Raw genomic sequence first — 129242 nt, forward strand, 5'->3', positions numbered from 1 at the left:
TATTCCTGCAGAGAACTTCACGAAGGCTTTTGACAGCAAAGCTCCAGAAGACCTTACCTGAGTCCAAATACATGCACACAGCAGGACAGAAAGGGACTGAAAAGGCTGAGTCTCTCCCTCTCTAATCCCCAGATTATTGATAAACCACATCTTTCTTTGCAGTTTCATATAAGCGTTTACGAAGTTGCTGGGGTTTTCTTTATTTTGTTTTTTTTATTTGTGGGTGCAGAATTTCTTGTTCATGACAGTAAGGGACTATTGGTACTGACTAGAGCCAGAAACTCTGTGGGGAGGTATTGTGCAAGCTTCCTCACAGCTCTGCCAATTGACCTCGATTCTTGACCTGCAAAATCTCAGCTATTCATGACCTGTGCCAAATTATGCAGTGGTTTTGAGAGGCACACAACTAAACCAGCAAACTCTTTCTGACATGTGACCAAACTAGTATTTGAACTCAAGTTTAAAGGTGACAGACAGCTACGCAAACCCCGGCATTACATAGCCACCAAAAAGTTGGCATTTTAGGGCCAAACTTTCAAAAACAATCTAATTTTGTGCCTGAAGTCAACTGCTGAAGGAATATTCAGACACAATCAACTGCACGTGCAAATCATCATTTAATACTCCCAGAGTAAATATTTTTATATTGTACTTCCTGAACTGCTGATGTACACACAGAGCGGCTGACTGGCGGGAACTAGATACTAAGAGTGTCTCAGTGGATATTTAAAACAGGCACTTTACACTCATTGTGTAAGTAGAACCTCAAGGCAAGTCTGGATGTCTTCTTCCCTATTTCCTGTCCATTTTATCAAAGCACTTAACTGTAAGCACTTGTGCAGTGATGCTCTTCTTGCAATATTTGATGGAGTGCCACAGGATATGTTGGCTGTTCCATTAGAAACTACTTCTACCATAGAGACTAACAAATTTATTTGGGCATAAGCCCACAAAAGCTTATGCCCAAATAAATTTGTTAGTCTCTAAGGTGCCACAAGTACTCGTTCTTTTTGCTAATACAGACTAACACGGCTACCACTCTGAAGCCTACTTCTACCATGGTTTCCTGCATAGCCTGAAGCCAGGGCAACTCAACTATTTTTTAAAAGTCACTTTTTATCCATTATTCTAGTCCTTTTTAAATTTATGGTCCACAATACCCATTTAAGCAATTAATATACTACGTCTGAAGAATTTAAGTGTACAGTAAACAGTACCACAGGTAAAGAGCCTTTTCTTTGTATGGAAAAACTAAAAAAAAACGTTTCCTATGTTTGCAGCAAGAAAAAGAAAGACTGTTTTTAAACATTGTTATCCCTATCAAGATGAACACTAGTGCTTTCCTTTTAAAGAAGGCATTCCAGCTACAAATCCATTGCTCTTTTAGTTCCAGGAGTCACTACACCTTTTTTTAAAAAAGGAATCGAGCACTGAAAGAAAACACTGTACTCTATGAATGCTGCTTTATCGTTATATCAACAATTGCACAGGGCCCAGCATTTAGCAAGAGCTATTTACTTTCAGCCTAAAAACTTCCACATAGACCAAAGCAGACAGCACACACAACATCAGGATCAATACAATGTGCCTAATTTGCTGCACAGTGAGAGCAAAGTGCAGAAATGCTGTGGACAGCTGTTGTCAGCACTATATTTCATTGCTGTTAAGTTTACTTTATGCTATTCCTGCCTTGGTCATGTTCCAGCCAGAGGGGAAAGAGAGGAAAGGGAGGTTACAAAACAAAAGGCATTAAAAGTTCCATATCAACTCTTATTTGCCAATCCGGAAAAGAGTTTTGCAAATAGGTCACTCATTAAAAGTTTATATAGCTGAATTCAGGAAGGCCACCTCTAAGCTGAACAACCGTAAAGAAAAAAGGGTTTTATTGAGCCTTCTGGGTGGGCACAACCATCAGGCAGAATCCAAAGCTTACATAAAACATTACCTTTCAGATACTTATCTAGCCACTCAGTAAGCATTCAGTTATTATTTACCCTTATGCAAACAACTCAGTAATCATTTTTGTTCCTTTTTACGGAAACCTTAAGTAGTAAAACTTGGCTACAATATTAAGCAAGTCACCTTCATGCTGCTTCTTACCAATAAGGGAATGTCATAAAGCAACCTGAAAAACAAAGGAAGGACCCTAACAAATTAGGCCCCAATCCTACAAACACCTACCCTTGTGCTTAACTCTATGCACACAAGTAGCCTCACTGACATCAATAGAACTATTCACACATATAACGCTAAGCATGCATGTATGTGTTTGTAGGATGGGGGCCTTAGAATTTGTGAAACTAGTTATACAGTCTCACAATGGAATTTGAAACTTTCCTTATTTGAAAACAATCAAAACACAAGTTACTCTACATACTCCCCAAAACAATGGCCCAAGTATTAGTGTAGCCCCATTGAAGTCAGTGGGGCAATGACAAATTGACACCACCTAAAGTTCTACTCTGAGAATACTGGTTAGGAATTGATACTACAGAAAAAGGTTTAGGGCTTGATAGTAAATAAAATGTGAATACCTATCAATCTAGACTGCACAATGTGCATCTCCAGCTACCTGACTTGCATTTTGCAAACTTAATGGTTTTGGAGGTTTTAAAATATTCTATAATCCTGGATCCCATATACTGACCTTTGTGGAGTACTGCTTGATATCTCTCCATACTTTATTACAGTACTAGTAATTTCCATCTTCATGCTCCTTGACCTTGTTCTCACTTCACAAATAAATAAAAAAAATGTTCAGATTTAGTCATTACAATACACAAAAGAATCTGAAGAAAGAGAGAGATTTCTTTAAGGTTTTATTAGTGCTGGTTGTATTCAGCTCGATATTGAATTGGCTCCCAGTAGCTCAGAAAGACAGGTTTAAAAGTTTTATGGTTACCTATTTAATGCGTGTATGGCCTTGCTCCAGGATTACCTGCCTGAACTTGCAACTGAGTAAATTCACAGAATAAATTTACAGTAAGTAGACAAGGGTCTAAAAAAGTCCCCCAAAACACATGCGAAAATAAGTTTTACTAAGAACAAACAGAACATCTCATACCTTCCTAAACCTTGCTCATACACTGTTTACTAATATTTTCAGAGCAACCCTTTTTCACTGGGATTCAGCAATCCTTATATGACAAGCTGCATTTTAGGACTCATCACTGGCAGAGCCCTTGCCTTTTTTTGCGGTGAGATTAATTCAGGAATGTAAGGGACCTGCAGCATCTAAAGGACTTGGATCATTTTAGATCTTAAATTTATCCAGCAAGTGATCAGCTGATAAATAAATACATTACAAATAGGGCTGTCAAGTAATTTCAGTTAACTCACACGATTAACTAAAAAAAATTAACTACGATTAAAATTTTTTATTGTGATTAATCACACTATTAAACAATAGAATACCAATTGAAATGTATTCAATATTTTTGGATGTTTTTCTACATTTTCAAATATATTGATTTCTATTACAACACAGAGTACAAAGTGTACAATGCTCACATTATTTTTGATTACAAATATTTGCACTGTAAAAATGATAAAATAGTATTATTCAATTCATCTCATACATGTACTGTAGTGCAATCTCTATCATGAAAGTGTAAGATTTTTTTTACATAACTGCACTCAAAAACAAAATGTAAAATATTAGAGCCTACAAGTCCACTCAGTCAGACATCTTGTTCAAGTTTGTTTACATTTACAAAAGATACTGCTGCCTGCTTCTTATTTACAATGTACCCTGAGAAAGAGAGAGAGAACAGGAGTTCGCATGGGACTTTTGTAGCCAGTGTTGCAAGGTATTTATGTGCCAGATATGCTAAACATTCGTGTACCTCTTCATGCTTCGACCACCATTCCAGAGGACATGCTTCCCTGCTGATGATACACGTTAATTAAATTTGTGACTGAATTCCTTGGGGGAGAACTGTATGTCTTCTGTTCTGTTTTACTCACATTCTGCCACATATTTCATGTTATAGCAGTCTCGGATGATGATTCAGCACATGTTAATTTTAAGAACATTTTCACAAAAAAAATGTAAAGAAGGTACCAATGTGAGATTTCTAAAAATAGCCATAGAACTCGACCCAAGGTTTAAGAATCTGAAGTGCTGTCCAAAATCTGAGAGGGACAAGGTGTGGAGCATGCTTCAGAAGTCTTAGAAGAGCAACACTCAGATGTGGAAACTACAAAACCTGAACCACCAAAAAAGAAAATCAACCTTCTGCTGGTGGCATCTGACTCAGATGATGAAAATGAACATGCGTCGGTCCGCAGTCCTTTGGATTGTTATCGAGCAGAACCCATCATCATCAGCCTGGACGCATGTCCTCTGAAATGGTGGTTGAAGCATGAAGGGACATATGAATCTTTAACGCATCTGGCACGTAAATATCTTGTGTTGCCAGCTACAACAGTACCACATGAACGCCTGTTCTCATGTTCAGGTGACATTGTAAACAAGAAGCAGGCAGCATTATCTCCTGCAAATTGTAACCAAACTTGTTTGTCTGAGCAATTAGGTGAAGTAGGACTGAGTGGACTGGTAGACTCTAAAATTTTACATTGTTTTATTTCTGAATGCAGTTATTTTTTGAATATAATTCTACATTTGTAAGTTCAACTTTCATGATAAAGAGATTGCACTATAGTATTCACATTAGGTGAATTGAAATATACTATTTATTTTGTTTTTTACAGTGAAAATATTTGTAATAAAAAATAAATATAAAGTGAGCACTGTATACTTTGTATTCTGTTATAATTGAAATCAATATATTTGAAAATGTAGAAAACATTCACAAATATTTAAATAAATGTTATTCTATTATTGTTTAGCAGTGTGATTAATCACGATTATTTTTTTTCCATGGCTTGACAGCCCTAATTACAAATACCATCCAAAAATTGGGTAGGAGTCTTGTGAGATGATAAATTCTTAGCAGAATCTGAGCATCAAAGAAGTTATCAGTGGTTCACAGTCAAGCTAGTAAATGACAGTAAATAACACAACTATGACATAGTTGGCATCACGGAAATTTGGTGGGATAATACGCTTGACTGGAATATTGGTATAGAAGGGTACAGCTTGCTCAGGAAGGACAGGCAGGGAAAAAAGGGAGGTGGTGTTGCCTTATATATTAAAAATGTATAAACTTGGACAGAGGTTGAGATAGAAATAAGAGACAGACTTATTGGACAAATCTCTGGGTAAGGATAAAAGGGGTAAAAATACAAGGGTGATATCGTGGTAGGGATACTACAGACCACCAAACCAGGAAGAAGAGGTGGATGAGGCTTTTTTTAAACAACTAACAAGATCATCCAAAGCACAGGACATGGTGGTGATGGCGGGCTTCAACTACCCAGACATCTGTTGGGAAAATAACACAGGAGGGCACAGATTATCCGACAAGTTCTTGGAATGTATTGAGACAATTTTTTATTTCAGAAAGCTACTGGGGGGAGGCTGTTCTAGATTTGTTTTTGACAAATAGGGAGGAACTGGTTGAGAATTTGAATGTGGAAGGTAACTTGAGTGAAAGTGATCATGAAATGGTAGAGTTCATGTTTCTAAAGAATGGTAGGAGGGAGAACAGCAAAATAAAGGACAATGGATTTCAAGAAGGCAGACACTAGCAAACTCGGGGAGTTGGTAAGTAAAATCCCATGGGAACCAAGTCTAAGGGGAAAAACAATTGAAGACAGTTGGCAGTTTTTCAAAGAGACATTATTAAGGGCACAATAGTAAACTATCCCATTCTGTAGGAAAGATAGGAAGTATGGCAAGAGTCCACGCAGGCTTATCCAGGAGATCTTCAATGATCTAAAACTCAAAAACGAGTCCTACAAAAAGTGGAAAGTTGGTCAAATTACAAAGGATGAATATAAACAAACACCACAAGTATGTAGGGACAAAATTAGAAAGGCCAAAGCACAAAATGAGATCAAACTAGCTAGGGACATAAAGGGTAACAAGAAAACATTCTACAAATACGTAAGAAGCAAGAGAAAGACCAAGGAGACAGTAGGCCTGTTACTCAATGAGGAGGAAAGACAATAAGATAAAATGTGGAAATGGCAGAGGTGCCTAATGACTTTTGTTTCAGCTTTCACCAAGAAGGTTGGTGGCAATTGGATATCTAACATAGTGAATGCCAGTGAAAATGAGATAGGAATAGAGCCTAAAATAGGGAAAGAACAAGTCAAAAATTACTTAGGGAATGTCTACACTACCCGCCGGATTGGTAGGCAGTGATCGATCCACCGGGGATGGTCTAGATTAGACGCAATAAATCGACCCCCGAGCGCTCTCCTGTCGACTCCTGTACTCCATCGCCGCGAGAGGTGCAGGCAGAGTCGATGGGGGAGTGGCAGCAGTCGACTCACAGCAGTGAAGACACCACGGTGCGTGGGTCTAAGTACATCGATTTCAGCTATGTAGCTGAAGTTATTCACATAGCTGAAGTTGCATAACTTAGATCGATTCTTTCCCCCCTTCCCCTCCCACCCACCCCAGTGTAGACCAGGCCTTAGACAAGTTAGATGTATTCAAATCACCAGGGCCTGATGAAATGCATCCTAGAATACTCAAGGAACTGACTGAGGAGATATCTGAGCCATTAGCAATTATCTCTGAAAGGTCATGGAAGATAGGAGACATTCCAGAAGACTGGAAAAGGGCAAATATAGTGCCCATCTATAAAAATAAGGACAACCTGGAGAATTACTGATCAGTCAGCTTAACTTCTGTACCTGGAAAGATAATGGAGCAAATAATTAAGAAATCAATTTTCAAACACCTAGAAGATAATGTGGTGATAAGTAACAGTCAGCATGGATTTGTCAAGAACAAATTGTGTCAAGCCAACCGGATAGCTTTCTTTGACAGGGTAACAAGCCTTGTGGATAGGGGGGAAGTGGTAAATGTGGTATATCATGACTTTAGTAAGGCTTTTGATACTGTCTCGCATGACCTTCTCATAAACAAACTAGGGAAATGCAACCTAGATGAAGCTACTATAAGGTAGGTGCATAACCGGTTGGAAAATCTTACCCAGAGAGTAGTTATCAGTGGTTCACAGTAATGCTGGAAGGCATAACAAGTGGAGTCCTGCAGGGATCAACTCTGTTCAATATCTTCATCAATTATTTAGATAATGACATACAGAGTACACTTATAAAGTTTGCAGATGTACCAAGCTGGGAGGGGTTGCAAATGCTTTGGAGGATAGGATTAAAATTCAAAATGATCTGGGCAAACTGGAGAAATGGTCTGAAGTAAATAGAATGAAATTCAATAAGAACAAATGCAAAGTACTTGACTTAGGAAGGAACAATCAGTTGCACACATACAAAATGGAAAATGACTGCCCAGGAAGGAATATTGTGGGAAAGGGACCTGGGGGTCATAATGGACTGCAAGCTAAATATGAGTCAACAGTGTAATACTGTTGTAAAAAAAGCAAACATCATTCTGGGATATATTAGCAAGAGTGTTGTAAGCAAGACACAAGAAGTAATTCTTCCGCTCTATTCTGCACTGAGGAGATGTGGACAAATTGGAGAAAGTCCAGAGAAGAGCCACAAAAATGATTTAAAGTCTAGAAAACACTACCTATGAGGGAAGATTAAAAAAATTGGTTTGTTTAGTCTGGAAAAGAAGACAGAGGGGACATAATTTTCAAGTACATAAAAGGTTGTTACAAGGAGGAGGGAGAAGAATTGTTCTTCTTAACCTCTGAGGATAGGACAAGAAGCAATAAGCTTAAACTGCAGCAAAGGAGGTTTAGGTTGAACATTAGGAAAAACTTTCTGTCAAGATAGTTAAACCCTGGGATAAGTTGCGTAGGGAGGTTGTGGAATCTTCATCATTGGAGATTTTAAGAGCAGGTTAAACAAAAACCTGTCAGGGATGGTCTAGATAATACTTAATTCTGCCTTGAATGAAGGGAACTGGACTAGAAGACATCCCGAGGACCCTTCAAATCCTGTGATTCAGGGCTAGGTTCACAAGGGGGATTTAGGCATCTGAGTCCAACATTTAGGTACTTCTGTCACTCACAAAACCACTGGCTCAGCTGCTGTCTAATCCTGTAGGCACCTAAAGACATGTTAGAATTTGGTGTGATAGAGGATAGAACACTGAACAGAGCACCTTGGAGGAGAGGACTCAGAGTGGACCCCACTGGATGGGCTTAAAATGAGGAAGACGAGAACTAGTATCTAGCAGCCCCAAAGTAAGATCAGGGACCGATTATGCTAAATATTGTACAAAACACATAGGCTTTGCTGCAAAGAGCTTTTAGCCTAAATAGTGAAAACCTAAAAATGGTGGGAGAAAGGGAGTATTATTCCCATCTTAGAGATGGGGAAGAGAGGCAGAGAGAGATCACATGGCCTGTTGAAGTTCACACAGGAAGTCTGGAAATGAACCCAGATTTCCTAAGCCCCCATCTTGTGTCAGACAAAGGCCTCTCTCTAGTAAGCTACAGTTTAGTCCTTTTTTTTTTCCCCTTCAGTTTTTACTGATTTTTACTTGAAAATTCCCAGATTTTACTAAAGCTATTTGGTTTTTACTGATTTTCACCTGAATTTTGGACCACTTACATACATGAAAATGCTGATTATGTTATGAAAATCCAATACTTTACATTACATACATGTGTGTATTAATAAACCAGTCCAAGTGCAAATGTGAGGCTGTATCCTAAGGTAAGACAACGTAGTGGAAGATACACACATGTACATACACACATACATGTACTGTTATGTACAATCCATGAAATAAACCATAGTATTAAACTATTTTTACTTTCACGCTTACTTAGCTGTTTTTATCTCCATCCTTCGATCCCCAGATATTGACCCCAAGATTAACTATGAAGTTAATTTTTTGCACTGACTCATCTGTTTTTTAATTTTTGTAATAAGCACTGATAAATTCCCAGGAAACTTTAATTGTGATTAATCACAAGATTAAAAAAGTAACCATGCTTAGTCACAGTTTTAATTGCGCTGTTAAAGAATAATAAAATACCACTTTATTTAAATATTTTTGGATAGGGGGGGAAACGTGTGTGGGAGAGAGACGGTTAGTGGCTGAGAGAGAGGGAGAGAGAGAGAGAGTGTGTGTGTGGGTTGGGGGCATGTATGAGAGACAGAGTGTGTGCTGGGGGAAGTGAGCGTGTCAGCATGCTGCCTCTTTAAACAGAGCACTTACTAGCCTGAAGGCTTATTCAGACAGCAGCAGCTCCCACTTCTGAACCACAGGCAGCAGCACACAGGTTCCTTGTCCCTCCACCCCAGCTCAGTGGAGTTCATCTCTAAGGTGCCACAAGGACTCCTCACTGTTTTTGCTGATACAGACTAACACTGCTACCCTTCTGAAACCTGTCACTTTGCTAATATAGTTATACTTGGCTATCTATACCAGCAGAGGCAACGTGTGCGGGAACATGTGCCACCCAGATTTGGTGCTTGGCTTGTACGGCGCATGCTCAGTAACACTCCTGAAGCCAGCTGCCTTCACTCTGCCACCCCACTATTTGCAGGCCTGGGTTGTCTCTATATACTAGCAAATGCTGTCTAGTGTAGACAAAGCCTCAGAGTATTACTGGGCAACAAATGGGAAGCCTCCCTCAGTGTCCAGAATTCAGGGAAGGTTGTTCCATAGCTGCTGGTCTCCAGCAAGTCAAAATTACTGCTAGTTATTTATTTTGCACACTTCTCTGACACAAAATAATGGAAAATAAACTAACGGCAATATCTCAGGTTTGCAATACACTAACATATCCAGGATGTGTAATGTGGCAAACTTAACACTACATGAAAATCAATGTGCCAAATAGGGACCTGATGTAATTCCACCAAGTCTGAATTTGGTCCCTTAACTGGGTTTCCTGAATACCTATACTTGGATTCCTCAACTACAGCATTACATTAGCATTCCAAAAGTATGTATTAAATGAAAAAAGTAAGTCCAAATGTTATGGACTTCATTAAAGAGGGTTACAGTGCTGAGCACCAAGGTAAGAAACCTAGATAGATATTTTGAATGGATGATCTAACCAGCAAATTTGAACACTTGACTCTCCAGCACGCTAACGGCAAAAGTGACACCACTTCAAAAATGTAGGGAAATAGAATGTTAGCTAGCTAGTAACAAGATAATTATTTATAAACGCAAATTCCAGTTCGCATTGAATCACAGACCAAGACTATGCTCTGAAATAGTTTAGTACCTAGAACAGACTTCATTCTAAATCTACCACAAATAAATGTCTTCGGGTTGTCAATGAGATGCACAATGACTTTGAAAAGCAAGAAGTATACAGAAAATTAACACATTGGTCCAAATTCAGCAGTAATATATTACCACTGATTTAACTGGAATTACATAAGGGATGAATTTGATCCAGGCAAAATAATTAGCTCTCTACCTTCCTTCATTCATATAGATCAGGGGCGGGCAAAATACAGCCTGGATCCAGCCCGTCTAACATTTCTGTCCGGCCCACCAGGCTCTTTGGCTGCCCCCTCACGATCTCCAGGCCGCTAAAAAGTCCCCCATGGCCCCAAGCTGCTCCCAGCAGTGGTCGACTACTGCTAGCATGTCTCTGCGCGCCCTTGGTGGGGGAGAGAAGGGGGAATAAGGCAGCTCTGTGCGCTGCCCGGCCCTCAGCACCGTCATCACAGCTCCCATTGGCCAGAAAACGGCCAATGGAAGCTGCCGGGGTGGTGCTTGCGGGCATGGGCAGCGCACAGAGATCCCGCTGTCCCCCTGCCCCTAAGGAGCATGCAGAGACATGCCAGCAGCAGCACAGCTGCTTCCAGGAGCAGTATGGGGCCATGGCATGCAGGCAGCCTGCCTGAGCCCTGCTGTGCCGCCAGCCGGGAGCCCCCTGTGGTAAGCACCTCCCAGCCAGAGTCTGCATCTCACACCCCCTCCTGCACCCCAATCCCAAACCCCCTCCTGCACCCCAACTCCCTCCCAGACCCTGCACCCTCTCTCCTGCACCTGAATCCCCTGCCTCAGGTCAGAACCCCCTCCTGCATCTAATTCCCTCCCAGACCCCACACTCCCTCCATTAATATAGTAGAAATGTGCAGCCCGTGATGACTTACCAAAATTCGTGGAGTGGCCCTCCTGTGAAAATTATTGCCCACCCCTGATGTAATTATAAAATAAATCTGCACGTTAAGCTTCTAAGGAAATTGCAGAAGACATTCTCAAATGCAGGGGTAAATAAGTCAAAGAAAAAATCTTGGAAGACAAAAACTAGCTGCAGACTGATCCCACAGACATTCCCATCAGTAGTTTTACAATAGTTAAGCAGCGACTTCTTCCAATAGATGCCCCAGAAAGGCCTGCCAACTTAGCTCTGCAACACCCAGACACCACTGAAAAATATAATACACACTTCAGAATGTGGATTGTGAAGCTGCCAAGAACACTACAGTGGCTGCAGCACCAGCTGACTGATACTACAGCAGACAGAAGGAAGAAAGGGAGCACATTTAACAAAGCCAGCAATGGGGAAATGCCAAATGAGTATTGCAGATGAATGTGTACGTGTGCCAATTTGCTTTATAGCTATGTTATTTTTAAACAGAACAAATTATGCCAGCAACAGTCTGTATTTATGAGACCACATCTGGACATTTGCAAATCACAGTATGGTACCAATCTACAAGACTACAAGCAAGAGGGACATGCGTCTGAGTAGTCATGTATAATGAGGAACCAATGAGTAACTGCTCATTTGTTTAAGGGTCCCACCCAAAACAGACAGGTTTTTAGGCCACAGGAAAAGAAAAAATCAACAACAAAGACAGGCAGACAGAAGAAGAGGTATAAGGTTGCTATATCCAACCAAAAATAGTTTAAAATGTGGTCTTTAATCAGGTATCCATTCTCATTTTAAATGAGATGGATATTAACTAGGGCCGTCAAGCAATTAAAAAAATAATCACAATTAATCACATTATTAAACAATAAAAGAATACCATTTATTTAAATATTTTTGGACGTTTTCTACATCTTCAAACGTATTAATTTCAATTACAAGGTGTACAGTGCTCACTTTATTTTTGATTAGTATTTGCACTGTAAAAAATAATAGTATATTTCAAATCACCTAATACAAGTACTGTAGTGCAATCTCTATCATGAAGGTTGAACTTACTAGGTAGAATTGTGTACAAAAAACAGCATTCAAAAATAAAACTATAAAATTTTAGAGTCTCCAAGTCCACTCAGTCCTACTTCTTGTTCAGCAAATCATTTAAACACGTTTGCTTACATTTGCAGGAGATAATGCTGCCTGCTTCTTGTTTACAATGTCACCTGAAAGTGAGAAGAGGCATTCTCATGACACTGTTGTAGCCAGCGTCACAGATATTTATGTGCCAGATGCACTAAAGATTCATATCATGAATCATGGATGTTTCAACCATCATTCCAGAGGACGAGTCCATGCTGATGACAGGTTCTGCTCGATCACAATCCAAAGCAGCATGGACCGACGCATGTTCATTTTCATTATCTGAGTCAGATGCCACCAGCAGAAGGTTGATTTTCTTTTTTGGTTGTTCGGGTTCTGTAGTTTCCGTACTGGAGTGTTGTTCTTTTAAGACTTCTGAAAGCATGCTCCACACCTCATCCCTCTCAGATTTTGGAAGGCACTTCAGATTCTTAAACCTTGGGTCGAGTGCTGTAGTTGTCTTTAGAAATTTCCATTGGTACCTTCTTTGCGTTTTGTCAAATCTGCAGTGAAAGTCTTCTTAAAATGAAGAACAGTCATCATCGAAGATTTCTATAACATGAAATATATGGTAGAATATATAGAGCATCATTAGCATGATAGCATGTCCTCTAGAATGGTGACCGAAGCATGAAGGGACATATGAATCTTTAGTGCATCTGGCACGTAAATATCTTGCAACATCGGCTACAACAATGTCATGCAAATGCCTGTTCTCACTTTCTGATGCTGTAAATAAGAAGAGGATAGCATTATCTCCTGTAAATGTAAACAAACTTGTTTGTCTTAGCGATTGGCTGAACAAGGAAGTAGGACTGAGTGGACTTGCAGGCTCTGAATTTTTTCATTGTTGTGTTTTTGAGTGCAGTTGTGTAACCAAAACAATTCTACATTTGTAAGTTGCACTTTCACGCCAAAAAGAGATTGCACTGCAGTACCTGTATGAGGTGAACTGAAAAATACTATTTCTTGTGTATCATTTTTACAGTGCAAATATTGATAATCAAAAATATACTTTGATTTCAATTACAACACAGAATAGAATATATGAAAATGTAGAAAAACATCCAAAACATTTAATAAATTTAAATTGATATTCTATTCTTCAACAGTGTGATTAAAACTGCGATTCATTTTTTTAATCCCGATTCTTTTTTTGAGTTAATAGTGTGAGTTACCTGTGATTAATCGACAGACCTAATATTAACCACTGCTGCACAGCCTTTGCTATTTGTAATAGTCTAACATCTCACTGGTAACTAGTTTGCTAATGTAGAAAGAGGTTACAAACAGGGAGCACAAGATACAGAAAAGGAGTATGAGATTGTCACTGTTTAATTGTTCTTTCTTGTGTGATATCAGAAGGCATGACGTTGACCATGCAGCAGAAGCAAAGGAAAACCCACCCAAACCATAATTCAAGCCAGTTCGGACTTGCAGTATTGTGTGGTCACTCACAGATGTAACAATTCTAGGAGGTAGAGAATGGCAACCACACAGTGGCTATGTGTAAAATTTCCACTAGTTCAAAAGTCACTGGTTTGAGAGAGTTCCCTTTATAAATAAGGGTCTATGCATAAAGAATAAGCAATACCAATAATGTTAGTAAAAACTATCAAACTGGTGGAAAAATGTTTAACTGCAACCACGGTATTACACCTACCCATGTACCATCACACAAATTATGTTTGAAAATATCTGCATGGATACAAGCCTGACATTGCTATCTGACAACTGCTTTCTGTTGGTATTACAGAACAGAGATCCATTAGACTAGCTGTCAAGCCAGGAATAGATATATTAGTGCTTGATTAATATATTTAAAACGGTTTAACTTTCTATAGTGAAAAATACATAAACATGTGAGTTTCCTAGATTACTTTGTGGAGTAAAATAGTCTGTCACACTTTAGGTCAAAAGAAACATACAATAAAAAATAAAAAAAAATAATCAGATTGTGGACCAGAGTTCGTTTGTGTGAAGGGTTTCCCCCCTTAAAAGCTTAGGCAAAATTTTCAGTAGTAGAAGTAAGTTAAAATTAAGCTCCCAAATATATATGTAGGCCCCTAAGTAGTCTGCTTTTCAAGTGTGCTGATGGACCTAGGAGATTAACTTTAGCTACCCATATTTAGTATTCGCTTAAATATGTATTAAAACCAAATCAGCTAGAAATTGGTAAAAAAACAAAAAACAAAAACAAAAAACACACACACCAATCCAGCCATTTATAAATATCAAAACAATGCAGCACAATGGCTGACAGTGAGTAGGCTCCTACTGTAGTTACATTATCAGAATACCCTAAGTATTATCCAAGACAGATTTGCCATATGGCTAAAATTCTCCCCACTCCAAACTTCAGGGGTGGGGAAACTGTCTGGGTCAGTAGGGGGAAAGAAAACTCTAGTGCACCTTTAAGGATTGCTCCCCTCCCCTTCCACTCCTTGTGGGAGCTCAGCTTTGTTATGGGCATCTGGGGGTTCCTAATGAACTGGCTGGATGGAAGGGCATATCAGAAGCCCACTGGCTCCCGTGCATCCAGGAAGGTGGTTTTCTTCATTTTTATACGCCCTTTCCCCTGCTTGGGGACCATTCTGTAGTGAGGAGCAATAGCTACCATCCTTCCACCCTTTGGGATTAGTTGTCCTTACAGTGGGCACCACACTAGTTGCTTTTGCCTGGAAAGAATATTTCCCTCACTGCCTGATTGGCCTGCAGCGAGCCAGGAGCCAGTGGCTAGGGTCAGTTGTAAAGTTCATGTTCTGGCAATCTGGTAGATGTCCAGAACAAGTCTGGTCCCTCGATAAACCAGAACTGGATTAGGGGAAGGCATTTCTAAAAGAATGTGGAGAATGGGGCCGGGGTTCCTAATGACTGGCACAACGAGGGGTCAACCCCTCTACGTCCATCTCATTAACTTGTGTACATGGGAAGGGCAGTATGGGTCCCAGCAACAGCAGTGGGACCAGCTTAAATGGGTTGAGGAGGATGGGTGAAGGGAGCCCTCACCAGGTGGTACGGATTACGAAAGGATAATCTGCATCTGACAGGTTATTGCCAGATTATTAATGCATCTGGGAAACAAACTGTGGCCTAGCTGAACCACATTCCTGGTGGACAAAGAAAACAGGCAAGAAGAAAGCTATATAAATAGGGTTTGTGCAAGTTACTCAAAAATTTAATGTTTTTTCCCCTCAAACATCAAAACCCTATTCTGCATTTATGCAAAAACTGTTTACAGCCAACCTCACTCTATTTGTTTATTTTCTAACTGTAAGGCACAAAGCAAAGCTGGCCAAATTTCTCCAAACCATGGAGGCAGCTGCTCCTACCCAAGTTCACAGGAAATAGCAAGAAAAGTACACAGCATTTGACACATCTGGAAGAGATTGCATAGTCTTTGAAAATATTGTCCTAATTCCTTTCCTCCTGCTGATGAGATTTCAGGCTACTAAAGTGCTACATCAACTACAGAGGATTAGATAACATGTAGGCTTTAACTCTACCCATTCTTTTTGTCAGAACAAAGGAGAATTTTTTCAAGCTAGCTTGGAAATAACAAACATTCTGATTCAGAAGAAAGAATATTGTAAAATGTACTGGCGTAAACAGAGAAATGAACTGGAAGGTTGATATTTAACTTGGGAAAATTGGTATTTACTGCACTAGGTGACCAAGGTAAATTTAAAAAGGAAATCAGCATTACGTGCTTTTCATGTTTGTACTAAGTAGTGAAAAGAAATGTCAATATAGTAGTTTTAAGTAAGAAAGCATGGAATGAAGGGGAGAATAAGTATAGAAGGCTGGGATTTGTACTCATTTAGCCAGAAATTTACTTGTAATTGCATGCTAACTGACATGCGTGAATACTGCAAATATGTAAATCTCTAATGTAAGGTGCAAAATCCAAAGCAATCATCATAATTAGCAAAACAAAACTTAATGCTTTATTTGCGCGCGCTCTCTCTCTCTCTCACACACATAAGGACAATGAATGCAAAAAAATACAGATGAAATTCAAAGGGAAATGCAAACCAACTATTAAACATAATGAATTTTATTTTTTTTCAGGAAAGACTGGAAAGAGGAGTTTTACCCTGAAGTGTTAGTCCATGATCATTTACCTTTTATGTAGTTTTGAAAGATTAAGAATAATGAACAATGTGACCAGTTTACATATGCATTTTTTAAAACATTCAGTATAGATACAAAATTGAATATAGCACTAACTTAAGACAACATAAATCTCATTCTTTTAATGTTAGCATTAAAGCAAAGTTCCAATAAAAAAACAGAAAGAAAATAAATGTTTTTCAAAGATGCAAAATATATTGATTACTGGCTGCAACTGAGATTCCAGTTGTAGTAAAGAATTAAGAGGTCTATTCTCCCATTGTGTCAGAATCATAAATCTCACAGACATTATTGGGAGTTATGTATGTGTATGAACAGGAGAATGCACCCTTCTAGAGATGATATATTTTAGAGTAATACCGCTATTTTAAGTAAATACTATCAAGAGCCCACTGTTCCTATTTTTGCTAGTAGAGCCTTAAATAAAAACACCCATGAAGAAAAAAAAATGTTATTTCCAAAGTGACAAAAATGTACTCATCAGCTTCATTCTTATGTAACACTGGAGTATTTATTCTAAACAAGCATGATAAGACAGCTATAAAAGCCCTTTTGAGAAATTTAAATAAAACAGATTGCCTTTATATAACACCAACCTTCTTAAGTAAGATGATCAATGTTACAAACCAAGTAACTGATCTGCAATTGCACCTGTGCAGAAGCAGAGGCCCAATACATTGATCCAGTTGCAGGATCAGGGCCTGATGGCCCAATGCTTGCTTGTGAAAGTAGCACCATCCCTTTTAATGGGACCTTCCATGTGAGTAAGGGTTTTCAGGACCAGGCCCAAATTAGTTATTCAAATCATACTGTGAGGAAACTAAATTGTTCAGATGGACATTTAAAAGCTTTTGCCCTCTTTTAGAATTATACCCAAAATAAAATTATACTTTAACATCCAAATTAGCAAAAAATAGTGTGTATATATATTGTCCATATAAGATTAAACAAAATTTACAGTGAATGAGAAAATACTGTGGTTACAAATATATTTTGACATAATTCCTAAGAAGCAATCTAAACAGTAATCTAGGCATAGTTATTTACACAGGAGCTAGAAGGGGTATTTCATTTTTAAATCAATTGATATTTTGGTCAGAGTTTGATAAAAGCTGATTGATACAGGTTTATAATAATCAGGAGCTGCAGGTTTTAGTAAACTTTATAACAAAAAGGTTGTATGTTGCACAATCATTAGATGAACCTAAATTACATAAAAAACTAACTACAAGTCTGACCTGGTTAATCTGAATCATTTAGTATATCCCATTTTTACTCTCAATTTAACTTCAGATCAACAAGACAATGGTACATACATGCTATGAGACAAACCGCCACTTAAATCTTTCACAAACAACAAGCACAGATTAACCAAGTCTGACTGTACTTAAGCTCTATCATCAGACTGTATGTATGGTTTGTTCTCATGTCAATCCTATCCTTTAGTTAGCACATATGCAAATGTGCAAAAACAAAGGCAATACTTAATATAAATATTTACTAGAATGTACAGAACTGGCACTTAAGCAAAAACCACCCTGTCATTCGTTTTAGAAGCTGTATCTTTTCTTCACAAATTTGTCTTCTGTTTTTAGTAGTCTTCTATCCTATTAACTTGGAGGGCTACCGATCATCTGGAAATTTCACATTGGTAAAGGAAAGGAATGTCTGGTTGATGCAGTCTGGAGATAAAGAAAGAATCATACTTCAGTTCATCAGACTGATTACCTGTAAGTAACACTGATAATTGAGTTAAGATTTACAGAGGGGGAGCAGTTACTCCCCAAATCAGGATAACAGAAGAAAGTGACAGGATTAAAAAAAACCCAACCTTTAACTTTCAAAAATATTCTACAGTTTTTCTCTTGAAAGATGTGTGTGTGTCATGTTATTTTAGAGCTGCTAACATTGACAGGTAAGTAACTTTCTGTCCAATGCAATTATTCCTTGTATTAAATTAATAAAATACATTCTTTTATGCTTGTTGGCATTTGCTTGGAGTGTATTATTTCAATTTAATACTTAAAACATCTGAACAAATATAAACTCTCTCCAGCTCTTGAAGAGCTTTTTTCCCCACAGCCCTCACTGTGATGAGGTCAGAAGTCTGGGGCCCAACCCAGCACCCACTGAAGTCAATAAGTTGACTTCAGTGGGTGCTGCATAAATCCCTCATCTTCCATCCTATACCAGATTTCAGTCTCAGATGAAAGAATCACAGATCAAACCATCACAGGTTCTCCTAGTTCTTCCTTAAAGCCACTGTGTTCAGATACAACGTATGCAGTTAATTTTTAGTACCCCTGAGTTTTAAAAGTTATGCCTGCACATATATTTTGTTCATCACCATAACTTAATTATTTAGCAAACAGTTACTAGATGTTTTCATGCAGTGTTCCACTGTTCTGCTCGGAAAATGAAAGATGTTATTGCTATGAAAAGAATAAAATACTGCAGTGTGGACACCATTAACTTAGGCTAATTTTTAAATGACATATTTCTTTATTATTAGGAGTTTACCTTACTGCATAGTTTTGACAAAATGGCACAAAGTAAAAACATAGTACATTGCAATTTCGATCACTTAGATTTATTTCTTGATCAAGATCTGTAAAGCACAGCACAAGTTATTATTTTTCATATTTTATCTGTAGGTGTCTGAGTGGATGCCACCATCTTAAATAAAAGACCCATCATTTCTAGACTAAGTGTCTCAGCTTTTCCCCCCAGACTTCCAATACTGTGTTGCTGGTTACTTCATACTGATCCTGCGGCCAATCTTGAAAAAAAAAAAAAGTTAAGAAAATCATCTTTATTAAGTTAAATATATAGTTTCTAAACGAAATAAAATTAAGAACCAATACCAAACATTTCAAGTTGTTCATGAAATAAGGAAAATGCTACAATAGTTACTTATGGACATGAAGATAGTGTTTAGTAATGCTAAAGGCAAAGGAGTCTCCCTGTATTAAGTTATGTAGCAAAATCCAAAAGATCTACCTAATGGATAAAAAGTCTACAGGAGCCTAAAAGTGGACATGTGCCAAACTGATTAGTCAGCTAACTTAAGGTTATACAGAGCACACTGTGAGATACATAACAAAAATCATGGCTCACAAGTGGCTTAAAACTGTCATGTACAGAGTCAATACATGTCAATCAGATTGAATATTGAGATTGCCAGTAAGGAAGCATTGATCTGACTGATGAGCCAAATCAGTTCACATTTGCTAATGACTATCCTGATTGGCTGTAGATTGATTATGCAAGATGAACAATTTTCATCTTAACGTCTAAGTTTGTTTTAGCTTTAGAATCCTAGTTTCAAAAGAAAACAATAGTTTTACTTTCAAAATGTAGAGTTATAAAAAGCATCATCCTTCTAAAGTACTTTCAGAATGCATGGCACAACACAATTCTTCTTTTGGTGACCAAGATTTAATGTTCCTTGAAATAAATCTTGATATCAGCTTCTTTGTGCTCAGCATTTACCTCTAGAGCAGTGGTTCTCAACCTATTTACCATTGTGGGCCGCATGCAATACTACCTGTATGGCCCCAGGGAGGTCATGTGGGCAGCAGCTGTGTGCTGATTGGGCCGCAGGTTGAGAACCACTGTTCTAGAGACATAAGTTTTAATATTAAATATTTACAAAATTGCTTACCTCTAATACAAGAAGAAAAATCTTGTTCTATGAGCAGCTGCCATGCTTTCAGACATGTTTCTGACTTTAAGGTAATTGACAAACCCTCGGAAGAACAGGAGGAGACCTGAAAATATTCAAAATACACATCATGAGAAGTGCTAAAGGTACTTAGTCATATTAATAGTTTAGATTATTTTAATGCAGCTAATAATGTAAAAAGTCAGTATTATTTGTATAACCCTGATCTTCCATAAATCAACCCATGAGTTATGAGTCTCATAAATTTAGTGTCTCGTCCCATTATATCTAGATATATAAATTATATGAATATGATAGTTCTAACATCAGGAAAGAATTTAAAATGAATTTCAGGGTTTTAGGTTACTAAACATGTAAAGTATCAACATACAAAACATTTTTTTTTTTGAAGTACACAAAGGATGTTTGCAATACAGTTTTACAGCATTGCTCTAGGTTTCTTCCTTTTTTTTTTAAATATAGCTTTTAATTCAGAACAATAAAACTGCTGCTGTGTCAGAAGACCATCTGAATTCTAAAACATAACCAGAAATATATAGATGATGTAGGAGAGTAAATGTACTTCCAGCCAAATAAATAAATAGAATGCTCTAGCAGGAAGATAGTAAATGGCAGTAGATGACCGCTTGATGTTTGGACAGGTGAAGTTTTTTGGCTGGCTAAAAGAAGAGGCAGAGTGTTGACTGATTAACACAAGATTTGTTGAGCATTAGTTGTAAACACATGCTTTTTTGGTGTAAGTCATTTAGAAATTAACACCACACTTTCTCGAAATTATTAGAGCTGAAAGATGAGGGAGTTACTTATATAACAGTAGGTAGAAACTGGTCAGGTGGAAGTTATTTTTCAAGTTTCAATGCATAATTATATGAACTCACTTTCATATGATGTTGATGACAATTTAGCAATTCAATGACAGACTGGACATTTTTTGACTAAAAAGACTATCAAGGAGTATAAGGCAGGTAGTATGGCCTAGGGGATAAACAATACTGGGACTCAGGAAACCTTGGTTCTATTCCCAGCTCTGCTACTCCCCTGCTGGGTGACCTTGAGCAACTCACTTTACCTCCCTGTGCTTCAATTTCCCCATCTGTGAGATGTGGATAATGATATAAAGGAGGTAAGTAAAACATTTTGAAATCTACTGATGAAAGGGGCTATTTAAGAGCTGGGTGGTATTATTAATTATTATTATTACAGTAAATACTGAAAAAAGTAGTTGTAGAAGGTACCATTCCGGTTTTAAAGCAATCTCTAACTTTTAGGCATTAAGAGGACACTAATACTACATCTGCCTATTGTGAGGGGTTTTTTTTGCAATTTCTTCCATGCTACTGGCCATTGTCAGAGACAGTATAATGGACTAGATGGATTCTGGGTATGATCTAGCACAGCAACTCCTACGTTCAAGTTGATGGTGCCCCTTTAGGGCTAGCAAGCTTCTTTTAGAATACTGAAAAATTAATTTCACCAGCCCATGTAGATATTTCTCACTAGTATAGCTAAGCTTACATGGGGCAAGTCTACACTATAAAATTAAGTCAACCTAAGTTACGTCGACGTACCACCAGCACAGTAATTCAATTGATTTTACACATCCACACTATGCCTCGTGTTAGTGGTGCACATCCTCACCAGGAATGTTTGTACCAATTTAACTGCTAGTGTAGGGCATTGTGGGAGAACTCTTTTGCTTTTTGTTGTGTAGAAATTTAGTTTAGTAAAGTAGTAAATTCATTCACCCAGCCACAACCAAATGGTGCCAGGGGCTATGGAAAGTTTTGTGGATTGTTGACTTAGAGTAATGTGAATAACTCATTTTTTGGTTCATTGGCAGTTCCAAAAACGTCTGGAAAATAATTAATTTCAGATCAACCCAAAACCAAAATTTTCCTGAGTTTTCAGCCAATAGAAAAAAAATAGTTTAGGGTCAAATTAAACATTTGTTTGACTTGAAATTAAATGTTTCATGTCTGGGCATTTTTAACCTTTTAAAACAAAAACAAAAAAAATTTGGAAACAAAAAGGCTAAGTTCACAAGGGAACTTCGGTACCATTTACAAGATTGAGTAGGTAGAGATGCCCTCCACATGCCTAATAACCCAGTGATCAGGGCACTCACCCCTTGGGATGTGGAAGATCCAGATTCAAATTCCCATTCTAGAGCAAGGACTTGAACCAAGTCTCCCACCTCCAGGTGAGAGTGCCCTAACCACCAGCCTATTCTGTGGTGGTCTCTCTCCCATTGCAGCTGTTCTGCTTTGTATAAATTAAATATTCATTCAAGTAGGGACTGGAACCTAGGTGTCTCCCTACCAATCCCTAAAGTGCGTACCTTGTTAACTGGTCTAAAAAAGTAAAATGAAATTGTCACGTACTCTTTCTGGCCCAATGAACATTTAATTTTTTCAACTGAAACAATTCACCAAAATCAACATGAATTCATGAAATATTTTGGTTGACCCGATTCTGCATTTTCCGGTGGAAAAAAGTTTTAGCCAAAACATTTCACCCAGCTCTACCCAAGATCAGGTCATATGTTTTTGTGATTAAGTTGAATGCTGTGGGAACAGAAAAGAGAAGTTTAGACTGGTATTCATTCTACTGCATGAACCTGCAACCATGAACACAAACTGCTTCCATGTCCAGCTGTAGGGGTTGTGCAAGAGCAGGAAGGGAAGACAGGTGGCTTTCAAGGAGCCACAGCTGAAAGCTCTTTTTTGCATAGCATGTATATTGAGCAGCAGATCCAAGCTCAATCAACTTTCTGCATTTCTCCCAGTTGGGAAACTTAGCCAGCAGTGCATTTTTATATTATATATATATATATATATATATATATATATATATTTATATTTTGGGGGGGGGGGAAGGAGGGTGGAAGAAAAGAAACAAAGCAACTTTTTTTAAAATTAGTATTTTCTCTTTTTTTCAGTGTGTTTACTTTGTGCATTTGACAGTACTTCGTGAGCAGCCAGTCTGACTCTTTTGGGGTAATACACCCCTCTCTTCAGACCCTAAAAAAGAGAAGTATGCATGCAACAGGCATCTAACCATGAAAAAAAGAAAAGGGAGATGATGAGTGAGCTTGAGCATGTTTGATGGTGCTACTCAAAGTATTGTCCAAAAGATCCTTCTGAATATGAGCAGGACAGCAGAAAAACTTTCAGTTTTTCCTTTTTAAAAAGGATTTAAAAAAAAAAAAAAAAAAAAAGGACAGATCATGCCCTTTAAACCATGTTCCAACCAGAAAGGTTTTTTTTGAAGTAATAATAAATCAATAAAAATAAACATTTCTATGTCCCTTCAAGTTCAGAGTATTCTTTTCCATGTTCTGTTAAGAGAACTTGACTTGACAAAAAAATTACAGGGTCAGAATGTAGCCAATGTAACACATAGCCCAAGATGTTAAAAAAAGACTACTTTTAAATTATTCACATAAATTAATGTTTGGACTGATGTAGCTATCTTTAGAAAGTGTGAATTCTAATTATTCACTACATCTAAATGCCAGGTAGTGCCTTTCATCCCAAAAGGATTCCAAAAAATATTATAAATATTACAGATTAAGGTCAAAATTTTCAAACTTGAGAGACTGTAGTTAAGCTTCTTAATTTGTATCTAAACAAAAGTGGCCTGATTTTTTTTTTTTTTTTTGGAGGTCCTGAGTACCCACAAGATGTTACTGAAATTAATGGGAGTTGCAGGTGCACAGAACCTCTGAAAAGCACCCTCCTTTTATATAGGTGGGCAAAGATGAGTTAAGAGTCCTTACTTTAGGAACCCAAGTTTGAAAATTTTGTCTTAAAATTATTTTATATGTATGCACGGAATCCTTTCATCCACTGCGGAAATGTAGTCACCTCTGGCATAAAACATTAAAGCTATTTAAAGACCTGTTGCTAAGAGGTTTTCAGCAACTGCAATTCCCATTGATTTCTGGCCCCAACAGTGCACCGCAACAGAACAAAAGCAAGTTGAGGATAAAAAGTGAAGAATACCCCTCATAGCCAACTGAAAGCGAAAGGGGAAATGTTAGGTTGCTAGAGTGTTCCAAGGATCTTTAATGATCATAAACAGTCAATATCTGGGTTTTACATTTCGCCAACAGCGTAAGGCCCTAACATACTGTTGCTAGGTCCCTTACATCTCAGAGGAAAGAGTGCCACCTACTGATTCAGCAACATCACATTTTAATGCATTTCTCCAGTTAGAAAATGGCAGGAATTAAAATAAATTAATGGTATAGACTGAACTCTCACGTAAGGAAAAAGCTACAATGGTACTATGTTTATACATCATAATTATTTAACTAAAGCAGAGACAAAGGAGCAAAAATTAGAAGTCTATGAAAACTTCTCAGAAGTCTGTTTAGCTTCATGCTCAAGAAAAAACAGACTGAACGGAAGTACTGTGATCAAAAAGCATGACGCCTTTCCCCTTGCCTGACTGAATAATGATTAATGTAATATGCATTTCAAAGGCAAAAAAGGATACTTTCATGACTCAAAGACTCATTTTGGATGGTAGTATCTGTCATATCCCTTAAAATCTTCTGAGAACTTTAACGTACAAGTTACACAAGTAGATATTGAAAATTAACGCCTATAGCTAACATGTTTTTTAATTTAAAGTTTATAGTTTTAACTGCGTAACTCTATAATCTTATCAGCCATGTTTGTTTATCTTTGTTTTAAAACACAAGTTACAAATCAAACATCTGCATAATTATAATATTTCCAGCATAGAACTCTGAACTAAAGAGCAATACAGCAATCAGAAATTCACACAGGAATAGGACGGCAACCAAGACTTTGGTGAAAGCAATGGAAAAAGTACGAAAGAAGATTTTTAATAGATGGAGAAAAAACATACAGCTTTCTAGTATTTACTGTAATGTTTTGATTTTTTTAAACATATACTCAACTCATCTTTAAGAAATTCTCCATCAAAATAAGATGTGTTTTGAATTATAACTTACCAAGTACAAGAAATATCCACCAAAGCCAGTACTGTCCATTGAAATATCCAGTAAAGTAGTCTGAGAACTAAAACAGACAAGGATTAGCCACAGTAATACACAATATAAATTACATTTAATATTTAAAATGCATCTAGGACAAAAGAAAAAAACAGTAAACTAGCACATTTAAATATAAAATAATGCATTGGAGTAGGAAAGCAAAAATATTTGGAGAAGCTGTAAAATACACAAATAGCTTCAGTGTTGTGTTTTTCAAAAAAAAGAATTTCCAGGCTCTCTTGTGAAAAAGTATCATATTACTCATTTGAATCATCTGACATTTTCTATTATAATGAATTACTGTCAGCTCTTTTTCAATTTCTGCCATCCCAAACACACTACAGCAGCCTGCTGCTTTAGATATTAACACTAAAAGCCACATTTGTTTAATCTTATCAGACGGGGATGTTCTGCTGACCCTTCAAAAGAAGAGCTTTTGACCTTCTGTACACCCCCTACTGTTAATCGCTGCCAAGAATACCAGTCCCATAAAGACCCCCAACTCATTAAAAAGTCTTTTCATTTTCAAGCTAGATGCTCCAGCATTCAGTTCCCAGCAGTGAACTGAACACAGCTAAATGAACCTTGAAGTGGCATTTCAACTGTTCCTGTTAGTGACTATGGTAGACAGTCTTGTCCTCTCTGTGATGTGGAAATATGAACAGGCAGCTGGAGGGCATGGTGTGATGGTACTGGAGACCGGTATCTTTTCCTTTACCAGACTGCATGCTTCATTGATAAAAAAGGCTAATTAAATGCCTCCAGAGCTCACTTCAGATCTCTCGCTACTCCTACCTCCAACTCTAACTCTTCCCTAAAAATTATTAAAACAAACAAAAATAGTTTGTTTAGTTGCAGCAGTTCAATAATTTTCTGTACATTTCCTGTCCTACCACTACTCAACATGTTGTGACAGTATGCGTCAAGAGGTTGCCTAGGTCATCATTTCCGGCACATTTTGTAAAATATGTTTAAGTCCAGACAACACTTGTACTAAAATGAAGATAGTGCTCAGATCCTCACTTGAAGTAAATCAATGGAATTCTATAGATTTAGACCAGTGAGGATTTGGTTTATGATCTTTATTTTCACTCTGAAAAAAATATGAATGATTTTCATTCTTTATTTAATTACAAAAGGTTTCTGTTTCGAACAGCATTCACTCACTCCAAGCAACTTCTTTTAAAGAAATAATAAATAAATAAATAATAAAATCAAGTATTCATGTAGGGAAGAGTCCGTGTTGGAATTGGGAGTTGAGACATTTTTATAATTGTTTCAGTTATCAAATTCATATCTCATGGATTCCTAGATGGTTAGCATCAGTTGCTTCAGACACACAATCATAGAAATACAGGCTGGAAGGGACCTTAAAAGGTCACAAATCCAGCCCCCTGCACTGAGGCAGGACCAAGTAAACAGACCATCCGTACACAAGAAACCCCATAGTAGGCTTATTTTGAATAATCTCAGGAGAGCCTCCTTCTAATTTCTAACAAGGGTGAGATTCTGAACCCCACCCACCCTGGCCTTTGTACACTAGGTAAAAAGGACCAAAGTAGCATAAAGAGACTCTAAAAGTCCCGAATCAGCCAAGAGAAAATTCCCTTGGCACAGAAACTGAGGAAACAGCTATAGGCTGTCTTTCTGAGAAGCCCCTGCTCACAAGTACTGGAGAGGAGGCATGGCTGGGAGGGGTGGGACATATTAGGCAGAGGCCACAGCACATAGTGCTACAGAGATTCTTGACAACGATGCCGCATTCAAGGCAGCCAAATGAGGTTGTCATAAATTAGACAATCCTCCAAGGCTGAATTACATCAATAGCTGCTGCAGCCCCTAGAACAGCCCAGAATTGGGAGGGCACGAAAGATGGCTTAATGCCTTAGCCTCCACCTTCCTTGGATTGGGCTGAAAGTTCTGTGCTGTGCCTCTAAAAAGGTGCTTCTGTTTCACAGATTCATAGAGTTTAAGCCCAGAATTGACTATTAGGTCATCTAGTCTGCCCTGTATATCACAAAATATTAAATTGCTCCCAGATAATCCTGCATCGAGCCTGGTAACTTGTGCTGTGCTAAAACCTATCTCCCAGAATGGCATCCAGAGAAGACAACAAGAGAAGGAGAATCTTCCATTTCCTTTGGTAGTTTGCTCCAGTGGTGAATAAGCCTCACTGTTAAAAACGTGCCTTTTTTCTATTTTAAATTTGTATGGCTTCAGTTTCCAACTTCTTGTTATGCCTTTTCCCACTACATTAAAAAGACCTTTCATAGGTGTCATTTCCCCCCCCATGAAGATATTTATACGCTAATCAAGGTACCTCTCAATCTTCTTTTTGATAAACTAAAGAGACTGAGCTCTTTAAGTCTCTCACTGTAAGGCATTTTCTCCAGTCCGTGAATCATATTTTGCAGCTCTTTTTTGCACACACTTGAATTTTTAAAAATCCTTTTTAAAAAGGTTAACAGAACTGGATATAGTATTCCAGTATCATTCTAGATATTCTTGTTATCCATATAAGATGTCCAAATCTTTTTTTAATCTTGACAAATTCTTGGCTTCAACAGACTGTGGTAATGAGTTCCATAGTTGGTGTTTTTTTTTTTTGAAGTGTTTCTTTTTAGTTTTAAATTTTCCACTTTTCAGTTTCATTTAATGCCTCCTTGTTCTTGTATTATCTCCTCTTTATTATTAATTATTTTATATACTTTATCATATTGTCTCCTCTTAGTCTATTTTCTTCTAAAATAAATAATCCCTGGGGGAAATCTAAAAAGAGAGAGGTATAAGCAAATATCCTAGTGGGAAAACAAAGGTCTGCTGGTGGAGTCACTGTGTTGACAGATTCGGGGAATGTCACAGAAAACAGCAATGGAGCTATTCAGAAAGAGGACAGAGCCTTAAAATGCCTTCACCTCCCAAAAAGGTCAAAGGAGGCCCTGAACCATTTTTAAAAGTCCCCTATTATATTCTACATAGGCTCTTGGACCGATAGATTTGATTGCAGATAAGCAGCCAAGCTTATTATGCACCTTTATACAAAAAACAAATCATCTTTCACAGTTGAATCCTTTTTGACAGAAACAGGCATGTAGCAAGGTAAAATTATTACAGCAGATAAAAAAGTAACATTAAATAATCTACATATTACAAGACAGTAAAAGCTGTTAAGGGAATTAAAATAATCAAGTTCACTGACAAAACGTTGCAATTTCCACATTAGTAAATATTTATTGCATTAACTTAAAATATCAGAACATCTAATAAAAGTCAATACACTAGTTTAAACTGCATTTTAAAGAAACTAGACACCATGAATCATTTTTCTATTTTCATTCCATAAAAACACAGGCACAAAATATCCATCAAGAACCTTACCCGTACAATGAGAATCCATTTGATCAGCGATAGGCCAAATCCACAGATTGCACCATACCTTCCTGCTATGGTGTTAGTTATACAGAAGGATAAACAAAATCCAATCCAGTTGAAAATAAATGCCACTAAGACCAAGAGAAACAGTAGTTGTGTTAGTGACAGTGCACTCTTGTTTAGCCATATAAAATAAATATAACTAATTTACTTTAATGTACTAATAAGTATATTTACAAGATTAGAGGTCTGAATTAGTATTTCAGATAAAAATAGTATCCTTCAGAAATGTAGGTGTTCCTAATGGTATATATGCCTTAAAAAGTACACTAGCTAATATCTATCACCCAGCTACTTTGAACAGAGAAGAAAACCAAATAAAAGTAGATTCCCTCTTAAAAAAAAAAAAAAAGAAGTGTTCTATCCTCCACAGAACTCTGACTGGAAGCTACAGAACCACAGGAATAAACATCGAATAAGCACTATGAATTAGATAAATACATGAAGTGATACATTTGTCTTAGAACTATGAAAATCGTAGTAAGATTAACAATAAGGAAAATGCAATTACAGACATTTGACTCATTCTATGCAGAGATTTGCTGAGTCTGGATAAAAAAATATATATATATATTTATTTTGCGCTATAAATTGATAAGGTGAAAATATCTATCGAGAGGCTGACATATTACAAGAACAGATTCTGTGTGATCACCATGATTTGGTATCAATGAAATCTGATACCAGGACTTGGTGGTATAATACAATCTGCAATATATTATTCAGGTAAATGGGATACATTTTGATAACATCTATTTTCATGGGAAGTCTCACAAAAATACCACTGTGCTTAAAATTTTCATACTGCTCTAACAGACCAATCTCATTCTTCATACAAGTTCTTAACGATTGGCCTTTTACAGTTTTAGCAGCAGTCAGCAAGTGAGAATGATAATGTCTGGTCTGTACTGACATCAGCTTGTAGGTGATGGACAAAGCGTGCGAATTCTCAATAAAATGGTCTCCAAGCAGTGGGAGTAACTGGAAGCTTTTAGCCTTTTTCTTTTTTTAAAGGGACCAGAACACTTGGGAGAGAGAAGTAGGACAAGAAAGATTAAAAGAGTTCTGGAGTGGATGAGACAATGGGAAACTGAAGAGATCAAAGGGTATTGGCTACACTGCAGCTGGGAGCATGATTTCCCAGCCTGGGCAGACAGATACATGTAACCTCTGCTCAAGCTTGTGTGTGAAAAAGAATAGTGCGGATGGTGCAGCATAAGCTATTTGCCCGAGTATAAACCTGCCTAAGCCCGTGGATTTGAACCTAGGTGGATAGCCTGTGCGACTGCCTGCGCTGCAGCATCCTCATAGCTATTTTAGCATGTTAGCGCAAACAAAGGTAGTAAATGTCTGTCTACCTGGGCTGAGAGGCATGGCCTTATCTGCAGTGCAGACATACTGTGTCTTACTTCCTGATTTGTCAACCACTTGGGAGAGACTATAGAGGCTAAGTCGGTCTGCCAGAATTCTTGCTTAGCTTAGGGTACATCTACACTACAGCGGGGAGTCGATTTAAGATACGCAAATTCAGCTACGTGAATAGCGTAGCTGAATTCGACGTATTACAGCCGACTTACCCCGTTGTGAGGACGGCGGCAAAATCGACTTCTGCCGCTTTTGTCGGCGGCGCTTACTACCACCTCCGCTGGTGGAGTTAGAGCGCCGATTCGGGGATCGATTGTCGCGTCCCAATGGGACGCGATAAATCGATCCCCGAGAGGTCGATTTCTACCCGCCGATTCAGGCGGGTAGTATAGACCAGGCCTTAGAGAAAGGGAGATCAATAAGGTCTCCTTACATATTTCTAGCTGTAAGCTTCAATGACTTATCCATACAGGGTTGATGTAAGCTGAGCTTGTCCCCTCCTGATTACTGTCTAATACATTTATATTCCAAAGAGAGCTGTCTTTCAGTAGTCAGAATTTCTAGCCATAAATGAAATCCAGTGTAAAACAATATACTTTGCACCGTAACTTAGCTGACTGAAGCTACAGTTAATGTTTGTCAGGAAAGCAGCACTCCAAATACTTGGTTTCTGGATATTTGAATACATTGGAGGTAATTGCATATGCTTTTTTCCCTACTTTTAGTCCCCCCCATCCCAATGTTCCAGATATACAGTATCCCAAGATCCAGGAAGGGTCTGTGACCTCTGCTCGCCCTTTCCACAAGGCAGGTCCTTGCACCCCCAGTCCAGGGTTAGATTAAGGTTCCTTTACTCAGGAGTCCCCGCCTTCCCCAATATTGAGACCCCTCATGTGGCTCTTTCCTTCTCCAGTCCCCCCTTAATTGCTTCTTGTTCCTCCACCCCTCAAACAGATTCAGTGGCAAAACTGGCTCCTGTCCTGTAAGGAAGGGTTAAATCAACCTCCTGCATAGGGACAACAGGCAAGGAGTACTCTCTGCCCTGAATAGGGCATGGTCACAAGGCAAAGGTGAGTTGATGAGTCGCAGGTGCTATCTTTGTTAAACAGAATCCTTTCAAGCATTTGCTGTGACATACGTTACAATTGCAGTAACTTTATTGGCAGGACAGTGTAAAAGCACATCAGGGTGACTCTTCCGCACAGAATCCCCCAGGGCAATAAAGGGGTACAGCTAGAAGAGCAAGTCTGGGCCATGTGCTGGACAATGGGAAACAGCTGCCCGTTATGCTGTGCAATGGGAGTGCCTGTTATGGGTACCAACCAGACATGTGCCAGGCCCCACTGTCAAGGGACCAGCTCTCCCCACTAGCACAGCAGGCCCCATTGGCACCTCCTTGCCTGCCAGCTGCACTGCCCTCTTTGGTGCATCACAGTACAGTAGTGGATCCATGACAGGCAAAAGTTGACGGAGCACCTGCTGCATGCTCCTTCTCAAGGCCTTCGGCTTCAGGAACATTGCCCAGGTGTTCCTGCATTGGGTGCTCTCATTGAAAAATCAAATAACTCTACAATACAGACCACTCCCTGTCTCAGTTAGTTCAACTACTCTCTCACTAATGCACTTATATCCTGATTTCTTTATAGGCTGGTGCCATTAATTTTAACACTATATCACTTGTGCAGTCAATCACACTAGTTTGCCGCAATTTGTACTCTGAACACAATTGTGAAACACGAAAGGTGCTTTAGAAAATAAAATTTTGTGCACTCACTCTTACAACTACATTGATCAAAGCCCTTTTACTTTATTACTCATTCTTGAAAAGAATAGGTTTTTCAATGGGAGGAGTTAGACAGCAAATTATTTGGTATGAAGTGCAGACTCTTACACTCAATAGTGAACAATAATAAATAAATAGAACTTCTATAGTATAGTATGATAGAGCTAGATATCAGTACATCTTGGAATTCTTAATAGCTTTTTTTTTAAAAACTGGTCTAAAGAATTGTATAAAAAAATCTCTACAGGGAAAATAGTTTAACTGACAAAATAAATATTAAGTTGTGGATGTTCTACTTCAAAAATATAGAGCTTACTTTCAAGCTATTACAAACTTCTGTGCACTCACTTGGGAAAACTCAAGTGAAACTTAAGTATGACAAAATTTTTCCTCTTGATGTAGAGCCACCTAAATATTTTGAAGGGAAAATGACAGAAGTCCAAAGTTATTTTATCAAACATGCATCAAAGTTAAAGAATCTCCCAAGCATACTAATGAAGGGGGGGGACCCCTTAATTTTATTATATAAAGCACTCTTGCTATCTACTATAGTGGAACCTATTTATCATTACGTTTTGTTTACTTTATATTTGAAGTGCACACATGAAGTGAAATGGAATTCAACCCAGAAATTTGTCTTGAAAGCCCTCAAGTCTTTACCAAGCTTATAACAAGGCTGTGGAAACAGCTTTCAATGTACATGATTACCATTTAAAAACTTGCAAGTTAAAAAAAAAACACCAAACTTACTTCTGCACACAAAGCCCTCTCCTGATTAGAGGCAGTGTTCAGCATACATTTCCTAACTAAGTGCAATTTTCTTTTTACCTTATGTAGTCTTCACTTCTTGCCAGTTTTCATTTCTAAAATGACATTCCTCTTAGACTTCAGCTAATATGAAATTTTCAAGATATCGTAAGATGGATTTCTGAAATTTGGCAACATCTGTTGCCTTTCTTCCACTAATTCTGTAGTTTGATTTAAAAAAGAGTAAGTTTTTGTCTGGCATTACTAGTGCTATATAAAGCCCATGGTGTTTCTCACTTACAGTTTAGTTACCCTCTAGGGTTGTACCTCCCAACTGCCATGTCTTGCACAAAGAGGATTTGTGTACAAAATTAAGTTGATGGGAAAGATGGAATTACTCTACCCTCTGCCAATCTGGGGACAGGCTGCAATGCAGCCCCTCTTTGGTCCTCTGTATAGAATACACCATCTTGTGGGCTAGCAGGCACCACTGTGTAAGGGACAAAAAGGAGGAGTTCTAGATTCTTCGCTCTCAGTAGAAGGATTGTTCCAAAATATGATTGAAGCCTATTAGCAGAGCAGCTGTCACTGCTGCTGCTCATACTGTACTGTACCATGGAAAGATTTCAGTCTCCAGGACTATCCATCCGGGATCCGCCAAAAACACTACCACTTTACTCAGTATTGAAACAGCTGAATATACCTTAAGAACTCAGAGTCAGCAACATAAGTTGCCACATTTAAAAAAACCTTTACAAGTAACATCTCTCGCTCTTAAGAAAAATTATAAAGAAAAAACTTTTTTGCCATTTCCTATTATGATCCTATTTGGGTCAAACATGGCCTTCTGTGTCTTAAGCCTTAAAGGCAGGGGAACAGGACAACTTCATTCAGAGGAACTGCATGCAACAGAGGATGCAGAAGGTTAAAAAAAGAAAAAAATCATAAGCCTCAAAGAGTCTCAGCAGTTAAAATACCACTAATAGGAGCTCTACTCTACTCCCTTTCCATTCTGTTCTACACTGATGGTTATACTGCCCCCACCACCATCTGAGTCTCTTTCAGTAGGGTTACCATACGTCCGGTTTTTCCCGGACACGTCTGGCTTTTCAGCAATCAAACCCCCGTCCAGGGGGAACTGCCAAAAAGCCGAACATGTCCGGGAAAATGCCGGCTGGGCACATCCCCTCCCGCGGCTGCTCTGCTCCTCCCCTGACTCTTCGGCGCTGTTTAAGACCCGAGCTGCCCGAGCGCTATGGGCTTCAGGCAGCCCCCTTGCCTCTGGACCCCAGCCGCACAGTCAGGGGAGGAGCAGAGCCTCCGGCCGCGGCGGCTCTGCTCCTCCCGACTCTTCGGCTCTGTTTAAGAGCCGAGCGCTACGGGCTTCGGGCAGCCCCCATGCCTCCGGACCCTGCGCCGCAGGAGCCTGGGAGGGGAAGTGCCCGGCCGGGGGCGCAGGGTCCGGAGGCATAGGGGCTGCTGGAAGCCCAAGCGCTATTGGCTTCACGGTTTGCCGGGCAGCCTCCAGACCCTGCACCCCCAGCTGGGCGCTTCCCCTCCCGGGCTCCAGCTGCACTGGGGAAGCGCCGGCCAGGGGCGCAGGATCTGGGGGCTGCCCGGCAAACCGTGAAGCCGGTAGCGCTCGGGCAGCCCTTTTTGCATGGCTGGAAGTCAGGGCGGGGAAGGGGCGGAGTCAGGGTGGGGCTGAGGGTGGGAAATGGGCGGGGCCAGGGCCCCGTAGAGCTTCCTCTTTTTTTATTTGTTCAATATGGTAACCCTACTTTCAGCAGCACACAATCACCAGGCTAACATCTGATACATGTTTATTCTCTTTCTCAGACCCTCTTCCCAGGGGGAAAATTGTGGGTTTAGTGTTTTGGTTTGGTAGGATAATGGTTTTTTTTTTTTTTTTTTTTTTTTTTTTAAATTGCACATGCTCAAATCTCAATATCGTCAAAATTGACAGAAGGGAGAAGTGTGATAGCTTCACCGCCAGAATCCATCAGACTCAATGACCCACAAAAAGCTGGAACTTATACTTATCAATACTAACAATACAACTCTTTTTCTCTTTAAGAAAATTTGGCTGTTGATCTGAGAATCTGAGGCTCAGAAGCTCCTAAAAAATCATAAAGGTAATGTAGTCGCTCTCTCTAATATAGATTTTCTGAGAAAATCAGGCAAGAGTAAGATTTGCAAGCATTAGTGGTATGATTATCCCTCATCTTTAAAACAGCTTTGATGACAATTGAACTTTTATCTATGTTGGGGGGGGGGGGGCAGACACATTTTGAAGAAAAAAATCTAATATCAAAGAAAACTAAAAATTAAAAAACAATTCAATGATCTGAACTGCAAAAACATTAAAGAACCAACAGTAATATCAACCACTGAAATGTTAAGCTTTAAAAGAATATACACAAGCACAATCTAGATGGCAACAACATTTCTAGAGTAGAACACAAGAAATGAGATTAAGTGATACACAACTGCAGAACACAAATATTTATATCTTTAGTGCATATTCAGGAGCTTGTATCCAGGGCCCAAAGTCTACTTGGAAAATGAGTTCTGGATTCATATTCAGATAAGTATACAGAATCCAAAAGTCATGATTTATAAAGAAATGCATACTAGCTTTATAAAGATTGGACACATTTTACAGTAATACAGAAATGACAGGGATACTATGCCAGTTGAAACAAGGAGACAGATCAGCCACTGAAAATGAAATGGAAAAATAATAGTACATAAGAACTTAGTAGAAAACAGGAAAGGCCAGAGGCAGGCCTTGTGTTTTTCCCCTGGCTCCTCTTACTCTGAAGAAGAAGTTACTCACCTTGTGCAGTAATGATGATTCTTCAAGATGTATCCCTACGGGTGCTCCACTGTACGTGCATTTGTGTCCCTATGCTACTTATTGGAGAACTTCAGTAGCAGTGTCTGTTGGGCCCGCGCATGCGTTGTCTTTGTGCTGTGCCACAAGGCTAGCCAGCGTGCATGGGCTAATCCCCATTAGTTCCTTCTGTACCACAGAGTCATAAATGAGAACTCTCAAGTAGGGGGAGGAGGGCGGGTTGTGGAGCACCCATAGGGGGACAACTTGAAGAACCATTGTTACTATCTGAAATTTGTGCCCCAAGTCAGGAGCAAAAAACTTGTAGGGAAAGGCTCCAGACCCAACTGGATGAATAATCAGTTTAAAAAGGTTATCAGGAGTAAGCAGAAAGCCTATATGGAATGGAAAAAAGGGACTGATCAGCAAAGAAAGCTACATCATGGAGGTTAGAAAAACATATGAATGAAGTAAGAATTGCCCAAAGTCAAGCTGTCAAACATTTATTTTAATTTAAGACTTTGTTATAGAAATAAAAAGGATGGATGGATATGGCTGGGCTGCTGTGCAGTGTGGATGGGGAAGAGTTTAAAAAATAATCTCTACAGCCCCAAAACTAAATTAATACATTACCTCTGTGTTCAATAATTGCAAGATGGAACCTGGATATGAAGGCAGGACGGCTGATGGAAATGTGTGTATAGAAATAGCAATTACTACTGCACTCAAATCTGGGGTGGGGGAGGAGGGGGGGGGGGGACACCTAATATTTTTCATCCCAGAATACTGAAAAAACTGGCACACGAGATTGCTAGCTCATTCGCAAGGATTTTTGATAATTCTATCTATTTGGGGTTAGTTATTCTCCAGTCATACTGAACTAACCTTGTATCTATATTTAAGAATGGCAGAAAAAGTCATCCAAACAATTACAGACCTGTTAGTCTGACCTCAGTAGTATGCAAAGCTTTAGAACAAATGATGAAGAAAAGAAAATTAAATTCATGGAGGCAAATGGAAAAGCAGATGTAATGCAACATTGGTTTCCTGAAAGTAGAGCATGCCCAACTAACCTGCCTTCCCTCTGAGAAGGTAAAACTGATTTAAAAACAATTTATTTTTTTTTGTAGGGAGAGAGAAATATAGTAGATCCAAAATACCTGGACTTCAGTAAAGAATTTGACACAGTACCGTATGGGAAATTAATAAATTAGAAAAATGGGGTTTAGGACAAGAACAGTAAGATGGGTAAGTTACTGCTTAAAGAGAAGGCAAAGGTTGTGCTAAAAGGTAAACCATCAGACTGGAGGGAAGTTACTAATGGAGTTCCCCAAGGACCAATGTGATTTAATATTTTTATTATTGTCACAAAAAGTGGGAACGTCCTAATGAAATTTGCTGATGGTACAAAGTCGGGAAGCATTGTCAATACACAACAGTATCGGAGTATTACACAGAAAGTGGATGACTATGAAGACTGGAGTAACAGAAATGGACTGAAATTCAATAGCATAAAGTGCAGGATCATGCACTTAGTGCTTAATAAGAATTTCTGCTACTGGCTGAGGGCTCATCAGTTGGAAGTAACAGGAGAAGAGACTTGGTGTACTGGTCGATCATAGGATGTCAATGAGCCACCAATGGGATGCAGCTGCAAAAGAGGCAAATGTGATCTGGAACAGCCTTCCACTAGAAGCTATGCAGACAAACAACGTAAACACTTAAGAGAGATGAACAAATTTATGAGCAGCGTCATATCACTGGGTTGCTTGCAATGACGTGACACCTGGTTCAGCAGCGCTAAAAATCTTGTGCTTCAGGGCTTCAGCCAGTCAGCTACAGGGTAAGGAAGGGATTCCAATCCCCACTGCCAGTATATTCTGTTTTTTTGTTGTTTGTTTTGGTCTCCTTGCTCTGAAGGATCAGAGGTTGCAACAGGTAGAGACAGAACACTCGATAGACTGGATGAGTGCTCTGAAGTGGCACCAGTTCCCCCCACATACACCTCCTCTGCGGCTTAGCTGACTGGTTCTTGCCCACATGTTCAGGGTCTAACTGATCACTATATGCAGGACTGGCAGTGACCTTGGAAGGTTTTCACCTTCTTCTTGCAGCATGGAATTCGGATAGTTGTTCCTGATCATCTGGGTATATCTCAGATAATTCCTGCCATTGCAGGGGGCTCGGGCATTGATGCACCATGGTCCCTCCTAGTCTCTTCATTGAGCACACAATATTTTAGTCTCCTTTGGGCTGTAACACTTTGGTCTAGTTTTGTTTGTTCAGTTTAGTGAGAGGGTTTAGGGTGGTTTTGGTGGCCTGTGATATACAGGATGTCAGACTAGATGATATAGGGGTCTCCTGGCCTTATACTATTACTTTAGCTAAGGTCTCTGCAGCAGTTTTAAAGTCATTTTCCCAAAAATAGTTTTGGCTATTTATAAAACATGAAAAAAAATCTATTAAGGTGTAATTGTCTACTAAATTTGCACTATTAAAAAAAAGTTAAAATAAAACTTTTTGTATTAATGTTTAAAACTCCCTGTAAGTAGGGTCAGAACACCATTGGACTTAAGAGCAATATGCTGAAATTATCCATATAGCAAGTGGCAAGGCAGCACTCAGCTGACTTCAAGACATAGCTGCATGTTAATGTCCTCTGAACTCCTCACACTCCTGCAGACACTGCCTCTGTGACATTAAAGTTAAGTACAGACTGCCTGCCATATTTGAATTTCTTGGCTTTCATTAAAGTCACGCTCTCAGAATTAAACGTTTTTTAATTTACCTGTAGTGACAACACTGGAATCCGGTTTGTTTTTGAAATCAACAGCAGCAGCCTTCAAGGAGCATGATGCATCACTACAATGCATAACTGCTTCATTCAACACTGAAGAGCTGAAGCAAAACTAAAGCTGCCTTCCTGGATATCTGACATTTAAGGTTTTCTTTTAGCCAATTCACATGTCAATATGCCCACTATTAATACATACAAATATGATATTCCAGTATTTACATCCAAGAGTTGATACTTGGCAGGTGTATACATTAACTTTTTATACTGTTTAAATTTTTGAATGGTAGATCTTTATCTTTAGAATAAATAGATAACAGCTAGAACTTTCACTTAAAGCTCCTACAAAATTAACACCTACCGAAGTCTTTGGATTTCAAAATGAAAACTAAAGATATTCCATTCTACTGTCCATTGAACACCGGATATATTAGCGCTCAATTCCAAGCCCAGGCTTATGAAATTGTAGTAGTATGATACTGAACCATCCTAAGAGGATTCTCACAAAAAAAGATGTAAAAGATTTATATGTAAAAAAATATCCAACACAGAGCAATGGGTTAAGATTGCCATTTGTATCTGCATCATTCTTTGAAATAGTACATTAGTAGACATTTACATTAGAGGTGTGCCATATGTTTAGGTTAACTAGTGATACATTAACCTATGAGCCAAACCCCAGGCTAAAAATATCAAGAGATCACATCCGGCAGTCAAAAGAGAAAAGGGATATCAGCAATTTTTCATGAAGTTGTTTCATTTTTTTTTACTCTTCTGTGTATACTTCAGTATCCTATACAAAAATCCTTGCTGTATGAAGAGACTTTATAGAATTGCTCAAGTAGAAATGAGCACATGAAAAAAAAAATATATACCATTTTCTGGATTCCCAACCACACCTTCTCATTACTACTGTACTAAATAATGTAGGGGCCCAAATTAGGACAAAAGTCTTCCTAAGCAACTTCAGCAGGGTGGGAGAAATGGTAAAGAAACAGATCAGACAGGTTTCTCTTGAAAAAACAAAAGAAAGTTACTTACCCTCCCATAACAGTTGTTCTTCGAGAGGTGTTAAACATGTCCATTCCACTGCGAGTGTGCGCATACTCCAATTCACAGTTCTCAGAAAGTTTTCCCTTTAGCAGTACCAGTTGGGGTGGCCTGAGCACTCTCTGGTGCCTTCTGCACAGAGCTCAGGCGTAAAGGGTGGAGCCATCTCCAATCCCCCCCCACACCCCAGTTCCTTCCTAGTGGAAGACTCCGATAGAAAGGGGAAGGAGGGCAGGTTGTAGAATGGACATATGCAACATCCCAAAAAACAGTTACAGAAAGGTTAGTAACAGTTTCTTCTTTGAGTGACTGAACATGTCCATTCCACTATAAGGAGCTGCTCGCAAGCAGTCCCAATTGGAAGTGGGTTCAGAGTCTATTTTAAAGAGGGACTGGAGAACCATTTGTCCAAATTTAGCATCATTTCTAGGTCGTTGAGAGGTAGTGTAGTGAAAGCCAAAGCATGACATGATGACCAGGTTGCCGCTTCGCCAATGTCCAGAACGCTGGCCAAAAAAGTCAGGGAGGTTGCCTTGGACTTAGTCGATTGACCCAACGCTAGCTGGCAGATTCACGTTAGCCAACTTGTGACTGACAAGTTCAACTGGATATCCAAGAAGAAATCCAGTGAGTGGAAACAGGACTGGCCTGCATTCTGTCCGCAAATGCAATGAACAATTGAGTTGAAGACATAAAAGGTTTAGTCCATTCCAGATAAAACAGTAAAGCTCTTTGAACATCCAGAGTATAAAGTTTCTCCTCCCCCGTATTATCACGAGTCTTTGGGAAGAAGGTCATTACAAAGATTGCTTAGTTAATGTGAAAAGTGGAGACCACTTGGATGATGACAAAACATACTTCTCTGCATAGAAAATCATATATGCCGGATCTGATATTCGAGTCCTCAACTCAACCACTCTCCTGGGTGACATAATGGCTATTAAAAATGTCAGCTTCATCAAAAGGTGCAACAGAAAGGTCACTGGGGGAAGGGGGGGTGCAGGGCAGGGGGGAGACACCCATTAGCTTTGTTAAGACTAGATTCATGCTCCATGAAGGAACAGGGTTCTATACCTGTGGAAATAGTCTGTCCAAACTCTTTAAAAATCTTACAGCCATCGGGTTGGAAAAGAACTGTTATCAACAGGTGGATAAAATGCTGATATAGCCTCTAGATGTTGACCAAGCTAACTGCCCATCCTTGATGTTTTAGAGACAGAAGATAGTCCAGCACATGCTGAATAGAAGCAAGAACCAACAAACCCCTTCCAGTCTGGACCAGACTGAAAATCTGTTCCATTTAGCCAGGTTCTAGTTGACTATTTTCCACTATTCAGCAGCACATCTTGAACTTCTCTGCTAAATATTAAACACGAAGATTTCAGGTCGTCAGATGGAGGGCCTGACGACTGGGGTGGAGGGGATGACCACAATTCTGTGAAATCAAGTCTGTGTGAAGCAGGAGTGACAATGGTGGACTGATGGAGAAGTCCAAGAGCTCTGAAAAACAATGCTGATGGGCCATACCAAAATGATCAGTATAACCTGGGCCTTGTCTGGCTTGACCTGGCACAGAGCTCTGTACAGAAGAAAGGGGGGTGGGGGCAGGAGAGAAGAAGCGTACAGTAGACCCTCCGACCACTGCAGTGAAAAAATATTCATTAATGAACCTGCCCAGGAGCAAAACTGGTGACATTTTCTGTCATCTTCTCGTAAACAGATCCACTTGGGGTGTTCCAGAGCTGGAAAATGGACCTTACTACATCTGGGTGAAGGGAACACTCGTGGTGATAAACAACGCTAACACAATCTGTAATCCTGTTCTGAGCCCCGGGAGGTAGGCTGCTTTCAGAAGTATAGAGCTGGCAATGCAGACAAAGCAGAATAACTTTGGGGCAAAGTAATGAGGACTGGATGTCCCACCATCCATTTACATAAAATAGGACCATACTATTGTCAGTCAGCACCAACATGTCCCTTTCGCTGATGCACAGAAGTAACACCATGCAAACTAATCAGATAGCTACACATAAATATCACAGAGTGGAGACACAAGTCTGGGAGAGACCAGAAAACTTGTATCTGCAGGGATCCCAATTGAGCTCCCCATCAGAGGTCCGAGGCATCTGTGACTAAGGTAAAAGATAGCCGAGACAGGACAAAGGGAAATTCCTCATAAATATGGGCTGGATCCATCCTCCAATCTAAGGCAGATTGGATCCAATTTGGAATGTGCACTAACATGTCTATGTGGTGTCTCATTGATGAGCGCACCTCAGCCAACCAGCCTTGAGAAGTCTGAAAGGCAGTCTGGCGTATTGGACTACCCAAGTGCACTCTGACATGTTACTGAGTACCCTTGAACAGTTTTGCATTGTGGTGAGCAAATGAGCCTTTAAGTCTAGAATAAAGCTTTGCATTGTATGAAACCTCACCAGGAAAGCTCTGGCCGTTGTTGAGTTCAGGACTGTGCCAATTAATTACATTATCTGTACTGGAGACTGACCTTCTGTCACAGGGAGGAAATGATGGGAAGCATCTTACAGGCCTGAGCTCCAGAGAGTTAATATGTAGGACAGACTCCTTGGTGGACCATGAGCCCTGGACAGTGTGGACTTGTAGATGAGCTCCCATCCTAGAAGTGACGCATCCAAAACTATTGTGAAAGCGGGAGAGGGGGGTGGCTGAAGGGAACTCCTCAGCATACCTTGTTTGGATTCTTCCACTACTTGAGAGAAATTAGCACATGGCTGAGAATCGAGAGCAACTTGTTCAGAGTGTCTCTGTTAAGGGTATAAACTATCCTGAAAGCACAGTAAATGTAAACAGGCATGTACCGTGACAAAAGCTCATGCTGCCTGAGGAGCTGCAGGCATGAATTGGCAGTGACCCATGGGCTCATTTAGACTCGTGCAATAAAGTGCAACAGAGTCCCCCCCTCACTTGAAAGATGTCCCTCAATGTCTAGACAGAGACCACTCCTGGTGAGAGAAGAAAGGTCTGCTGAGGCAATTTGCTAGCTGGTTATGAGTCCTGGGAAGGCAAGATGCCCCTAGATTGATAGAGTGATTGATACAGAGCTCCCACAGGCTGATTGCTTAATGGTGGTGGTCGGAGGGGGGAAGTGCGGAGAAGAACGCACAGAACGCCCTGCCTGTTTATGTAGAACATAGCAGTCATTGTCCAGGAGGATCAAAATAGATGTGTGTGACAGGTGGGGTAGAAATGCCTGGCAGGCCCTGAGCTCCCTGACATTGATGTGCAGGAAAAGCTCTTCTTGGAGTCCAAAGACCTAGAGATCTGAGGGACCCCAGGTGGGCTCCCCAGCCAAGGGCTGATGTGTTGCATACCAGAAACAAGGATGGCTAGAGAAGGCCACACCTGCACATACCATGAGGCTGTGCAGTCACCATACCAGCAACTTGAGGACCTGTACCAGAACCATGAACACAGAATCCAGGTGATGGCAAGAGAGGGAGTAGACCGTGGCTAGCCAGGCTTGTAGAGGCCTGAGTCTTAGTCTCGCATGTTGCATTATGTATGTGCATGACTCCACGTAACCTATAAGACTCAGGCACTTTTGCACAGTCATCATCCGATGACTTTGGAGAGATCTTATCAGGGACACGATCAAGAGGAGCCATTTGTCCAGAAGCAGAGCCCTTGCTTACATCGAGTCGAGTACTGCCCCCATGATCTCTATCCTTTGAACAAGGATCAGGGAGGACTGCTGGACATGTTTTTTCTTGGGCACTAGGGAAGACAATTGATACCAGGAGACATAGGATGATGGAGGAGCGCGCTGAACCGAGGTCAAGGCACTTGGTGCTGACTCCGAGCACAGCTCCAAGGCCAGTCTGAGGGACGCCTCCATGAGGAAGACCTTCAAATCAAGCAACTCAGTCCTTCTGGGTCCGGGGCTTGAACTCCTTGCAAATTTGGCAGTGGACTTTCCTATGAGCTTCCCCTAAGCACTTGAGGCAGGTCAAGTGCAGGTTGCTCAAAGACATAGACTTATTGTATGAAGCTCAAGGCTTGAACCACAGTGAACAAGGCAAGCCTCGGCACCAGGACAGTGGACAGCTCCACTATCTAAGAGCGGAGGAGCCCAAACCATATAGAACTATTAAAACTCCATTAATTACTAAAAACTGTAATAACTATTTACACTAAAATTGACAGAAAATCCACTAAGAGAGGAACTGCCTAGGCAATGAGGGTGCCAGCAACCGTCATGGGCAGTAAGGAGGAATTGAAGAGGAGTGGGCTTGGCAGGGCCCTTCATACAGATGCTGTGAGTGTGTAACACAAAGGGGTGCTAGAACAGACCCAAAGGATACCACTACGGGAAAAATTTCCAGCAACTATCTAGGGACGCACACACCTCTACACTGGAATGGACACATGCAAGCACTCAAAGAAGATTATTACTCACCATTGGTAGAGAATACAAGGAAGGAGTCTATACTGATAGGATCCTAAAAAAAATGGATGGAAAAGCCCAATGTTATGACCCCCAAAATCCATTTGCTGGAGGTAATTTGATGATCCCCAAAAGTGAGAGGATTGAGGGGGCAGGAATGTACAGCATCAGGTCTGGATAATGGACATGTTTATGGTCAGAATGAAAACTTTGTAGATGAAGGCTATTGCATCAATTCAGGTGGAATGATCAAGAACTTTCACCTCTCCATTCTGGATTTCTTTTTAGGTGGCTCCAGCACACTATGGTAGAAATGGGAAACTGAGCTGTCTGAAACCAAACTAAATCTCCCTGTTTACAGGCCTATATACACCCAACAACCAAAGGGTGGCCCTATACTCCAACAAATGCAGGAAATCATTGCCTATTGACTAAGTTAAGACCATCATGGGGGAGGTCCTCTAGAGTGTTCTGGACTTCATGTGGCTGCCATCTTCGGGATTTCCACAACACTGGACACAGAACTACAGCTGTAAAAATAGAGTGGGCTGCTGCTGTGTGGAAGAATCAAGAGAAGTTCTCAAAGATGTCCTTGCAAGAAGTTTTCCCTCTGTGATGAGAGCCTGAAGATGTTCCCTCAGCTCTTGCAGATGATGTTCAATAGGGAATTAAATTTTGAATAGTTAATGTCATTATGTTTTGTCAAAATCACCTGGCAATTAGCAATTTTGCATTGCAGGGTGGCAGACAACTAACTTGCAATCAAAGTCTTTGCACTTTTGGTCTTTATCATTTGGGACTGTGGATTCATTACTGAATCCACACCTAAGGAGTTTGGTGCAGAATGGGAAGATAGTCTGAACCACTAGCCATAAAGGTCAGAAGGGACCATTATGATCATCTGGTCTGACCCCCTGCATGCTGCAGGCCACAAGACCCTTCCCTGGACTCTGCCGTTGAAGTCCCCAATCCTGTGTTTTAGTGACTTCAATCGGCAGAGACCCTCCTGCTAGCGATCCCTGCCCCATGCTGCGGAGGAAGGTGAAAAACCTCCAGAGGCTCAGCCAATCTACCCTGGAGGAAAATTCCTTCCCGACCCCAAATATGGCGATCAGTAATACCCCGAGCATGTAGGCAAGAGTCTCTAGCCTGACCCTTGTTGGCCATTATGCTATTTAACGTAGTACTGTGTCTGCTCTCTCAGCTGTTCAGGGATCCAGTAGCGGGGGGTCTGCCAAATTGTCTTGGCGGGATCTAACAAAACTTGGTTTACCGGAAGGACTACTTGTGTTGAAGATGGTGTGTGAAGAACATCCAGCAATTTGTGCTGGTTTCCTGTAATCCTTCTAATGGGATATGAAGAGCATCTGCTACTCTTTGTATCAACTCCTGAAATTATTTCAAGTCATCTATGGAACAGAGAAGGCATAACAACTTCATCTCAGAAGGATGATGAAATAATAGTCTCTGGGGTCGCCTCTTTATCAGCTCTCCTTTCTTGATCCTCAACCTTCTCCACCAGTGGTGTAGATTGTTGTGGAGGAGCGGAGGGAACTGATTGAGTGCTGACACTGGCATTCCCTGCAACCCTGGAGAACTGTTGGTGATAAAAGCCCAAGGGTCCTAATATGGCCAGGGAGGGACAACAACGGAACAGGAAAGGTATCCAGGACTAATTGTACCAAAGAGGGTGCTGAGCACACAGAGGTCTCCCAAGCTTACAAGTACCCCTCAATGAAGCAAATTCAGGAGACCGTGGTCTAGGCAGGAATCTTAAGAGCCCTGAACAAAATCTGAGAGTCTGAAGAGCTCTCATCCACACAGTCTCATGGAGGCACAAACAAAGGAGGAATGATGGTTTGTCTCTCCGTATGCATGGGTATTGGGGAATCAGGTAGTACCAGTCAGATATGAGGTACTGGAGATAGTGGAGGTTGCAGTACTGGGGGTCTGATTGAGATCAATAAAGGAGACAAGTTCATTGAAGACAAGCAAATCCCTGGAAAACCTGAACTCCTGCAGCACTGGGTACAGTTGTGTGGGAACCTGGTGGGCTGCACATGTGGAGGCCTCCAGCACCGAGGAAGGTATTGGAGGCACCAATGCCTGCTTGAATGTCTGCTGCGGTGCCAAAGATGCAGTCAAAGCTGCCGGAGGTGCCAACTTCTTCTATGTGAAGTCCCTGGAATCTCTATCAGCAGAGTCATGTTTCTATGGTACCGAAGTCTTCAGTTGGTACTGTGGAATTTAGATGTGCTTGAGGGCTTTGATTTAGAGCTCTTTGTACCAAGACTACTTGAAGCTTCTGTGGAAGCCTTTGAGGGGCATGGGGTCTTTGTTACAATGCATCTCAGAGGTATGCTCTTTGAGAAGATTCAGTACTCCTCTAGGGAGAAGTCTTTCCCCATGTCATTTGTAGGTCTCCCAGAGGCTGATGGGGAACAATGGTTGCTTGGAAACCACTGTACTGGGTGGGGTGGGGGATGTGGTCTCAAGGGCTGGATTGGACACTGGACAAAAGGAACGTCTCATCATAAGGAAATGAAGTTAATCTCCCTGCCCCTCCTGGAGCAGCTCTTAAAACTAATGCAGATTTTGCACTTTGAAAGCAGGTGTGAATCTCTGAAGACAGAAGACAGTGCAAGTTGCCATCGCTAACTGGGAAGGACTCCCAGCAAGTGAGGCAACGTTAGAAACCTGGAGACTTAGGCATGCCCCAAAAATAAATACAGATTTCTTCAAACAAGGGGGCATGAAGGTAGGAGGCAAAAGCCTCAACCAATGGAAAAAAGACCCCCAAAAAGAAACACCACACTAACTAACTAAGAGAAAAGCTATTATAAAAAGAAAATATAAAGAACAAGTATTGAGTACTATGCACATTCCATCTTTGGCCAGCATGGTTGAGAAGGAACTCAAGGCAGTTCAGCTGTCGCAGTTCTAAATACCCTCAGTACAGGGCAAGAGGATGCCTGGGGTGCATGGGCAGACCGAATGAGTACTGCTGCCAAAAAACTCTGATCGAAGGCACATGGGGTGCATGTGCACCTCAAGTGGAGCACCCACAGGGACACTACTCAAACAAGAACTAGCCACTCTTCTTAAGCTTTAAGATACCAGAAATACACACCTAAGAACAATTAGGAATATCTCTCTTGGCATCCTCACAATTTCTACCATGTGCCATAAAGCCTCATTGCATGGCACTTTTTTCTTGTTATTCGTTTATACTCCTTAACCTCAGCATTTCCCTTTACAACTATGTCCAAATATTGGTAGAAAATTGGCATAATCTGCTCTGATGGATTAATTTATTGTTCTAAACTACTGCCATGTTCTTCAACATTACTAAACCTGGCTCTCTCTCATTTATTCATTTCTATCCTTACACTATCTGATTTTTGGATAATCTCTTTGAATGTGGAATTCAACGCGTACTCAGTCTACATTAAGATGTGATCCTGAAGAGGGCTCAGCTAAAGACACATACAATTTTGCTATATATTTTGGATGAAGAAAAAATAAATTATGTTCAATATTTTTAGTTTTAATCATTTAATTTATGTCCAGATTTGCTGTTCAGCTATAATGCTTCTGAAACAAATATTTTACAGCATAAAAATAAGATGCTACTGAACTCCCATGTCTCATTTTTTACATGACGCGAAGGCAGCTAATGTCAGCAATAGCTTCTACTAAAGATGTATTTACTATTCATTCTGCTGTTTTTATCGATATGAATCACTATTTTACTCCTACAATGTACCACTTCCAGCACATGCTATACTTATATTTCTATAAGGAAACATATTTGCTTATATAGAACTCTAGATTATATGATTTTTTTTTTTTTAATTAAATGTACCAGCACTGAGGTTTCCCCTCCCGTTTGTAAAATACAGACATGGCCACTAGATGGCTTGAAAACATGACTTTCAATGCAATTTAGAGTTTTACCACTAGATGGTAGCTACAGATCATAAACTGATTCTGAACACCAGCTGGACAGTAGAAGTTTGTCGGATTCTCTTTCAGTTGAACTAAAACAAGTTTAGATAATGAATGACCCCTTTGCTGTTTTACACAATTAAAACTAAATGTGGCAAATCTGGTTTTAGGTGATCTTTGGTTTCAAAAAAATCACAATGTAAAGCTGGAAGCTAGTCAGGCAATCATAGGGTGTGTCTACACTTTTTTGCACACTCCTTTCAGCGGCATGTACAGCACATGCACTACACGAACCCTACCAATAGCAGTGCAGATGGTAAGGCAATGCTTAGGCAAATAGAGTAAGGACACATCTGAACCCTACTCGCTCAAGCAGTGTCTCCACATCAACTATTTTTAACAGTGTAGTTTCCCCAGTGCTCAAACAGCTCCCCACTGCTGAGCCTTTCCTTGCTGCCTCCCCTCACCAGTATCTTTCACAGAAGCATGTAGCTACACAGTGCAGCGCGAACACTACCTACTTTTCACTATGGTATGTACCAAAACATACCTTACACACCACTGCCAGTGATATGCAGTGTAGACATAGCAACAGAAAATGAGTTATGTCTCTCTTAGGGCAAGCCACAAGAAAATGTACTGTAGGGAATAGGTCAGAATTATCTAGTTTTACATACCCCAAGGAATGGGGACAATTCTCCAAACTCTTACCGATCTCACCCTCTGGAAAGTGTGTAGTTTTTATTTCCATGCTGAAGTACCCCTTTCGTTATTTCATCCCATTTCTCTTTAACATAACCACTTGCAGAACTTTAAATCATTTCCTTCTTCCCGGTTGGTGTTTTAAACCCAAGCGTTGGCTGGGAGGTGGCGCCTGCGGGCAGAGGCAGTTGCCTAGCCATGCCTTCGCCTAGGAGCAGCAGGGACAGGTAGCCGCTTATGCGGAGCTATCCAAGGTGAGTACTGCCTGGATCCAGCACCCCCTCCCGCATCCCCTCCCACATCCAAACTCCTTCCATCTTAGTTAACCAGAATTTTTCCACTTACCAGCACCGCCCACCCCCTCCGATTCCCCTAACATGCCAGATAAAGCTTTTACTGTATATTTGATAGAAAAGAAATGGTGCACAGCACACAGTTTCAGTGAATGTAAGTGCTAAGGCAGTGTTGGTGGCAATCCAAAGATTATCTGGAGACAGTGCTTTACATTATTAAACTGATCATAATTTAAAGTTATATTTTACATACCTAAGTTTGTTCAACTGAAAAGAATTAATACTATGTAGGTCTGAACAAATCCCTCCATAGCTATTTAGTCTGTAAGCCGCCCATATACGTGTATTACAGGTAGATTTTCAGGTAGAAGAGTAATCAATCACGTTTCTGCCATCCAGATTTTTTAATTCAAGTTAGCAGTTCTGCAGCTGTTAGAACTTTATGATGCAGTCCACCGTATAATCTTGATATTCCTGAGGCTATTAACTGAGGATATGTTCAGACCTATCTGTGACAGGTGTAAGTTAGTTTTAACACCATTCTCAGAAGTGACTGAAAAAACACAACATACTTGCTTTTTCTGAGTAACAGGTACTGTTTTACATCTGTATATAAGTAAAAAGATTCCATTTGTTACAGTGTGTTCATGCAGTTTATTATGGCTATCTTTCATATTCCGCTGTTCCAATGGAAATCTCAACTATACACGTCAAATATCTGGGATGTAAAAATAACTTACTGAAAAATGCCAACATGAAGATGCCATCATTGCCAACTCTAAGTTGATCTGCATCACTGAAATCATCCCGAGGTGGATATTCTTCTTCCTGGATTTACAGTGAAGGAAAGTTAACTTTAGGCTAATGCATCATCTTGCAGATTTAAACTATTAATTGTGATTTTCAAAACATCAGATTCCCATTTGATGGCAGATCTACATAAACGAACCTCAAAAGAACAAAATACTATTAAATCTATTAAGCTATAGACAAATGAAGTTTATTGCTTTACTATGATAAAGCCCAGTTATCAATGAAACTCAAATGAACTTTGGAGAAAGAAACTGGAACACATACATTGGAATTGATATATTCAGTTTAAATTGAGCTACAGACCATTTGAGAGACAAAATGATGTGCAACACCTAGCAGAAAAAAAATCCATCCTCACTGTAATTCCACTGTCTTCAGTAGTGGAGTTACACCATGGATGAATTTAGCCCAATGTATTTTAACATAGCCTATTCATGTACTCAATGTAAACAGAAGACAATAATTGCAGTGTAATTGCCAACCAAATATGTAGATATAATAGCTAATATCCATTTTAATAAATGCATTAGGGTTTCCCAATGTACATTTTGGGAAATTCTAGCATGAACTACTTTTAATAAATGCTATTTATTCTCATGTAACAGGTAATTATTTTCTTCCAACTTGAGAGGATACCACTAAGTTGTCAAGGAATTCATATTTTGTATGTTGACTAATATTTACCATATCAGAAATACTTGACATTTTTATTGAAGTTCAAGGGATCATTACATTTTTAGAACCACAAAATTCACTGAGGTTTCTGATTTTTGTTTTTAAGTAAAGTGTCATCTTTCAACACAACATACTTTATAAATTATACACAAGGATGTTTACTGTAGAGACATTTTTAAATAATTCCCATAGCTATGATGACCATTTTAGCTCCTTATTGCTAAACAGTTTTTATGTAACTACAATTCAATCATATTTAAATACTGTTGGTGAAGACTGGATTTTAAGGGTATATTGGAAGCCTCAGATCCCAGCACTAGCAAAAAGTTAGATTTTTGTAGGGCACAACCTGTACAAATACAAAGACATAATATGTATTAAGATATTTATTTATATGCAAGAGCTAGAGAGTATTTTAATTCATCTTTTTAAAGTGAGATCTTCATACAGTTTTCAGTTGTTGGGTTAGAAGAGGGGACAACTTACATAAGAACATTTTACACTACCAAAGTAGGGTAAGTTCCAGCTTTTAAGCTTCCAAATTTAAGTATTTGGAATAAGGAAAGTCAGTTTAATATAGCACACAGTGAAGTACCTAGTTTCTTAAGATGCTAAACTTGCAGGCTTACATAATCCCAAATATATACACACTTATTAAATAATCTAAGTTTAAATAAAATGATTTATTTAAATATGAATGCACTATAACACTATACCACATCCAATCAAACCTAAGTAGTACACATTTTATATTAGAGCTGTCATTTCCTCTGACAAAATATTTTTCTTTTCAAGCCCTAATTACACTGCTTAGGGCTTCCCAATGTACATTGGGAAATTCTAGCATGAACTACTGTCATGGGCACAAAATAAGCTCCTGTTACAGTAATGATTGCCATCCTAGACAATCTCATGTGGTAGCACACTTCAAAATAATGTATCAAAGCAAATCAAAAGCTTCACTAACACAGTACCACCAGGGGGCACAATTTAGATCTTTGCAACTCAACAGGCGCCTACACCCAACAAGAGCCAATTACAAGTGTTAGGTTTGGGTGTGCACACTGAGGAGTGAGTGTGCTGATGAATCTGAGTGCCAGTCACTCAGCATGCCATACGGTGCAGTGAGGTGTAGATGGGCAGGAATGGGACATACAGCTGCTGCTGCACCAACCCCATGGGCAAGAGGCAGCTAGAGACAGCTCACAGGCACAAAGTCCCCACCAGGCAGAGCCCAAAAGAAGAGATGGTAGTGCAGACAGATTCCAGGTGGGTGGGAAATCCAGATTGGGCTTCAAAATATGGCCCTAGCAGACCTCTAGCACAACTGTAAACCAGTGGTCAGAATAAGCATCACAGTTTATTTTCTACCTTCTTTAAGAAGTCAAGTCACATACGAGGAGACACCTACAAGATAATGATCCACAAAATTCCTCAGTCATGTTAAAACACTGAAATACCTAATCCTTGCTTTGTTTTAATGATTTAAATGTCTCATCTCAATCTTCGATTTTGATAAGAGGTAAGATGTATACGTAGTTTGGCATTTGTCTTGCCTACACATAGAATTTTAGGTGTCATGATACAGTTAGAGAAAAAAATATATTCATTTAATTTGATGATTATGAATTTACATGGCAAAAATGCAAAGTTGTAACTGACCAAAAAATAGTGTACAACAGTCCTCTTTAAAGTACCAAAAATATAAATATTTTAAAGCCACTTCATGTAACTTTGGACATCCAAACACTGACCCTTTCACTGTTTGATCTTATTCCAGGTCCAATTTTAAACGCTAAACTAGAAACAGCAACTTTCACTCAATAAAATTCTTATCCATACATGTGAAATCTGTATTATCTGTTTAGAGGAATTTTAATAGAAGGTTTGAAAATGTGTATTTAAGATGTGTACTTAAGGCTAAGTGCATAAGGTGATGAAAAGCTAAAAAATAATGATGCCGTTGTTTAAAAGTGGCAAGACAGGCTTCCTCTTGCTGCAAACAGCATAATGGTCAGGAGAGAAAAAAATAAATTCTTTTAGCTTCTTAAAGAGTCTCCCCCCCACACCCATCAGTCCTAATTTTATATTAATATTATTTTAGTTCATCTACATTAAGGGAAAAACAGACATATAATACCAAACTAGCAAGATTATTTATTTGCTTATTTACTGTTTTTAGCCACAGCAAAATATAAAACTTATAATTTTACAAATGAAGTAATATTTCAGCAGGTATGACCAAAAATACGTGTACCTGTGAGAGAGATGTGCATTGCCCCTTTAAGTACGCCGACTCCACTCTAAGTACATTGCCTTTTTAAGTAGATCAGCAAGTTGAGACAGCCCCCGCTGCCAGCATGCTCCCTCCGTCCTGAGCCCTGTCGTGTCCCCTCCCTCCCCACTCTATGAAAATGGGGTAAGCGAGGGGCAGGAGCGGGGGGGGGGGGAGAAGGGGACACCCTGACATTAGCCCCGCTCTTCCCTCTCTCCCCCCTCTTTCCCCCCACCGCACAGCAAGCAGGAGGCTCCCAGGAGCAGCTCCAAGGCAGAGGGCAGCAGCAGCACATGGCAGTGGGGGGGGAGGGACTGCTGGAAATTGATAGCCTGCTGGGCGGCTGCTGCACAGGGAACTTAGGGGAGCAGGGAGCTGATGGGGGGCTGCCGGTCCACCCTGATTCCAAGCCCCCACCAGCTAGCTCCAACGGGCTGCTCTTTCTGCAAGCAGTGGACAAAGCAGGCGGCTGCCAAACAACGTTATAAGGGAGCATTGTGCAACTTTAAATAAGTATGCTCCCCAACTGATCAGCAACGTAACAACGAAACAACATTAACCTGGACGACTAAGCGAGGAGTTACTGTACAGAAAATCTTGTTTTGTATAGTTTTGTTTTAGATGTTTCAGTCTTTCTTGAAAAGTAAATACCCCCAGCCTCCTCCTGGTGTTTTTAATGGGGTCTCTGAATTTTTTAATTTTTTGGACATGTGGTGACCAGAACTGAATCCCCATTATTGCTTAATATCTTGTTATAAAGATTTTTTTTTTAAATAGGTGGAAACTGCTACAAACACATAATGTTACATAAGAACGGCCGTACTGGGTCAGACCAAAAGGTCCATCTAGCCCAATATCTTGTCTACCGACAGTGGCCAATGCCAGGTGCCCCAGAGGGAGTGAACCTAAGAGGTAATGATCAAGTGATCTCTCTCCTGCCATCCAGCTCCACCTCTGACAAACAGAAGCCAGGGACACCATTCCTTACCCATCCTGGCTAATAGCCATTCATGGACGTAACCTCCATGAATTTATCCAGTTCTCTTTTAAACGCTGTCACAGTTATGTTGATTCAAAGCATTCTATAAAAATTAAAGCCTGTCTCTGCTTCCCAACTGTAAGCCCTTGATGCCTTTAGAGAGCTAAACAAAAAAACTTTAATTCACTTAACCCCTTTTATTGTATAGTTCATACAGTGGATTATGCAGCCCAAATAGGATGACCAGACAGCAAGTGTGAAAAATCGGGACAGGAGGTGGGGAGGTGATAAGAAAAAGACCCAAAAATCAGGACTGTCCCTATAAAACCGGGACACCTGGTTACTCTATGCCCGAAAAATTCATACATATTTTTGTAACTGTTACAGATCTTATGATATACTTCTGTCTATACAACTGATTTGTTTTTGAAGACCAGAACTAAAAGATTGTTAATGCGTTTTACCTCCTTAAATGTTGCAATCTGGTAAGTCTCACAAATACAATAGCATATCCTGTAAACAGAAAGGCACTAACTTTCCAGCATCTTCCATTTTAGTGGCACCTGTTACTGCCACTATGAATAAGGTTCTATCATCAGCTCCATTATGAATGTTTTTCAGGGGTTTATAACTTTCTTGTAACTGAAACTTGGCATGTAGGGTCTACCCTAAGAAAAATTGGCTAGTCAATTAAGAGAGTAGAGTCTTAAGGAACCCGTTTGACAGTTAGCTGGTGCAGTTCTATATAACGCAAATGGTTTTCAGAATAATTTTTTTTAACTGTATTTATAATCCCCTGAAAAAAGGGTTGATATAAATATTAGCATAATTCAAATACAGATTCTAAAATGGCACATATTTAGCATATGCAACAATTCTGAGATTTCAATGGTGATAAGATAATTCTGAAGTGGGTAAGGGAACCCATCATTGTTTACCAGCAGGAAAATTCACAACAATTTCTAAACTAGATAGAACTGTACCATACCTCTGGTGGACTGAGGAATATTTCATCAAACAGACTCCTAGACTCCCTAAACTGGCCGTGCTAAGCATGTAAAACAAACATAAGACAAAAGAACTAAAGAACAGTGTTAAGAGAAAGCCATTTATTACAGACAAACAAACCATTTCATTATTTTAAATATTCTGTTTTCACTTAAATGACTTTTTAAATGTGTCACTTAGTTTAGAATTTAAATGTATAATGAAAACCAGGAAAGTGCGATTAGAATCTTTCAAAAGAAATGAATTAACAAGGGGAAACTTGGGGCTGGAGAGGGTGGAAGAGCACATGTACCGATATCATATAAAACAGATTACACACAAAAATGCTACATGAAAAACAGTAAGGTTGAAAAGTCAAGCACTCAAAAGTTAGGAAATACCATAATTTAGGTTGCCAGTGCAACATTATCATCCTTAACATGCTAACACAGGGGTTGGCAACCTCTGGCACATGGCTTGCTGCACCCTGGCGGGCCGGGCCGGTTTGTTTACCTGCCGCGTCTGCAGGTTTGGCCGATTGTGGCTCCCACTGGCCGCGATTCGCCGCTCCAGGCCAATGGGGGCGGCGGGAAGCCACAGCCAGCACATTCCTCAGCCTGCACCGCTTCCCGCAGCCCCCATTGGCCTGGGCTGGCGAACCGCGGCCAGTGGGAGCCACGATCGGCCGAACCTGCAGACTCGGCAAGTAAACAAACCGACCCGGCCCTGGTGAGCCGCATGCCAGAGGTTGCCAACCCCTGCGCTAAAAGAACAAAAATATTTGTTTCAATTTGTCCATTTTTTCTTTGCCAGCAATAAAAAGCAACATACCTCTTTGCTACCATCAAAAGCCATTCATAATATCACAGCACTATCCCAGGAATTGTAATTGTTAACTTAATGAATCTGCTTCCTCCTCTCCCTCCAGGTATGTACTAGCTATGGAATCAAAATCTAACAGAGAATGTAGCTTTTTAAAGTGATAAGCAAACGGATGTATTTCAAAGAAATGCTCTACAGTTCTATAGCACTTCACATCTTCAGAATGCCTTGCAAATATCTAACTATAATTTAAAAGCTATTTAGCATCCAAAAGACATCTCTCAATAACAATTATTATAAAAAAAGGTTAAAGTGTGGGCCTAAATGCTTTTTAAATCACTACTTTAGAGTACTGTACATTATCAAAATCAACCTGGTTTACAGATTCCCCAAAAGATTTTTAGAGATAGTTCACTTACTCTTTGGGCAGCTTCTGCTGCAGCAGCTGCCATTGCTGCAGCTTTGGCTTTCTCTGCTTCATCGTAAGTAGGAAGAGAGGTAGCTACACTATATGGAGGTGGTACAGGGTAAAATTCATTATGTGTTTCTGTTTCTGTTAAAAAGAAAAAATGAGTTTCATGCTTTGTATCTCAGAAAAATATCAACAAGAACCATAGACTACAGCCATCTTAAAGAATGCGCACTAAAGTAACAGCAAGGCTGGTGACATTTAAACTGTACAGTCATTAATTTCAGTCTCTTTGTTCTACAGCAACTTGACCTATAAGTGTTTACAGACATTGTGAGAAGTTTTTTGGTTTTTTATTTATTTATTTTTTTAAAGAACAGGAAAGAGTGAATCACAAATTTAAAGATGCCTAGTGCTGCAGCTCAAAAGTAATTAATTTAAAGTTTGACCTAGATACTGCAAAAGGGCAAAGAGTTTTGGAACTAAGATTACATTCTGCTAAAAAGCAAATGCAAGTGTTCCACTCATATGCAAATTATTGTATCTGATGGTGGAAGAAGGGTGCAAAGAAACATCCTAAAAGAAGTTTCAGATCCTTTAATAAAAAAAAAAAAAAAAAAAAAATTAGTGAACTGAGGCCTCTCCTGGTCATGTCACATTTCATCAACTACAGAGCCCTGCTGCAAACTGAAGTTGGTCTACCGAGGCAGGACAATTGCTTATTCTTGGAATGGCTCGATTTTGCTAAGTTAGTATGTAAAATATTGCTTTTAAAAAAGTAACATGGACAACAAATTTTGTTTTAGGACATTTTACTTATGTGTACAAAATATTAATACCTTGCAAAGCCAAGCAATATTAACAAGTGTCTAGTACTTGGCTTCCCTTTATACCCCGGCATCAGCATATAACCGGATTCTGCAGCTGATTAAATGACGCCAGCAGAGGTGCTTCTTTTGCAAATACTTCATATGTGTGGACATTTATTCATGGTATCCACATGGGAAATGTATGCATTGTGGCCCTGATCCTGCAAACCTGGGGACTACTCTGAATAAGAGCCAAAGATTGACTGTGGAGTTAAAGTACACAGAACTTCAAAAAAAAATTAAAAAAAATTAAGGGATATCTTGAGCTAATACTACGCTATTTGCACAGTATGGTAATTTAGGCAGTCAGCACAATTCCAAAAGTTGCCTGGGTTTTGGTTTAAAAAAAAAAAAAAAAAACCACACACACACACACACAAAAAAAGAAAAATACGCTACTGAAAAGGCGGCATCATACGCCCCCAAATCAGTAGCTGACTCATGATCCTCTCCAACAGTAATACTACCTAGAGCTGTTATATAATAAAGGAAAAATACCTGAGGTTGCAGCTGCTTCTACAGCAATACTACAATAAGGTGGAGGAGAAACATCTGCTTCAGATAAAGCTGCTGGCTGAGAATTTTGTGCAGTCTCTGTAGAAGTGGATGGCTCCTCAACAGTTGACTCTGGAGGATCATCTTCATTGTGAAGCTTAAAAACACAAAAATTTCAAAACACATTTAGGGAATTCTTTATATACAAGTAAAACGTTGACATTAACCCCTTCAGATGTTACCAAAGAACAGAAATTTAGCACTATTTTTAGCTTATTGGAATAATTTAAAACTTCTGCTAATAAATTCAGGGACTAAGTTAATATACCCAACAGTTAACATTTAATAGACACAAGAGACTTTTATCGAAGTACTTCTAACAGCAACCTTTAAGCAATCACTTCAAAAGTACCTCAAGGTGTTCAGTACAATTCCATTCCATTTTAAAACCTCCTCTGCTATCAAACTGATTCTGATGCTTAAAATGAGTTTCACTGAAACAAAAAGCTTTTTTAAAAAAGTATTGACGATCCTAAACCATTAAAAAATATATGGTATGTATGTGTAGATGAACAAAATGAATCCATTTAAAAATCAAAACAGATGAACAACTCTTACCCTTTCACTGTATTAATCCAAAGGCAAGTAATACACCCTAGTCTGTTTATCTAATTATCTGATATTTGTACCCATGCATGTTCTGTTTTATGGTCTCCTCAACTCGAATTCTGAGACAGTCTATATTCTTATTAAAGCCCCTGCTTCTACCAATAATCTCTTTCCCACATACTTTTATAGTAATCAGTTACGGTATTGCAGGTTTTCTTTTTTTAAACTTTGTGTTTTAGAGATATTTTACAGTGAAGTATACAAGTAAACATGATCTATAGGAGAAGAATTTGGGTAGGCAAGTATACGGATTTAAAAGAAAAATAAAACAAAACCTCATTTGGCATGATGCTGCACTAACACCCTTAAGTACATAAAATCCTCGTGGTTATTTGAGCCAAAACAAATAACCTTCAGAAAATGAAAATCCAATCTAACAAATTCAAAAGAAAGGAGCACAAGCTATGGCAGGTAGAAAGTACTGGTATTAGGAAGGCTCAAAGATTTGAAGAGCAAAAAGCTAAGAAAAGAAAACATATGAAATTAAGCATATGAAGACTAGTGGTTTCTTTGGATTAATAGAATTAAGGAAGATAACTTAAGTTATCTTTTCTGTAATGTCTTTATTTCTTTACATCAACCTTCACTATAAGAGATATTGGTGAGATACCCATCTCAGTCTTACTCTGTTTAAAAAAGAAAAGATAAAGTGCTATTGGAGATTGATATGTCAAAAGAGGAGGTTGTTGAATAAGTTTGGTAACGGATAAAGTCCCCAAACAGATGGCAAACATTTGGAGGAACTTTAAAAATAAAGACAGGTTTCAGAGTAGCAGCCGTGTTAGTCTGTATCCGCAAAAAGAAGAACAGGAGTACTTGTGGCACCTTAGAGACTAACAAATTTATTAGAGCATAAGCTTTCGTGGACTACAGCCCACGTATCCGAAGAAGTGGGCTGTAGTCCACGAAAGCTTATGCTCTAATAAATTTGTTAGTCTCTAAGGTGCCACAAGTACTCCTGTTCTTCTTTTTGCGGATACAGACTAACACGGCTGCTACTCTGAAACCTGTCTTTATTTTTAAAGTTCCTCCAAATGTTTGCCATCTGTTTGGGGACTTTATCCGTTACCAAACTTATTCAACAACCTCCTCTTTTGACATATCAATCTCCAATAGCACTTTATCTTTTCTTTTTTAAACAGAGTAAGACTGAGATGGGTATCTCACCAATATCTCTTATAGTGAAGGTTGATGTAAAGAAATAAAGACATTACAGAAAAGATAACTTAAGTTATCTTCCTTAATTCTATTAATNGCTCTAATAAATTTGTTAGTCTCTAAGGTGCCACAAGTACTCCTGTTTTTTTAAAAATAAAACAGATTACCTAATATGACAGAGAGGACCAAAAAGTTGTAAATATTGTCCCAGTGCCTATCATTTTAAAAAAGGTACTAGGAAATATTGTGGGAAATGACAGACCAATAAACTTAGTTCCACTGCAGATACATTGTTTGAAAAGACAGATACTAAGTAATTATAAAACACCTTGAGAAAAATGATATAAGAAGATAGCATAGTTTCTGTAAAGAAAACAATTCCTCTTTAACCTACTAGAAATCTTTAAATGTTTCACAAAATAAACTATATTTTATCTGCTATTTGGACTTTCAAAAAAGTCTTGGTCAAGAATCCCTCACAAGATGTTATTCAAGGAACTAACTATGCATCAGAGGAGAGGTAAAAATACCATCAGGAAGTGGGTAAAACAGAAAATCAGTAGGAATAAGTGATCAACTTTCATTATGACAAAGGGTTAATACTGGGGTACCACAAGGATCTGTTCCAGGACCTGTAGTATCTTATTACTGATCCAGACGAGTGGATGAATGAACATTAATGTGAAAAATATACAGATAACAAAAAATTATTTCGCTTAGTGAAGACTAGAGAAAACGCTGCGGAACCTCAGAATGACCTAACAATTTAGGCACAGGGGTAGCAAACAAAGACAAAATTCGATCATGACTATCAAGGCAAAGTGGAACAAAAAACAGACTGCACTAATGCAAACTGCTGGGTTCTGAATTAACTATAAGTCTTCAATAAAACACCCAAATGTTTCTTCTGGAGACAGCTCAAGTGTTGGGATGCCGAACATAGGAAATATGTTTTATAGAAGCTGATGGTACACCTTCATTTGGAATATCATCTGCAGTTCTGGCTACCCTATCTCAAAAAAGAACAAAAATAGAAGGGGTCCAAAAGAAAGATGGCAAAGAAAGAGACAAGGAAAAAGTCCCATATGAAGAGGCTGAAAAGACTGCAGCTGTTTAGTGTAGTGAGGAGGCATAACAGAGGTAAACAAAATAATTCTTTGATCATTCAACACATTTACCTTCTCTTGTATTACAAAAGCAAGGGGTCATTCTATGAAATGGAGAAACAAGTTATATAAGGCAACACTTAAATAAGCAATACCTATGGAACTCATTGCCACAAGATATGATGGAGGCCAGAGCTTAGTATGATCAAAAAGATCAGCCAGTTATGTTGGACAGAAAATCAGAAGGGATATAACCACCCCCACGGTCCAAGACATGAACCAATCTTTAACTGATGACGATTAGGAAGAAGTCCAAGTCTACAGGTTTTTCCATGATCCTTCACCACAGGATTTCTTGGGCCTTCTCTGAAGCACCTGATGCGATCATTGGCAGACACAGTATCCTCCTGGACTAAATGATCTGATATGGTATGCCAATTCCTCTTTCGGCTATGTCACTACATTCTGATAAGCTGATATTTAATAGTAACATTTTCAAAAAAATACATCAGGATACTGCTTTAAAACAGTATTCTGATTTATGCCATTCCATTAAGAGAAAACAGATTTTGTTTATTTTTGCCATCATAACAAGTGAATTGCTGCCAAGTAGTTAAGAAGACTTTATGTGCTAACCACTGTGTGTCAAGGAGGCTCCTACGACTAATTGAACAACTTGAGGAAAAACTCTCTCAGTTACCAGATTTTTTTCATGCATTTTAAGTACAGGTTTCGAACAGTAGTATGTTCCTCTCTTTTCATGTTTACAATTTTCTGTTAGTTAAAGGCACCAGAAAATAGAACATCTTTTTGTTTTCCTAACCTTAATTCAGTTTGCCATCTCTAGCACAAATCAATTTGCTTGACAGCAGTTAACTGACATTCTATGGCAGGTCACATACTTATCAAGATATCTTGCTGACTGTACAAAGCTTTACTGTTAAACAGAGCATGCCTCTATCAGCAGGTTTAGTTTCCCCTTGAATTATTTATGCCTGACTATATGATGCCTGATTTCCCATCCCCCTTTCAAAGCTGCCACACGCTGCCGGCTCAGGAGGCATCAAGGTCACATTACATGAACTAAATTCTTTGGATTTCTAAATGGGTCTTGAGTTAGGTATAACAATGATTCTTCTGAAATCAAAGGTTCAAAGACATATGGAGATCACTGGAGAACAAACAATACAGTCCAAATCATTCATTTCTATCACACACAATTTTTAAACACAAATAGTTTATTTTTTCTGAATAATTGTAAGTTATGTTATAAAGAATTTGTATCTCAGACAACTTAAAATTATCAGACATACTCAATTCCAGGACAGGCTGTTTTTTCAGTGGCAGAATCTGCAATTCTTTCAGTTCTTTTCAATCTTTTAGGATGAAAAGCACTATATAAAATGCATGATAGGACTATTACCTGTGATTTTCACACTTCACTTCTGATTACCATAACCATGTGTCTTTAAAAAGAAGACAACACTGCATCTCCTTCTATAGTTTATTCCCTAACTGAAGTACTCATTTTCTATTTGTGACACATCATTTCCACAGCAACCAGATGTGATGTCAAATGATGTACGACTTCAAATAGAACATTAAACTCACAATATGGCATCTGCTTACTCCTGCAAAAGTCTTCGGAGTGGGGGATGAAGGAAGAAGAGGAAATGGCTGCAGGTGGCCTGCTTTCCCCCCCTCCCCCGCTCCATTATATTTCTAAATCTAAATACAAACCAAAAAAATCTGTATCATATACTCTGTCTATACCTTTCATTTTACCTTCAGAAGGTTGTGTGTGTTTTGCATAAATCTCATTACTTGCGTAAGTTGAGTCTGCCTCTCCTCTGTTGTAATGCTGACTGACTGCTGAAAGAACAACTCAGTTGAATAAGGATCTCATTCAAATATGTCGAAGTCTCAGCTTGTTGAAATAGTGGTGACATTTTGCTGATCTCTTTAAGCACAGTTACATCCCATGACAGTCAAAAATGCAAAGAAACTATACGAGAGAATTGCACGTATCCTGTGACACATTCAGCCCAGTTCATCCCTGTTACTTCACTAGAGCTTGCAGTTACTACAGAGATGAATTTCGTCATTGACATTTATTGGTTTCCAGTCACTTAACATATTTTTGCTATCTTCATAACTAATCATGCAGCCATACAGGATGTGGTTGTCACTTGTCAACCCTTTCCTCAAACTATCTGCGTCTATGTGATTTCAAACATTATTTTGTTATTGTCATAATGTAATACTGTATTTTACCACCTTTGCTAATCTCATGGAGTAGTGGCTTAAAACTGGATTGGCCAACTCTGGTGCATTTTGGCCACAATAAGCTACTAAATACAAACAATTAAAAATAAGATACGGATAATGAGACTATCCTCTTACACTAGATAAATTTTATCCTAAGGGATACTGTGCCATATAACAGTACCAACGACCTTCACATAGGAAATGCTTTATAAGAAATAATTCTCTTTCAAGACAGTCACCACAAAACAGTCTTTCCGAGAGTCTTTTTGGGCTCTTCGGTCTAGCAGACAAAAGGTTTAATAAAATCTAATGGCTGGAAGTTGAAACTACATCAATTGAGACTAGAAATAAGGTGTACATTTTTAACAGTGAGAATAGTTAGCCACAAACAGTTTACCGATTCTCCATCACTGGCAACTTTTAAGTCAAGAATGGATTTGTTTTAAAGAAACATATTTTAGTTCAAATAGGAAGTAATTCAGGGAGTTCTATGGCCTGTGTTGTACAAGAGGTTAGAGCAGGTGATCATAACTATCCCTTCTGGCCTTGAAATCTATGAAGCTCCACAGCAACAGCTGCCAACATCAACCAGAACAGCAACTATAGAATTGGGTTCATCTGTCCTACCTTCTTCCTTGTGGACTCCCATGAGACCTTGACTGGGACCTAGATTCCCACCTCCCATCAAGCACTACCCCCTTTTACTATGGTATCACCCAGCGCAGACAAACCCTTCAGCTTCATGGTTTCAAGCACAATGGGTAACATCTAAACAAAAACTGGGACAGACTTCCAAGTCTGGGCGGGCAGACAGACACTCAAGCCAGTCTGCTAAAAATAGCAGTGTGATCACAGCAGCATCAGCTAACTACCTAAGTACATATCCATGATACCAGGGGAATTTGCACCCAGATGGCTCTCCTGAGCTGCCGCTTGTACCACTATGGCCACAATGCTGTATTCAGCATACTAGCTGGAGCAGAGCTAGCGTATCGGTCTACCCATGATGGGAAACACCCTTCCAGCTGCAGTGTAGACTATCCCTAACTGACAGGAGTTAGGAAGAAACCTCCCCCTTCGATAGTTTATTTCATAACTGTCCAATGCACTTCTTTCTGAAACATCTAGTACTGTCTACTGTTAGAGACCCCCGGTCTGTTCTACTATGGCAAATCCTATATTCTCATAGTTGTTCTGTTACCAAAGAGAACAATCCAGTATCCAGGGATGTTGGTCTTGGACCTTTCCAAAGCACTAATTCCCTACTAATACACTGATCAAAGAGATCTTTGATAGCTAAAGCATTTCAACAAGTACAGAAAAAACCCTTCACCAAAGCACATCAGCTCCTGCCAAGTTGGTGCATTCACTGCTTTGTGCATATGTATCATGCAACAAAATTACTAAATAAAAAGTTGCAAAGTGTATTAAGATGTGTAAAACTGATAGACAATCTTTTGGTTCTGGGAGCAGAACTACTAGCTTCAAATGGTTGATGCAAGTTTTCCCCTGATCCCCTCCCCTATCATTCTACAAGTATTTGCCATTACTTATATCTGGATTTGGTATGCCTGTGCTGACAGTTTGTTTTTTGTTTTTTAGATACTGCTCTGACGGAGGGTATCAGTAGTAGCCAGTACCATTATACCATCATAGGTGCAGTGTCTACACAAGCAAGGAAACAGAACAGAAAGCCAGTGCTAGTATTCCACAGCTATGTAGAAATACCAAATGCGTCAGCTAAGTAAGTATTAGGTGCCACAGAAACTTATCTGTTCTATATACTCCAAAGGGATATTTGACTGAATATGGCTGAAAGTGTGTTGCAACAAAAGCTTTTCTGCTGAAATTAAGTAAATTTCACACAAACAACAGGTGTCACATTGTGATATGCTGTCCTAAAAATCCACGGGGTGTATTAGCACTTAGACAGGGAGAAAAACCATGAAAATAAATTTCAGACATACTCAAATAAGGAGACCCCAATGTCTGTGTGTTTAATAACAATTAAATGTATATCCCATTTTATCCATCCATAAAAGGGGGGGGGGGGAGAGAAAGTCAATATTTAGAAGTAAAGGTCATGTACCCATTCCTTTTTTAAGGTTACTTACCCCTCCTCACAAATACTTTTGCATATCAACATTCAAAATGGATTTTCAGAAAACAATATTTCTAGTCTGAATGACAAGGGCAAATATCTTTAGTTACCATTATTTTTTTTCTCTTTTCTAACTGTTCCCTTTCCTCTCCTTCATTTTACTCAGAATGTCTCTTTCCTAGCCATTATAGTTAGTCAATGTTAACTCTCAATTGCACCAAAATTCCAATTTTCAAATATCAAACATATCAATATGTTGCTGGGTATCTATCAAGAAATATATAATATATAATTGTCAGACCAATAACTATTCTTTATTGCAAATTCATTCCCATGACCATAATCAATAAATCTGTCAGAGTCAAACAGTAAGCCACTATTTTTAATCATTTATATTAAAAAAGGCTGTTTGTGCTGAAACGTCTCATATTTTAATCTGTCTGAAGAAATATTTCTGGTAAATTTGTGGAGTTATGCTGCAATTAAAAAAAGTTAAAACAAGCTTGCTTTAAAAAAAAAAAAAAGCAGCATTTTATGTTTTCCAGTTAACACAAAATTCACCACCTAGTTGGAACTCAATGAGGGCATATGCCTTTGACAGGTAGAAAATCTGGATAAAATTAAGAAAAATAATTATAAATACCAACTCATTTTAGATGCAGGAGTTCCACATTAAAAAATAATTATGTTTGCCAGTAAGCATCTCTATGGTGCCGGGGTTCAAAATTTCTTTTAGGCTATTACAAGTAAACTTTTGTAAAATCAATTATCTTGGCGGGGGGGGGGGGGGGTACAAAACTTTTGTAAAATCTGGGGGGTGTATGGTAGCTTAAGACTGGGGAACACAGATACTTTGGGCTAAAAACAATTTTGAAACACCTGGAGTTTGCAAGAGACAGGGTTTGCCTGTATGGGCTTCATTAGTAGCAAACTTTATAGTTAATATTGAGTTCCAGGTTCTATTTTAAACTCGACTTATTTTCCCCCCATCCAAATTAATTTGGGCTGAAGTTTTCAGTGTCTCATCTCAGCCAAAAAATGAAGTATTTATTAAGTTTCAGCAAAATTCCCAGAAATGGTGGGGAAAAATACACAGGAGACTTTTTTTCCCCACATCATCTAGGTGGCCTTTTGCTTAAGACAATGAGGGATGATATCCAATGTCAAATTTGATTTATTTCATATTCCTCACACAGGATGGAGAAAGAATCCAAGTCTGATTAAAAGTTGGTTCATTATTTTAAAATTTCATACACACTTTAAAATGTGTAAGTCTGTACATTACAGCCTTTTCCATGCATTTGGAACAGGGACCTGAAATTGAGTCCTCCACTTCCCAAATGACAACAGAATGTGTGTTTCCAGCCAGGGCAATTTAGAACCTATTCAGGATTTCCAATCGTTTGTATGTATTATCAACGTCTGAAAATTTACCTGACTCTCCTAGTTAGCCCAAGAACTGTGCCTACTGGCCAGGATGAAAAATATTTAAGCAGTCAAGACCCTTGCAATTTAAAGGAATAAAATTGTGCACCATTTCTTCAGGGGTTTTCAAACTGGGGGTTGGGACCACTCAGGGGGTGATGAGGTTATTACATGGGGGGTTGCAAGCTGTCAACCTACACCCCAAATTCCGCTTTGCTTCCAGCATTTATAATGGTCTTAAATATATTAAGAAATGTTTTTAATTTGTAAGGGGGGGTTGCTCTCAGAGGCTTGCTATGTGATAGGGGTCACCAGTACAAAATTTGAGAACCACTGTTGCATACTGTATTTAATGCTAACTGTCAAACTTTTTATTTAGTAACTTAAAAGTGTAACTTATTATATTTCTCATTTTTGTTATCCCCTCTTTTCCATTGTGGCTTCACTCCTCTATTCCCTTCTTTCCTGAAACAGATCTTGGAATCTCTCCCCCTCTCTTTTCCATAGTGTCTGTTTCTTTCTCTATCTCCTCCTCTTTATAGCTATCTTCTCTCCCCCCCCCACCCCGTCTTACTGTATTGTCTACTTCTCTCCACTTTTCACTCTCAAATCTCTCAATACTTTACTTTTTAACTCGTTCTGTACTCTCTTCCACCTGCCCCCTCACATGTCTTCACATTCATCTACTCAAACATATGCATTTAATGTTTTACCACTCTCCAAACAACCTGAAGACTAAACCTGCTATTCTGTGAGAAATACAAAATATTGGGATCTTTAGTCTCCAGCATTGGTCCCCACATAAGAAGCCAACTCCCCTCCCCTCTTAAGTTCCCTCTAAGCCGCACAGCCATGCAGCAAGCTGTCAAGGGCCGCGCAGATGCACCTCTCCCCCAGTCCCGGGCTGCTACGGTAAGAGAGGGCGGGAGGGAGTGCAAGTCCTCTCTCCCCTCTGCAACCCCTGGGGCAGCCTGCACCCCAAACTCCTCATCCCTGGCTCTACCCCAGAGCCCGCACCCTCACCCCAAACCCCTCATCTCAGGCCCCACCCCAGAGCCCGCTCCCCCAGCCAGAGCCCTCATCTTCCCACACTCCAACCCCCAGCCCTGAGCCCCCTCCCACACACCCAAACTGCCCAGTGCCTGCCCAATTCGGACAGCCCCTGAGGCAGCACCGGCCGCTGCAGAAGTCATGGAAAGTATTCTGTGACAGACACACAGCCTTCGACATTTGTAAACAAATCCTCCTTATGCTCTTCAGTGGATCATCTTTGCTGCCTGAAGGTTGGGTTCCCTGAGCAGAACTTCCTGCTACTCCCAACTCCAGCTTACAGCTACCATGTGTGTTCATATATAATGGTGGTTCTCAACCTATTTACCATTGTAGGCTGCATATGCAGCTCTCTCTGTGTAATGTGGGTGGCATCCACACAATATATATACTACCTGTATGCCAATGAGGTCACATGGACTGTAGCTGTGTGCTGATTTGGCTGCAAGTGGCCCGCGAGCTGCAGATTGAGAACCAATGATATACAAGAACACCTCATATATGCATGCACACAGCTCAACTTTTTGCTAATCTTTGCATACGCAAACTAACCGAGAGGAGGAACTGTTTTTATAAAATGGTCTGTAGATGTTTCAGTATACAGAGTAATAAGGTGGACATTAGATGTAAATTACATATGCGATAAAAATGTACTTTTATTATTTTAAAATTTGATGTGTATATATATTAGCTTAAATCACATGCAAATTTATAACATTTAAATCTTAAATTCTATTATTTAACATGCTAACTTTGAAATTAAAACTACTTATAGAAAAGGTACCTTCCTGAAGCTGCCTTGTGTATGCTTGCTGATGTACACAGAAATAATTGTATGAAGCTATTGCTTAAGGGAAAAAAGGCAAACTGAATTAGCTTCCACCATTCAATTTTCTGACTTTTCAATTACTTGTGTTTCTCGGTTCAATACTTACCAGTAATAGGTAGTTGACTACAGTTACATTGCATGTAGCTTTGTGAGTCTGCTGTGACCTGTACAAAGTACAGCCCTTTCCTAGATCAGAATTGTATGCAACGGTGTGTCAAAGATCAGACTCTTCCTTAAAATAAATCTGAAATGAAGTGTGATGACATGGAGATGCTTTTGAATAGTTTAAGATCTGATATGTAACCTAATTACTGAAATAGACTAACTTATTCTACTGCCCCAATATGTTTATTATTCACCTATAATGCTTGAATGTAATGGGGACTGTTTAGGGAGGCAAATCAATTGCTCCTCAGATAAGAATATCGCAGCACACACTTGAAAGACAACAGGCGAAACTACCGACTTCCACAATCCTATGTCCTGTCTCCAGCAAATAAACGAGATCAAAAGGATACTGACCAGCTAAAAGCCCTCTGACAATAGGGGGGTGATTGTCAGTTGCCAGGGGCTGGAAGCTGTCAGTGACCTCAGACAGCCACATCTCCTGCAGAAGTGTAAACAAGCCTGAGCCTTCCCCAGTTCCAGGGAATGGTAAGCCTTCGAAAGAAGCAAGCATGCAGGCAGAGTGTTTATTGTTTTAAAATGTTTTCACTGAGATATTTTTGTTCTAAGTAAATAATATTTTACTTTGAGAAGGATGTTTGGTCACTAGTTACCACTGTCATTGCTGCCAGAGGAAACAGATTTTAGGTGCTGGGCAAACGTCAGACCAGCAGAGGCAATCACAATTGATACCCAGAGGACTACTCCCAGAACCCAGTACAAGAGTGGGGGAAATCACATGATTCTATCCTGAGAAAGGTGACAGCTAGCAGCCTGACGAAGTACACTCAAGGAGACCAAAAGCAGTCAGAGGTGTGGTTAGCCTAGGAACTGTGACAATCAGTAATGCTAGGAGTACGCGGACTAATGAAGATAACTTTAGTAATGCCTATGCAATAATAAATGTTTGTAACGTTAACTTTAAAAGCCACATATCATTAGACCATTCTATAAGTTCAAAAAAGGCTTCATTTAAAATTATTAAATTATATTCAAGAACTGATTCCACATTCCATAGTGTTCTCATTTAGAAAAAAGTGTTGAGACACCAAAGAGCATATTAGAGACCTTTGAAATGCTCACCAATTTCTTAATTTTATTCTAAGAACTACAGGACTAGAGTACACAACACTACAGTGAGCCCACCATTCAAGACATTTGGAGAAAAATACACTAGTGTCATGGGAACACCTGTTCTCACTTTCAGGTGACATTGTAAACAAGAAGCAGGCAACAGTATCTCCCATAAATGTAAACAAAATTGTTTGTTTTGTTTTTGAGTACAGTTACGTAAAACTTTAGAGCCTACAAGTCCACTCAGTCCTACTTCTTGTTCAGTCATTTGCTAAGACAATGTAATAACAAAATTCTACATTTGTAAGTTACACTTTCACGATAAAGGGATTGTAATACAGTACTTGGACGTGAATTGAAAAATACTCTCTCTTTAGTTTATCATTTTTACAGTGTAAATATTTGTAATAAATATAAAGTGAGCACTGTACACTTTGTATTGTGTTGTAATGGAAATCAACATATTTCAAAAAGTAGAAAAACTATACAAAAATATGTAATAAATTTTGCAAAAAGAACAGGTACTTATGGCACCTTAGATACTAACAAATTTACTTGAGCATAAGCCCACGAAAGCTTATGCTCAAATAAATTTGTTAGTTTCTAAGGTGCCACAAGTACTCCTGTTCTTTTTGCGGATACAGACTAACACGGCTGCTACTCTGAAACCTGTAATAAATTTCAATTGGTATTCGATTGCTTAACAGTGCGATTAATAGAGATTAACTTTTTTAATCACGATTAATTTTTTTTAGTTAACTGCAATTAATGGACAGCTCTAGTCAAAACATTAGTATTTCACTGCCCTGAAACATTAATTCCAGCATGTGATGACAGGCTATGAACACTTAAGAAGTGACTTAATACCTCCTTAGTACCACTTCTCTTTTCCTGCTAAACCCATGCTTAAAATGATACCTTTATAAAACACACCAAAAAAAAAAAAAAAAAAAAAAAAACACACACACTTTTGGGAGGTGAACATGCCAATTATTATTAAATATACTAATGACTTCCAAAACCCTGTTAATAATCTGCTCTGGCACACTAAAAATTGTGACATATATTGTACATCAACCTTGCAAAAGGGTCACAAAATCTACTCATCCAGCTTTTAGCACCGGAGAGAGACCAAATAGTATTTTTAAAAAATGCCTGTCAAAAAAAGAAATTAAATATACTACTGAGTGAGGAAGTGAAATTTTGCAAGAACGCTGCACATAGCCTTGTTCTGATTAAGACTGAACAGCTTAATAGTTCCTTAAGCTCACTCTCTTTACTTTCACTCAATTTCTGTGAGTAATCAATAGGACCACTCATAAAGTTAAGATACTCATAAGGCTGGTAGAACAGGCCTTGGACAGGTAAGCATGGGGAGTGGGGAGAGGAAGGAAGGGTTTTTTTTTTTTTTTTTTTTTTTGAAGTGGTCTGCTGGCTTGACTTTTATTTTCCTTAAAATGCATTCACAAATTTTTATTGTGATCCAATTTCTCTAGTGGTATACTGCTTGCAGTAAGACCATTATTCTACTTTATGAATAAATGTAGTATTATTCTATTACAAATATTAATGGCGTTACATAATTATATTTAATATATTTGTAGAAATATTTATTCACTATATAATCTGTGATTTACAAATAAAAAAGGAGACAGGTCTCCGGCAACCTAAAATGACACAAAAAGAGAGGAATGGGATTGCAAACAGAAACAAATTGACAGATTTTTGCACATCTTGTTAGGTCCATAACATTCAAAGTTAGTGTTTCATTTTTCTAAATCAGAGTCTTTGCCTGTCCCACAAAGACCTGCACGAAAGACTGTGATATGGGGTGAGCTAAGACAGAGCAAGGGTTGAGTCACTTGCTGCTTCCACTGTTAATTTATAGAGGTGTAGTCCCATTTCAGATATGGGATTAGTAAAGTAAATAGAAGTTAATTTATTTGCCAATGTTCACACAAATCCACTAACCACAAATCCAACCAGGGAAATCAAATTTGTGTCCATTTTCACATTTATGAAACGGAAATAGCAGCACTTATTTCTAGGTTTAAAAAGCACTTTATAAAGTAGCACTAATAAGTAGCATCATTTTACAGGTGAGAGGAAAAGATTTAAAAGAGAAAAATTAAGTGACCTGTCCAAGCTTGCATGCACATGGCAAAGTGCAATATTTAAAATGTGCAATCAATGACATTCACTACACAGCTAAGTTTGCTCACCCCACATGCACAACATAGCATACTTTCACTCAAATATTGATTAGATGGCCTGTTGATTTCACACCCAGTGGTTATGCCTATTGCCAAGTTTTTCTAAAACAGTTTAAAAGTTGAGTACAGATTTAGGGGTAGAGTGTGAAACTCCTAATTATCTTGTCAGAAAATCATTGGAACTTGCACACCTAAATGACTTAGGCATTTCTGAGAATCTCACTTAAGGGCCTAATTTTAGACCTCTATTTTTTTAAATTCTTGCCCTCAATCCCTGGTTTTCCCCCTCCAAATCTGGAAAACACAGAGTTCATGACAGTCTGCATTTACATTGTGTTTTTTCAACTGAAGATTTAAGAGCATTGCAACACTAGCCACCACATCTTTCAAATATCAAGGCCAAGCACAGAGATGCAATACTTTTTTGTTTGAGATATTAGCGCATAATGGAGCAGACTTGGATCTACCACATCAGAAACCCTGGGTGTAGTCTCAATTCTCCCCAAAACTTCCTTTAACCTTGGGCCACCTCTATCCTCAGTTATTCATCTGCAAAGCATAGATGACATTATATTTGTCTTAGAGGTGTGAGGCCTTGCTAAATATGGGCTGTGAGCATTCAGCTTTATGAAACCCAGTTACGTTTGTAACTCATGTTCTAGGCTCTGAGCCAGGAGAACGCCTTTCCTTATACTGCTTCAATTGCAGTTTCTTACCCCCACGCCATTTTGGTGGGGAAAGTAGCTGTGCAGAATCATTTTCCCTAGATTTGTTCTCTCAATGCTCTCTCTCTCTCTTCTCCCCCCACCCCGCAAGGCACGAATGCAAGTCTCAACACTAGTGGTGCTTCTTTCACTCAGCACAGAGAAATGCACAACTCTGCCCATGAACTTCCCATGGTTGGCTCTGCACATGTACACATGTCCCAAGAACCTCACTACCAACTTGCAAGGAGGTTACAGCAATCTTCTGATTTTGGTATGTACATTCAGGTTCACCAAAGAATACCATGTGAAGTCTCAAATGAAATCCAGTGTGTCACTGGTTATTCATATTATTGTGAAATGTATGTACAAATGCTATGTAAGGAATTATGTATATATACTGAAAATACGACCTTAAAGTCTGTTTTAAAGGTATTAGTCACCAGCAAAGGTGCCAAACAGGTTCTATCAGACAAGAAATGTCCATGCAAACTGAATATTGACTGATTCACAACAGGTCTCGCATCATAAACCTTAACTGAATGCAAATGAAGAATTGTGGAGACTTCAAAAAGAATCAAACAGGAAGAAAAGGAAAAAAAAACAGCAGGGGGAGAAAATCCTACCTGGTGGGTGCACTCCAAAGGTTTGCTTTACTATTTGGAGGCAAGACAACACGCTGGCACCCTTCACTCGAGGGGGGGGGGGGGAAGAGAGGGAAGGATGACAGTGCTTTTGCTTCATGAAAAAGGGGTCTCAACCAGGCATCTTTGAAAACAAGGAAGAGAACTGTGTGATATTAACAAAACAAATATACCTAAGTGCTGTAGTGGTAAGCAAAGTGCTGGTCATGGGGTGAATCTTACAAGCTGGTGTATAGTGTTACTTTGAGAATAGCAGGCCTGGTAATTCTGTGAGTGTTCAGGGGATAAGGGACTGGACGCTGTATGGAATGCTCCAACAACACGGGGCTTGGTGCGTGTCTATCGCTACCAGTACGGAAAGAGTGAGCCCGGAAAGTAGCGCTTTGTGCTGCCAGAGGCAGGTGGTTTCAGCGAGATCCACAGCAGGCAGAGACAAGACTGCTTCACACTAAGTGCAGGTTGTGATGACATGCCGCAGATGATTCAAAAGGTTCCGCCACAACCTAAGAACTGTCTCCTAGCCAAATTTCAAATCTATCACCTAAAGCTGGTGTAAAAATATTGTTGCTTTTTTAAAATGGGAAAATAATTTTTCACCATCAAAAACATCTGATTTTGCATAAATAACACACACACCCCAGGGATAAGAAAATATCTGCTAAATTTTAGCCCCAAGGGTAGAATAGTGACAAAGTTTAAGCAGCTAAAAATGGAAAAGCCTGTGCAACCTTAACTGTAGATGTCATTACATGCTCTGTGTATAAGATTCTTTGCTTTGACACACAGTTAGTTGATACTTTTAATGTAAATTTCTATTAAAGGAGTTAATAAAAGTATAATAAAATGAGCCAATAATAAAAATGTTACATTACCTTAATTAACCCATCTTACTAATAAGATGATAAAAGAATTAAATTAGTTTCAAGCACTGAAGATGACAAATTTATGATAGTCCTTTACAGTTCTTACAACTGAGAAGATGTGACATCTCGGAAAGCCCACAAGAGAAAATAACTTCTAAGTGTTTATATAAATATACTAACAACTTTCAAGTACAGGCTGAGTAAGAGGATTTTTTTTCCCCCTCAAACACTGAGACAAACAATTACCAGAGCAAAAATGGTATTACTTACCCAGAAAACAAGTAATGAGTGAAAAAAATGCATAGAACCAGGGTGGATAAAAATCAATGGTTTGAAAAAAAAAATCGTATTTTTTTTAGGGAAAAAAACAGATGCATTATAGCTCAAAGAGATCATCATGGAATAGGGATTATAAACTAATTCTATAGTATGAGACAATATATTCACATAATGTCTAAGAAAAGTTTTGTAAATGAGTGCCAGTAGTTCATAGATTAGGGACCCAACCATATGGGTTTCCAGGGGCTTCTTTACAGAAGATTTAGGTTAATCTTTCTATCTATCCAATGGGACTCAGTGCTCAGTCTAGAACAGTGGTTCTCAAAGCCAGTCCACCGCTTGTTCAGGGCCAATGGGGGCTGCGGGAAGGGCGGCAGCATACCCCTCGGCTCGCGCCGCTTCCCGCAGCCCCCATTGGCCTGGAGCGGAGAACGGTGGCCAGTGGGAGCCACGATCGGCCGAACCCGTGGACGTGGCAGGTAAACAAACCGGCCCGACCTGCCAGGGGCTTTCCCTGAACAAGCGGCGGACCGGCTTTGAGAACCATTGGTCTAGAAGATACCGTCAGAGATACTTCGTTTTGCAGTTCTCAGACTGTGGATTTGTCTCTCCAGAAATAACATGCTCAGGAGGAAGCTGGGTTGAAGATGATGAGAGGAACATGTCTGAACATGCAGGATCTTCGGGTTGGTAAACTTTTTTATTTCATACTTCTTTCCTAAGGACTGCCTATCTTCCTTCTGGACTATTCTTGAATTCTCATGTTTGAGCAAAAAATATAGTTGTTACTATATGGTACTATCATTTTAGATGCAGTTGTGATAAAAAAATAAATAAATAGCTGAAATAGGCAGATCTTCCTTTTACAATTTCACCTTTAAAGTAATACTGAGTGTCAGTGAATGCAATGAGTAATACTAAATGAGCAGTACAGTAATAATAATTAAATAACTGCATTGACTTATTTTGTTTAGGAGAATCCATCCTCAACATACAGGATTCTGAAGACTATCCACTTTCAAGATCACCATCATTTTCTATAGTTTCAGCGTTATCTGCCAATGATAGCATTTCAGTCACATCATGTATGTCACATAGCCACAGTATATCCTGTAGCAAAAAAACCCAAAACACGCCATCTTCATAGAGAAGTTTGTGATAAGAACCAGATTACAAAGAAGAGGTAATTGATGGAAAAATTGCCCAGTTTGTTTATGCAACACACGCTCCTTTCCATATGATTGAAAACCTACACTTCATTAACATGGTTCAGTCATTAAGACCAGGATACAGTCCCACGCAACAGAGCAGATGTCACAGGCAAATTGCTGGATAAAGTATATGAAAGAGAAATTGAGTAGTGTGCAAAAGGTCTAGAGCAGAGGTGGGCAAACTTTTTGGCCCAAGGGCCACATCTGGGTATGGAAATTGTGTGGTGGGCTATGAATGCTCATGGAATTGGGGGTTAGGGTGCAAGAAGGGGTGAGAGCTTTGGCTGGGGGTGTTGGTTCTAGGGTGGGCCTGGGGATGAGTTGGGGGTGCAGGAGGGTGCTCCAGGCTGGGACCAAGGGGTTCGGAGGGCAGGACGGGGATCATGGCTGGGGCCTAATCTGATGACAGTTTGTGAACAAAGTCCTGAAATAAATAAACACAGTAACTCCTCACTTAACATTGTAGTTATGTTCCTGAAAAATGTGGCTAAAACTATGTTAAGAGAATCCAATTTCCCCATAAGAATGAATGTAAATGGGAGTGTTTTGTTCCAGGGAATTTTTTTGCCATACAGTACAGTACTATAGTTGGGTGGTGCCCCCACCTTACCCCACACAGGCACAGCCCACTGGCACTGGAGACAATGAGGCAGGCAAGGAGGCTGAAGGTGCTGTAGGGTAGGAGAAGCACGTTGCACAGCTTCCCCTTCTCTGCAAGCACCAGGGATGGGGGGAGGGTGGGCTCAACCCTCGGCCCACCCACGCCACCCCTTCCCCCAAACCCCCACCCTTAACCTGCCTCTTCTTCCCCTCCCCTCCTTTACTCCGCACACCGTCCTCCCCCTCCCTCCTGAACGCTGCAAGCCAGCTGACTGCTGTGGGCAGGGGGGAACTGCGCCCAGTCTTTGCTCCTGCCCACGGCAATCAGCTGGCTTGTGGCGTTCGGGAGGCAGGGGAGGGAGGGGAAGCCTGCACACCGAGTCCTGCTTCTCCCCCCTGCCTCCTGAACACCGCAAGCCACTTGATTGCTGTGGGCAGGAGGCCGGGGGAAGAGGGGTAAGGGGCTGATCCGCGGGGTGTGCCAGCGGATGGGAGGTGGGGGGGGGCATAGGGGAGCTGATAGGTGGGCTGCCAACTGAGGACAAACCAGGCAGCCAAACTGTTATAGTGAAGCATTGCACAACTTTAAATGGAACATGTTCTATAATTGAGCAGGGACATAAGATCGAAACAACATTAAGTGAAAGGAAGTTAAGTGGAGAGTTACTGTAGATGGCACTGTCACAGCCAAAGTTCTCAACATTGGGCTTAAGAGAAATGCTCAACACATGCTGAGTACCCTGAAGCCTATTTCTGTAGCCTAGAACAAAATGCAGGGAAATAGCTGTTTTATTGCTGATGCTGTTGAAATTTGGAAGGAACTGAGTGAGATTGTGACGGTTGGGTCACAGAGACCCCCTTGGGACTGCCATCTGATGTGCTAAGACTACCTCTGAGCCCGTTTTCCCTGCCAGCTTGGGACTTCAGTACCTTAATTAACAATTTTAAAATCAGGTTTGTTTTTGTTAAACTTGAATGTTTAACTAAATTAAAAAAATATATATCATATGCTTTTTTTGTTAAAATATTATGTTTGCTGTTGAAGAAAAAAAAAGTCCAGAATACATAATGTTGTTTCAGTTAAATAAAACAATTTAAATGTCTGTCTGGTGATGTTCGCCTCCTAATACAGCAGGACAAGAAAATCCTCCAAATATTAAAAATTAACCTGTTGAATTGGAGCTAGTTTACCTCCCAAGGACTTCATAAAATCTGCTTCAATTTCCTTTGATAAATGAAATAACCAAACAATCAGTCATTTTCTGATATAGCTGTAAAACTAATGTGAAAACTTTTCACAATAAATCACTTTAAAAATATAGTGTGTACCTTCTAAAAATGAAACCTACATCTGTGAGTTGTGAAGAATATGTATTAAGGTTATAACAACCATCAAGAATGCACTTTTATGCAGAAATCCATGATTAAATCGAGTCTGACTAGTGATTTCAATCATGATTTAAATCAATTTGATTTCAATCAAATCCACCCTGCATAGAACCATTACCTTTGAAAAAATACTAATAATTAAGAAAATATATGGTATGTCACAATGTTACACTTTACCATTTTTAGCCGACGGGTTTGCCAGTCAGTATTAAGAATTCTTAATCACCCGAAAATAATTTGGAAGAAGAATAATTCAAGCCTTTGACAATTATTCACTGGCGTTACTCTTTTAGGTCCATTCATACCTGATTGTGACATATTAGATTGTAAGCTGTTTGGGGCAGGAACTGTCTTTTTGTTCTGCATTTGTACATCTAGCACAAGGGATACTGGTCCATGACTGGGATTTCTAGGCGCTACGATAACACCAAAAATAAGGTATGATGCAAACATAAGAAAGTAGTTGACCTTATCTTTCACAATGACCCAAGACATACATTGGCTTGTTAATGAACAGCTCAGCAATTCAAAAAGGAACTGGAGGTCAATGAGCACTTGCATTTCACAATTAGATTTGGGGAACATGAAGGTGAGAAACCCAGAACAGTGGAGGAACTCAGATTTATTTTGTTTCTTTGTTTATATTGCTCAATTTACTGATTAGTCAAAGTAAAAGTGTACCACTCCATTTTGCCTGGTCTGTCAGGTGTACATGGCCAAGCTAAGACATGTATTACCTCACGAACATAAACTAATATAAGTTTACCACGTATATAAAAACCATGTACTTTAATTTTAGCCTGCAAATGAAATTATGTACACATAGAATCTGCTGTTTATATATATATTTTTAAAAGATTTAAAAACAGCACCACCCTATATGAGGTTATATCAAGAGGAAATTTGATAGCTATCTTCCTTCATTCACTAATGAAAGAGTAAAAAACTGATTAAAGTTACTCAAATGAAAATGTACCTACTCGGGACATTAAACCAAAAAAAAAAAAAAAAAAAAAAAAAAAAAATGCTTTTACTTGCAGCTGAAAGTATTGTCCATTCATGATTACATCAACTTATTTTCTCATTTTTAATAAGTTACTCTATATATTTCCGTACAGTACTAAATTCCAGACTGAGCTAGTATGCAAGAGGCCGGTTCTTTGAGGGTACAGCTCATCTCACTACATTAGTTCTTCTGTGCTATATAACATGGAGCTTAAGGAGGACAAAGTCTTGCACAAGCCCACTGCATTGAAGAAAATTTTAACCTTCAATGGACAGTGGATTTATACTCATTAAAAATGTCAGTATGACTGTCTTAGGCATTACAGTGAAGACTGTAAAGGTTGTCACTGGGATGTGGCAATGTTTCATTGTTTTTAAACAGATGTTTAAAAGCAAAACACTATCTTCAATTTTCGGTACCTTGTATCTACTGTATCACAATTGCTTCAATGGGGGAAAAAAACCAAACAAACAATGGAATATTGTTATATAAATTAGTTTGATCTATTCAGTGATACCAGTCATCAGAAGGTTCTCCAAGATTAACAGGATCAGAATTTCTAATGTAAACAATCTCAGTCTCTCTCTCTCTCTACATACATCATAAAGCAATAAAAATGGAAAACCAATATCTTTGTCAGTCAAATTTTAGGCTCAGTGCCATGAGGAGCCGGGATGAGGGAGGGGAAAAAAGAGGAGACTTAACTAAAGCTTTTTCCAAGTTTCCTGAGTAGGTTCAATTTAATTTGAATGCTTGCATGGTGACAACTGAAGAAGCTGAACTGACTGATGTATTTTATTATTTCTAGCTTGTGGTACTTTAATTAGTTGCAAATATAGCCAGAGTTTGCACTGGATGCATGTTTTATAAACCAAAAACCCTACAAGCACTCAACATACTGTAATGATACAGAAAAAAGCACAATTTCACAAAATGGAAAAGACAACTGAGAAAATTTAGCATGTGAAGAAGTATGAAAAAGTTTGTTTAAATTGATATCACAAATAACTGTGCATCACAATGTATACCCGCGTGTAAAGCGAAAGAACAATATTTTTTATCTTTTAATGCACTATGTACGGTGTTAGGTTTTCTAAATCACACCTGCCTCTACTGTAACATCGAGGTCCAGACACGTGTACCTTGCAGAACAATGATCTTACATTTTCTAAATAACTTATCTATCTTGATTAGAGCGTAATGAATGTGCCTACCACTAGGGTAAAACACAGCAATCATCAGTAGACTACACGCTGCATAGCATCCATTACTTAGAGCCTGACATCTCACACACACACACACGTGACCTAGCAGCCAGAGCATCCTCCCTAATTTCCATATGTGGAATTGTGTGACTCAGAGATGGCAGATTGCAACAGGTTTTATAAGCAAAATGGGACCTTCCTAATAGAGGGTTATTGTTTGGTTACATCTCCTGGTTTTCCACTGTGTGTGTTGCAAGTGGGAAGGGATGTTCATCAGGGACCACTGAATTTCATAACTGAGGGGTCCTCCTGGGAAGGCAGGGGGTGTAACTGTACATGAACATGGTTGATTTACTCAGAGGAAGGCAGAATGAACCACGTTACTTTGCCTTGGGTCCCACAATAACGTCGTTCTGGATCTTATGGCAACTCTTCAGTACTGAAAAAACATTGCTTGCTGAAAGATCATCAAGGACCTTAGTCAAGTACTATGGGTAAAAATTCCTTAAGCGACTTAAGCACTTGTGTCCCACTGACTTTCAATAGGACTTAGATACCCAAAGCACTCTGGTGCTTTTGAAAATTTTACCCTGGAATTTATTAGTAATGCAAAACAACATATTTCCTAGAAAGGCACAAACATGAACACTATCCCAAACTTTAAAACTTAATGGTTTACAAGTTTCTATAAGGACTGTTGATTAATCGCAGTTTAATTGAACTGTTAAACAACAGAAAACCAACGGAAATTTATTAAATAATGTGGATGTTTTTCTACATTTTCATATATATTGTATTCTGTGTTGTAACTGAAATCAAAGTATAGATTATTTTTATTACAAATAGTTGCACTGTACAAAGGATCAATGAGAGATAGTATTTTTCAATTCACCTCATACAAGTACTATAGTGCAATCTCTTGGTCATGAAAAATTCAACTTAGAAATACTGATATTTTTTTGTTACATAACTACACTCAAAAACAAAACAATGTAAAACTTCAGAACCTACTGGTTTACTCAGTCCTACTTCTTGTTCAGCCAATCACTAAGGTAAGCAAGTTTGTTTACATTTACAGGAGATAATCCTGCCCTCTTCTTATTTACGTCACCTGAAAGTGAGAACAGGCGTTTCATGGCACTGTTGTAGCTGGCATCACCAGGTATTTACTTGCCAGATGTGCTAAAGATGTATATGTCCCTTCATGCTTCAGCCACCATTCCAGGGGACATGCTTCCATCCTGATGATGCTCATTAAAAAAAATAATGCACTAATTAAAATTTGTGACTGAACTCCTGGGGAGAGAATTGTACATCTCCTGCTCTGTTTTACTCGCATTTTGCCACATATTTCATGTTATAGCAGTCTTGGATGATGACACTTTCACTGCAGATTTCACAAAACACAAAGTAGGTACCAATGTGAAATTTCTAAAGATAGCTACAGCACTCAAACCAAGGTTTAAGAACCTGAAGTACCTTCCAAAATCGGAGAGAGAGGCAAGGAGTGGAGCATGATTTCAGAAGTCTTAAAAGACCAACAGTCCGATATGGAAACTACAGAACCCAAAACACCAAAAAAGAAATATCAACCTTCTACTGGTGGCATCTGACTCAGATAATGAAAATGAACATGCGACAGTCTGTACTGCTTTGGATTGTTATCGAGCAGAACCTGTCATCAGCATGGATGCATGTCCCCTGGAATGGTGGTTGAAGCATGAAAGGACATATCAATTTTTAGCGCATCTGGCAAGCAAATACCTGGTGACGCCAGCTACAACTGTGCCATGAGAATGCCTGTTCTCACTTTCAGGTGACATTATAAACAAGAAGCGGGCAACATTATCTCCTGCAAATGTAAACAAACTTGTTTGTCTGAGCGACTGGCTGAACAAGAAGTAGGACTGAGTGGACTTTGAGGCTCTAAAGTTCCGCGTTGTATTATTTTTGAGTGCATTTTTTTTTTTAATATAATTCGACATTTGTAAATTCAACTTTCATGATAAAGAGATTGCACTACAGTACCTGTATTAGGTGAATTGAAATATACTATTTCTTTAGTTTTTTACGGTGAAAATACTTGCAATCAAAAAATATAAAAAGTGAGCACTGTACACTTTGTATTCTGTGTTGTAATTGAAATCAAGATATTTGAAAAACGTAGAAAACATCCAAAAATATTTAAATGGTATTCTATTATGGTTTAATCGTGCCATTAATTTTTTTTAATTGCACGATTAATTACAATTTTTTTAATTGCTTGACAGCCCTAGCTTCTATATATTTGCAGTTAACTACTCTATTGCTAGTGTTCTACTCCAATAGGGACCAACATATCAATTAAAAAAAAATAAAACCAGATTTTTCTGCAGACATGCTTGAATAAAAAAATTAAAACAAGTAGACACCAGAATAATACTATCCTAATTCAAGAAGAAAACGAGCATACAAATAAGAAGCTGTGGGGAAAACTGATTACTGAAGAAATTTCTCTCTGCTGTTACAATTCCACTAGGGTTGATGTCTCCCTTCAATTACCTGACAATGAACCGAGCAGGAAAAAGGAGACAAAGGGGCGAAACAGAAAAGGGCATAGCAGCACTGTTCACGTTCATAATGAGATTTTTCGAATTGTAAAGCACTTGAACCAATAAGACTTCAGTTTACAAGTTACTGAGGGGAAAAGGAAGAAAATATGAAAAAAGGGTGACAATTGTCATATCCCAATAGGATGAGGATGACAAAATTCTACCCAGTTGTTCACAGCACAGCAGAAGTGTAACAGAAAAGGAGGTATAGAGAGCATTACCAATTACACATGTCCTAGGAGAAAGAAAGTTACATAACACTCTGATCTACTTATGGGTCTTAGTTTGCAACTCTCCCCCTCCCCTGATACATTTGCAAATACAACCGTTAAAACACTGCAATTTAACATATTAAAAATATATTTGTATTTTTATCCAAAAATGGTAGAGAAAGTTTTGTTCTTTTAATATTTTGAATCTTCAATAAATTCTGTCAAAGAAATAAAGCAAGGAAATGTTGGAGTCAAAGTTCTTATGCAGAACAGTGTGTGTTGAGTTAAAATTGTAACTTAATGTTCATTAAACTGAACAAAAATGATCTTTTTGAAAAACTTTTTACGGGAAGTTGATGATCTACTTCCTCAAAAGCCATAGAAGTATTAATTATTCAGTCAACAATAGTAGGAGAATTAATTCATCATCCTGATGTATTTACCAGAAAAAATATCCTGGAGTCACAGCAAGAGGAAAGGTTGGGGAGAAAACAGCTCAAAGAGCTGGAGAGGGAGAAAAGAAAAGAAATCCATATTTGCTATTATCATACCAGAAAAAAGAAAAAAAAGATACACACAATGCAGTTATGGTACTGGTTGGATTTAATGAGCTTAGCAATAGGGAGTGGGAGGCTCACAAAACCAAGTATTAGAAACGCCTATTACCATCTTCAAAATAAGATTATGTGCTGTCATGGCAAGGTGCTAATATTGTACAGTGAATCTAAAACAGTTTTGGTTCTTCCACCCTTTGGAGCCATTACAGTATGTGCACAATTGTATTTGATACAGTTGATAGTGTCAGGTCTGTCTGCATGCTGATGGACAGGATAAAATATGACTGAAACAGTCATGGTCCTTCCTATGATACAACAATAACCCTTTCAAAATGAGCTCTTGTTGGCATATACTGTAAATTAAGCATGTTATTCTCACTGTGACCTAATCCAAGTTCAGTGCACACTATTTTAATGTAAAAAAGTTGAATGAAGTTAATAGCAAAAATTGCTATAATTACAAAATTCATTTACATTAACCTTTATGTAGTCATTTTCAGGTAATTTATGTGGTGAGCTATTTGAACTACCTCTTGCATTTATTTCAATTGCACTTGTAGGAACTCCACCCACAAGGGCACTCATCCAAAAATCTGGGCACCTTATTCATATTTAAAAAACAAAAGGACATGAAAAACAAGCTGACAAATGCTTCTTCCTTCCATCATGCACACATCAATCAAATGAATTAAAAATTTTATTAAGATGATGTTTAAAAAAAGTGAACAGTTTGAGCATAGAAGTTTCTGGTTACTAGGGAATAACGTACAGATTATCGAGGGTGCAAAGTTTGGTTTAAGATCAGGTGGCATAAGGAATACATAATCTGCAATATCCCCGATTGGGGGTAAAAGGTTGATGGGTCAAAGTACAGGTATTGAGATATGAGGGTATGAAGTTCATAGAGTGGCTATGTTTGGGCGTGGGGTATAATGAGTGGATGATGATGATGAGGATGGATTGACCTTCATTTGGTGAGATTTAATGTTCAGGGAGTTTATGGTACCAATTCATATGATCCAACGGAGAAGGTAACTTGGTCCCTTTCTCGTAGTGGGAGAACGATGTCACTCTGGCTTAATACAACTTCAAACTCCTACCATACGAATTACACTTTCAACAATGTCCGCCCTCTGCCAATTCTGCTCAGATGGGCTTTACAGTATGCCAAGAAGGTTGTTTCAGACCTTGGAGACCTTGGAGCAATGGGGTATTTCAGAAGGAAGGTGCCAATATGAAGAACTCTCTACCAGCAGCCCTCTCCCCTTTTTATAACTAGGTGGATCAAAATGCAAGGCCTTTGTTGAATATAAAAAAAGGCCATAGTGGGTCAAACCAAAGGTCCATTTAGTCAAGTAGCCGGTCTTCTGACAGTGGCCCATGCTAGACCAATTAATTCCCTTTGACACAATAGGGCAATCATCAAGTGATCCAACCCCAAATCCAGTCCCAGCATCAAGGGCTTAGGGACATTCAGAGCAGGATATTGCACCCCGACCATCCTGGCTAATAGCCATTGATGGACCTATCCTCCATGAATTTACGTAATTCTTTTTTTAATCCAGTTATAGTTTTGGCCTTCATGACATCCCCTGGCAACAAGTTCCACAGGTTGACTGTGCATTGCGTAAAGACTTCCTTTTGTTTGTTTTAAACCTGCTGTCTATTAGTTTCACTGGGTAATCCCTGGTTCTTATGTTACATGGAGGGGTAACTAATACTTCATTATTCACTTTTTCCACACCATTTGTGATTTTAGACCTCTATGATATACCCCCCTTAGTCCTTTCTTTTCCAAGAAGAATAGTCCCAGTCTTTTTAATCTCTCCTTGTAATGTTCTATAGGTCAAAGATAAAACCTTGAATTCCACCTGAAAACCAAGAGGCAGCCAGTGCAAATCAAAGAGCACTGTTAACATAGTGCCTCTTGGTTGCAGTGTATGTAAGCAAGCAGGCTGCCACAATTTGGGCCATGTCAAATTCTTTAGAATGATTTAAGGTGTAGCCATGGAATACACTGCAATAATCCAGTCTCGACGTGACAAAGACATCAATCACAGAAGCAAGGCCTATGTCAGAAAGAAATAGGCTGCTGGCAAAGTACTGGTGGTAAAAACGTTCCAGGACACTGCTGCAGTGTGATTATCCAAGAGCAGATGGGGATCCAGCACTGTCCCCAAGTTAAGCACTCAAGTAACACGTGAAAGACATCCCATCTATCAAAAGGAGAGTTAACAACTACCCCATTGTGGGTTCTGAAAAAATAGTTTTTTAGGACTCTAAAAATGTTCTCAGCACAAATATCTACATTTATTTTGGATTGCAAACAATGCAGCAGAAATGTTTACATCCAAATAGGTTCTGAGATCCAGAAAGACTAGGAAATGGACTAAATATAAGTGAAACTGACTAGTTTGTTTTCATTATTTACTTCTGAGTTTGGACAACAAGTGAGTTAGTTACAATTCATATTAATAAAACATAATTATGACTCATCACACAAATTAACCTTTTTTAACATTATGGTCCTTTAAAAATATGATTAAAAGCCACAAAAAATAAGGAAGTTATTGAGTAAGGCTAAAACTTCAGGCTTGCTCTAACTCACTCTTGCGACTATTGCTGAGCCTACATTTTACAAACATAACGTATGTGATGTTAAATACAGGTACTGGGACTAGAGACATAATACAATCAATTCAGGATGGAGTGTCACCATTGACAATGAACTGTTTTGGGGAAGGGAGAAACAACACAGTGAGAAAGGTGTATTTAATCTAGAAGCAACTGAACGTGATTCTTTGAAAATCTGGAGAATAGTTCTCCCAATGAGACTATATACAAGAAATCATATCTCCGAACCAGGTAACTACAGATTACCCAGAAAAGGATTTAAGAAAAAAAAACACGAATTCACTCCAGCCCACATATGAAGGAAGGAAGGAAGGCCGGACTGGGGAAATTCCCCTGCCCCTCTTCATTTCCCTTCCATGTTTTCAATGCCAGGCAGATATAAAAATAAGTCATTAATTTGAGATTCACTCCTTTGGATAAATCTTTGTCGAGCAATGACTGGAGACATCGGTCTGTGATTTAACTTTCAGAAGCGCTGAAGCCTTCCTCCCCTTCAACTCTCCAAAAATAAGGCTGTTCAGGAGCCAGGAGAAGGGTTGGGCGAGGACGACCTACGTGCCAGGCACTCGGCCGCCGGGCCACGAAAGGGGATCAAGGTTAAGCGCTACGGAGCCATTTCGCTAAGGCCTCCAAGCGCCCCACCCTCGCGGAAGCTGTGAAGTAACCACCCCTGACCCCGATACAGCCACCACAACAAGCCGGGCTCCCCGGCTCCCCTCCCGCGTCAGCGTCCCGGCAGCAAAACAACACAGCAACGAGACTGACCCAGGCCGGCTCCTCCGTGACAGCCATGGGGCGGAAGCTCCACGTCCCGCCACGCCCGGGGCAGAGAGGCTCGGGCAGGGTGCGAGCTCCCCGGCTCCGGCCACAGGCCCCGCAGCCGGGGAAGTGGCCGCGGTGAGCTCCCCCCGCGCCGGCCCCGCAGAGCCGCCTGGGCCGCAGCGAGGATCCCCGCGCGGCGGAAGGAGCCGGGCCGGTCACTCACCACTTGGTAGCGGCTGGCGGGCTGGTGGTGATCCATCCCGGCCGCCCGCGGACAGACAGTGGCGCGGCCCAACCCCGGCTCCTCCGCGCCCGCTCGCTGGCTCGTTCTCCCCTCGCGGCTACCGCCCTGGTTCAGCGGCTGGGCCCTGCCTTCCCCCTCCGGATGCGGCTGCCTCTGAACCGGAGCCGGCCCCCTCGCTCCGTCACCGCCCCCCCGGACTCGGACCCGCCCTCCGGGGGCGGGGCGCGACAGCCACTTCCCTGCGGAGGAGCACGAAGGTGAGGGCGCCGCCCGTGACGCATATAATAAAGCGGGGGGTGCACGTCGGGGCCCAGCCCGTGTTACACACCAACACACCTGTGCGCCTCACACCCCTGTACCCGGCGGGCCCCTTACACTCGCCCTGTGCCCTTCCCAGTCCCTTACACGCCCCTGCGCTCCCCCTTACACACACTCCCCACTGGGCCCCAGGCCAGCTCCCATTGTAGGACTGATTTCATTCTCTTAACTTCTCTAAAAGAAAGCCCTGTTCCAGACATTTTAACTTTTACATCTTACCCCAGTGTAGGATTCTTCTGGGATGTCTGCTTTTAAAAATAATAATAATAATAATAAAAACACAGAAGAGGAGTTTTAAACTGATGTTTTGAAAATTGTATCTGAACTTCACTTTTGACATTTTTTCTAACTCTTTTGTAGGGTTGTCAAGCGATTAAAAAAATAATCGTGATTAACTGCACTGTTAATAATAAAATACCATTTATTTAAATATTTTTGGATGTTTTCTACATTTTCAAATATAATTACCAGTATTTCAATAACAACATAGAATAAAAGGTGTACAGTGCTCACTTTATATTTATTTTTTATTACAAGTATTTGCACTGTAAAAAAAATAAATAGTATTTTTCAATTCACCTAATACAAGTACTGTAGTACAATCTCTTTATCATGAAAGTTGAACTTACAAATGTAGAATTATGTACCTAAAAAACTGCATTCAAAAATAAAACAATAAAAGTTTAGAGCCTACAAGTCCACTCAGTCCTACTTCTTGTTCAGCCAATCACTCAGACAAACAAGTTTGTTTGCATTTACAGGAGATAATGTTGCCCGCTTCTTGTTTACAATGTCACCTGAAAGTGAGAACACGCATTCTCATGGAACTGTTGCAGCCGGTGTCGCCAGGTATTTTCGTGCCAGATGTGCTAAAGATTCACATGTCCCTTCATCCTTTAACCACCATTCTAGGGGACATGCATCCATGCTGATGACAGGTTCCGCTTGATAACAATCCAAAGCAGTGCACACTGTCGCATGTTCATTTTCATTATCTGAGTTGATGTCACCAGCAGAAGGTTGATTTTCTTTTTTGGTGGTTTGGGTTCTGTAGTTTCTGCATCAGAGTGTTGCTCTTTTAAGACTTCTGAAAGCATGCTCCACACCTCGTCCCTCTCAGATTTTGGAAGGCACTTCAGATTCTTAAACCTTGGGTGGAGTGTAGTAGCTATCTTTAGAAATCTCACATTGGTACCTTCTTTGCATTTTGTGAAATCTGCAGTGAAAGTGTTCTTAAAACAACATGAACAACATGTACTGCGTCATCATCCGAGACTGCTATAACATGAAATATAAGGCAGAATGCAGGTAAAATAGAGCCAGAGACATACAATTCTCGCCCAAGGAGTTCAGTCACAAATTTAATTAACACATTATTTTTTTAATGAGTGTCATCAGCATGGAAGCATGTCTTCAGGAATGGTGGTCAAAGCATGAAGGGGCATATGAATGTTTAGCATATCTGGTACATGAATAATTTGCAACGCCAGCTACAACAGTGCCATGAGAATGCCTGTTCTCATTTTCTGGTGACATTGTAAATAAGAAGAGGGCAGGATTATCTCCTGTAAATGTAAACAAACTTGTTTGTCTGAGCGATTGACTGAAGAAGAAGTAAGACTGAGTGGACTTGTAGGCGCTGAAGTTTTACATTGTTTTGTTTTTGAATGCAGTTATGTAACAAAAAATCTATTTTTGTAAGTTGCAATTTCACAACAAAGAGATTGCACTACAGTATTTGTATTAGGTGAATTGAAAAATACTATTTCTTTTGTTTATCATTTTTACAGTGCAAATATTTGTAATAAAATAATATGAATTTTGATTTCAATAACCACACACTATACACAATATATGAAAATGTAGATAAACATCCACAATATTTAATAAATTTCAATTGGTATTTTATCAACAGTGCGATTAAAAGTACAATTAATCACGATTAATTTTTTTGAGTTAATTGTGTGAGTTAATTGCGATTAATCGACAGCCCTACACTTTTGGCTTCTTTATATCTCCAAAGCAGCATGATCTAGAAACTCCAAATATGGGGCCCAATTCTGCACACTGCTTCCATGGAGCATGGCTATTACTTCAGTGGGGCTCTGTGTGGTGGAAGGGTCCACTCAAGCAGAGCTGCTTACAGGATCAGTTGGGGCTTTGTTGTGTTGGCCTTGGTGAGAATTGACTTTTAGTATTCTTATTTTGGTTTTGCAGGGAGGAGGGGATAATAGAGCAGAACCAGAGGGTATTTCCTGGGGAAATTCAAAAATAATATATAAAAAGTTTAGATACATACACACACAGTGTAAAATTTATATTAAAATGTGTGATACCCTAAGCCAGTGGTTTTCAAACTTTTTTTCTGGCAACCTAGTTGAAGAAAATTGTTGATGCCCGCGACCCAAAGGAGCTGGGAATGAGGGATTTGGGCTGTGGGAGGGACTCAGGGCTAGGGCAGAGGGTTGGGGTTATGGGGGTGAGGGCTGCAGGGTGGGGACAGGAATGAGGTGTTTGGGGTGCAGAACGGGGCTCTGGGTGTGATGGTGCACCCCATAAGGCTTTATGGAAATATGCTTATGAATGTATATATGACTTAACTGGAATATGTTTTATGCTACATATGCCATGTAACATATCTCTGTAAAGGTTATGATCTACTGAATCTGTTCATCCTCTTTGTATGTATGTGTCATTGTTGTATTCAAAGTTATGAATATTGGCTGTGTACTTGCTTGATTTCTAAGGCCTTGGCTACACTGGCGCTTTACAGCGCTGCAACTTTCTCGCTCAGGGGTGTGAAAAAACACCCCCCTGAGCGCAGCAAGTTACAGCACTATAAAGCGTCAGTGTAAACAGTGCCCCAGTGCTGGGAGCCGCCCTCCCAGCACTGTAAGCTAATCCCCTTGGGGAGGTGGAGTACCTGCAGCGCTGGGAGAGCTCTCTCCCAGCACTGGCGCCGTGACAACACTCTCACTTCAAAGCGCTGCCGCAGGAGCGCTCCCGTGGCAGCGCTTTGGAGTTTCGAGTGTAGCCAAGCCCTAAGTAGCCTTAGTAAAGCATTTGGTCAGCTTCTTGAGAAAGGAATGTGCAAATTAAGTGCCCAATCAAGAAATACTTAATGGACAATGAATCTTGGAAGGCTCCAATCAACATAAGAAGTCTACCTGAGGATGTTCAGGGTAGCATGTAAACAATGGCTGCTGCCTGTAAAAACTGAGTCATGCATGGACATGTGACTTGCCCTTGTGACTCCAAAACTCCATCTTGGAGCTGGATTTTGCATAGGAGAGAGGAGGGGGTCTCTACCCACAAGCGAAAGTCTATTTAAGCCCCTGGGAGACCCCTCCTTTTTGTCTTCAGCTGGCTAAAGAGGTAGCCTCTCCACCCCCAAGGATACCTGAAAGAAACTGGAACAAAGGACAGTAACTGCAGGGGGTGTGAGTGATTGCTGGACCCAGACTAGAAGGAGACTTGTCTGTAAAAGGAAGCTTACTGGAATTCCTCCGAGGGTGAGTTTTTTATCTGTATTCAGTTTTCTTACTGTATTAGACATAGACTTGCGTATTCTATTTTATTTTGCTTGGTAGTTCACCTTGTTCTGTCTGCTATTACTTGGAACCACTTAAATCCTACTTTTTGTATTTAGTAAAATCACTTTTTACTTATTAATTAACCCAGAGTATGTATTAATACCTGGGGGGGCAAACAGCTGTGCATATCTCTCTATCAGTGTTATAGAGGGCGAACAATTTATGAGTTTACCCTTATACTTATACAGAGTAAAACAGATTTATTTGGGGTTTGGACCGCATTGGGAGTTGGGCATCTGAGTGTTTAAGAGAGGAGCACTTCTTAAACTGCTTTCAGTTTAAGCCTACAGCTGTTAGGGAACGTGGTTCGGACCTGGGTCTGGGTTTGCAGCAGGCTAGCGGGTCTGACTCAAACCAGGCAGGGCATTGAAATCCCAAGCTGGGAGGGCAGGGTAAGCAGGGGCAGAAGTAGTCTTCGCACATCAGTTGGCAGCCGAAGGGGGTTTCTGTGATCCAACCTGTCACACTGGGTATGTGGGGGGCTCAGGGCTGGAGCAGAGGCATGGGCTTACCTCGGGTGGCTCCCGGTCAGCGGCACAGCGGGGGTGCTTCCTGCCTGACCTGGCACCGCAGACCATGCTGTGCCCCGGAAATGGCTAGCAGCAGGTCCGGATTTTAGGCAGAGGCATGCAAGTGGCTCCGTGCAGCTGTCGCCCGCAGGCACCTCCCTACCCAGCGGCCAATGTGAGTGCAGAGCTGGTGCTTGGTGCAAGGGCCGCACGCGGAGCTCCGTGGCCCCCCCGCCTAGGAGCTGGACCTGCTGCTGGCCGCTTCTGGGGCGCAGCGCAGTATGAGAACAAGTAGGGACTAGCTGCCTTAGCCAAGCAGCACTGCCGACGGGACTTTTAACAGCCTGGTTGGCGGTGCTGACCAGAGCCACCGTGACCCAGTGCCTTACATTCAGACCTGCAGTTTGAAAACCACTGCCCTATGATAAGGTAGATAGGGAAAGGGTTAATTAGAAGCTCATTGCATATATTTTTACACTTTAAAGGGACAAAGTTAAGTTTAGGTGGATGATATAAATAGGATGGAGTGAGAGATACCCATTGACTTCCTGGGGCTTTGGATCAAATCCTAATGGCGTTACTCTTTTAGCTCTGTGCATTAGTACCGAAGTTCCTGAATTCAAACCTTGCTGATGACTCATGAGAGGTGGCTGTTACACAACACAAAGAGCCAAATTAACCTCTGATGTAACTCCACTATATTCAAAATCAATTTAGGATGAAACAGGAGGAAATTATTCTAGTAGGGACTGACTCAAATAACACAGTTGTCACTTATGCTATGGTATACTGAATTTTGGACTATTTATTATTGCCTCAGAAGGGGAAGAGACTATAACCAAAGAGAGGAGAAAGAAGTACATCTGAAGTACGTGTCTCACAAAGATAGCCTATACATTGAGTCAGAACAAACCCTTTTCATATATACCATACTAAATAACTAAACATATAGCCTATCTAGCTAGATGTTTCATAGTCATTAAATGAGATGGGCTAAAGAGTAACTCCAGTGAAGTATATTGAGTTATAGTAGGGATTAATTTGACCTACTAAGGTTTACACTATGCTTAATGTTTACTGTGTTGATTTTTCGTCTTTGTTTCTACTGCATGCCAAAAAACAAAACGAAAAAAAAAAACGAAAAAAACCCCACACACTTTGTTTCTCTTAAAGATAACTAGATTTGGATCTGAAGACTTGTGACAGAGTTATCCTTTTGGTACCACAGAGGAAAGGAAGTTGCACCTACATTTCAGAGGATGCTGAGTCAAGAGTAAGTACAAGTCATGTAATAACTTGTAATAACAAGTAATAAAAGGGCAGAAAGCATTCTGTATGATGCTGTGAGGATGTTAGCCAAAGGTCACTGGGAACTTAGGAGCAAGGCTGCCAGACTAGGTTACAACATTTGTTTATTTTTTGGAAGCTATGAGGAATGCAGTACAAAAGACATGCCACTTCTCCAGATTGGATCCAAATTGTAGATGGCACTTGCTGCTCACAGAAACCAAACAAACAGACAACTGAGTATTACTATAAAGGATGTATGTTCTCAAAGTAGTATCTCTTAAAGCTTTTTAATTAAGCTTCCATCACTATTGTACTACAAGCCATGTTTGTCAGATGACATGGAAGGTTTTTTCCCCCCGAGACTTCTTTTGTTTTGATTATTTAAAAAAAAATCAACTTGTTTTTAGTTAAGCTACAAATGCAAGGAAAATTCAGAGTCAAAGCTTAAACTCCAGGCTGTTTCTTGATAAATCACATAACCTTTTGTATCCAACTAACATAACACAACACATACTGTGTGGGTGTTGCCACTGCAAGAAGCAAGTTGCCCGGTCATATGTTAAATGGCTTTTCAGTGTTTTAGCAGATCCACAGAGCTATTTCTGCCCTTTCCCTCCCAGAATGATTTTGTTGCTTCCCTACATAGTACTCCTTACAACCATGGTTATAGTGGCGCATTCTGAGACTCCGGACACAGCTATGCCAGAGTGTCCAAGAGTGTTGTTTGGAGCATGGATTTTTCAGAAAATTGCCAGAAGATGGGATGGAGCCAGAAGGACCCGTGGAACCAGTGAAGCTGTAATGCTGATGTTTCCTAGCCCAACTGAGAAGTCATCACAGATTGTTCATTAGTAATAACAATGTATTTATGTGATTGATCCTTAATCAATGCACTGTGCTTTTAAAGTCTTCCAAACTGTTAGGCCTGGTCTACACTAGACAATTAGATATGTTTAAACAAAGTGTCAGGGGGTTGAAAAATCCACACCCTCAGCAGTATAATTAAGATGACTAAGTCCCCATTTAAACAGCACTAAATCAATGGAAGAATTCATCCACTGACCTAGCTACTACCTCTCAGGGAGGTGGAAGAACCCTTCCTGTCGGCATAGGCGATGTCTTATACTGAAGCACTACAGTGGCATAGCTACAGCAGCACAGCTGTGCCACTGCAGCAAAGTGTAGACAGGTCCTTAAAAACAACAAAAAAAACTTACTTTTCAACCTTCAGTCCTTTTGACATACTGAGCTCTTCCATTTTAAGGCTGTGCAGCTGGCTAGCCCAGCTAGTGCACTGATATCCTAAAGGGTAAAAGGAAGTGTCATGTGATTCTGCCAAATTAGTTTTTATTTTCAAAATATTGTTGTGTCTATACCAGGGATCAGCAACCTTTGGCATATCGCCCGTGCTGCTTCCCACACCCATTGTCCTGGGACGGCGAACCACGGTCAGTGGGAGCTGCGATTGGCCGAACCTGCAGACGCGGCAGGTAAACAAACTGGCCCGGCCCGCCAGGGTGCTTACCCTGGCGAGCCGTGTGCCAGAGGTTGCTGACCCCTGCTCTAAAAGAACAAAAATATTCGTTTCAATGTGTCCATTTTTTCTTTGCCAGCAATAAAAAGCAACATACCTCTATGACTTAAGTGATAAGCAAACGGATGTATTTCAAAGAAATGCTCTGCAGTTCTATAGCACTTCACATCTTCAGAATGCCTTGCAAATATCTAACTATATTTTAAAAGCTATTTAGCATCCAAAAGACATCTCTCAATAACAATTATTATAAAAAAAGGTTAAAGTGTGGGCCTAAATGCTGTTTAAAACACTACTCTAGAGTACTGTACATTATCAAAATCAACTTTGTTTACAGATTCCTCCAAATTTTTTTAGAGATAGTTCACATACTCTTTGGGCAGCTTCTGCTGCAGCAGCTGCCATTGCTGCAACTTTGGCTTTTTCTGCTTCATCGTAAGTAGGAAGAGAGGTAGCTACACTATATGGAGGTGGTACAGGGTAAAATTCATTATGTGTTTCTGTTAAAAACAAAAAATGAGATTCATGCTTTGTATCCCAGAAAAATATCAACAAGAACCATAGACTACAGCAATCTTAGCGGCAGGTAAACAAACCGGCCCCGCCCGCCAGGGGGCTTACCCTAGCTGGCCGCATGGCAAAGATTGCCGATCCCTGGTGTATACATATCACCACCACTGTCTGGTTTATATGTTCCTTTATTTTTGCTTTTTATCTTTACATGTTACAGTATGTCAAAGGCTAGTCCCCTGCTAAGTCTTGTCACACCCTGAGTGCAGACCACACCACTTCAGGTATCCTTCACCACCACCATGTTTTATGTTGTTTTATGTTGTTATTGCAGCAGGCCTCCACCTGCAGTGCTATTTACAAGGCCCCACCAAATCCCCCAATTATGGGGTGGAGGAGCGAGCCAGCCAGCCAGTCCGCCGCATGCCCGCCCCCTCCATTTTGACTCTTGACTTCCCCCTTCCTTCCTCTGATTTTATCTGCTCCCAGCTGCTGGGGTTGTTTCTCCTGCTAATTAATCCCTCAGTTGTAGCTGCACTTGTGAATAGGTCTTCCAATAGGTCCAAATTAACCTCTATTAGTGGGGATTTGAGTGACAGAGTGTAGAGTCCCACACTAACGTTAGTGCTACAGCTGGATAGAAAGTACTGATCTTAAGTGCATTGGGGGTATGTATAATTGGTAAGCACTAATTATAATATTAATGTATAATTAGTTGAGTAGATGCTGAAGGTGAGAGGACTATCATGCTTCAATTCTTAAACAAATGAAATAATTGTTAGTGCTTTGCAAAAACAAAGCACTAACAATTATTTTCCTCTCCTGGAATAACTTATCGTGTTTGTTCAATTTTTTTAAAGTCACTTTGTTTTCAAGGCTTAACTATTTCTGTGTGACTTAATATGCCAGATGCCTAGGGCAAAATAGATTCCTTTTACCCCACCATGCTAATCCACATACCTGATGCATCTCAGTCAAACAATTGCAGTGGACGTCATCAGACTAATAAAAAGAAGAACAGGAGTACTTGTGGCACCTTAGAGACTAACAAATTTATTAGAGCATAAGCTTTCGTGGACTACAGCCCACTTCTTCGGATGCAAATCAGACTAATAGTTACTTGTATTGATTTTCTGATCTTCTGACACAATTTGATGTTGCAATTGAAAAATTTTTACTGTGTTAAACAGACAAATCATTACTAAATGTAGGAGTAGATGAGGTGGCACATTTCGATTGGCTGCTATTATGGTTAGGGATATTTTGAGGAATAATTGTTTTTTACATGATGATCTCTGTGATTCCACACCAGCTGAGTGTCACAACCTCCTGAATCAGGGGCCTACACTACCAGCATGAATTACCATTGTCTTTTTGATCATATTAGTGTTTACTCTAAGCAGACCTCTATTTTTGTTCAGCATAAAATTAAAACAATATGAAGTGTCAACAATATATTTTAATGAAAGTCATATTAGTTTTCAAGTACATAAAAGGTTGTTACAAGGAGGGGGAGAAAAAATGTTCCCCTTAACCTCGTAGGATAGGACAAAAAGCAGTGGGCTTAAATTGCAGCAAGGGCAGTTTAGAAAAAACTTCCTAACTATCAGGGTAGTTTAAGCACTGGAATAATTTGTGTAGGGAGGCTATGGAATCTCCATCACTGGAGATTTTTAAGAACAGGTTAGACAAACACCCACCAAGGATGGTCTAGATAATACCTTCCAGGCCTATGATTCTATGATTATTTTAGAACAGAATAAGGAGATTTTACTTTGCTTTTTGCTGGCAAGATTATTACTTTTGAATTTAGCTCTTACTCATTTGTTGGCATGTTTTTCTGTCTATTGATAGTAATAGTTATTGCAAATTCAGTATTACTGTTAAGGGGTGTGTGTTCTAAATGCAGTTGACTTAAGGACACCATTCTGGTGCCTTGCATATTGCTGTGGAATATAGTGGAAACTTTTATAAGTGATGTCATTAATTCTGCAGAGAAACTTGATTGTAACAGGAAGTTGCCTCTAAAGAGAATTGTTATTTGCAAATTGGAAGTGCATTGAAACAATCTGGGGCTTTCATTCTATTTCACTATTACTTAAAAAAAACAAACTCACCTACATTAAAAAAAAAGTTATAGTTACCCAACTGAAGCGCTCAAAAGTTAGGAAATTTCAGTATTAAGGTTTCCTGTGCAACCTTAATTCAGCCTCCTTATGCAAATGCAATATGATACAGTCTTTAATTCCATTATCACGTACTATTCTTTCCCAACAGCAAACCTGTCTTTGGTCACTACTGCTATGTCAATGGTGAGTAAAGAAAGACATGCTAGCCTTAGAATCATAGAAGAATCAAAGAAGATTAGGGTTGGAAGAGACCTCAGGAGGTCACCTAATCCAACCTCCTGCTCAAAGCCTTATGTCTACACTTCCTTGTCTGTGTAAATTTAATTCAGATCTTTAATGCTGTTTATCACAGCTCTTCTGAAATGGCTGGAGAGCAGAACTAAGTCCATTCTCTCTCCTATAAACAAAGAGAATACTACACTTTTTTTACCATTACAATATAAGTACCTAGAGAGAGCAAAAAGCAACACACACTTCTTCCTCCATTCCCAAACACTCAACAATCACAAAAATAAAGGTATAAAAATGTTCCATTCTTCATAGCTTCATTTTGCATCCTAAGTAATGTTGAAATTCAGACCTATTATACAAATACACAATACAACTGAGAAATAAATAAATTATTTGCTAGATCTATTTAACTAATTTACCCATGAAATGTTTTAAAGCAGGTCATGATTTCCCTGAAAGTACTTATTTGAATTTATTTGTTAAAATATTTTAATTTGAAATTTGAGCTGTGGTAGCTACTTCCCATTGGTTATGTAAGTCTTGTATTGGTTCTGGTATCTGATTGGATCAACGTCACTACTGTTATCAGGAAGGGGGCTTGAAGAAGCAACTGGGGCTTTGAATTTCTCAGGAAGAGATTAAACAGATAAACAAGACTAGACTGTTTTAGAAAGTTTTATATTTATTTCCCCCCTAGGCCATACAGACCTTGCCAGAGCCATCATTGCTAGGAAGCTGGTCTACTGTAAGATTTACTAGCAGGGTTTCAATTTAATTTCTCACCATATTTATGGAAAGAGAGAGAAAGATAGAGAGAGAGACCCTAGCCGTATACCATCAGCACACAGTTTAAAGAAATCATTATAGAAGGATAGGAAGGAGAAATGTGTCTGCCAACAGATATGGCTAGGTTTCAGGAAGATGCAAGGAGCCAGTCCTCACATTAGCACCAATTACATTACATTACAGCCTGGCATTTCTGCAAGAAACAGCACAGCAAGGTCCCACAGGGAATTTGATGTTTTGCCAATTTCAGGGACTAGGCACCATTTTTGAGTCCACAGGACATAGTCCAGTTTGTCTAATCCAGTGTTTCCCAAATTTGGGACGCTGCTTGTGTAGGGAAAGCCCTTGGTGGGCCGGGCCAGTTTGTTTACCTGCCCCATCCACAGGTCCGGCCGATCGCGGCGCCCACTGGCCACAGTTCACCGCTCCAGGCTATAGTTATTTCTGCCTGGAAGACGCTAGAGAAGTCACAGGAATGAACTTTTCCTCAAGCCCCATTTCTTTCCTGTGAATTTCTGCAGAACATAAGCAGATTTCCTGCAAAGCTCCCATCAACTTCAGTGGAAATAAAATAACAGTCCTTAATTACAGAGAAAAATGATAAAAAACAATAATAGTACTTTACAGCTCCCTTAAGGGGTGGCCTGTTTTCCCTGGCTCCTGCACCAGAGCTACCACACTGTGTAGTGTTTTCCTGAAGCAGTGTCCTTGTCTACCTAGAGACCAGACTAGATAGATTCCATTTGATCAAAAAGAGGCATAATTTCTAAGGACATATTAGTATTTGATTTATCTTTTTTAAGAAGACCCTTTGGTCTGAAGTTTGGAAACTAATAGTAATGTCCATTTTCCTATTTCCTGGTACAAAAACACATTGACTTTCACTCTTAATTCATTCCCCAAGTCATCCCATTACTTCTGTCTGTTTCAGGAAGGTCTTTGATGTACAATAGAATAATAGCTTCCTTTGTTACTTTCACAACAGCTGGATTTCCTACAGTTAATATATGTACTTGATCTTCAAGGACCAGATCATCAAACCTGCTCCAATTGCTTTGAGATACATTAGTGGCACAAAATCATAAAGCCAGTGGCTACAGTCCCATGAGGATTTCCCCTATTTAGGGAGATCCTTGAGGGGCATAGAGTTACCATAGCACCAAATCCTCTCCCAGCACACAGGGCATTTCCAGGATAAAGTGGGCATGGCTATCCGTACGTCCTGGCTGCCAGAATGGCCCCTCTGCATCATTGGCATCTAGGAGTAAGTTAGTCAGAAAGCTGCTCTGTTTTTATGCTAGGATCCAGCCTTGCCTCAGACTCATGGGAGAGTAAAGATGGCTTAATGCAATTCTCCCCTTCTTCTCGCCCCTGCCATCTCAGTAATTGCACTGCACACAGCTCAGCCAAATCACAGGAGCTAGGGCCAAGCAAAGTCAGTCATAACAGTTGTTATGTTTCTCCTTATTCCAATCATTTTCCAAACCATGTGCATTTTCTATACAACATATCGATGTAACACCTTCCTGGTGATATAAATGAAGAGTTCATATTGGCAACTAGCTCATTTGTGTACTGATAAATATAATCATTCACAGATTAGTAGACAATTTTAAAAGTACAGATCTCAGGCCTGGTCTACACTACGGGGTTAGGTTGGATTTATCCAGGTTAGGTCGATTTAAAAATTAATGCGTCCACACAACCAACCAACCCCGTTCCATCGACCTAAAAGGCTCTTAAAATTGACTTCTGTACTCCTCCCCAGTGAGGGGAGTAGCGCTATAATCGACTTTATTGGGTTGAATTTGAGGTAGTGCAGACACAAATCAACGGTATTGGCCTCCGGGAGCTATCCCAGAGAGCTCCATTGTGACCACTGTGGACAGCACTTTGAACTCCGATGCACTAGCCAGCCACACAGGAACTTTTGAATTTCGTTTCCTGTTTGGTCAGCGTGGTGAACTCAGCAGCACAGGTGACTATGCAGTCCCCCCAGAATCTTAGAGCGTAGAATGTTTCTACGCTCCCCTTATGATCTCTGTCCCTGAGGTTATCGCAGAAAAAAATGCACTCGCGATGACATGTTTTCTGAGCTCATGCAGTCCTCCCGCACTGATAGGGCACAGCTTAATGCATGGAGGCATTCAGTGGCAGAGGCCAGGAAAGAATTAAATGAGCGCAAAGAGCGGAGGCAGGACGTGATGCTGAGGCTAATGGGGGAGCAAACAGACAAGATGAAGCATCTGTTGGAGCTGCAGGAAAGCCAACAAGAGCACAGGCCTCCGCTGCATCCACTGTATAACCACCTATCTTCCTCCTCATGTTCCATAGCCTCCTCACTCAGATGCCCAAGAACGTGGGTGGGGAGAAGGGGGGCAGACTATGGGCACCCAGCCACTCTACTCCAGAGGATGGCCCAAGCAACAGAAAGCTGTCATTCAAACAGTTTGATTTTTAGTCTGGCTACAATAAGCAGTGTGGCCTTGTCCTTCCCTCCTCCCCCACCCCACCAGGGTTACCTTGTCCGTTATCTCTCTGTTTTTTTTTTTAATTAATAAAGAAAGAATGCATGGTTTCAAAACAATAGTTACCTTATTTCGAAGGGGAGAGGGTGGTTGGCTTACAGGGACAACAAAGGGGGCGGGTTTGCATCAAGGAGAAACACACACAACTGTCACACCGAAGCTTGGCCAGTCATGAAACTGGTTTTCAAAGCCTCTCTGATGCGCAGCACGCCTTGCTGTGCTCTTCTAATCACCCTTGTGTCTGGCGCGTAACAATTGTCTGCCGTTGCTTTCACGGAGGGAGCGGCGACTGAAAACATGTACTCAAAACTACCCGCGAAAATGTTTTTTTCCCATCAGGCATTGGGAACTTAACCCAGAATTCCAATGGGCGGCAGAGACTGCGGGAACTGTGGGATAGCTACCCACAGTGCACTGCTCCATAAGTCCATGCTAGCCACGGTAGTGAGGACGCACTCCGCCGACTTAATGCGCTTAGTTTGGACATACGCAATTGACTGTATAAAATCGATTTCTAAAAATCGACTTCCATAAAATCGACCTAATTTCGTAGTGTAGACGTACCTTCAGAAACTGAAGAGGCTGCTTATAACTGTCACAGAAAACAAGTAACTCAAACATGAAATGTAAGAACCATGACACCCATAACTCAGGGCATAAATAAAGTACTAGATGGTGCCATGATTGCTTCTTGCATTGAATAATCTGCCATTGCAAGAGTGCTTTAGCAAATCATGGGTATTTTTCAAAGTTATATGTATAGCATCTTTTTAAGTAGGTTTCAACCCCACTTTACTAAAAGGTAGGCACAGACCGAAGGCAATATTATAGCAAGCTACAGACACCGCTACAGCTCCAGAATACTCTCCACCCCCGCTGGTTCTCTCCCCAACATAAAAGCCTCTTGCTCAGGCGTTGTGTCGGGGACCAAGATTTGGGCTTAAGGCCCATGATATGCTTCCAGCAGTACCGTATACTGTATTCTAATTGGGGTCCAAACAAGTCTTAATGCAAACTAATAATTCATATGGAAAATAATCACACATGTATGGCAATACAAGCTATTCATTTAAGGGCCATCTCAAATCATTTATAGCCATCTTACAGGGTAATTTCCTATACGTAGGCATTGGCAGGATGACCTGTATGTACAGCAAACATTTCAAGAAGATTATATACCAGCTGCGGGCAGTTAATTTTTGTCTGTCAAAATACAAATATTGTCTGCTAGATTTAGAAACTGTTAAGGCTTTTTCCCCTTTAAATCTTCTAATGAGGTTTGTGATTTTCTTCCTGGTGGATAACACTACATTGATTGCTGAAATATCTTTTCCTTAGCAGACCACCAACTCAGAACCAGTAGCAGTAGCCAGAGTAACATACTGATGTGGAAGATTACATGAGCTTTAAGCTGTCATGGGATAAGAGGGAAGGTCCTCCCATGGACTGGTAACTGGTTAAAAGATAGGAAACAAAGGGTAGGAATAAATGGCTACTTTTCAGAATGGAGAGAGGTAAATAGCGGTATCCCCCAGGGGTATATACTGGTACCAGTCCTATTCAACATATTCATAAATGATCTGGGAGAAAAAGGTAAACTGAAGTGGCAAAATTTGCAGATGATACAAAACTACTCAAGATAGTTAAGTCCCAGGCAGACTGTGAAGAGCTACAAAAGAATTTCTCAAAACTAGGTGACTGGCCAACAAAATGGCAGATGAAATTCAATGTTGATAAATGCAAAGTAATGCACATTGGAAAACATAATCCCAACTATACATATAAAATGATGGGGTCTAAATTAGCTGTTACCACTCAAAAAAGAGATCTTGGGAGGCATTGTGGATAGTTCTCTGAAAACAGCCACTCAGTGTGCAGCGGCAGTCAAAAAAGTGAACAGAACATTGGTAATCATTAGGAAAGGGATAGATAAGACAGAAAATATCATATTGCCTCTATATAAATCCATGGTATGTCCACATCTTGAATATTGCATGCAGATGTGGTTGTCCCATCACAAAAAAGATATATTGGAATTGGAAAAGGTTCAGAAAAGGGCAACAAAAATTATTAGGGGTACGGAACGGCTTCCGTACGAGGAGAGATTAATAAGACTGGGCCTTTTTAGCTTGGAAAAGAGACGACTAAGGGGGAGATATGATTGAGGTCTATAAAATCATGAATGGTGTGGAGAAAGTAAATAAGGAAGTGTTATTTACACCTTCTCATAACACAAGAACTAGGGGTCACCAAATGAAATGAATAGGCAGCAGGTTTAAAACAAACAAAAGGAAGTATTTCTTCACACAATGCACAGTCAACCTGTGGAACTCCTTGCCACGGGATGGTGTGAAGGCCAAGACTATAACAGGGTTAAAAAAAGAACTAGCTAAATTCATGAAGGATATGTCCATCAATGGCTATTAGCCAGGATGGGCAGAGATGGTGTCCCTAGCCTGTTTGCCAGAAGCTGGGAATGGATCATTTGATGGTTACCTGTTCTGTTCATTAACTGTGGGGCACCTGACATTGGCCACTGTCGGAAGACGGGATACTGGGCTAGATGGACCTTTGGTCTGACCCAGTATGGCCGTTCTTATGGTTATCTAAGTATCAAAAGGCAAAATTTGGCTCATACCGTTTACCAGTTACAAATATTTAAAAGGGAAGAAAAAATTAATCAGTTGTAGGCTGAAAGCTGATGTTTCATCAAATATAGTTATACATATAAACTTTGAAAAAATACAGTACTGTATACTGGGGCTGACAACCATAAGCAGAATGTTACTGTATTAATCAAAATGCATTAATTATGTAATAATGACCAATAGCGAAAGCATTTCCTGGAACTTAGTGATCAGCTGAAGGCCCAAAGTGATGCCAAGAGCTCTTAACCCCACAGATCTTAAACTACTTTTGAAGAGGAGCAGCATACACCATCAGCTAGCATGTGCTACAGTTAGTAACAAGCACGTTAACTAGATGAGGGCTGTCCACATACTCTGTCTTTCTCAAATCCAGCCACTGTGGCTGCATGTGGCCACCAGAGGTTTTTCGTGCTGCCACAGCCTTCTGGGCAGTGATTGATGGAGGCAAAGCTGCGGCTCCTCCTTTGGAGCCACAAATACTGGAGCAGCAGGCAGCTGGTATATGTTCCCCACCTTCCTGGAGGCAGTGGTGCTCAGGCTTCCGGCTTCAGCCCTGGGGTGGCGGGCAGTAGGCTCTGTCCCTTCGTCATGGAGCTTTGGGCTCCAGCCTTGGGCTCACCCCCCCTCCCATCGCCCCTGGCCCCCACTGGCTGCTCTGGCCACGCAGCGGCGGGCTCCACCCCGTGGCTGGAGGGCTTCAGGCTCTGGCCCTGGGATCGGGATCCAGCCCAGCCCGCAGCTGTGCATCGGCGACCGGTGGAGGTTCCCAGGCTCACTCCACACCCCTATCAGCATTGGCCCCTGCTGCATCCTCCAGGCCCGGGTTTTGGCCATGTGCTGCGTCTCCCAGCCTCACCACCTCACCTCCATTGCCCCAGCCCCCACTGCCTCCCCTCCCTTCACCCCCCCATTGCACCTGGGCCCCGCTGCCTCCCCCAGCCCCCCATCCACCTCCCAGGCACCCACTGCCTCCCTCAGCCACACATTGCCCCTGACCCCCACTGCCTCCCAGTCCCTACCCACCTTCCCATCCAGGGCTTAATCTGTCCCCCAGGGATAGTTCAGTGGTTTGAGCATTGGCCTGCTAAACCCAGGGTTGTGAGTTCAGTTCTTGAGGGGACCATTTAGGGATCTGGGGTAAAAATCTGTCTGGGGATTGGTCCTGCTTTGAACAGGGGGTTGGACTAGATGACCTCCTGAGGTCCCTTTCAACCCTGGCATTCTATGATTCTATGATACACTACGGGGAGAGATCGATCTAAGTTATGCAACTTCAGATACTTGAATAACATAGCTGAAGTTGATGTACTTAGATCTATTTACTGTGGTGTCTTCACTGAGGTGTGTTGACGGGAGACGCTCTCCCGTTCATTCCCCTTGTGCTTCTCATTAAAGTGTAGTATTGGAGTCGACGCTAGAGCCATCCACAGTTGATTTATTGCCTCTATACACGATAAATCAACCCGCGCTAGATCTATCACTGTCCATCGATCCGGTCAGTAGTGTAGACAAGCCCTAAGTCTGTTGTGAAAAGTGATATTTGTATATTTGTTAATATAACTGTTCGCTACCTCCCAGCTAGCTGACAAGTTTGCTGCTGTGAAAAGTGAAGCAGACTTACTAGCTAGCAAATCTAAAAAAAAAAAAAAAAAAAGCAACCGCAAAAGAAACAAGAACAACAAAAGACAAGAACATGCAAAGCACCTTATTTGTTTCTATTCTATTTAGGTCTAGTAAAGGATAGAGACAGCCATACCTTATTTTTATTATTGAGTCTACAAAAAAAACACTACATAAATAAATTACATTGATCTGGACATGTATATATATGCATATTTATTTGTTTTTCTAAAGTTAATTATGTATTTTAGGAAAAACTGTCAGAGCAGCCACCAGCAAGAGTTGGTAGCCACACTCTGAGGCCACCAAAAAATTTCTTGTGAGACCCCCAGCGAGCATCCAAAGGTGGTAATAGATTTCCCTGCCTAGTACTTTCTAAAATATTTAGGCCCAGGTTCTCAAAAGTAACACCTTAAGTTAGGCTCGGAATCTATATTTTGTCTCCTAAGTGGCCAGACTTTTAGAAGGGCTGAACACCCAGAAATGTCCATTTACCTTATCACAGGGCAGGGCTTCTCCTGGACTTTCAATCACACTGTCACACCCACTCTATGTTTACGGTGCAAACATAAGCGAATAAAAACAAACAGAAACAGTCCCTCAGCTCGCCTTTTGTCCTTCGGTTTCATGACCTCCCCAGCACCCACGGGTTGCTAGTGATCCTGCTTCTTGCAGCTTCTCAGTCCCATCCAGCTCAACTCCCTTTCTGGAACAACAGCCCCAGGGCTATCTTCCTGGACACCTGGCCCCTTCCTCCAGGGACTCACTCACCACAGGAGTTAGGTGAACTCTATTTCTGTGTAGTTCCACTCCCCAGACACAGCCTGTCCCTGTAACTCCTGCCCTCTGACAGGTTTTCACAGCCTCAGGTATAGCCCTGTCCCCTTTAATTAGCTCAGTTGGGCCCACCTGCTCTGACCCAGGGGAGCTGGGTCTGGTCTACTCACAGAGACCAGCTACACTGTGGTACACCTCATTGAGAGTCAGATGTTCAACACTTACGACAATCAAACAGGTCCCTAAATATGGATTTAGGAGCCTACTGTTTGGCTCCTCTTTTTCAAAAACATGGCCTAAACTTAAAATCCTACCTTGTTGCTCTACAGAGTTGAGGGAGAAAAGACCCTCCCAGCTCTCCCCCACCTCCCCCACTGCATCGTCTGTGTTTTTTCATACCTCCCCCACTTGCCCGGGAGAGAGATGGAGCTTTACCCCAGCATTTACTTCTGAAAAGTGATTATTTGATTGGCACATTGCTATAGATATGCTGTTCCATTTACAGTACTGATTTTTTCTAATGGGCAGACTGTGATACCTTTACTCACATTAAGTGGTACCTTCCTCTACAAGTAGTCCATTGACTTAAATGTGACTACTAGGGCTGTCAAGCAATTAAAAAGATTAATTGCAATTAATCACGTGATTAAAAAAATTAATTGCAATTAATCACACGATTAATCGCACTGTTAAACAATAACAGAATACCATTTATTTAAATATTTTTGTATGTTTTCTACATTTTCAAATATATTGGTTTCAATTACAACACCAAATACAAAGTGTACAGTGCTCACTTTATATTTATTTTTGAATACAAATATTTGCACTGTAAAAACAAAAGAAATAGTATATTTCAATTCACCTAATACAAGTACTGTAGTGCAATCTCTTTATCATGAAAGTTGAACTTACAAATGTCGAATTATGTACAAAAAATAAATGCATTCGGAAATAAAACAATGTAAAACTTTAGAGCCTATAAGTCCACTTAGTCCTACTTCAACCAATCGCTCAGACAAACAAGTTTGGTTACATTTGCAGGAGATAATGGTGCCTGCTTCTTGTTACAATGTCACCTGAAAGTGAGAACAGGCGTTCACATGGCACTGTTGTAACCAGCATTGCAAGATATTTATGTGCCAGATGCGCTAAAGATTCATATGTCCCTTTATGCTTCAACCACCATTGCAGAGGCTAAGTGTCCATGCTGATGATGGGTTCTGCTCGATAACGATACAAATCAGAGCGGACCGATGCATGTTCATTTTCCTCATCTGAGTCAGATGTCACTAGCAGAAGGTTGATTTTTTTTTTTTTTTTTTTTGGTGGTTCAGGTTTTGTAGTTTCAGCATCAGAGTGTTGCTCTTTTAAGACTTCTGAAAGCACGCTCCCACACCTCGTCCCTCTCAGATTTTGAACAGCACTTCAGATTCTTAAACCTTTGGTCGAGTGCTATAGCTATCTTTAGAAATCTCACATTGGTACCTTCTTAGCGTTTTGTGAAATCTGCAGTGAAAGTGTTCTTAAAACGAACAACATGTACTGGGTCATCATCCGAGACTGCTAATACATGAAATATATGGCAGAATGCGAATAAAACAGAGCAGGAGACATACAATTCCCCAAGAAGTTCAGTCACAAATTTAATTAATGCATTTTTTTTAATGAACATCATCAGCATGGAAGCATGTCCTCCAGAATGGTGGCTGAAGCATGAAGGGGCATATGAATGTTTAGCATATCTGGCATGTAAATACTTTGCAATGCCAGCTACAAAAGTGCCAGGCGAATGCCTGTTCTCACTTTCAGATGAAATTGTAAATAAGAAGCAGGCAGCAGTATCTCCTGTAAATGTAAACAAACTTGTTTGTCTTAGCAATTGGCTGAACAAGAAGTAAGACTGAGTGGACTTGTAAGATCTAAAGTTTTACATTGTTTTGTTTTTGAGTGCAGTTATGTAACAAAAAAAATCTACATTTGTAAGTTACACTTTCACACTAGAGATTGCACCACAGTACTATTTCTTTTGTTTATCATTTTTTCAGTGCAAATATTTGTAATAAAAATAATATAAAGTGAGCACTGTACATGTTGTATTCTGTGTTGTAATAGAAATCAATATATTTGAAAATGTAGAAAAACATCCAAAAATATTTAATACATTTCAACTGGTATTCTGTTGTTAACAGTGCAGTTAATCGCGATTAATATTTTTAAGCACGATTAATATTTTTAATCGCAGTTAATTTTTTAAAGTTAATCATGTGAGTTAACCGTGATTAATCGATAGCCTTAGTGACTACTCATGATGGAAGGTAGTAGTACTTGATCTTTTCCATACAGTGACCCTATGTTTCAAGATAAATAATTTTGGGACTGCCCCTCTTCTCTCCCCATCTAGCTGTAATGAAAGAATAAGTGGCCACAATCTGAGAACTAACTGTGGAAGGTGTTATTCAATGTGAGTAGGGTATCGCCATCTGGCCCAAAGTAGTTAAACACCAATACAACTAATATGGATTTTTGACTATAGTCTCAACGTTCCATATTGTGTGTGTGTGTACGTAAAAAGATGAAATTCCTTTAAGAATTAGATTAGAATTTAGATTAGGTGTAAAAAGATGGAATTCCTTTAATTTCAATGGCCTGCTTATGCCAGAGATGAATTTGGTCCTGTGACTTCTTTAATGCTTTGTATTTACATTGAAAGAATGCAGGAAAGCAAGAGTTGAGCTTTTAAACTCACGTTGCTTTTCTGTGTTGTTTCACTCATGTTTGCCAGCCCAGTCACAGGTATGTCATGCCACAACATTTTATACTAGCAGGGAGGCAGAGTCTTACAGAAACATTTTATGATGAGGGACTTTGTCCCTAATTAACTTAGTTTTTTGTTTGTCCATCAGGTGAACATTTGAAGCTTTTCATCACACATGACAACCTAATAAATCAATAAAAAGAGAAAAAATAGATCAGAAGATTGGCTAGTAAATTGAAAAATAAAGACATTTATGGTAAGATGAGAGGCAGATCTCAAAAAGGAAAAAATATCAATCAAGTATTGAAATCTTGTTCATGAACATTCAGCTATCTGACCAAGAAAAAAGTTTGTGAGTGTGTGCAGGTGTGTGTTTTGGGGGACAGAATTTGCTATAGCTCTTCAAAAATAAACACTGTGAGTTACTTTAATTCACATAAAAATCTGATTTATCAGTAACACATCAAATTGATCAAGGCAAGAGAAAATATGCTTGAGAATTTAAAAATTGCTATCTTTATTATATTTATTTTATTTATGTTTTAATTTTCCTTAAAGATTCCAGTTACATAAGTGGCCACTGAATAACAAGGAGAAAGTGGTGTGATATGGTCTCCTTTAAAATGGTGACACTTATTATTAATGTTTCTTGTTCAGATTTGGATTGTTTGACTATTCTATGGTGAAAAATCTTTCATTAGATTATAGAAAGAAAGATGGCAGGGAAGCCTGGTATAGCGCTGTTAGCTTTGATGTCCAGAAGGTCCATTTAGATGAGTACTCCCAGCAGTAACACCAGGATTATATGAAAGGGCAACTCGGTAAACTGAATGCTCCAAGCTTTAGTATGGTACTTTAAATAACAATGGACAGCTGGCTAGGAGTCTGATTACTTACTTCAAATGTGTCTTTTAAAGATATGTAGTCTGTTTTTAAAATAATAAGAAAAGCAAGTTCATTCAGATTTCAAATTAGATTGTATCTGTAAGTAGGAGTAATATATTAAGACCATCTGAGAAGAGAACAGTAATTTATCTGTATCTGAGTCTGCAGTTGTATGGTCCTCTGAAAAGGCTGGAGAAGATCAGGACAAATCTAATTCTTTTAAACCTGAAGATTTAAACCTAAATTATTCTAAACCTGAACCATTTAATAAAAACAAGTTTCTGAACTGTCTGTTGGGATGCAGGCCGATAAAATTTATAAAAGGAGACCCAATTCCTTCTGACTCTCAGCAATGAGTATATTTTTCAATTTAATTTCTTCCTAAGATGATATTGCTTAGAGGCTGGGACTATCCAGATAAGATATTGAACATTGAATATCTAGGCTTTATAAGATTCCAAAAAAGAGAGCACCTAAATGGGCAACAATATGTAAGGCTTATGCACCAATTTCCACCATAAGTGAGAAGACATTGTTCCCTGTTGAGAGTGTAGCACGACTTAGGAATCCTGCTGACAAAAAAAATAGACACAGTTTTAAGGAGAAGCTTTCAAGCATCTGGCACAATTATTAGAGCTGTTACCTGTAGTGCTTACATCTCACTAGCCCTAATTGCTTGACTGCATCAATTGTGCAAAATGGCTTAAATAAGAAGTCAGAAAACATTTTATTTATTTTTCATTCTCCACTTCACAGTAGTTAATCTAATGCGTGACATGACACATAGGGCTAAATTCCTCCCATGTATTACTTTGTCAAAATAAATAGAGTTGTACCAGAAATTAAATTTGCCCACGGTATAATAATGTTCATATTGAGGTAGTGCCCAGAGGCCCTATGCAAGTCAATGAGACTGCTCGCATGAGTAAGGAGTTCTCATGAGAGTTAGAATTGGTGAAAACTGGCTCCTATTTGCATGTCCCCAAAAAGCACAGAAAGTTTCACTAGATGTAAAATGTTGAACACATTAATTCTTAAATCCCATTTCAAATAAGAGTGTCTGAGACCAATAAAAACAATAATACAATCAACAACATTTGATTCAAGTGGGAACCATCACAAATAGATCCACAGAATTCTCACTTACATGTATCCATTTATTCTTTTTACAAAAAATAGCCGAGGCTTGTAATCTCCAGAATGCATTTTTAATACCAGTTTTTACCGTTTGGGTGAGCCATAACTGCAAGTATATCCACAAAGGCAATGATATAATTTAGAGAACAGAAAAGCCACAGAATTCCATATTTAGAGATAACGGGCCAAATTTCATCCCTAGAGTAACTCCAATGACTTACATTCCAGCACTTTGTTGGCATATTGATCTCTGCAGTCTTGCAATATGGTGACAATGTTGTTTTTATCATGCATGATAACAATCACAATTGAAGTGGGGTACGCATTACCTAAAACTGGTCAAATAATTCATCATGGTGAAAAATATGTGTTGTAAATTTTGACATATTTTCCATTGAATTTTTTTTTTTAATAAATTCTTCAATTATTTAATAGCTCTAATGGCAAGAACTACTTAAACAGTGATGTTTGTTCAATCCTACATCTATAATAATAATGCAAGCCTCAAAGGATGGGAGCACAGAGGATATTAAGAACCATTCAAAGTCATTGATTCCTGACAGTCAGCACTACAGAGTAATATTCTAAACATTAGAACAGTGCACCTAACATTAGTGCACTTTTGCTGACTGATTAATAAAACTCCTGCAAAGAAAATATGTGGTAGCCAAGTGACTGTTTCCTATAGCAAGCAACAGGCAGATATTTAAAGCATGTCAGTGCAAAATGAGTACTTGTCTGAACAGAAGAAATTACATAACATCCTAGAGATGAAGAAAGTATAAGAGAAAATGTTATCAGATTATAAAACAGTAAAATTCGCAGAAAACTTTGAATAGCATTTGCTTTGTTAAGCAGGTAAACTGAGTAATACAATATATTTTTGGCATATGATAAAGCCTGCGTACTGATAACAGTGTTGCAGGGGGGCGGAATTACTTGTGGAAAAAGGGCTCATGTTCTTTCTAGAAGTTATTCAACAAGGCCCCAGTCCTGGAAAGACTTATACACATTTAACTTTACACATTGTGAGTAATCCTATTGGCATCAGTGAGACTACTCACAGTGAGTAAAATTAAACACATCTAAAAGTCTTTGCAAGATCAGGGCCGAAAAGTGGGAAAGAGACAACTTTTTGAAGAAGGATTTTTCTTATAGTGAAGAAAAGAACAGATTCTTCAGATGAGGATCTGGACAAATATTCTTCTCCAGTCAGTCTTTTAAGATTAACTTTCTGATATTTCCTTTTTTTTTTTTTTTAACCTTTTATTTCCTGGCACTCTTTCTGCTCCCTCTCTCTCCCATTTATTCAAATAGGAATGGGCCCAAACCAAAAACACAGATTCAAACACTCCCTAACTTTGGAAACATACATCTCTAGATCCAAATAACAATCCTGATTCTTTAAGATGCTGAGCACCTTCAGAAAAGTCCTGAGTGCTCTCAATTCCCATTGACTTCAATGGGACTACTTATGTGCTTAAAGTTATGTATATACTTACATACCTTGCTAAATCAGGCGCTTACTTAATAGCACTACTTACATATTCAAAATTAAACACATAAGTTCTTAGGGCCTCACTATATGCAAACATATGTTATTTTAGTGGTAATAAATTGTTCTTCTGGTTTTGTTATTTATGAGGTGGCTTTCATATGACAGACTAGCAAACCTGATGCATAACCCTGACCAGATTGTAAACTAGAGTTGTCAGGCACAGTCTAGTACAGACTTCGTCTATCAACATGTAATGAGTCTATAGTGTACAATAAACATGGAAACAGTTTGTAGATGTCTGTGGACTAGATGCAGAAAATAAATGGTAATCGGTCCTTGTTTCAGTACTCAGATATCTTAACTTTGCACCCTGTAGTGAATTAGAAATTCAAACAAACTTCAAAAGAAAATATATATTCCCGGAGCTAAGGCATATGTCTGCCTGGGGGCAATAATGTTTGAAGACAGAATACACCATAGAGTAGCAGAAATTGTGTCAGAAACACCTACACCTTTGAAGGCAATATCAGATTTCCGCATTTAGTTGTTAATACAAACAATAATATTGTTGCTTGGAATATAAAGGAGAAGGGTAATAACATTTAAAATAACTTAGAGAGACAGACAAGGAGCAACATAAGATAAGGTGACTGCAATTCCATAGAATGGAGGGGTGTATACATGAATAACGAATGTATACTCAGTCATAAATTACAAAATACTGATAAGGAACTGAAGTAGTTGTGGATATAATTAAAGTTTTCTTCATAGTGCATTCATTTATCCTGCTAGCAAAAGAGATGCAAAATCTTGCCTAGATTATAAACTAGACTTTTCCAGGCACAATCTAAAATTATTATTCCCTTAAGAAGTACTTGAGAAGAACAAAAAGGTACTGTCCGTAATACCAATTATTGCTTTACATAATTTTATTGTTGGTTTCTAACATTTTATTAGGAACATAAATAAACAATCTTGAAGGTTTTTCTACAGATATAGAGTAGAAGTAGATGTTGATGATGTAGATGTACGAGAGAAAAGGTGGGGTAAGGTCTAACCTGAAGAAGAGCCCTGTGTAAGATCAAAAGGATGTCTTTTGGACCAACTGACGTTGATCCAATAAAAGATATTATCTCACCCGCCTTGTTTCCCTAATATCCTGGGACCAACATGGCTAAAACAAGAACACCGCATACATAGAACGTCAAACAGTTATTGTTAGATGAAAGGTATAAGAAACATCATTACTATTTCAATGGAAATAACAAATATAGCCTCATAAATACTTATAAAGTATACAAAGAGAAAATTTTAATAATTTAAAACTCAAACCTACCACATTTACTTTGGCTACCAATGGAAAGTGGCCTAACAGGAATACCTACATTGAGTTTTTCAGTTTTGCTGGTACTCAGGCAAAGCAGTAACAGGCATATAAGTAGATCATTGAAAGATACAGAATTACATGCACATATTATTTAAGGAGAATTTTAAAGTGTCTTTGAAGGAGGAAAGTTACATCCTTGAAATTCTGATGTTAGCTCAAAAGCATAGCCCCTTGACAGTGTTGGGTTTTAATTTTTATATAATAAGAGTGGGACTATTGTAATGAATCTTCTGGCAGAGGCAATGTGCTTCTGCCTGTCAGAGAAGATCAGTGCTTCTGGGAAGTTTTCAGTGTCACAGCTAGCAGTGGCAAAAGTGGAGTCCATATTGATCTAATTTTTATGCTGATCTTAACACAGTATTTGAATTCTATCCAGCACTGGATTGGGAATCCAATAATGTATAAACTATTTCCTGGATAACATCAGTTATTTTAATTAAGAATCCATCCAAATATGTCATCACTTAGATCACCATTTGTTTGTACAGCATACTTTTTACAATAATATTTCTTCAAAGTAAATCACGTTAGAACAAGCTTTTACATGCTTGACTGAACAGTTTTGATTACTCAAAATAAGCAAGACTCGATGTTTAGTCAATAGTATAAGAAAAATAGGATCATATGTACTGCAGTGAATTGTAGGATGGGTGAACATTCGTAGGTCTGATTTGCACAAGTGAGTTCTCACTGGCGTCAGTTGGAGTGGTGGAAGCTCAGCACCTCTGAAAATCAGGTTTTGAGTGTCCATCCACACTAAGAAAATGATCCTCTGCTAACAACGGTTGTCTGCAATAGGTTCTTCCTGACCCATCTCCCCAAACTGTTGTTGAAAACCAACTGCTACAAAACTATGTTCAGCATCATTATGGAAAGCATGAATGAGACTTAGACCTCGTCTACCTAAAAAGTTAGATTGACCCACACCCCTGAGCAACATAGTTAAGCCGATCTAACCCCTAGTGTAGACAGTGCTAGATGAACAGAAGAATTCTTCTATCAACCTAGCTACCACCTTCCAGGGAGATGGATTACCACCTCCCGGGGAGATGGATTACCAACAGTGACAGGAGAACCCCTCCTGTCAGTGTAGGTAATGTTTACACTGTAGCATTTCAAGTGTAGACAAGCCCTAGGGGAACATTCTCTCAAACACATTTTCTCTAATTGTGTTGAAAATGGTTTGGTCCACTTACACTAGCAGTTGAACAGCTTTCAAGGCCACTTGAGGAGAAGTAGAAATGGATCCTTTCCCTAGTGTAGTACACGGGGGCAGTCCTTTAGCTGAGGCATGTCACTGAAGTTCTTTCTACTTGAGCTGGTGAAAATTAAAGATCCTATGGGACTTTTCAAAGAGTATGGGAAAAACCCCAGTGCCTTGGCCAATGTTCCCTCTCCCAGTAAAAAGAGGTCCATATCTAAGGCTCCAATTCACCAAGCATTCCTTTTCAGGTCTGCACTTAAGCATGTTCTTTCGTGCTTACCTGAATATGGGCCTAAGGATGTGTTGAATGTATGGGCACTCCATTTGCCCACAGTTACTGCACTGACAGCATGTAATTCATTCAGCACCTTGGGATATGAGACAATATGTAAAACTATTGTACAAATTTCTCCTGTTAAGATTATATTACTCAGATGTTTAAAATGTTTTCCTTTTCCACTCATGTTTCAGAGGTATTTAGAGTACACTTTCACTGTCTCGCATGTGTATACAGGTTGTTTACCTGCATGACAGTTCTGCATTGGCTAAGCACCCATCTGCCAGACTTGCCTTTATTTTAAATCATATTTTTCCAATCCACTTCTCGATGTATCACTTTACCTAGAGTGCCTGGAGATGCTTTCTCAAAAGGAGTACATCAGTAATATTGCTACAGGCTATTGACTGGGCAGCAGGAACAGCATATGCAAAATTCAATTTTTTAAAATAATTTTGATGGGTAATATCAGTGTTAATTTTTAAGCATTTTTATTTTTATCCATGAACATTTTCAAAGTTGTACAAAATTATGGGTTTTAAGCATTTTAGATTTTTATCTATTTGAATGTTCACAGTCATGGGAATTATAGGGAGGGTCGGACAATTATTTAATGGAGATATCCCATCTCCTAGAGCTGGAAGGGACCTTGAAAGGTCATCGAGTCCAGCCCCCTGCCTTCACTAGCAGGACCAAGTACTGATTTTGCCCCAGATCCCCAAGTGGCCCCCTCAAGGATTGAACTCACAACCCTGGGTTTAGCAGGCCAATGCTCAAACCACTGAGCTATCGTTGAGATTCAAAATGTTAAAGCTTTATAAACCATCAAAACAAATTGTCAGTATCACATGTCAAAATATACAAAGTAAATATCTTTAAATCAACATATCACAAATGTTTTTAAGATTCATTCACTAGTCCATATGTAACAAGCCTAGTTCAAAGTTGACTTTAACACTAATAAGTTCTCAAGCAGTACTTTTCTTTCTTTGCCTACCTTTAAATTTTGATTATCAATGAAAATATTGTTTTGTTGATTTGTGTGTGTCTGGTGAAATTGATATTTACTGATAAAAATCAAATCCTTCCAAGCCTATATATACTGTACACAGAGGAAGTCAGCCTTTCATAGGAATTAATTGCAGTACCTCTTTGATTAACTTAGCCTTTGCTGGCAAAATCCTAGTATTTTGAATGTGTTCTAATAATTGAGGGCTTACATCTATTTTAAACTAGTATAGAACTGCCATTTAAGCAATTTACTGATCATTTGCATCCTACAAACACACAAGTAAAGCTAAGGAACATGTTGGATTTTGGCTTCAGTGGGACTACTTATGAGGGTTATGTTAAGCATGTGCAGAAGTGTTTGCAGAATAGGGGCCTTGTTTTACATAGAATGCAGATCACTAATGGGGTAGCAATTGTGAGGATGCTCAAAAATATATCTAGCAACCAAATTTCTTGTAAGCTATTTTTACTTTATCTGTTAATCTTGCACAATCAAAGTTTATATTTTTTAATTACTGGATTTTTCATGTTAATTCGAACAGTTGGAGACAATGACCCAAAAGAAGGAAATTCACTAAAAAGATGTAATGAGACTACTTGTAAATAATTGAAATCTCTTATCAATTAGTAAATAAAAAGGAGTTTAACTATGTGATATTAACTGCTGGAGAATTATTTGTTCTGTGAATCCATGACTTCCAGAGATCTCTGTGACATTCTCTGCTTCAGCCCCAGGGGCTGTGGTACTCTGGAGCTGGCAGCCAGCAGGGCCCTGGCAGGGTTCCAGTGACAGGGGGCCCCCTGCAAGGTTCCAGTGACAGGTGACAGACTCCGGTTCCAGCAACGGGTTCCAGCCTCACGTAGGGGTGGGGGGGAGCGGGGACACATGCCTCAGGCGAGCGGCTGGGGGTGTTCTGTTTTCTTTTTGGGAAATATGGTCACCCTGCAGCTTCCAACTGCTGTGGGCAGAGGGGGAACCCCACAGTTTCCAGCCACCATGGTGGCAGGGGAAAGCATGGAGACGCAGCAGCAAAAGTCACAGACAGGTCACAGGCTTCCGTGAATTTTTGTTTATTGCCTGTGACCTGTCTGTGACTTTTACTAAAAATAACCATGACAGAATCTTAGTCTTATTTATGATATCCACAAACATTTATGAAATATTAGGTTTAAATTTTAGCAAACACAATTAGTCTATTTTAAAAACTTAGAGTTCATAAACCATTACTAATTTATCTTAGTTTTAATTTTCACATAGTAACATTAGAACACAAAACAACCCCCCATAGGATAGGAGATATTTTCTCTCATGCCAGTCAGACTGATAACAACATGTCAGCATGCGTTCTCATACCTGAGGTTTTAGTACATTATAATAGGATGAAATACAAGTCAGCTATTTAACACTTAGAGAGACTAAACAGACTTAATCAAGAACAAAACTACTTAAGTCTACAGGCTGACTTGCATTTAACTGAGATTCCATCATACATTCTTAAACTAAGACCAAACTGCACAGTAATGCTGCCGTTCATCTTTCAAAGCACAGCTGTGAACTCTTCCATTACCAGACTATCCCATATCCATTTCGTCCATTTGGATTCATTTGGCAAACTGCTTTACTTTCAGGATTGCATAATGATGTTTTCAGCCTTCTCCTGGATCAAATGACAACAAAAATCCTTGTAAAATTTCAGAGGAATATAAAGAAACAGACCAAGCAGAAATAGTGGCCTAAATTATCTGTATTGCCCTGTTTCCCCTGTGTGCGGAGAGGGTGTGTGTGTGTGTAGGGGGAAAGTGGTATCTCATGGAATCACTTGGATTCCCTGATTTCCTGGTCGATTCTGTGCTGACCATTGCCATGGCAGAGTTTAGAGCTATTTGGGGCTGCACTCAGCTGTCAGCTGGTAAAGACATTGAGATCATAACTAGAGTTCACAGTGCATTTTATCCATTCTCTCTACAATAGGACTGTAGAGGGGGTGGCCCAGGAGCCAGGCTGTAGGGCACAGTTCCCTATATATGTTTATTCATGCTTACTTACGCTTGTTTCACTTTTCACATTTGAATGTATTGTATTTATATTAAAATAGGGCATTTTGGACAATGGAATCCATCTTTTAAAAGGGAGTCCAGTTTTGGTTGTTTACAACTCACCTTCCCACCTTTTTGTTTTGCGGGAAACAGGGTTTGCCACAGAAACTGCTTCTGAGGAGACTGGATCAAACCGGTCTGGACTCAAACTTTCACGACACAGAAGGCATAAAAGGGCTGCACACCCTGTCAGCGGGGCTGTTTGTCTGCAAGGCAGCCAGTGACTGTCATGTTTGCGCAGGCATCGAAGACTCCCTTCACCATCTTACCTGATCTATCCCACTGATCCGGGTATCTTCCACCTGAATCCACTTACCTTATTCCTGGTTCCAGTGATTGCCAACACCAGCGGTCTCCTGGTTCCTGGTTCCAACGCAGTGAAGGTCCTGAGCTCCTCCAGTCCCCGGTAACCACTGGGTGTACAGTTGCAGTTGCAGGTCCCTATGAACCCAAGCAACATAGAGATTATCACTTAACACCCGCAGCTGATCCCACTCGAGATCCATCCTTCGAGATACAGTACAGTTCTAGGGTACCTTGGTTTAGTTTGTTTTGTTAGAAGTGTAAATTTCCAAAGGTTGTATTGGGGACTGGGCTTCAGGCCCATCTTTGGGCAACCACATTGCTATTTTATGGTTTTAACCTGTTTTATTCTCTCCCCCCACCCTTCTTCTGACATTGTTATTAACCGTTTTAATAAATTTCCTGTTTGTTTTGGAAAAATTTCCCTCTCTAGTCTTCTGTTACCTACCTGGTGGTCGGTGGGAAGATTTTAGTTAACTTACTCGCAAGTATCAGAGGGGTAGCCGTGTTAGTCTGAATCTGTAAAAAGCAACAGAGGGTCCTGTGGCACCTTTGAGACTAACAGAAGTATTGGGAGCATAAGCTTTCGTGGGTAAGAACCTCACTTCTTCTTGCATCTGAAGAAGTGAGGTTCTTACCCACAAAAACTTATGCTCCCAATACTTCTGTTAGTTTCAAAGGTGCCACAGGACCCTCTGTTCCTTTTTACTCGCAAGGTGATTAGATACTGGTATTGCCAGTCAAAGAACCTGGCCCTGTTACCTGAGACCGTGTAACAAGGCATGCCAGCTTTCCACCCATTGAAGATATTTTTACAGCAAGGGAATGCCCAATTGGGAATATGTAACTAATTTCCACTGCCCAAGTGCTGGCCAGAGAATCTGGCCCAGCATTCAAACCACGTAAGGAAAGAAGGATGGTTTTGTGGGTAAAACACTAGGCTGGGATTCAAGATATTTCAGTTGAATAGCCACCTCTGTCACAGACTTCCTTTGTGAATTGGAGCATATTATTTAATCCCTCAGTTTCTATTAAATCTGTGATTAAAATTAGTTTAATAGTACTTGCTTTGCTTATATTGTGAAGTCTTCAGGGTCAGGATTGTCTCTATGTGTTTGTGCAGTGACTAGGACAATGGGGCCTTGCACACTGTTGGGGTCTCTAAGCACTAATGGAATAGAAACGATTTTAAAAAAGAATGGTGGTAATGTATAGGCAGGTCCAGCAACAACATTAATCTAACAGAATATTAGATGAAAATATTACTAGTGACAAAGAAGTCTGAATAGGTCAATATTGCCACCTTGAAAGACTTGAAGAACTCTTTTCTGGCCACATTTTCTCGAACAAGGGAGTGATAGAGAACTGAATATTTGTAAAACAGGCATCAGCTACAATTGCATTATCAGTTTTATGTATGTTTCCATTACAAATGCTGCTGCCTGTTATTTTGGAACTGCCTCCCACTTGCTACACACCCAATGCTCTCCCTCTCTCCACTGAAATCTCTTCTTAAAATACATTTCTTCTCTTAAACCTTTCAGGGATGACCTCTTTCTTTAACACCTCATGCGCATACCATCACTCAGAGTATCAGCTGTGTCTAAACAGTCTGGTCTGTGTTTAAACTAAACTACATTATTTGGGAAAGGGCCACATTTCCTTATATCTGTATAGACCAAGCACAGAGTTAGGGCTCAATAAATAATAAAAGTGTGAGCACTGGCTTGCAAGCAACACCAAATTCACAGTGACAAAGGCCTGGTATTGAGGATAATTTAGAGGACAGATTTGTTTGGCTCAGTGATTTTTTACTGTCCTGCTATTGCTTATTCCTTTTATTTCTTTTTTCAGCTCACTGACTTTTGGAGAAGTATCTCTCTCTCAAAATAATCTGACATGACTAGGCCACATCTTTGAGAATAGCTGCAGAAGATGCTTGTACATTAGTCTAATGGATGCTAGTTCTTTTATGATATTTCTCAAAGTGGTGGATTTGGAAAAAAGAAATAGACACAGTATAATGTTGGTTTATCATACTTTAGTTAGCTATAACTCCTGATAAAGTCAAGTTAGATTATGTCTCCCAAGATTGTACTATGCTCTTGGATGATAATGCCAGCTGGCTTTGAATACTGACTGGCTTTAAAGGATCACACTTTAACTAGCATAGCCCATTTAGAGCTGGCCAGCCTTCAAAGCCAGCTGGTGTTCTCACTGCATTCCGAAGTTGAGAACTCTGAGTGCAATCATTTTAGGCCTTCCCACTGGTTCCCTCATCATTTGAAACTCCATTTATCCAAAAGTTTTGGGCATCCACTAAAACTTTTGGATAAATAAGGCTGTACAGTAGTTCAGATCCAAAGGACATTATACCAGTTGCGGTAGCAGTCAAATTTTGGTGCTTAAACAGTTGACTGTTCCTTTATACATTTTTTGCTCACCTAAACAAAAAGGTGTCTGATATAATGACCCCTCTTGTACATTGGGTGCTTCTTAAACAAGTCCCAAGATTTTCTCTCTGCATCTGCTTCTTTGTAATGTGTGCTTGTAAATTATAGATAAATAATTCATTGGCAATATGTTTAAAACTTCTGACATATTCGTTTTTCACACGTTAACTGTCCAGATTGTTCAGGTTCAGAAAATGCTTCTTTTCCACATTTTGATTGTTTCACACCTAGCTACTATACCAACACCAAATCATTTCTGTTTACCTTCTCTCCCCCAATATATTTTTCTACAGTCATGAAGAGAGCTGGACAAATATAACAAAAAAGGATATACGACTATTCTCTCCATTTAAAGCTCTTTGTCCTAATAATGATAGTTGTGTTAAATGTCCTTCTCATTGTATTGATTTATCTATTTGTTTGAGGGCTTGTCTGCAAAAATAAAGAATTAAAAAAAAAACAAAAAGTATTTGTGATGCCATTTACTCACTTCCCATATATATATTTACAAGCATATTTTTGTATGCAGTGTCATGCGTACTACTGCAAATATTCATGGGAATGTATATTGGCAGGGATATTCACACTGAAAATGTTTGCTTGGCCTTCTTGAAATGTCTTTGTTGGTTTATGGGTTGGAAGGTCATGCAGTTAGGGAACAGAACAATACAAAGTAACTTAAATGACCAAGTAAGTGACTGGCAAATATTGAATTCTCATGGTGCCTAGCCCATGAGCAATCAACAGGCTGAAATTTCTTCACACAGAATATTTGCCAAAATGTTGCAAATAGAAAACACGTTTATAAAAATCATTTTCTGATTGCAGAAACTTTGGAAACCTGAAAAGGGCAAATAATATTAATTGTAAATTGTTCACACAACTCCTAACTACAGCTGTTATAGCTTGCATCTTCAAAAGTGACTAATGATTTTGAGTGCTGCAGGTTTTTGGTGCCCAACTTGAGATGCCTTAAAGGGGCCTGATTTCCAGAAAATGTTGCAATCAGAAATTACTGCACACCCACCTCTGAAAAATCAGCCCTCTTTAAGGTGTCTCCAGATGGGCAACCAACAACTGAAACACCCAAAATAAGTAGTCACTTTTTGAAAATGTAAGGCACTATTAATGAAATCCTGACCTATTAAAGTCAATGGCAAAACTGCCATTGACTTCAATGGGGCTAGGATTTCACCAACTCTTTAATGAATACATTTTACACAACTGTTATAGGAGACTTACAAAATATATCTCTTTCTCAAATGTAATATTTTAACTGGCACATTAGCTTTCTTGTGACATTTCAACATGCTCCATTGCCTCAAATTCAGAGCTCCGTTCTTTGGACTGTATATCTTCTTCACAAGATTAAACTAAGCCACATGTATCTTAGTATATTAATAGGAAATATCTTCCCCTCATGGAAACCCTTCACTGAGGTAGGTAATTTCTGTTTTTAGTTGAACTATCTCGTACAGGTGTTTAGTTTCAGATTTGTAACATAGTAGACTTTAAGCAACCACCAACTTTCTGAGTATGTCACTGAGTGACAACAAAATAGCATTTAGTTCAGCATATATTAGATTCAATTTTAGGTTTCTAAAATGCTGCCAATTTCATGTGTGTGTATATACTTTTTTGTTTTTTGTTTTATACTAAACAAACACAACAAAAGAAGAATCCACATTCTTCAGAAAGAAGGTAATATCAGTCTAATGATCCCAACCTTCATGCCTCAGGCAAAAGCCTGGGAAAAGAGATTCTGTTCTATTCTCTTCAGGTTCTTTTACTATTCCCATCACCCTGGTATCGGAGTGCCTTCCAGAATTGCATTAACTGATGTGACTAGGATCTGTCACGCGTTCTTCTTTCTTTTCCCTTCCCTTTGTATCTTATGTCTAATGTGTTACATGTTTTATTGTTGAAGACAAAGTCACAGAAATGCACTTTGCAGTATAAACAGAATGCAACAAGATCTTTGGTGGTTCTTAGTTCCTGTAGGAGCTCCTGTGGGAGTTTACTCTTGGACTAGCACCAACTAAACTCTGTCTCTGGCATACATGATCTTTTCCCTGGAGTAAGCTCCACAATGCTTGAGAAGTGGAGTTGTTGATCATGGTCATTGTCCTTGATCAATCTTTTAGGTAACCATTTAGGTTTGGGCCATCTTTATCTTGAAGATAAAGACTGAGGCCTTAAATTTGACTTGATATTCTCTGGGAAGTGAATGTTGTGAATGGAGGACAGGTTTGATGTGCTCATGGTAACCATGCTGCACAATGCTAGTATTCCTGCAGTCCAGTTGGAAGGTGATGAAAACATGTATAATTTAGGCCAGGTAGAATAGTTACTGTGTGAAAGCTCAGCATCAACAGAACATCCAATAGTACTCCTAAACTACTGACTCAACTGACCAGTTGTGGATGTGTATTCTCAACCAAAAGAGACTACACTGTAGCTGCAGACTCCTCAATCCTTTGTCCACTGACACAACCTCAATCATGCTTGGGTTCAGATTTGACTAGTGGTTCTCCATCTACGCATTGGTCTTGGCCAAGCACAGGGTGAGCTTGAAGACAGTGCATCTAATCATGACATTAACGCTTGATAAGCAAGTACTAAGTCCCCCTTTTATGGTGTTTTTAATTTTTTTTTTCATGGATGGGGAGTGAGACAGGGCCAAGTTCATTCCTGGTGTAATTTCATTGCAGTAGAACTACAGCAGGGATGAATAGACTCAAGAACAAATTCATCTTTGATGTAACCCCACTGGCTTTAGTGGAATTGCACTAGGGATGAATTTGGCCCAGTGAATTTAACAAAGGTGAAGAAACAGTTTGTGAACATGTCTATTCTGCAATCTCACAGGAGTATGACTGTCAACACATAGTTCATTAAATACCATAGACAGAATACAATACAAGGAACAAGTCCTTGAGGAACATCCTTTCTAACAGTCCCGGTGATGTCAATCAAAAGTCCTCTTTCAAACTGTTATTATTTATAGAGAGTACCTAGGCCACTGCCTTGAGGAGCTTACACACTAGACAAAACAAAACTGAAAAAAAACAAACAAAAAACCCACGATATTAACTTCAAATGACAATAGGGAGTATGGAGACATCAGTGATTAGATCACCTGCAGAAAATATTGCAAAAGAAATTGACTACTAAAGTGCATCTGAGGGAGTAAGCCCAGCAGTCTTCAACATGTAGAGGTTGACATGGAAAAAGGCAAAGCCAAAAGTGAGGGGAGAAGACAAAGGGTGAAATCCTTTCTCCAATGAAGTCAATGGCAAAACTTCCATTGACTTTAATGGGCCAGGATTTCATCCATAGGGAGCAGTAACGAGCAAGAATATGGAGAAGTTTAAGGAGAAAGAGGTAGTTAATTTTGATCATCCTAGGACAAGATAATGATCATAATACCAAACATAAGTTTCAAATATCCAATTTTGGAAAGAGTAGTCCATGGATCATTTTGGGTTCTATTCCTGCAACCCTCATTCAGATGTCTAAGGGCTGCAGGAGCAGGGCTTTATGTTGCTGTCACTGTGCCTCAGAGCTGAGGATGCCAAATTCAGGACAAACTGCTGAGAAATAGGGCAGTCACACTCCAAACTGGTGGTTATTCTTCCATAAAATATACCAAGCCAGTAACACTGGTAACATCAAATATAAGGTCCTTCTAATCCCAAGAGATCAGCCACCGCCAGGTCAATATATAACTCAGATCTTACCCAATAATCACGCTGTTGCTAATCCTTTAGTCTCTAATATCTAAAGGTTTATTTATAAAAGAAAAGAATAAGGAGAGAGTTAAAATGGTTAAGGAAATCATATACAGAGATCAAAACAAGAAAGAGGCAAAATGGGGATGCTTCCAGGGTCCTTTATACCTTTTCCCATGTGGAGGGGACTCTCTCAGTCTTAGTTTATGGAAAATTATAGGCAGAAGATGGAGTCCAAGGTCACATGAGCTAGTCACATGCCCTTGCATGTTTTGATAACTCATAGGAGCATCCATTTCTCATATTCTGGCTAAAATGTCCATAGGAAGGCTAACAGGGACAAGCTTCATCTATGGCCCATTGTGTTCTTTAGTAGGCCATCAGCTTGAATGGGCCATTCACAGTGTGCTGGCTAGACTGGATGTAAACTACCTTGTGGACACATAACTTGCCACATAACCTCAGCCATGCAGAACACAACGCCATCTACAGCCTCAGAAACAACCCTGACATCATAATCAAAAAGGCTGACAAAGGAGGTGCTGTCGTCATCATGAATAAATTAGAATATGACCAGGAGGCTGCTAGACAGCTTTCTAACACCACATTCTACAGGCCATTATCCTCTGATCCCACTGAGGATTACCTAAAGAAACTACACCATCTGCTAAAAAAACTCCCTGACAAAGCACAGGAACAAATCTGTACAGACACATGCCTAGAACCCCGACCAAGGGTATTCTATTTGCTACCCAAGATCCATAAACCTGGATATCCTGGACGCCCCATCATCTCAGGCATTGGCACCCTAACATCAGGCTTGTCTGGTTATGTAGACTCTCTCCTCAGACCCTACGCTACCAGCACTCACAGCTATCTTCGAGACACCACTGACTTCCTGAGGAAACTACAATCCATCGGTGATCTTCCAGAAAACACCATCCTGGCCACTATGGACGTAGAAGCCCTCTACACCAATATTCCACACAAAGATGGACTACAAGCAATCAGGAACAGTATCCCTGATAATGTCACAGCTAACCTGGTGGCTGAACTTTGTGATTTTGTCCTCACCCACAACTATTTCACATTTGGGGACAATATATACCTTCAAGTCAGCGGCACTGCTATGGGTACCCGCATGGCCCCACAATATGCCAACATTTTTATGGCTGACTTAGAACAACGCTTCCTTAGCTCTCGTCCCCTAACGCCCCTACTCTACTTGCGCTACATTGATGACATCTTCATCATCTGGACCCATGGAAAAGAAGCCCTTGAGGAATTTCACCATGATTTCAATAATTTCCATCCCACCATCAACCTCAGCCTAGATCAATCCACACAAGCGGTCCATTTCCTGGACACTACTGTGGTAATAAGCGATGGTCACATAAATACCACCCTATACCAGAAACCTACTGACCGCTACACTTACCTACATGCCTCCAGCTTCCATCCAGGACACACCACACGATCCATTGTCTACAGCCAAGCTCTAAGATATAACCGCATTTGCTCCAATCCCTCGGATAGAGACAAGCACCTACAAGATCTCTATCAAGCATTCTTAAAACTACAATACCCACCTGCTGAAGTGAAAAAACAGATTGACAGAGCCAGACGAGTACCTAGAAGTCACCTCCTACAAGACAGGCCCAACAAAGAAAATAACAGAACACCACTAGCTGTCACCTTCAGCCCCCAACTAAAACCTCTCCAGCGCATCATCAGAGATCTACAACCTATCCTGAAAGATGATCCTTTACTCTCACAGATCTTGGGAGACAGACCTGTCCTCGCTTACAGACAACCGCCCAATCTAAAGCAAATACTCACCAGCAACCACACATCACTGAACAAAACCACTAACCCAGGAACCTATCCTTGTAACAAACCCCGATGCCAACTCTGTCCACATATCTATTCAAGTGACATCATCATAGGACCTAATCACATCAGCCATACCATCAGGGGCTCGTTCACCTGCACATCTACCAATGTGATATATGCCATCATGTGCCAGCAATGCCCCTCTGCCATGTACATTGGCCAAACCGGACAGTCTCTACGCAAAAGAATTAATGGACACAAATCTGACATCAGGAATCAAAATACTCAAAAACCAGTGGGAGAACACTTTAACCTGTCTGGTCATTCAGTGACAGACCTGCGGGTGGCTATATTACAACAGAAAAACTTCAAAAACAGACTCCAACGAGAGACTGCTGAGCTAGAATTGATATGCAAACTAGACACAATCAACTCCGGTTTGAATAAGGACTGGGAATGGCTGAGCCATTACAAACATTGAATCTATCTCCCCTGGTAAGTATTCTCACACTTCTTATCAAACTGTCTGTATTGGGCTAGCTTGATTATCACTTCAAAAGTTTTTTTTTCTCTTAATTAATTGGCCTCTCAGAGTTGGTAAGACAACTCCCACCTGTTTATGCTCTCTGTATGTGTGTATATATATCTCCTCAATATATGTTCCATTCTATATGCATCCGAAGAAGTGGGCTGTAGTCCACGAAAGCTTATGCTCTAATAAATTTGTTAGTCTCTAAGGTGCCACAAGTACTCCTGTTCTTCTTTTTGCGGATACAGACTAACACGGCTGCTACTCTGATACCTTGTGGATGTTACTGCACGAGCAAACACATTTGAAATACTGCTATATAGTCAATATTCATAACTTTAGAAGATACATGCATATGAACAGGATAATCATCTTTGATAGTTTGCAACTTTTCCATTGTTTCCTTACATGACATACTTTGTACAAGGTTTGTTGCAATTGTCTAGCAGTGGCAATATTAATGATATAAATGGCCATATTCCAATCATACAGCATCACAGTTGCTGTTTATTGTTCTATCCTTTTTTTGTATAATGCACAGAACTGAAGCACTGTATAGTTCTGTAGCTTAGGAGACGATTCTGTCATCTTAATTACATAAAATAATTCTTTACTCCATGAGTAGTTTCATTAAAGTTGATGGGACTATTCACAGAATAAAATATTATTCAGTCAGTGTAAGGTAGGTAGAATATGGTCTTTAGTGAGCAAACTGTCTGCTACATAGAATGCACAGAATGGATTACTTCAGAAGTGCAACAGCTGATTTGATGGTTTGAAAGCTCTGTATGATAAATCTTATGAAAGAAAAAACAGGCTTGCCATAATCAAAGACACACAGTGAATCTCCTTTCAACAGTGCCAAGGAGTCACATAGGTTACATTTTTAATTTTGTTTAGGGAAGGCTTTATAAAGAAGTTTTACCGTTGTTTATGTTTATAACCTGTTATATGAAAACAATTGATTGGCAAAGAGTACAGAGAAGATTACTGGCTCCACATGGAGTGTAGATAAGGATATATGAACATTGTTATAACCCTGATTTCAGGCCCCTAATTTCTGTCCTGGATTCAATGGACTTAGGAGAGTTGGCCAGTCGTAGGATTTTAATTGGCCACAAATCCGCAGCAGATGACTTTTTGTAGAAGCATACCTCTGGTAGTATAAGAAGTTACAAAAACAATCATTCAACAATTGGAGGATTTTGATATATTTTCCTTTATTTATTTAAAACAAAACAAAAATCACAATGGTTGTCAATATGTATGTCTTGGAAAATCAGAACTGTATTGAGTTAATTAAAAATCTGTAGTTTAAATTCAAGGCACAATAGCCCAGAATTGAAAGGGTTAATAACACATAGTAAAAGGCACCTTACTGTAATAGTTTTAAGGTCAATAATACACACTTGTAGAGTAGTATTCTCTAGTCCTTACAGCATCACATCCTTATAACAAAACTGCAAGCATTCGAAGGGGGGTAGGTTTAGCGGATAAAATAAAAAAAGAACAAGTTAAAAATCACTTAGAAAAGTTAGATGCCTGCAAGTCACCCGGGCCTGATGAAATGCATCCTAGAATACTCAAGGAGCTAATAGAGGAGGTATCTGAGCCTCTAGCTATTATCTTTGGAAAGTCATGGGAGACGGGAGAGATTCCAGAAGACTGGAAAAGGGCAAATATAGTGCCCATCTATAAAAAGGGAAATAAAAACAACCCAGGAAACTACAGACCAGTTAGTTTAACTTCTGTGCCAGGGAAGATAATGGAGCAAGTAATTAAGGAAATCATCTGCAAACACTTGGAAGGTGGTAAGGTGATAGGGAACAGCCAGCATGGATCTGTGAAGAACAAATCATGTCAAACCAATCTGATAGCTTTCTTTGATAGGATAACGAGCCTTGTGGATAAGGGTGAAGCTGTGGATGTGGTATACCTAGACTTTAGTAAGGCATTTGATACAGTCTCACATGATATTCTTATCGATAAACTAGGCAAATACAATTTAGATGGGGCTACTATAAGGTGGGTGCATAACTGGCTGGATAATCGTACTCAGAGAGTTGTTATTAATGGTTTCCAATCCTGCTGGAAAGGCGTAACGAGTGGGGTACCGCAGGGGTCTGTTTTGGGACCGGCTCTGTTCAATATCTTCATCAACGACTTAGATATTGGCATAGAAAGTACGCTTATTAAGTTTGCGGATGATACCAAACTGGGAGGGATTGCAACTGCTTTGGAGGACAGGGTCATAATTCAAAATGATCTGGACAAATTGGAGAAATGGTCTGAGTTAAACAGGATGAAGTTTAACAAAGACAAATGCAAAGTGCTCCACTTAGGAAGGAACAATCAGTTTCACACATACAGAATGGGAAGAGACTGTCTAGGAAGGAGTACGGCAGAAAGGGATCTAGGGGTTATAGTGGACCACAAGCTAAATATGAGTCAACAGTGTGATGCTGTTGCCAAAAAAGCAAACATGATCCTGGGATGTATTAACAGGTGTGTTGTGAGCAAGACACGAGAAGTCATTCTTCCGCTCTACCCTGCTCTGGTTAGGCCTCAGCTGGAGTATTGTGTCCAGTTCTGGGCGCCGCATTTTAAAAAAGATGTGGAGAAATTGGAAAGGGTCCAGAGAAGAGCAACAAGAATGATTAAAGGTCTTGAGAACATGACCTATGAAGGAAGGCTGAAAGAATTGGGTTTGTTTAGTTTGGAAAAGAGAAGACTGAGAGGGGACATGATAGCAGTTTTCAGGTATCTAAAAGGGTGTCATAAGGAGGAGGAAGAAAACTTGTTCACCTTAGCCTCTAAGGATAGAACCAAAAGCAATGGGTTTAAACTGCAGCAAGGGAGGTCTAGGTTGGACATTAGGAAAAAGTTCCTAACTGTCAGGGTGGTTAAACACTGGAATAAATTGCCTAGGGAGGTTGTGGAATCTCCATCTCTGGAGATATTTAAGAGTAGGTTAGATAAATGTCTATCAGGGATGGTCTAGTCAGTATTTGGTCCTGCCATGCGGGCAGGGGACTGGACTCGATGACCTCTCGAGGTCCCTTCCAGTCCTAGAATCTATGAATCTATGAATCTATGAAAATAAAACTATCATATGATAAAAGTGAGAATTTTGTATTTGTGCTGTCATCATGCTAGCTGTTCATTAAAAACACCATCAGATTTTATACTTTATGAGGATATTTCCAGTTCTGCAATTTTGTCTCCTCCAACCACCAGTTTTGCCTAAAATATACTTTGCTACAATATGATGGAGGATGACTTCCAGATCTTTTTTTAATACCTTCTCACCACCTTGCCTTTGAAAAACAAGTAAATAAACCCAGCAAGCATTACTGCATCACCAACAATAAACAATGTTTGATCTCCCTCTGCTGGCTCTGAAGCAGCAGTTCACTAAGCAAACACTTTCCAGAGATGTACTGATATCATGAATGGGGCCTGTGCATAAATTAGAAAATAAACGTAAAGGGCCATGTTCATTTCAACTCTATTATAAATAAAGGGAAAAAATAAAAGCAATATCAAATGAAAAGTGATAAAATGGCTTAAAAATTACAAGTTTTGTTGAAGGTTTTTCAAACACCTGAAAGTAAAAAAATGTAACAAAATGGTTCATAAATTAAATTTTAAATATTTTTGTATCAAATCCAATGTAATGATTCTCAATAATTTTGAATAATGAACATAGCACAAGAACTAGAAGTTACCCAATATAATTAATAGGCAGCAGGTTTAAAACAAACAAAAGAAAGTACTTCTTCACACAACACACAGTCAACCTGTGGATTTTTTTGCCAGGGGATGTTATGAAGGCTAAAACTATTACAGGGTTCAAAAAAGAACTAGAAGAGTTCATGGAGGATAGG

General features: G+C 39.6%; 1 protein-coding gene and 1 long non-coding RNA gene across 4 annotated transcripts; one reads left to right on the top strand and one right to left on the bottom strand.

Annotated features, from left to right (window-relative positions):
- Nucleotides 1-16314: 16314 nt before the first annotated feature.
- On the bottom strand, nt 16315-85885 carry NDFIP2 (Nedd4 family interacting protein 2). Of its 2 annotated transcripts, none has more exons than XM_034758279.1 (8): nt 85759-85885; nt 56824-56977; nt 55467-55600; nt 49237-49324; nt 28502-28626; nt 25082-25148; nt 20077-20182; nt 16315-18094 (listed from the first exon to the last, which is right to left on the bottom strand). In XM_034758279.1, the coding sequence occupies exons 1-7, from the start codon at nt 85792-85794 to the stop codon at nt 20079-20081; spliced, it is 708 nt and encodes a 235-aa protein (XP_034614170.1). In that variant the 5' UTR covers nt 85795-85885; the 3' UTR covers nt 16315-18094; nt 20077-20078. The 2 variants fall into 2 exon arrangements, with proteins under 2 accessions (XP_034614170.1, XP_034614172.1); XM_034758281.1 differs by having other exon boundaries at nt 16315-19191.
- Nucleotides 85886-85899: 14 nt separating this feature from the next.
- LOC117870869 lies at nt 85900-117344 on the top strand. Of its 2 annotated transcripts, XR_004644056.1 has the most exons (4): nt 85900-86036; nt 91373-91472; nt 107159-107266; nt 116600-117344. It is a non-coding gene; the product is annotated as an uncharacterized LOC117870869 (long non-coding RNA). The 2 variants fall into 2 exon arrangements; XR_004644055.1 differs by lacking the exon at nt 107159-107266 and having other exon boundaries at nt 116600-117341.
- Nucleotides 117345-129242: the final 11898 nt, after the last annotated feature.

The sequence above is a fragment of the Trachemys scripta genome, chromosome 1, assembly GCF_013100865.1.
Source record: "Trachemys scripta elegans isolate TJP31775 chromosome 1, CAS_Tse_1.0, whole genome shotgun sequence".
Classification (NCBI taxonomy): Eukaryota; Metazoa; Chordata; order Testudines; family Emydidae; genus Trachemys; species Trachemys scripta.

Excerpts from the sequence above, each read along its gene's own strand:
- NDFIP2 (XM_034758279.1), bottom strand. The coding sequence starts at position 85,794 with ATGGATCACCACCAGCCCGCCAGCCGCTACCAAGTG. Across the intron at positions 28,627-49,236 it reads CTTCATGTTGGCATTTTTCA|TGGCATTTATTTTCAACTGG; the intron begins GTAAGTTATTTT and ends TCTTGGTCTTAG. Across the intron at positions 20,183-25,081 it reads GTGGATATTTCTTGTACTTG|GTCTCCTCCTGTTCTTCCGA; the intron begins GTAAGTTATAAT and ends GAATATTTTCAG.